Source organism: Dioscorea cayenensis, unplaced genomic scaffold, assembly GCF_009730915.1.
Source record: "Dioscorea cayenensis subsp. rotundata cultivar TDr96_F1 unplaced genomic scaffold, TDr96_F1_v2_PseudoChromosome.rev07_lg8_w22 25.fasta BLBR01002168.1, whole genome shotgun sequence".
Lineage (NCBI taxonomy): Eukaryota > Viridiplantae > Streptophyta > Magnoliopsida > Dioscoreales > Dioscoreaceae > Dioscorea > Dioscorea cayenensis.
Genome location: NW_024088559.1, coordinates 4,325 through 116,795, shown reverse-complemented (window position 1 = coordinate 116,795; position 112,471 = coordinate 4,325). Strand labels below are relative to the sequence as shown.

General features: G+C 34.3%; 16 protein-coding genes, 1 long non-coding RNA gene and 6 other non-coding genes across 35 annotated transcripts in view; 14 read left to right on the top strand and 9 right to left on the bottom strand.

The window, feature by feature from the left end:
• Positions 1-4,682: 4,682 nt before the first annotated feature.
• LOC120257526 lies at positions 4,683-5,422 on the bottom strand. The gene is made up of 3 exons (XR_005535707.1): positions 5,088-5,422; positions 4,850-4,938; positions 4,683-4,771 (listed from the first exon to the last, which is right to left on the bottom strand). It is a non-coding gene; the product is annotated as an uncharacterized LOC120257526 (long non-coding RNA).
• A 3,312-nt stretch (positions 5,423-8,734) lies between these two features.
• Positions 8,735-17,392, top strand: LOC120257510 (protein PLASTID TRANSCRIPTIONALLY ACTIVE 10). 3 transcript variants are annotated; one of them, XM_039264966.1, is made up of 12 exons: positions 8,735-9,503; positions 10,117-10,176; positions 10,270-10,294; positions 10,457-10,535; positions 11,018-11,099; positions 11,528-11,601; positions 11,937-12,003; positions 13,504-13,596; positions 13,787-13,957; positions 14,053-14,103; positions 15,156-15,307; positions 16,566-17,392. In XM_039264966.1, the coding sequence occupies exons 1-12, from the start codon at positions 8,766-8,768 to the stop codon at positions 17,005-17,007; spliced, it is 2,034 nt and encodes a 677-aa protein (XP_039120900.1). In that variant the 5' UTR covers positions 8,735-8,765; the 3' UTR covers positions 17,008-17,392. The 3 variants fall into 3 exon arrangements, with proteins under 3 accessions (XP_039120900.1, XP_039120899.1, XP_039120902.1); XM_039264965.1 differs by having other exon boundaries at positions 10,270-10,299; positions 10,462-10,535; XM_039264968.1 differs by lacking the exon at positions 16,566-17,392 and having other exon boundaries at positions 10,270-10,299; positions 10,462-10,535; positions 15,151-15,291.
• A 2,640-nt stretch (positions 17,393-20,032) lies between these two features.
• LOC120257500 lies at positions 20,033-22,027 on the bottom strand. The gene has a single exon (XM_039264953.1). It carries the CDS (start codon positions 21,495-21,497, stop codon positions 20,475-20,477), a length of 1,023 nt encoding a protein of 340 aa, XP_039120887.1. The 5' UTR covers positions 21,498-22,027; the 3' UTR covers positions 20,033-20,474.
• Positions 22,028-22,383: 356 nt separating this feature from the next.
• Positions 22,384-26,207, bottom strand: LOC120257501 (protein Iojap-related, mitochondrial). 3 transcript variants are annotated; one of them, XM_039264954.1, is made up of 5 exons: positions 25,872-26,207; positions 24,416-24,503; positions 24,087-24,184; positions 22,813-22,865; positions 22,384-22,612 (listed from the first exon to the last, which is right to left on the bottom strand). In XM_039264954.1, the coding sequence occupies exons 1-5, from the start codon at positions 26,151-26,153 to the stop codon at positions 22,540-22,542; spliced, it is 594 nt and encodes a 197-aa protein (XP_039120888.1). In that variant the 5' UTR covers positions 26,154-26,207; the 3' UTR covers positions 22,384-22,539. The 3 variants fall into 3 exon arrangements, with proteins under 3 accessions (XP_039120888.1, XP_039120889.1, XP_039120890.1); XM_039264955.1 differs by lacking the exon at positions 22,813-22,865; XM_039264956.1 differs by lacking the exon at positions 22,384-22,612 and having other exon boundaries at positions 22,841-22,960.
• A 1,786-nt stretch (positions 26,208-27,993) lies between these two features.
• Positions 27,994-33,425, top strand: LOC120257502 (uncharacterized membrane protein YuiD-like). Its single transcript, XM_039264957.1, has 5 exons — positions 27,994-28,318; positions 29,941-30,097; positions 31,376-31,426; positions 32,029-32,121; positions 32,913-33,425. Exons 1-5 carry the CDS (start codon positions 28,182-28,184, stop codon positions 32,985-32,987), a joined length of 513 nt encoding a protein of 170 aa, XP_039120891.1. The 5' UTR covers positions 27,994-28,181; the 3' UTR covers positions 32,988-33,425.
• A 448-nt stretch (positions 33,426-33,873) lies between these two features.
• Positions 33,874-39,342, bottom strand: LOC120257522 (2,4-dichlorophenol 6-monooxygenase). Of its 3 annotated transcripts, XM_039264985.1 has the most exons (11): positions 39,076-39,342; positions 37,953-38,034; positions 37,189-37,324; positions 36,626-37,119; positions 36,490-36,537; positions 36,167-36,341; positions 35,942-36,054; positions 35,754-35,850; positions 35,436-35,655; positions 34,904-35,069; positions 33,874-34,616 (listed from the first exon to the last, which is right to left on the bottom strand). In XM_039264985.1, exons 1-11 carry the CDS (start codon positions 39,297-39,299, stop codon positions 34,215-34,217), a joined length of 2,157 nt encoding a protein of 718 aa, XP_039120919.1. In that variant the 5' UTR covers positions 39,300-39,342; the 3' UTR covers positions 33,874-34,214. The 3 variants fall into 3 exon arrangements, with proteins under 3 accessions (XP_039120919.1, XP_039120920.1, XP_039120921.1); XM_039264986.1 differs by lacking the exon at positions 39,076-39,342 and having other exon boundaries at positions 37,189-37,313; XM_039264987.1 differs by lacking the exons at positions 37,953-38,034; positions 39,076-39,342 and adding an exon at positions 37,678-37,912 and having other exon boundaries at positions 37,189-37,313.
• Positions 39,343-40,276: 934 nt separating this feature from the next.
• LOC120257528 (nucleotide pyrophosphatase/phosphodiesterase-like) lies at positions 40,277-44,786 on the bottom strand. The gene is made up of 12 exons (XM_039264993.1): positions 44,558-44,786; positions 43,721-43,812; positions 43,572-43,644; positions 43,371-43,493; positions 43,171-43,263; positions 42,680-42,809; positions 42,235-42,316; positions 42,027-42,159; positions 41,610-41,815; positions 41,360-41,485; positions 40,942-41,251; positions 40,277-40,803 (listed from the first exon to the last, which is right to left on the bottom strand). The coding sequence occupies exons 1-12, from the start codon at positions 44,735-44,737 to the stop codon at positions 40,498-40,500; spliced, it is 1,854 nt and encodes a 617-aa protein (XP_039120927.1). The 5' UTR covers positions 44,738-44,786; the 3' UTR covers positions 40,277-40,497.
• A 6,785-nt stretch (positions 44,787-51,571) lies between these two features.
• LOC120257517 (SNF1-related protein kinase regulatory subunit gamma-1) lies at positions 51,572-54,911 on the top strand. The gene is made up of 6 exons (XM_039264979.1): positions 51,572-51,999; positions 52,565-52,737; positions 52,822-53,034; positions 53,143-53,418; positions 54,061-54,224; positions 54,441-54,911. Exons 1-6 carry the CDS (start codon positions 51,834-51,836, stop codon positions 54,736-54,738), a joined length of 1,290 nt encoding a protein of 429 aa, XP_039120913.1. The 5' UTR covers positions 51,572-51,833; the 3' UTR covers positions 54,739-54,911.
• Positions 54,912-55,616: 705 nt separating this feature from the next.
• LOC120257527 (endoplasmic reticulum oxidoreductin-1-like) lies at positions 55,617-61,701 on the top strand. 2 transcript variants are annotated; one of them, XM_039264991.1, is made up of 10 exons: positions 55,617-56,068; positions 56,199-56,330; positions 58,137-58,392; positions 58,503-58,613; positions 59,167-59,285; positions 59,403-59,507; positions 60,048-60,250; positions 60,339-60,462; positions 61,140-61,329; positions 61,423-61,701. In XM_039264991.1, exons 1-9 carry the CDS (start codon positions 55,901-55,903, stop codon positions 61,287-61,289), a joined length of 1,368 nt encoding a protein of 455 aa, XP_039120925.1. In that variant the 5' UTR covers positions 55,617-55,900; the 3' UTR covers positions 61,290-61,329; positions 61,423-61,701. The 2 variants fall into 2 exon arrangements, with proteins under 2 accessions (XP_039120925.1, XP_039120926.1); XM_039264992.1 differs by having other exon boundaries at positions 61,406-61,701.
• A 273-nt stretch (positions 61,702-61,974) lies between these two features.
• Positions 61,975-66,098, bottom strand: LOC120257509 (pentatricopeptide repeat-containing protein At1g79540). Its single transcript, XM_039264964.1, has 3 exons — positions 63,603-66,098; positions 62,477-62,609; positions 61,975-62,348 (listed from the first exon to the last, which is right to left on the bottom strand). The coding sequence occupies exon 1, from the start codon at positions 65,984-65,986 to the stop codon at positions 63,701-63,703; it is 2,286 nt and encodes a 761-aa protein (XP_039120898.1). The 5' UTR covers positions 65,987-66,098; the 3' UTR covers positions 61,975-62,348; positions 62,477-62,609; positions 63,603-63,700.
• A 1,055-nt stretch (positions 66,099-67,153) lies between these two features.
• On the top strand, positions 67,154-71,148 carry LOC120257503 (SWI/SNF complex component SNF12 homolog). The gene is made up of 3 exons (XM_039264958.1): positions 67,154-69,057; positions 69,141-69,249; positions 70,658-71,148. The coding sequence occupies exons 1-2, from the start codon at positions 67,616-67,618 to the stop codon at positions 69,211-69,213; spliced, it is 1,515 nt and encodes a 504-aa protein (XP_039120892.1). The 5' UTR covers positions 67,154-67,615; the 3' UTR covers positions 69,214-69,249; positions 70,658-71,148.
• A 585-nt stretch (positions 71,149-71,733) lies between these two features.
• LOC120257524 (60S ribosomal protein L17-like) lies at positions 71,734-74,888 on the top strand. Of its 3 annotated transcripts, none has more exons than XR_005535705.1 (6): positions 71,734-71,835; positions 71,923-71,959; positions 72,139-72,179; positions 74,176-74,259; positions 74,367-74,477; positions 74,559-74,888. XR_005535705.1 is itself a non-coding variant. In XM_039264989.1 (6 exons), the coding sequence occupies exons 1-5, from the start codon at positions 71,833-71,835 to the stop codon at positions 74,368-74,370; spliced, it is 273 nt and encodes a 90-aa protein (XP_039120923.1). In that variant the 5' UTR covers positions 71,734-71,832; the 3' UTR covers positions 74,371-74,477; positions 74,559-74,888. The 3 variants fall into 3 exon arrangements, 1 of the variants encoding a protein (XP_039120923.1); XR_005535706.1 differs by having other exon boundaries at positions 74,163-74,259; XM_039264989.1 differs by having other exon boundaries at positions 74,072-74,259.
• On the top strand, positions 72,590-72,719 carry LOC120257530. The gene has a single exon (XR_005535709.1). It is a non-coding gene; the product is annotated as a small nucleolar RNA snoR74 (small nucleolar RNA).
• On the top strand, positions 73,065-73,195 carry LOC120257533. The gene has a single exon (XR_005535712.1). It is a non-coding gene; the product is annotated as a small nucleolar RNA snoR74 (small nucleolar RNA).
• LOC120257532 lies at positions 73,233-73,363 on the top strand. Its single transcript, XR_005535711.1, has one exon. It is a non-coding gene; the product is annotated as a small nucleolar RNA snoR74 (small nucleolar RNA).
• Positions 73,406-73,530, top strand: LOC120257531. The gene has a single exon (XR_005535710.1). It is a non-coding gene; the product is annotated as a small nucleolar RNA snoR74 (small nucleolar RNA).
• Positions 73,575-73,702, top strand: LOC120257529. Its single transcript, XR_005535708.1, has one exon. It is a non-coding gene; the product is annotated as a small nucleolar RNA snoR74 (small nucleolar RNA).
• Positions 74,889-75,539: 651 nt separating the features above from the next.
• On the top strand, positions 75,540-86,239 carry LOC120257505 (uncharacterized RNA methyltransferase pc1998). 3 transcript variants are annotated; one of them, XR_005535702.1, is made up of 16 exons: positions 75,540-75,750; positions 75,830-76,056; positions 76,530-76,574; positions 76,656-76,723; positions 79,107-79,161; positions 79,283-79,362; positions 79,466-79,549; positions 81,221-81,334; positions 81,895-82,013; positions 82,111-82,228; positions 82,341-82,474; positions 82,663-82,816; positions 83,325-83,404; positions 83,983-84,129; positions 84,322-84,403; positions 85,744-86,239. XR_005535702.1 is itself a non-coding variant. In XM_039264961.1 (14 exons), the coding sequence occupies exons 1-14, from the start codon at positions 75,590-75,592 to the stop codon at positions 84,059-84,061; spliced, it is 1,518 nt and encodes a 505-aa protein (XP_039120895.1). In that variant the 5' UTR covers positions 75,540-75,589; the 3' UTR covers positions 84,062-84,250. The 3 variants fall into 3 exon arrangements, 1 of the variants encoding a protein (XP_039120895.1); XR_005535701.1 differs by having other exon boundaries at positions 83,983-84,183; XM_039264961.1 differs by lacking the exons at positions 84,322-84,403; positions 85,744-86,239 and having other exon boundaries at positions 83,983-84,250.
• Positions 86,240-86,323: 84 nt separating this feature from the next.
• Positions 86,324-98,982, bottom strand: LOC120257504 (dynamin-related protein 3A-like). 2 transcript variants are annotated; one of them, XM_039264959.1, is made up of 20 exons: positions 98,475-98,982; positions 97,614-97,896; positions 97,443-97,471; positions 96,961-97,062; positions 95,968-96,036; positions 95,821-95,880; positions 95,491-95,604; positions 94,948-94,996; positions 94,050-94,159; positions 92,682-92,774; positions 92,478-92,570; positions 92,225-92,362; positions 91,189-91,302; positions 88,826-88,924; positions 88,678-88,720; positions 88,248-88,396; positions 88,002-88,148; positions 87,235-87,287; positions 87,026-87,125; positions 86,324-86,936 (listed from the first exon to the last, which is right to left on the bottom strand). In XM_039264959.1, the coding sequence occupies exons 1-20, from the start codon at positions 98,847-98,849 to the stop codon at positions 86,664-86,666; spliced, it is 2,493 nt and encodes an 830-aa protein (XP_039120893.1). In that variant the 5' UTR covers positions 98,850-98,982; the 3' UTR covers positions 86,324-86,663. The 2 variants fall into 2 exon arrangements, with proteins under 2 accessions (XP_039120893.1, XP_039120894.1); XM_039264960.1 differs by having other exon boundaries at positions 94,050-94,141.
• Positions 98,983-100,366: 1,384 nt separating this feature from the next.
• Positions 100,367-102,012, bottom strand: LOC120257518 (basic blue protein). The gene is made up of 2 exons (XM_039264980.1): positions 101,750-102,012; positions 100,367-100,779 (listed from the first exon to the last, which is right to left on the bottom strand). Exons 1-2 carry the CDS (start codon positions 101,931-101,933, stop codon positions 100,442-100,444), a joined length of 522 nt encoding a protein of 173 aa, XP_039120914.1. The 5' UTR covers positions 101,934-102,012; the 3' UTR covers positions 100,367-100,441.
• Positions 102,013-102,666: 654 nt separating this feature from the next.
• Positions 102,667-106,095, bottom strand: LOC120257498 (triacylglycerol lipase 2-like). Its single transcript, XM_039264951.1, has 9 exons — positions 105,870-106,095; positions 105,695-105,808; positions 104,847-104,987; positions 103,908-104,018; positions 103,673-103,816; positions 103,521-103,561; positions 103,363-103,442; positions 103,136-103,231; positions 102,667-103,028 (listed from the first exon to the last, which is right to left on the bottom strand). Exons 1-9 carry the CDS (start codon positions 106,047-106,049, stop codon positions 102,709-102,711), a joined length of 1,227 nt encoding a protein of 408 aa, XP_039120885.1. The 5' UTR covers positions 106,050-106,095; the 3' UTR covers positions 102,667-102,708.
• A 2,010-nt stretch (positions 106,096-108,105) lies between these two features.
• Positions 108,106-108,178, top strand: TRNAR-ACG. The gene has a single exon. It is a non-coding gene; the product is annotated as a tRNA-Arg (tRNA).
• Positions 108,179-108,491: 313 nt separating this feature from the next.
• LOC120257516 (glucose-6-phosphate isomerase, cytosolic) overlaps positions 108,492-112,471 on the top strand; it is a 6,857-nt gene continuing 2,877 nt past the window's right edge. The window contains exons 1-12 of the mRNA XM_039264978.1: positions 108,492-108,652; positions 108,750-108,826; positions 108,886-108,967; positions 109,037-109,084; positions 109,612-109,767; positions 109,843-109,939; positions 110,074-110,116; positions 110,295-110,362; positions 110,466-110,550; positions 110,982-111,030; positions 111,908-111,980; positions 112,070-112,130. Coding sequence (XP_039120912.1) covers positions 108,602-108,652; positions 108,750-108,826; positions 108,886-108,967; positions 109,037-109,084; positions 109,612-109,767; positions 109,843-109,939; positions 110,074-110,116; positions 110,295-110,362; positions 110,466-110,550; positions 110,982-111,030; positions 111,908-111,980; positions 112,070-112,130 — 890 coding nt within the window. The 5' untranslated portion in view covers positions 108,492-108,601. The remainder of the gene's footprint in view (positions 108,653-108,749; positions 108,827-108,885; positions 108,968-109,036; positions 109,085-109,611; positions 109,768-109,842; positions 109,940-110,073; positions 110,117-110,294; positions 110,363-110,465; positions 110,551-110,981; positions 111,031-111,907; positions 111,981-112,069; positions 112,131-112,471) is intronic.

Sequence of the window (112,471 nt, the reverse complement as noted above, 5' to 3'; positions counted from 1 at the left end):
TTTTATTTATCAATTATTATTATCTTTTTTATTTCAAAATTATTATATGAAAATCATTTTAATTTTAAATATTTAAAAATAAATACTATAAAAAGAAATGGGATTTTCAGTTGAGTGCTGTTAGCATATAATTCGTGTGCAACCTAACTACCTACACTACTCATCAAGATGCTGTTAGCATATAATTCGTGTGCAACCTAAACGAGTTGTGTGTTGTTAGCATATAATTCGTGTGCAACATAACTACCTACACTACTCATCATTTATTTTATGATGTTATAATTTTATCTTTTTATTTATCTATTATTATTATTATTATTATTATTATTATTATGCTTACAGTTTGTAATATTGTTTCTATATATACCATTCACAGATCTGGTGAAACATTGATTTTATCCCTTCAAAGTTGAAAGACATGAATATTTTTCTATAAGGTTTATAAGTCACCATAACTTATGCACTTTCATATTTGTCAGTCTGTCCCTCTGTCTCTGTCTGTCCCTATGATAATTCTTTTAAAAAAAATAATATGATATATAAACGAGACATGGAGGATAACCTTTCTTTTCTAATATTATTTTCAAACTCCAAAAATTCATGCAAAATTTGTGCAAATTTCATGCAAATTTTGCACTAAAACTATTAACAAGTTGTCCATGCATGGGGTATTCTCTTAATAGAAGTAATAAACTCTAAATTGTCATAGAAATCTTGTGTTTTAATGACCTATTCGTATGACGTATTAATTATTCTATACTCAATTACGAATTAACTATTCTATACTCCATTAATTCCTTCATATATTTCTTTCATATTTAACTTTTTGCCTAAACTTTTCTATATATACACTCTTAAAATTTAAAAAGATTTATAATCTTATTTCCAAATTATTTTATATGTAAAAAAAAAAGTAATTTCTCACCGCGACAATATCTGAATAATAAGACACTAAGAGCAATTTGGTATGTGAGAAATTAACAACTTTGTAGGGAAAATAAAACTTATGAAAGACTTTCACACGTTTTAATTCTAATATGAACTCTGCAAAGTAACCGTTTTCATGCAATTACTTTTTTTTTTACCATGAAAGCTGATTTATAGGGGGAGGGTGTGAAAAGAATTACATAGTGGTTGTGAAAATGTGAAACAAGTGAAGTTCCAATACTAACGATCTCTTGTTAAAATAATTTTTTTCTTTATCTTTTCTTGCTTTTGAAAATCTTAGAGTAAACTCCTCCCATTTTTTTTTTCTTTTTCAATACCCTAAGGCAAAAGGGATCACTTCTTGGATGTTTTCTGATATTTTTCTTACCTTTTTAATATTTTTTTTACATGTTTTTCATTAAACTTTTGTCTTTTTGGAATTGGATTTTTGGTTTTATATATAGTTTTAATAAGTTTATTTAATGTTACAGGGGTTGGGTGGTAGGATTTTGACTTTTAATATTGTTTTTTATTTTATTTTAATTTTATTAGCTAGATTAATTAAGAATAAAATTGAGAATTCATATAATTTTACATAGAAATCTATTCATATATACCAAATGAAATAATTAACTTTACATGCATTTTAATTACAATTTTCATTATATATACCAAACATTGTTATTTTGCAAGAAAAGTAATTACAGGAAAAAACTTTACAGTAAAAGATTTTGCAGGGAAAGTCTTTCAATACAAAAGCACCAAAAGACAATAATGTAAGGCAGATGTTAGATTCTCTCTTAATATATGGTTGAGATCTAATAATAACAAATGGTGTGTGGCCTAACTTGTTCAAAAAAAAAAAATTCAAATGCCACAAATTCATTTAGGTAGCATTTGGTTAGATGCAGTTGAAAATGCAGTGAATTTCTAATTATAATATTTGCAAATTCTTGTATTTGAAAATACATGAGAGTCAAATACAGTATTTAGTTAAATATATTTGATGTGGTAGATTATAAAATTGTTTTTGGTTTAAGGAATTTGTAAATCTGAATTACATATTGTGAGATCACATCACTACGATGACTATTAAGTTTTGTTTAATATAAAATACCCAATTAGAGTTTGTTAATTATAATAAAAATAATCATATATATATATAATTAACTTAATATATGATTATGTTTTATGTTTCATTTCTTTGTCTACTATTTATATTTAATTTTTGCGTGATATGTAACGTTATTTTTGAAAGAATTTTATTTTCTTGTTTAAATAAAACTTAGATAAATAAAATTCATGGTTAATTAAAAGAATAATTTCTATTAATTTTGTTGAAATTCTAAATCCTTGAGTTTGTAACTATGTAATTATATCTAATTTGTGCGTAGTTCCAAATCCACCCAAATATAATGAAAGGATATTTTTAAATCCAGTTACTTTTTCAAATTCACCTAACCAAACAATTTATTTAAAAAATTTTGTAATTCTAACTACAATGAGTTTTAAATCCTACCAAACAAACACTACTTAAGATTTGTCAATACATAAATTCTTATTGTATATATCATTTTTAGCAGTATGCATTAACCATGTATAGCAAGTAAATTCCTTTGCTCCGCATGACATAAAATAAAAACTCTAACACTCTGATTAAATAACTTTTTACAATGGAAGCATATCTTGATTTTAAAAATTCTCATGAATATTTATTACATAAATTAATAAATAAATATAATTTAAAAATTAAAATTATTTATATTATATTTAATATAAACAAAAACTTAAATATAATAAAAAATATACTGAAGTAAATTAAACAAGGAAACTTCAGATAAGAACTCATCAACACAGAAAATGATCACAGAACCTAATAATTAATATACAGCATACCAAGATGTAAATGGGTTTTTTTTTTATCATTTCATATATAGTTTTGGACATGCAAGACACACAACTGCTTGGTTGTCCTTCTTAATTCTCATGCTTACAAACTGTTTTAGTTACACCATCCCAAAAAGAAGATCAGACAACACAAATACAAATTAATACGCATATGAGCTTCAAATTTCAGTTCCTGCATGATCTGTCATTACTAAAAATTCCACATGCTTTCATGACTATCTATATAGAATATATAATATTATAATATATATATATATATATCAAGCATTAATGTCAATCTGAGGCAACGAAGCAGTAGATTCAGCATCTTCAGCAGCAGCAGAAGCAGCTTGTTGAGCTTCACAGCAAAGAGAGCACAATTGGATTTAGACTCAATTCTTAATTTCTCCCTGAACTCTTGTTCAGTAAATGAGTGATCCCCATTCCGTGGGAATCACTCCTTCTGGGGCCCTTTAAAACCCGAACAGGGAAATTAAAGCATAGTTATCAGACTTAACCTGGTCATTAACCCGGACGGGGCTCTGGGTCTCGGGTCAATTGGTTCAACTGTCGGGTCATTCGAGTCAATACTGGGTTAATAAAAATATACTAAAATATTATTTTTAAAATTATAAATTATTTTAATTATATAATGATATATAATAATAATATTCATGAATTATTAATTATCAAATAAATAATTTGATGGAAAAAATAAAAAAAATAATTATTCATCTCTTATTTGGAAGTAGTAGAAAAGGGACAAAAAAAAAAATACATACTTTACAAAATTACATATATACCCTTCAATTTATTAGAAAAATCAAAAACTTCAAAGTATGACAAGGTCATTTAAAAAAAAATTATTGACCCGCCCGGGTTATAGAAACCCGGTCACCGGGTTTGACCGGGTCGAAACGGGTCAAAACGGGTTGATTGCATAACCGGTCTAATTAGAGAACCGGACCGGTTTAAGCACCGGGTCACCGGGTTAACCGGTCCAACCGCCGGGCCACTCGATCGAGCTCCGTACGTGGATCCACTCCGCCACCTCTCCAATCCTCGAAGCTGAGAGAAGCTCCCATCCAAGCTCCATAATCTAGGCTCTTTCTCAGACCTCGCCGGAAAGCCTTTGTCTCCGCTTTTGTTCGAGCTGGAGGAGCTGGCGGAGACGGTAGCCTCTTCAATAGCTCTGGTTCCTCCATCGATATTCTTCTCTTGATTCTTCTTCTGAGTTTGCTTCCAAGGACCCTTCAACACTTTCTCTCTGAGAGAAGGCTGAACAATTTAGTATTTTGCCTTGAAATGAGCTTCATAACACCAAATATAACATGATTAGAAATGAACACTATCTTTATCAAAACATATTAAATATGGTTAATTTTTATCTTTTTCTAAAAAAGCATTTTGACCAGCTCACTTAACATAATCTTACAATTGAAGCAAAATTGATAAACATGCAAAAATAAATATAAAAAACAAATTAATATAACATCTAAAGCAAGAGTGATTACATACAAGATTCATCCAAACTCATCATTAATAGCGTTAGTCTCAACTCTCAACATGCGCACATATTTCCAATATTAAGATAATTTACATTATATATACGTATATAGCAAAACTATTTTTATTTTTTAATTAAAATATAGCAAAACTAGGGTACTACAATTAAATAAAAATATAAAATTTAGCACTTGGATCCATATAAGAAGTCTGCAATACTTAAATTGACGCCCAACTTCATTGCTAAGCCCATAAGTCCCAGGCCGTTCCGTGCGCAAGAATTGGTGTTATGAGCAGCATTTAGTTGAACATACAGTATTAGCTATAGCAAATTTTAGCAATAAATTGTAGCATGCCTGAATATCTCTGGCGAGATGTTTAAACCATAGAGTTCAGCTGCTAATGAACTTGCAACAGCACCAGCATCTTCAAGCTTGTTATCAGCAATAAACTGCATTATAGGATACATATATTGATTTAGTGTTGGGTGCGCATGCAGATGCAATGGAATGTAACACCTGAATCTTACCTTCGCAGCCCCAACTGCATCATCCACATTTTTTCTAATTAACAACTCCTAATTAACTTTGCTAGGGTATGCTCACATTGAGTGAAAACCTGAAGTTAAGATTCAGTTAGCACATTTGCACATTACCACATTAAAACAGTGATACTATCAAATCAAACACCAACAGATTATCAATAAAATTAAAAAGAAAATACAAAATGAAATAAAATAAAAAAGATTAGAGCTGTATGAACAGTACGATAAGGGGCTCAAATGCCTCCATTTTCCATAATCATAGCTCATGAGGAAGTGTTGAAGGGTCCTTGGAAGCAAACTCAGAAGAAGAATCAAGAAAAGAACGATTCAGATCGTTGGAGGAACCAGTGCTATTGAGGAGGTTATCATCTCTGCCAGCTCCTCCGGCTCGAACGAAAGCGGAGACAAGAGCTTTCCGGCGAGGTCTGAGAAAGAGACTAGATGGAGCTTGGATGGAGCTTCTCTCAGCTTCGTGGGTTGAAGAAGGGGTGGAGTGGATTCACGGAGCTCGAGTGGCCGCCATTGCCATCGCCGTTGTGTGAACCACCTTGTGCATGCCTTTGTTCAACCTTGTGCATGCCTTTGTTTGGGCATGTATTAAATGTCATGAGATAGGTGGGTGTGTGTGTGTGTGTGGGAGAACAAGGGTGTGTATCAACTGTCATGAGATAGGTGTGGGAGAACAAGGGTGTGTGTCAACTGTCATGAGATAAGTGTGGGTGTGGGGAACAAGGGCATGTATCTCTGTATAGTGTCATCAGAAAGGGGTGTGTTGTTTAATTTGGGCTATATTGTGTGAGAACATTTTTACTACTAATTATTTAATATTTTATTTAAAATTTAATTTAACTTAAAATAATTAATATAATTTAATAAAACTATTTATTAAATATATAAATATTTAATAATTTTTTTAAAATTTAATTTAAATAAAAAATTTCTTTTTTTTTTTGACAAAATTATAAATTATTATAACTAGAATAATATTATTTTGAAATAAAAACTATAATCACTGCATTACATGAAAGAACATATATAAAAAAAATTATATATATATATCTAGGGGATCAATAACCCCGATACCGGAGTTACAAGGGTAACCCCAAAATCCCATTTAACCCCATACCAGAGTTACTGTCAATCTAAATTTTTTTAGTGATGGTAGATTAACTTTGCAACGTTGAAAAAGTCACCCTAACATCTCACTCTCCTATGTGGCTAAAGCTTATTGGTTGATAGTGCTCTGAAAAAATAGAAATAAAAAAATAGAGAAAAAAAAAACATATGGATGAAGAAATATACATGACTTTACTCTTCTTGTTTCAATAAATTTGTGGTTTATTTATTTTATTTTTTTAAAAAAATTATGCATGATTAAAGGAAGAATAATTTTTGCAGTTATATTCACATGCAGTAAATCTTATATGACATGCGCATGTATCTCTGGTGGACCCTGTTCCATATGTATGCATATGCCATGTTCATTTTTTTCATACAATCATGCATGTTTTGTTCAAATACTTTTTTTTTTCCCTCTGAATTCGTTGGTATTCTTTCCTTTTCTTCATGCGTCTCTTGTTGAGATGTTTATCACGTCTTCACCAGATGATCTATGGTTCATTTGTCCACTAAGTATTAATCAGAACCTTTCTCTTTCTCTCTCTCTTTTATTTAAACCCTTCATGACATGAGTTCTTTGTAAAACGAAGTTAATTGGTTAGAGACCTAGAATGAACAGACTTAACCCAAGCTTCTACTCATTCTAAATCCAATCACGCTTTTCTTGAAGTTTAAATGCAATGCAATTATCTCTTTGCAACAGTAAGTAAAATGTTTTATTCCCTATTACCCTACTCGACTGACCACCTTTGTTTTTTTTTTCTCTTTCTACCCCTTATCATGCATTTAGAATATACTCTCTCCGTTCTTTTTTATCTGTCGTAAATAACCGAATCTCACATACTAAGAAAGTTGGTTATTTCACATAATTTAATAAAAAATTAGTTATTTTTCCAAAATTACTCCTAATTTATATCTTCACATTTTTTTATCATATTAAATTTCAAGAAGAAAATTGAATATAGTGTTAGGGTAACTTTGGAAAAAAAACAAATAAATAATTTTTAATGTTAAAAAATGACAGATAAAAAGAAACATGAGTTTATGACAGATAAAAAGGAACAGAAGAAGTATACCACAAGTTCTTTGACCTTATATTCACAAAGTTTTTATCTACAACATAGAATCAAAAAGCTTGCGAGCAACATTCTTTTATACACACATGAACATCAAACGTGAATTAAGTTTTGCACCTGCTAATGAATGGCCAATAACATGGATGAGATGATTTGATAAGTCTTGCTGGATAGTGCTTGGGTGCAATTGCATAGCTTGAAACCTCATGGTAGATCTCAAAATTACTCATATATGTACAACAACTGAGGACTATGACCATAATACTAGGCAAGCAAATACTACAATTAATGTGCATTCCAAATCAATGTATTAGCGGATAAAAATAGGTTTGAACACAAATCAAAAGCATTCATGCGTGACCCTGCCGTTGTGCTTTAAGGCTTTAAATTATTTGAGTTATATCATATTGTCATGTCATATATATTTATCATTCTATAATAAATAATTATTATAAAGATAGCTGAGAAAAGAAATCCAAGTTTCCGGTGAGAGCTTTTATCTTATGTTCCATGTCTATCTTTTATTCAATAAAGTTATGGTTTATCCACATTTATTCCAAAATAATTAAATAAATAAATAAATAAATAAATCTAAGTTGAATATTTATTCAGGGTTGGCCGGGTGCATGTTCTAATACTTGTATGACTTTCTAGACTAGTTAAAGATGTCATATATATATATATCATACATTAACAAATCATACTCATAAGAATATCTCTATACTTAGTGATCAGTCATTTTCTGTCCTCATTTACAACACATCAACATCATGCCAACTTAGTTCCCTTAATTATATTTGATTATATTAACTGGGCTTAGTTTAGTGTTAGATGTTGAATCAACAATTCGAAAAGGGGAGTTTAAGGGTTTAATTGCAAGATTTGAAATTTTTAAAAAAATAATAGTAGAAAAAATGGGTTCATTTGCAATAATTCATAGAAAAAGTTCAAAAATAAGAAGCTCGGTGTTATTTGAAAAAAAATTCATAAAAATGTAAAAATATGAAAAAAAAATCCAGTGGTTTATATGCGAAATTAATAAAATAATGTTAAAAGTGAAAAATTGGGTGTTTTATTGCAAAATACAAAGTTAGAGGGTCTAGTTGCAAAAAAAAATGAAATTTGTGAAAATAAATAAAAATTTAAGGTTTAATGTGTAAAAATTGTCATGAGAATGGTTAAAAATGCAAAAAGGAAATAGGGATTTTTTTGTAAAATTTTCAGGAACTGTCTCCTAATGCTCACAATGAGTTCTTTGAAGGCTCTATTCCCTGCCTTTTTCTTAGCACACTGATTTAGAATTTAAGCATTTTGGTTATTTTCATCTTTAATCACAATAAAAATTATATATATTTTTTATTTGAATAAATAAGGACAAATTATGAATTTTTCCTGATATTAACAAAAAAACATATATAACAAAATATTATATATCATATATATATTATTATTATTATTTTTTCTTTATTTGTGTTAGAAAATATAAAAAAATAATTAAAGATGAATCTATATCTTTATAAAGTTTATATATTAATTTTTAACTATTGAAATATATAAACAAATAAAAATATTTTATTGGGTATGTAAATACAATTATTTGGCTTTGCAGGGGTATATTTGCAAAAAAAAAAAAAACAACCCCTTATCTTCTCCATTCCTTAAACCCCTGAGAAAACCCAAGAGAGAACTCAATGCAGTGAAAAACCATGCACTGCTTCCAGCTCCATCACCACCATTGCCTCCTTCCTCGCTTCCTCTCTCCTCCCTTCCGAGCTTCCAAACCCTCGGTTGAATGGAGATCCCTTCGCCTCCTCCCCAGGTCCTCCTCCACTTCCTCTGCATACGCTCCTGATGAGGACCCCGTCGACGAGGATTTCCTCAAGGACTTCAAACCCCGTGAGAAGGAAACGGAGGACGAGGCCCGCCGCCGGAACTGGATCGAGCGTGGCTGGGCTCCATGGGAGGAGATCCTCACGCCGGAGGCTGATTTCGCTCGCAAAGCCCTCAATGAGGGCGAAGAAGTCCCTCTTCAATCCCCTGAAGCCATCGAGGCTCACAAGATGCTCACTCCGTCGTACCGCCGCAAGAAGATGGAGGAGAGCGGGCTCTCCGAGGAGGAATACCAGGCGAAGCAGTTTGAGATTAAGGGAGAGATACCGGAGCCACTGGAGACTTCTTGGGATGGGCCTTTGGTGACCCGGCTTGTGCCGCCGAGGGACTGGCCTCCCAGAGGATGGGAGGTGGATAAGAAGGAGCTGGAGTTTATTAGGGAGGCGCATAAGATGCTCGCTGAGAGGGTTGATGTTGAGAAGATGGAGGGAGTGAGGGTGGATAAGGATACGGATGTGGGAATTATGTGTTTGGATAGGTACAAGGTTTTCTTGAAGCAGTACAATGAGTGGGTTGCAGCGAATAAAGATCGGTTGGAGGAGGAGTCATACAAGGTAAAGATCCTTTTTTTTTTTTGTTCTTGTTTGGTTTGTTGATGTTGCAATGATCTCTGTTGGCTTAGCTTGAAATCTGAAAAGAAAAGTTAGAAATATACCCTTACATATCTATGAGAAAGAGAAGTCTTGAAGATCTTAATCGCTTTATAGGAGTGCGGCCATGGTGATTTAATCCAAAACAATTTTTGGAATTGAACCCATATGTGAGCATGATTACAGGGCATTGTTGATATCAAAGATACTTGTGATTTAATGAAAATGGCATGATTCCTTCCATGTCTAATTATATTTGGAATTTTCTTTGATCAACATTGTATAGAAATAGTTCACAATCATTATCCATCAAGTTGTGTCAATTTTCATATAAGAAGTGTATTAAATGAAAAATTCAGCCACTTATGGGTTCAATGCCAAAACTTGTTTTGGATTAAATCACCATGGCCGCATTCCTCTTATAGTCTAATGTCAATGCATATGAATGGCTACATTGTGTTATTGTTTGAATATCAATAAGGCGATTAGGAGTTCTTTCTCTCATATAGATATCTAAGAGTATATCTCTAACTTTTCTTTGGGGCTGATGATTAAATTTGGTTTGTTTTTGGTTTAGTTTGATCAAGATTATTATCCTGGTAGGAGAAAACGAGGCAAGGACTACAAAGACGGCATGGTATATTTGTGGCTATCTTCTTTCTCTTCATTTATGTTGTTGACTTATCTATTTGTGAATTCTTTTTTCTAAGAATGATGGTCTTTCTTGCAGCTTGAGCTTCCCTTTTTTTACCCTGGGCAGGTAAGCTTCTCATCTATTCCGGAATTGTCATCAACTTCTATTAAATTCCTTATAATTATAAGCTTTTCACCTTCAAATGCCTCGAGAATTTCTGTTGTAACATATTTTTACAATTAAACTGCATAATCTTAGCAAGATTAATATGATAATGGATTATGGCAGGTCTGCATGGGAAAGGTGGTAACTCTGCACCTTCACCAAGGAGCCTTTGTTGACATTGGAGGTGTCTATGATGGGTGAATCTCCTTTTTCTTTGTAGATCTATTGAGCTATGCAGCTTTTCCTTCTGCGATCATTTTATAAATTTATTACTGATGCAATTTGAACCTTATTGGTGGAAGTGGAAAACTAAACTAAAGCTAATGCATTTTCACATCTAGACAAGAATGAATAAAGAGTGGATTTTTTTTCCTGTGTGTGTGTGAGCGTGTGCACACTTTTGAAAAGCAACAACTGTAGAGAAAGATGTTGTACACAGAGAAAATTAAAAATTCTTCCATGACAATTTCGGCATTCAACGTTAGTGACTTTTCTGCTCTCTACCCCTACCCAATGCCAAAAAATCTTTAATTTCTGCACAACTAATTCAGTTTGACAAAAAGTACCATTTGGCAAGTTGTGCAAACATTGCCATCAAACCTGGTAACTCACTGGGAATATCTCATATTGTTTGACTTTCCTGATTCTGGTATACTAATTCATCTGTTCTTATCTATAGATGGGTTCCCATAAAAGGAAATGATTGGTACTGGATTCGCCATCATGTAAAGGTTGGCATGCGTGTAATTGTTGAAATTCTGGTAAGGGACAGCTTTTAGTGCTTATGAATATTTCTCTATGTATATTAATTATATGATATAATACTTTCATATAAATATCTATTCACATATAATCACTTGTCAATTTCTTCTTATATCCCAACATATTGTTTTATTCCTTTATTCATGCCTTTTAGTTGTTTGTACCTGTGCATGTTCTCAGATGTACTCATGCTACTTATCGATAAGACATATGATACTATGCTAGCTTTTTATTTATTTGTCTATTGTGTGTGTGTGCGCACGCGCACATGCATGTCTGTGTCTGTGTGACAAAGATCACATAGTTCATTTGATGCTGCAAATATGTACTGGTGCCACTTACAGTAGTTTTATCTGATATGTCTAAACATATTTTACATACTCCTTGCCAAATGAAGGTTAATTCATTTATACTTGATCTTTTACAGGCCAAGCGAGATCCATATCGCTTTCGATTTCCCCTTGAAATGCGCCTGGTTGATCCAAACATAGACCATCTTTTGTATGTTTTTTCTTCCAGAATACCATCTCTATTTTTTATTAAAATTTTCTTTGTTATACTGGTCAGTTTTACATCATTAATCGGATGAATGGTCTTCATAATCCTAATATGCTTGTGACAATCACTATCTTTGATTTATAGTGGAAAACTTATCAGTTCCCACATTGTGAATTAACAGAACTTTGTGCATGTTACTACACCTTATGGCTCATGCTTCAAAATATTGATAGATTTTAATTTTCAGAAATTTGTTGATCCTCTTTTTGTTCATAGTGAAGCTAACTATTTATATAGTCATTGGTTTGAAATTTATGTGTTTGTCAATGTTCATGCAGATTTAATAGATTTGACTATCCACCAATATTTCATCGCAAAGAGGATACAAATCCAGAAGAATTATGGGTGACTTTCTTTTCTTTCAGTTGCATGCTTCAGATTAAGTTCGTGGATAGTGGCTAAAGTTTGATGCTCATAGTTTATGATCCTTTCAAGAGTGGTCTGTTGGCTTATTATTTAATTTGTATGATGTTATGGTCACGCGGGAAATGCCTAGGTGTCTATTGGTTCATTACCTTCAGACTGAATTTGAGACTGATGCAAGTAAGGGAAGTCTGGTTGATTTTTTTCTTTTTTAAATATCTTAATGGAAATAGTTCTGAGCAGTATGAGATAAGTGGTTAATTCAGACATTAATATCTGACATGTTAGTCTACATGACTTGGAATTGGTAAACACTCGTAGAATTAGATCAGTTCCTTTGTTACGGGAGGAACAGTAAAAGGAATAGAGGAGTAAAAAGTAATGAGCAAGTGGAAATGACAAATCTGCTGTCACTTGAATCAAGCAATAGTTTCTTAGGCTTTAGACGTCCATCACAGTTCTTAAGATAGTGAAGAAATAACTTCATATGAGTGCATACTAATTTGTTCAGAAGTAAACACTATCACCCTTAGTGCACAAAACAATAAAATAAAAATAAAAATAAAATCAACAGTTAAAAATCAGCACTAAAGCAGTTATGTGGGCAATTTATGTAAAACAATGCAGTGGAGCAGTTAAAAGAGTCTGCCAAAGGTTTTTGTATTACTTAAAGACTTAAACATTTGGATTCACAAGGGTTTTGGGTTGGGAATAGATCAATATGGGTTGTGTTCCAAATGCCAGAGTCTCTATCAACAAGACCTGTGTTTATTTTCTTTTATCTAATTTTTTTGCTTGAACTGTTCAATTTTTTTCTTTATTTTCTTGAATGTCATATTTCTTCTTATCATTGCTGTATCTTCTTAGTTTGGTCATGTTTTGGCTAAAATACTGAAATCTTGGAAAGGAACCGCCAAGGCTGAAATTGAAGGATAGAGTCATTCCAAGAATATTGTGGGCCGTACATATGATGTTTTGATTTCTCTTTGCCCCTTATTTTGATTTCATTTTATTAGACAAGAATCATTTATCTTTGGTTGCTGCAAAAGCCGCTGAATATGGGCGGCATGAACTGCAACAATGTTTATCCTGTTATGCTACAGATGCAGATGTAACTAGCACTGCATACAGACTCATGATGAAAATTGAAACAGAGTGGCTTTTATATTTGATCACCTCTACTTCTTTCATTGGTTGTCTTAACTTTTGTTTCAAATGCATTGTATTAAAAATGTTCTGGTCAAGATTTTGCCTTTGCTTATAAGCCGTTAATTTTGTTTGATGAGTGTTATATCTGCATCTTGAATATTAAATTGGTTCAGTGCAATGCCACCTATCATCAAATACACTCCTTTTATTTATTTATTTATTTATAATAATTATTATTTTTTTAATTCACAGATCTTTTAGTCTGGTTATTGTTAAAGGGTATGGTTTTTATTAAGTTACCTGAGTTTAACAGAGATTTTGTTCCTTATTCAGCGGGATTGTGGAAGGGCACCCATTCCTAGAAGAAAGCCAAAATTCAAAATAGAAGAACAATCCTTGTTATCAAATCATCCTTATGTAGATAAGGTATTTTTCCCATGCAATGTCTAAAACATAATTCTGATGTTCAGTTTTTTAAACACACAAAATAATGGTTCTACCCTCATAACATCCTTTTCCAAGGGGAAAATTTTCATTTATATTCTCCTATCCTGTTAAGTCGTTTTCTAACTGGGTCAAAGGTATAATTAGAGTTATTGCGTGTTTTACTGTGCAGCTATGGCACTTACATAATGCAGAACAACTGATTCTGGATGATGAGGATGCAAACCCTGATAAATATAAGGATAAGAAACCTTTGAAGAATTTGGAGCCTTTTGATGAAGAAAACAGTGTTGAATATACCAAAGCATACTTCAAGAAAGCTTTAATTCCAAAGGTGATTCTGGTAAGTATAGCAGTCAGTATTTCTTCATCCTGGAGTATCTTTTATTACTTGATTTTATCCATTTGAGCTTCCATGATTAATATTTATTTATTCAGAATACAAATGTGGAGGAACTTGAGTTGGATGCTGCTCGTGCTGAGCGTCAGGTAAGACAGTGCCACATAAATTTGATCATGATTTCCAATACTCCGTTGACTCCCTCAGTGATTCCAAAGAAAAAAAAAATTCATGAAATTGCTCCAGTTAGAAAAAGTCTTATATGATTGCAATATCAAATTAATTTTCTTAAGCGTTCTCCTCTCAAAAAAAAAATTTTAGGGCGAGGATGCAAGCACTAAGAATCAAATTATCTTGAGTTCCCACATCCCAACCTTCAAACTTAGAGACAACAATTCAATACCTTTCAGTTGTGTCCTCGCAAGGGTGCATGTGCGATGAGCGTGTCACCTATTGCATTGATGGGAGCTTATTGCATTTATTGTATAAAAGGTCAAGTTTTCACACATAGGTGATGTGTCATTCACGCATTGGCAATGAAGCTTTCTGCATGTTATGGGCCAAAGATCATGTTTAGGATCATCGATAAGGTTTTTCATTTGCAAGTTGGTGCCTAGGCTCAAGGTGAGAAGACTATCTCTTGACACATGTCGAACATGCTACGAGACCATCTTAGGCCTTGTGTTGATGGGAGCTTTTTGAATGGTTCTCTGTTTTTATTGGTGAAGTGAATATTTACAACTGCTACTTTTAATGAATAATGAGGAAAATTGTGGTAAATTGATTTGGTACATTGATGTCTTGGAGTGTCATTGAAGTGCATATATGTATGATGCATAAAAAGGAAAGGAAATTATTTGTAAGTTGTATGAGCAATATCAATAATAATATTTAAGCGTGATTGCATCTTAGTTTGATTTTGAATGAAAGCTCTATTTGCAAGGTAAAATTTGATTATATAACTGATGACCATTGCCAAGATAAAATATTGGTTAAAACATAGGACTAATGATTTTGGACACTAGCATCTGACATGTTGTATCATTGTCCAAGATTTAGATTGAGGCAATTTTGTCTTGGATATCTGTTTGTATAAGCGCTCATGAGGTTTTTGGTGTCTTTTTTTTTTTCCCCCATTTTGCACAATCATATAGATGTGATTCTGAGATTTCTTTAATTTTAAATGATTCTTTTAGTACAGATGCTTTACAAATTAAAGAAGGAAGCAAATGAAAGAGGAGAAGAATTTAAACTTCCAAAGTTGAGACGAATGATTGAAATGGATGAGTATGACCTGATGCATTGGCGACGTTCATTAGAAGAAAGAGAAGCTTTGATTAGAGATATTAGCAGGTAGATGTGTTTATTTTCATACTATCATTTTTTCTAAATATCATCACAATTTCATTTCTGATCAATCTCATATATTTGGTCTTCTTTTGTCACCATGGTTAAACTAATGCACATCTGTTTCTCTCTTTTAACGCAATTTTTTTTTAAAAATTCTATACCATAATCCCATGGAAATTCAAGTTTGCCTACTAAGCTCTTCATAGATATATGGATATATATTTATATATATATATATATCAATTTAGCACTTACCTTCTCAGAGAAAATTAAGATACCTGGTGACTGCAGATTGATGGTTGTTTTGGTCATGCATATATTTCCTTAGTTATTTTCTCACTAGTTATACAAACAGTTGAGCACTTCTTATGATGATCATGGAGAACAATTCAACAAAGGCGAAGATATTAGCTGTTTCTATGAATGGCAGTCATGTGTCTGAAATCATGGTTACCAAAAACTCCTATACATTGATTTGACTAATGATCAACTTGCATTTCTCTTTTTGAAGGAGGAATGCTTGTATATCTGTTTGAGTGAAATATACACCATTAATTTTGTTGTTTGAGACAGTACTGATTGTGAGAAAAACTATATAATTTACTAGTCAGGGTTTATGGAAACAATGCATGCTTGTTGTTGTTGTCATTAAGATGAAGGATTGCAACTTGTCGCTTCATTCAAACGCAAAGTTACTGGTTTTATGAGGCATGCGTAGCCCAACAGAATGGCCTGAACAATTTAAAAGAAACAAATGATTTAATATATATATATATATATATATAGTTGAGATTGAGTGGATGTCATGTGGATTTGAGCATATGCACATAACAGTGTAATTTGGTAAGCTTGGCATGTTGACGTTAGCATCATAATTCATAAGTTTGGAAGATGGTGGCATGAAAGATTTCCATAAACTTTTAAGAATATGACTAAGGTGAGTGGAAAGGTGAATGGAGAAGCTTGAGGATGGAGCAGTTTGAGAAATAGGCTGCTAATAGTGAGCAAAGAGTTTGGCATACTAGCAAGACTTTATTTCATCTGTAGAACAGTTAGAACTTTACTTCAACTCAGGTCAACAATTGAATTATCATGAATACCTACTTTGTTACAACCACTAAACACCTTTGTTTCTGTTTTTCCTTGACTAACTAACTATATTTTGTATCAAGAATTTTCTTTATGCAGTTTCTTTTTCTAGAAACCCTTGATACATTTGTCGAAATATTGAATTTTGGAAATCAATTCGCATGTTTGACAGCCGGAAAGCTCTAGGACTTCCACTAGATGAACCAGGAAGATACATAGATGAGAGGCTATTTATGAAAGACAAATATGATCCATCAAGCCCATTGTACCGTTATGACTACTGGGGTGAGCCGAAGAACTCAGAAAAGAGCAGGCAGCAGAGAGAGACTGAAAATCACAACAAGGCCATTGTTGGAAATCGTATTGTTTGGTATGAGATGTCATATGAAGAGGCAATGAAGCAAAAAATGCGTCGAGAAGCCCGGAAGAAAGCAATGCCAAAAGTCGAAGAAAAGGAAGTTTCTGATCAAGGTGACAAGGACGACGAGGACGAGGATGAGGATGAAATCATCTATAGTATACTAAGTGATGCCCTTTCGGACTCGGAGAACAAACCATTTGTTAATGGCACTGAATCTCCAAGGATGGCAGATGAGGGAATGTTTGAGAACTAGATATCATTTTATGCATCCTTTGATAGTTGTTCCACACAGTTAATTCATCACAATCTACCCAATGATCTGTTGTCAGAAGCATATATGTACCTTCCAGCAACAAAAGCAACAGATCATGGATTGATTTTGGAGAATTTCAAGCACAAACAAGCCTTTTGGTTCTCATGGTTGGATTAATTCTTTTGGATCAGCTATTTGTATTTATTTTAAAAATTCAATGATGAGGAGATGGTGGTTTGCTGAACAAACAAAACCCTAATCTGTTTTTATTGTGATGTTAATAGTTGTCAAACCTAGCTATAGAGTAACTTTGGCAAAGCAAAACTACTGATAAAAACTAAATCAGTGTGCTGTTGAAACACTGTGTATGTTTTTTTTTTCTAAAATTAAATTTTAAGCTTTTCTTGTATAAATTATCAGTGTGCTGTTGTTTTGTGACATTACTCTGTGCAGTCTGTGTGCTCTTCTGTCAAATCAAAAAGCATGAGAAAATATATATATATATATATATATATATAAAAGATGCAAATAGGCTCGTTCTTTTTATGTAGGATGTCATTCATCCATCTTTTCTGAAGTTAACATGTATTTCTAGAATTTCTACAGAAAGATTATTAATGAGCTGTCTGTCATTCATGCTTCTTTGGATAAAATCATTAGTTATTATTCCATTTATTTATAAAATAATCTAAGTATATATATAATTCTTGAGCCTAAATTAATTATTAATTATTAATTATTATTATTCATGTTAAATGATTAGAGAAATAAAGAGATAAAAAATTTCAGCAACAATACCTTAATAAAACATTTTATTTCTTAAGACTCAATAATATTAAAAAAGCTGTCTTCTAATTTTTTTAACATTTAAATAACATTAATTATACTAAACATCACACTCCTAAGATGCTTATCGTATACCAAACTTACACCAACATATATACTTAAATAATAAAATAAAAAAGTTATCATGTCCATAATATCTTATCTTCTTTCTCAGAACAGAAGAGGAATCTACAAACAACTAATTAAATAGTGGGTGAGTCACTCGCTATAATTCATGTATAGACTAGGCGTTGAAGCAATAAAGAATCTATTTTATCAATATAAATAATTTCAAGTACTTTAAATGCATTCATCCCACTCATTAACATACAAAATATTCATTGAAATGTCCAATGGTTCCCTTATTGTTACTATGATCTTAACCATATAAAAATAATTAACTAGTTCTAAAGCTATGATCTACTCTCAAAAAGGAAAGCTAACACCCAAACTTGAAAAAAATATATTTTACAAAAAGTAAGGTATAAAATTTTTTTTTTAAAAAAAAAGTGATATATTAATCTACTACAATATAATATGGATATGTATGATGCAAAATTAGATGTATGACAAAGAATGAAGAAAAATATTAGATTGGAAGTCCACACCAAACCAATTAATCAAAAATCAATCCTAAGTGACATTCACCAATAAAATCTACCAAGATTCTTCATCTAGACTCTAACAATAATCTCATTTCACTTGTATTCAAGATAAGACATTGATTAGATAAGAAATAATCATATTTGGTTGAAATTAAGTAATGATATATAGTCATTTACATATAATTCAATTTTTTTTTTATTAAAAAGAAAAGATTGGTTCATATATAACTTTTTAAAATACAAACATTTTATTTTATTTGGTGTAAGTTAATAGTTTCAAGATGTACCTACAATATATATTTGGTTCAATTGGTCATCAATGAATCCTTGACCTTATGTGTATGTATATATATATATCTCAAATTAACCTCTCTTCATTTAAGTCTGCATTGACATTAGATGACAGAGAAAGATACCAAATTAAAACCAGATCAAAAGTGCAACATTGCATCTTGATTTCTTTGCAATCAATGAACAAGAAAACCATTAATTTATCAAACATATTGAATTTAAAAACAATTTTTATTGGTAGATTTGTTAAGATATTTATTTATTTATTTTTAAAAAATATAGACAAACTACGGCACCCAATTTTTATTTAAAAATATAATGAGATACCGATTTTCATGGCTGTTGAGATATTTATCACTGACAAATAAAACCACTCATAAAATGATAAATGTCAACAACATTTATATTCAAAATTAATTATCATATTCAATACAAATATAAAGAAGCAGGAAAAACACATAAAAATGTGATCCATCAAATACCAATCAATTTACATCTTGATACACAACACATCAAAAGCATTAATATATCCAGTACAACTATTATTAGTAATAAAAATATTAAAACACATGTAACATATTTTGGGTGATCACCACAAGCTGAAAGTAAGGGATAAATCACGAATCATTTCTTTGATAAATAATATAAAATTAATTTTTAGAATTAAATAATCATATTAATATTTTTTTAAAATTTTTCTTGTTCAAACATGAATTAACAAGGGAAAGCTAAATAAATAATAATATTCATTAATTATCTGGCCTCTTGGATATGTTTGCTTAAGAACAAAACAAAATGATCGATTAAGACTATGCTCAATCAACTGGAAGATGTGCATTATCCACATAAGAGATCTTCTGTTTTGCTTAATTAAAAGAAAAAAAAATCACCAGCTTATCTCTTTATCCAATCCAATTAAATTAACCAAAAATATGTGATTTCTGAACCCATACTACAAACAATTCAAATAATCATACACTTCCAACTCTGATGGAATGTTGATTTCCACTAATGCAAGTATTCTAATAAAAAATAAATAAATTATATAAATTATATATATATAGACGGATAAAACTCCAACCCGTAATTAACGTGCTATCCAAAGAGCTAACTCTTCTCGAAATGACTCATTTCCACCTCAGATATTTTGTTTTATATATTTTTTTTAAAAATAATAATAATAGTATTAATATTATTAATATCAACACCATTAGCTTCACCAAATCTCATAAAGTCTCATGAAGGACGTTTTATCCTCTCCACAAAACATGCAACATTTGAAACAAACACAACACAACACAACATCCATCCACACACGTACTTTGAATACATGCAAAACTCTATCCAGAGCTTTCAAACATACAATAAACACAAGTGCGACACGTGTACTTGTGTGCCCATCCAAACCAATCACCTTACAATACAGTGCCGCACACATCACACCACCATGATCCATATTCCATACATACATTCATAAAATTAAAAATTAACAACAAAATATAAAAAAAGAAAAAAGAAAAAAAGCTTTTCCATGTTTTCCCGACAACAAACCACGTACTCATCCACGTGTACACACTTCCCTAATTGCAAACAAAAAGCTCAAACCATAACCCACCACGTGTCCCACCCCTCTCTCCCTTAATCCGCTGGTCAGCTTCGAACAGCAAACACCATCTTTTTCCTTACCCGAATTTACATAACTCCCCCTCCAAACACACATATTTACAATTCCAACCACCACCACCATCATCTCCCAAGGCTAAGACTGAGAGCCGCCTTAACATCAAGCCGCCAAGCCAGCACGCCATCACCGAGCCGCCAAACATCACACGGAGCCGCCAACGACCCCTTCCCTTTCCTGCACGCGTATCGCACGCGCACACGGCACGTGAAAGCCATGCTCTCCTGCGGTACCATTCCTCGCGTGACCAACGCCACCCTAACCTCCTCCTCCTCCTCCTCCTCCTCCTCCTCCCCATCATCTTCTCCAACCACCATCCTTCTATACGCCTCGTTGGTCCACGTCACCCGATCCAACGGACCAGATAAAAAAACCGGACACGTGTCCATAACCGCTCTTCTTCTAGCTTCTTCTTCGCACCCCCACCCAATGACCTCCCTCCACGTGTCCGTCACACACTCCACCGTCACCCACGACCCCGCCGGCCTCACCGGCCTCGGAACCACCACCTCCCCCGTCGTCCCCATCCCCACCCTCCACACCGCCGGCACATACGTCGTCACCATCTTCTTCTCTGTCGTCGTCGTCGTCGTAGTCTTCACCTCCTCCTTCCTCTCCGGCATCTCCGGCATCAAAGCCAACGTCTTCAGGTTAAAGTTAAGGTTCTCCACCTTCTTTAACACCTTCCTCCCTCTCCCACCACCATCCTTGGCAGTAACACCAGTGCTAGTACTAGTAGGGTTTCCTCGTCTCTTCCGGCCGGTTTTTGGCGGAGGTAAAGCGGGAGCAGCAGCGGCGACGGCACCGTCAACCGTGGGCTTTGGTGCGATAGGACGGAATCTTAACATTATTCTATCCATTTTCCAAGCTACATCAGGCTCAGCGCCATACCTGACTATGCAGCAACCTCCTCTTCGCTCCATGAGAGTTAATGAAATGAGAAAGCAGTGATGATGGTGATGGTGGTGGTGGTGGTGGTGAGGAACGAGGAAGATAAGGGAGAGAAGGAGGAGGGGGTGATATAATAATGGGGAGAGAGAGGAATGGGTTGACACGTGGAAGAAGGGAACAGGTGTCGAGAAGGGCATCTAGGACAGTGATGGAACGTGAAAAAGGACACGTGGAAGGAGAGGAGAGAAGAGAGCACGTGATTGGTGCGTACGAGGGGTTGGGGTGTCGGGAAAGAGGAGAGATGTAACCAATGAGAGTTGGAGTTGTGTCCAGAAAGGGACGTGAGGGGTGAACACGTAGTAGAGAAGAGAGAAGAGAAGAGGGCGTTGGGAGATGGGCTTTTCTTTGAGTGCTTTTAAGAAGAAGAAGATGATGATGATGATGAAAGGAGAGAGAGAGAGAGAGAGAGAGAGAAGAGAAGAGAACCGGGCTTTTTTTAGGAAATAAAAGGGTGGTTCCAGAATTTGGACACGTGGAATAGATGGATTGGGAGAAGGGTAACATGGCTCTGTTGGGTGGCTATTATTAGCAAGGTTGGGCTAGGACACGTGGAAGATCTGAAGGCGACGTGGATCTTGGGGGAGATTTGTGACGTCACTCTTCCTAACCTAGATTGATGTTTTTAGTCTACCACTTTCTTTCTTTATTTTTTTTTTTTCTATATACTTATTCATTTTATTCAGGGGAGAGAGAAAATCTTATTAGTGGATCTATTCTTGCCTACCATCCTGTACGGGTACAACCGGACAATTGTGTTTTAATAAAATTTTAATTGGGGTTGGATGCCACTGGGTTGATTAGGTTGGTTGTGACCATTCCTGTGGGGCTTGTGAAGTCACTCCCTGACAGCCTCTGGCTTTTCAGAAGATGATCAGTGTATTTATTTATATTATTAATTAATTAATAAGCTTATTTTCAAATGCTATCTTCTCTATACCTACCGTGAATAAAATGAATATATATAATAATAATAATAATAATAAACTAGAATTTTCTAGAGTGGCATCTTCTTGGAGGAACAAAGAAAAAAATCAAAGGTTTGAGAGAACCATGACATTGCTACTTGGCAGCAGTACAAGAAGAGATTTTAACAAGTGAAAGCTACATTGACACATGATTACAAAACACTGAATGCGAAATCTGCTTCATGAGGACCAGCAATAATTAATCAAATGATGATTAATTATTAAGAAGCGACACGTTTTTTCGAGTTGTTTTTCCGACGATGCTTGACAATGGCTTCCTCCAAATCCTGCAATAAAAATTAAAAAGAGAAAGAAAATATGTGTGTCACATTGTTACGAGTCTATGTCAACAGGACAAACCAAAATGAACAAATATTTGTAATTCAAATGCGAAAATAAGTAATGTTTTCTATTTGATGGTCAAAACAAACATTGCTCTCTAATAAATTGCTTCCTTTGTGGAGTTGCACTTTGCCTTTTTACATACTCAATATTGCCTCCTTTGTAGGGTTGCACTTTGCCTTTTACATACTCAAGAATCTACACATATTTAAACTGAGTGAATCCAATCACATTCCAAGACTGGATGCTCAAGCATAAGTATCAATCCTTTACAGCATGTAAATCTTACTTTCCTGGGAAAAAAAAAAGTAGGTAAGAAAATAACTGTTAAGTGTATGATGATATACTCTAGCTCCAAAATTCACCCTAGAAGAATCGAGACAATATCCACTTTCAAGCTATGGATGGGACACACAATCAGAACAGACCAGACAACATGAAAAAGAAGTGGATAAAAATCCCAGAGCATATTGAAAAGTTAGCCTTAATTGCTAAGACACCCCACTCCCAAAAGGAGAGGTGCTGCCTTGTGTCCCAACATACTCAGTTAAAAGCTAATGTCTCATATTTATAAAGGTTGCTTCCATGTGCCCTTCTAAATTTTTTTTTTTCTGGTACAGCAAGTATCCAGTTTGATTATCGTCATTCCTTTTGTTTATTTCGGATATAAGATTTAGATAAATGAACAGATACGGATCATTTGTTAATACAGGCTGCTGGTAGTTACTGATCATTTATATGCTAATTTTTATGAATATTGACAATAGCCTTGTGATCTAGCATCTGCTTGGTACCCTATCTAAAAGGTCAAATTCACAAGCATATTGCATCTCTTTTTTGAAACTTTCGGCATGAAGCTCACTTTCATAGCAAAACTACTTTGACCAATTGAATTTCCACTCTGACAAAATGAACGAAATGAGACTAGATAACACCCTTTTGTTGAAAGATTTTAATTACATAAGTCAAAAGTCATTAAAGTTTTGACTTATGTAATGGAGAAAAATACGATACATTGAAGAAAAAAAGGGAGATGATTAAAGAAAAAGAACCTAGTCTCACCAGATCAATGGTTGCTCAGTTACTTTACATGAAAGTGTGAAACTCAATATAAAAGATTTTTATCGTCTGATTAATGAAAGCACAAATCGTCAAGGAAAATCACATCATCTTAGATAAGGTACTGGAAAATAGTGTTTCTGAATACTATTGTACATGATTTGTACATGTTATGGGCATGTGTAGGTAAGATCACCAAATTCATGTTTCCTGAAGACTTAATGCATGCATGCATGCATGACCGGGTTCCCTCACAAACAGTTTTAACAAGTTTTGAAAAAGAAATGTAAGATGAAATGAGGCATGCAACAAAATAAGACGTACAATAGAAAGAAAAGAAAAACATGAGTTCACATTCACCTGATTTGGTACTCTGGTAGAAGCTTCACTTGTCCAGAGACTTTCTAGATTGTAGTAAGATCTTGCCTTCTCCTCCAAAGCGTGAACAATCACCCGGCCTACAATAGAGAGTCATGGAAATTAGAGGAGCACAAGAAAACATAGTTTAACACCAACCCGGTGGTGTTTGTATTGAGATTTGCTGAAAGTTCAAGTAGGCAACTAACTCTGCCCACAAAGAAACAAAATAAATTCAGATACACAGTCAAATTATTTAAAGAGTAACAATGCAAGAAGACAATTATGAAATCAGAGGAAGCCACGCTACGTAACTGTGACTAGAAACCCACCAGAATCAATAACAATCCAATTTCCTCCTTGATGGCCTTCAATGCTCGGAAGCAGCATACGCTCCTGCCCCTTCTGCTTTTGTTTCACCTGTTCAACTTTAGATATCAATTCATCTTTCCCATGCCAAGCTGCATCCACTCTTTCACTATAAATATTTATCAAAGACATGTTAAACCAGGAACTTCTATCCAATCTCATTGTGAGGTGATTCAGGATTGTATTTCTAGCAATTGTTCGATTTGCCTCTTCATTTCCTTAATGGGAACAGTAATCCCATTTGAAACTTTGATTTTCTTAATAACAAAAAAATTGATAAATATCCTGTTAAAATAAAAAATAATGAATTTTTGTCTGTCTTGAGCTGATCTCTTTCATTGAATGAAGGTTATGCCTGATTGATCTCTTTTGGCTGAATATATCCTCAGTTTAAGTATGTGATTGGCATAGGATACTCTTCTGGTGCAACAACATATGATTAAAAGTTATGTATGCCATTTTCTGAATTCCCGCTTCTATCCTTGTTTACAAAGCACCTTTCTTCCATGTCAATCATCATGAATGGGTCAAGTTATAAAGTTGCAATTAAAATGAGAATTATAAGTCAATCATTGGCTCTGACCAAGATCATTGAGCCTTTATTAGAGGGTTTAAATTTCTCTTATAAAAAGCCAAAAACCTTTATATGTTAATCAATGCCTCTTAGCCTTGGATCCTAAACAACAGAAAATACAGACTAGGTACTTTGAAAAGAAAACCAGAGTTGTGAAACCTGATATACACCATTTCATACGCCTAAGAAGTAAATATGAGTTTTTTAGACGTTCCGCAACCATATTTTGGATAACGAAAAATAAATGATCTGTAAATAACAATAATAAAAGACAACTACAATAGAGTATATAAGCCACTTGAATTCCATATACCTTACATATTTTTGCACATAAAAATCATGAAGAACAAGCTGATTAAATTAAAAAAGAAAAAATCAGGCATGCAATTGCAATATGATAGGATGAAACAGTATACACATAAAGTGTGGTGACTGTGCTCAATCCAGCACAATATTAGCCTTTGAATAGTTTCTTAGCATGACCAAAGTTCAGTAGAATGTGATGAACTTTTTCCTAGAGGAAATTAATTCAACTATTGTTGAATCAATATGCATGTATGTGTGTATACTTATATACTAAAAACCATTTGTGAACACGCATGACACCAAGTACTGAAAAGCAAAAAATTTGCTTAGAAAAAAGCACAAACACTCAAAAATGTTATGATCCTAGTTCTAAAAAAGAACTTCAACATTTGATAGCAATTGAGAAATCCATGGCCTTACATTAGGACAAAAGCATAATGTTTTCACTGAAAAATTAGCTAAAACAAGCGAAAAGAACTCCAAAATATAACAGAAACAAATGAAAAGGAGAAGAACAAAGGAGGAAAGAGGGACTTTGCCTTGTAGATGAGAGCCTGAGCGATGTTCCGGACATGCCAAGCCGAACGGCCGGTGGCGACAACCATGTAGTCCGTCCATTCGCACTGGTCGCCGACAGGGATAACCCTAACATCATCGGCCTTGACGTCGCTCAGGATCTTCTCCACCTCCTCGAGATCGAGAAACCCTTTCTGGCCAAAAGACGAAGAGGATGAAGAGCAGAATGCGGAGCGAAGAAGCCCTAGATGCGTCCATGGCTGCATCCGGATCGAAGAGAACGAAGACCTCAGCGCCGCCATCATCGGAGCTCGCCGTCGTCGTCGTCGAGGGTTTTGGCTGATAGAGCTCCCGGGAAGCAGTGGCCTCTCAGAAGAAACATCCCTTATTATTATATTTAAATAATAATAATAATTTTTTTTAAAAAAAAATTCCATAAAAACTTTTTTTAATGTATATATATATATATATATATATAACAGGTAATTTAAAACCATGTTTTTATTTTTATCAATTTAAATTGTAAGACTAATGATGTTGAATTGGAGCTTAGCTTTGAAGAATGAAAATCATTGTTGGCATGACAAAATTAAGCATCTTAATGTCAAGATAATAATTTTTAATTAAATAAAAAAAACGTTTTTTTTATTACATTCTTTTAAATTATCTCAAAAAGAATTGGATTTTATATATTGGACATATAATTTAACATATATATTAAACAGTTCTATTGTAGTCATATAATTTTTTTTAAAAACTAAAATACCACTAAATTAATTAATATGATGTCGAGAGCTCAATTTCCTCCCGACGTATAGTTAAGAGTATATTAAAAAAATTACATATTTTATAAAATAAGTGTATTTCAAAAATAATTCTTTTAATATTTACCAAGTCAAAAATAATAAAATATTTTTTTTTCTAATGGATCAAATAGATTTTTTACGAGTTAGAGACTTGTAGCCAAATTTTTTTTAATATAAATATAAACAAATCATGGAATTAAACAATCAACTTTTAGTTTTTCATAAATTTAGCCAAATTCTCAAACAAATTTTTTTTTTCTGTTAATTTTTGTGTGTGTTTAACTAACTCATGTAATTACATAGACTGGTATATCACATTTTCTTTCAATAATTAACTTATTCAAAACTGAACAAAGGAATTATCTTTAAAGAAAATGATTTATTTAACAATAGTTTTACTGCAAATTTGTAATTGCACAAGGGTAAATATGAAAATATGCCAAATATAATTAATATATTTCACAAGGTATAATTTATAATTTTCTTTGAAGAGTCGTTGACGGGCGGCAAATGACTCCAAAATCAAGCAAATACCCAAACATATGCAGTGAAACATATTTTGCATTTATAAAATTGATACTCTCTTCAACATTATTCCAAAAAAACCCATTATGAGAGAGTTTGAGCTTATAGTTGAGAGGTTAAATTAAAAAAAAAATCATTTTATGGCTTTATAAAAATTTTATTTAAAACTGAAATTATATTAATATATATATTGATAAAAGTTACAAATATCGTTAAAAAATAATCATGTATGAAGGTACATCAATTACATTGACTTAACGATCTCCTAATAATTCACTATATGAAATGGACTAACACTATAACACACAACACACATTGTAATGAAGCTTTAACACGTACATCTAAGATAATATATTATGAATCATAACTCATAATGTGATAAATCCTCCGATAAAGAACCAAAGCATAGCCTAGTGGTTTCCTACCTTGTTTGTGTTTGGGAGGTCTCGAGTTCGAAACCTCTCAAGCACAATGCAAAAAAAATAATAAAAAGGTGCTTGTTGCCAATTTGTCAAAAAAAAAAAAAAAATCCTCCGATAAAATAAAGAAATGTGATCCTAGCAAATCTTAGTAAATAATATATGAATAATATTGCCATACATTAGGTACAGGGTTTCAAACCTATGTTCCGTGTTGGTCTAGAAAATATATATATATATATGGACATTGTTAATATTCCCCTAATATATTTGTGTGTGTATATATATATATATATGTAAATTTGCGTCTTTTTAGGGGTATATCTGTAATTTTTTCGAGCGTATAAGCATAAATTTGCATTTTCTCAGGGGGATGTCTGCAATTGCAATTGTTTTTTAGTATGAAAGAAAAGGAGGGCGAGAGAGAGAGAGAGAGCTTCCCTCGACGCACGCGAAAGAGACGGGCTTCTTCGTAGGTCGCCCCCAAATTCCGGTTCTCGCATTGCCTCTCTTCTCCATCGCCTTCGCCCGAGCTCGCAGAACTAGGGCAAGAGAAGGGATCTGGAGGATCGGAACAGGGGGAATGGACGATGCTGCGGCTTTAACGAGGCCTTCTCCCTCGCTTCCGGCGAGCTATTCTTCCATTTTCCAGAACTATCCTCTCATCTCGGCTTTCCTCGCCTTCGCCATCGCTCAGTCCACCAAGTGCCTCACCACCTGGTATACTAGCACTTTCTCTCTCTGTGGATCTCTTTTCTTTGGATGGATTCATACATTTATGTTGTTTTAGCTGATGTTTTTGATGTCTGCGTGTTTGTGTTTCTTAGAGATCTGAGATGTTGTTCCGTTAGTTTGATCTTTGTTTTTGTTGTTTTCGTGGATTCATTAGAGAGTTTGGAGATTAGAGCAAGAAGGACCTATATAATATATTTCGTCGCATTAATTCTCTCTTAAGATAGAATTTAGTTTCTGATAAATTATGATTACTAATTTACTCACTCTAGTTTTTCAAGAATGACTTAAGGAACATTTGGATGATCAGGTCTCTTTTTCTTGTGATTTACTCTTCAAAGAGTGAAGTGATATGCAAATTGTATATATTTAAAAAAAAAATTATTGTTTCCTTGATCCTGGAAAGTAGGATGAAGAAGGGAAATGTAAATTAAAAATATCCCAACATAAATACATAACCTACTTTTCAAGGAAAGAGATGGCAAGTTGTAATAATTAATGTCAAAGTTGGTTCTGCATTATTGTTATCATTAATTAATTAATTTTTTTTTCAAAAGAACTTAAAGCAACTTAATCAACCAGATGCTGGTCAACAGACATGCTGGTGTAAGCATCCTTTTTTATTTATATGGTTAATAAAAATAGAAGTATGGGATTAGTTTATGGAGGTATTTTGTTTTCAGTTGTTATAATATCTAGCAGTCTTAACTAAAATTTGTAAGGGCTCAAGTCATGTGAGTGGGGACTTGACCGCCATCACTCGAAATCATTGAGATGGATGGATTTGTTCCTAATAACAAGAAAATATTACATGTATGGAGAACTTAATTGTAAATCTATAACAATTAGTTGTTCTGCACATAGAAGTATTTTAAGTTCCAAATGACATACTCAGGTTATATATTCCACTAGCTTAATAATGTGGTTATATGGGGTGATTTGCTCTTTTTTTGACAGAACATTTAATTTATTTGTGACAGAACATCTTTTCTTATGGAGCAAGTGTATATATATGAGAATGGTTTGTGTTTTCTATGTGAAATATGATTGCTAAGTTAAGCTAGTTTGAATATCATTGTCTTATTCGTATGTAACTTCTACATATTTAATCATCGGAGGAGTACATTGTAATATCTATGGAATAATAAGGGGATTGTATCTAATAAAAGACTAACATTCGTTTCGATTCATAAACCCCAATATTAAGCTAAAATGTGAACCTAATGAATCCATTCGCTTTGGCCTCTGCACATTAATATTAAGTCTCAAGATCCTTGGTAAGGCTTTCCTGATCTGCAACATGTCTGGTTGTTGATTTTTATTTTTTTTAAGAGTATATAGAGTGCCACGAGCCCACACCTATAACCATAAGGATAATGATGGAATTGTGAAAATAAGCAAACCCTGATAGAAGTTTTTGTTTCATTTAACTCATCATATTGAATTGATGAAAGGTTCACTATTAGAAAAACATGATGGCGTTTTGAGTTATGTGGTTGTATCTATTTGTATTTTTAGCCGTCTCTTCTTGGAGTAAGTCCACTGAAGTGCACTATAGCACTAGCACTAGCACTATCTCCTATGGTATTTAATTTTTATTACTTATTCAGGTATAAGGAAAGACGTTGGGATGCCAAGGAACTTATTGGATCTGGTGGGATGCCATCATCCCATTCTGCAACAGTTACTGCACTTGCGATTGCTGTTGGGTTCAAAGATGGCTTTGGCAGTTCGTCGTTTGCTATTGCAATGATATTGGCCTCTGTTGTGAGTTATTTATCTTTTCATACATCATTGGGTTCCACCAAATTTATCAATTAACAACTTAAACATTTTCTTTCTTGTCATCTAACCGATGCCTTTGATGAGCTTAACTACGCAAACTGGATGATAAAAGCCATGAACCTTCCAATTATCTCTGGTTTGAATTGCAATGTAGGGGTGGTAAAGGGGTGGGTGGGGGTGGGGAGGCCCTTCCCCTTCCCCGTCCCCGCCAATGACGGGGACGGGGATTCCCCATCCCCGATTCCCCGACAGGGGGAAATTGCTTCCCCATCCCCATCCCCACGGGGATCCCCTCCCCACGGGGATTCTATATTTGTAAACATATTGTTATATTTTTGAACATGAAAACTACTCTACATAGATATATACATAAAAATATGATACCATCAAAACTACTCAACATAGAGCTCAACAAACCTGTCAAACCAACATATAAAAACTTTAAAAAAAAAAAAAATTCTCCAAATGGTTATCAATATAAAGCAAAACATAAAATTTGGAATTCATACAAGTAGTATGCCATTACAATCAAATACAATGACTTAACAAATGTACTTAGATTTTAGAATTTCAAATGTACTCAATAAACCTACACACACACACATATATATATATTTAATTGGGTCAGGGATCCCACGGGGCGGGGAAGGCATTCCCCACCCCCGTCCCCGTCCCCGTTTCCGTTTAGGAAACGGGGATGAATTGGCCCCCGTCCCTGCCTTCACGGGGATTGGGGATTTCCCGCCCATGACCACCCGTAAATGTAAGGTAGCATAGAACTTACATTACACGGCACAAACTCAGAACTTGCGCTTGAACCAAAGAAGTAGTAAAAGAAACCTTGATTCCTGACAACTCAGGGAGTTGATTGACTTTGTAAGGGTATCAACTTGTCCACTAACAAAGGAAAAATAAGAGAAACTTTCTAACAAATTTTGTTAAAATAGTCTTGATCAGCTTGATGTCTGAGTAGAAGAAAAGGCAAAAGCAAGAATGGATATCATACTTATGTTATTTGTCCATGACTATTTCTTGCTTAGCTGATCTAAATGGTAATAGTATGGAGCTCTGTGCGAGTTTGGAGGTGAATATATTTTCTACACATATTGCCCTTTCATTCTAAAATTTAGATCATAATTTTGATGCTAGAACTAGAAAAGAAAAATGTAATCTCCTTGCGGTTATGGCCTTTTGGGTTGTTTCTGTGCTTAGTACTGAACCTTTCCTTGTTAAAATTCTAATGCATTGCTCCAATTTCAGGTGATGTATGATGCTTCTGGAGTTAGATTGCATGCTGGGAGGCAGGCGGAGGTACTATTTTCAGCTTTCGCATTTATTATTCCCATTCTCTTGTTTGAAAAATATTGTTTGTTTCACACTATAAATGCTTATATTTGAGTAACTTCTTTGACTTGCATATGAATCTGACTTGTTTTATATGCACCTGTAATTTGCACATGAAGTTGTATATAATATTTTTCTGTTTGTATATCTGTTATGAATATGTGGATTCTGTGCATTTAAGCATTTAATACTTGCAAAAACTAAACTTGTGTAGCATTTGCACATAGTAGAGCTAGCTTGTTGAAGCCTGAGAATATGCTAACCCTAGATTCATCAAGTCTGCTTAGCTGTTTTGTGCTCTCTTACTTAATAAGAGTACCATACATCTTCTTATGGTGCTGGCTGGTCACCATTGAGTTTTTAAATTTGTAAAGTGGTATTCCTCTACTTTGAATCTGCATGTTCTCTGGCAAAATACACCTCTTTTCACTGTGAGCCTCTCAATACTTTCTCTTTAGTCCTTGTGTGCGAGTCTCTCCATATTCTTATTTAGCAATGCCTTTTGATTTTGTTCTATAATTTAAACAGTCAAAGCTTGTATGTTCTTCAACTATTTTGGTGTTATGTAGGTGTTGAACCAAATTGTCTTTGAGCTCCCAGAAGAGCATCCTCTTGCTGACACAAGACCTCTGCGTGAACTTCTAGGCCACACCCCTCCACAGGTTTGATATAGCCCTTTGATTTTTCATTCAATTTATGAAATTTTTCATCATATCAGCATTTTATTTTTGTTTGTCTTCCATCTGTATTTGTAAAAAATCATTGCATTGTGGTTATTGTTGAAGCCTACATTCCGTGTTTGTAAATGTTGGCTAATCTGGTTCCATTTTGTGACGTATCATGTTTCTTTTTTTAAATTTTTTTTAATGAAGGTTTGTTTTCTCCATTTTTTAATATTCTGTAGTATACATGGCCTAGATTGGTGCCTTTGCTTAGAGCAATCAAAACATCTTATTTACAAGTTGATAGACGTTTTATGGTGCCCCTGTTTAGGCATATTGTGTGGTATTTATACTACACAAGTTGCCCTTAACATATGTACTGCATATTCAAGATTGAAAGTTTTGGCCACAGGTTTTCATGTTTTACATTAGTCAGATTATTCTATTGCTTTACTGTGGTTGTCTCCATAACTTATCTATATCTTTGATTAATCTTTAATTCAGCCATAGTTCCCTAAACCTCTTTCAGTTGGAGGGTTACTCAATTTTATTAGTAAACCACTGCGTCTTTTCAGGAGTTTTGGATATAAAATAGCTAAAACTTTTTGGAGGATTCTTAACAGTAGAGCCCTAAAAATGCCTTGTTAGTGACCCAAATTTGTCATAACATTTGAAGCTTCTATAACCCAGAACTTAATGTGATGGTCTTTACTAAATATGCATGATATATAAATGCTATATTTTTCCTCTGAGAGCTAAATTGAGTATCCACATGATTCGAAACTCCTCAGGTGGTTGCTGGTGCAGTTCTGGGATTCATCATAGCATCAATTGGGTGTCTGATCGACAAGGCTGTAAATGTGTGAGCTAATGATTGATGAGTACACTTAATTCACCAAATGAGAATTACTGGCCTTCAGACTCCACTCCAAATCGATTCATTTAACACCAATTCGGAAGTTGTGAATTGCTTCATGTGCATATTATTCATCTCTTAGTTTCCACTGATTGTGTATGTGTTCGCAATTCCAAGTGATTCATTGTTGTGAAGGTTGTATCAATAGAGTGATTCTATTTACAAGATACTGCCCTTGAAAGGAGGGTGGAATTGGGAAGATATTTATAGAAAACGGTCCATACACACCCATTCTGATTTGGGCTTCAACGTCTCTACTGTAATGTGCAAAGTTTACAGTAGTGTTTCCTTTGACTTGTGTTATCATTATTGTCAGGTGTGGTATTTTATATCCATACTGCTGCAAAAACCTGAAATTACACATGTCTTGGTGAAGTTTCTACTTTCATACACATAATATACCATTGAAAATTTAAACTCTTTTGTGTGTGTTTGCATGTGCATACACAAACATTTAACTACCAATTATCATTCATTCATAGATGAAAAAATAGTGGTGAGCTCTACTGTCTTTTTATTTCTTTACATAGTTCTTTTCATGTTTTGAAGTATAACTATTTATACAAAAAAAAAAATTATTTATGATATTATACATCCAATAAATATGTAAGAATGAATCTAAATAATATATGAAAGAAATTTTATAAGAAAATATTAGTAATGTTATGTTTCCCCTAGAGTGTATATATATATATATCATGTACTATCATCTATAGCACTAATTCTTATAAATGAATATGCATATTAAATCCCCACTGACTTTCCTACACAAAATGAAGAATTTAGTGGCAAGCAAAAACTAGGTATCCCAAAAATTCCATAAACAAAAGTTTTGATAATCTGAACATCATTCATCTAAAACGTTGTCAGAGCATATCACGATTTTAGCAATGCTTTTAACACAATCTAAAATACAGAAGATCTCTTGAGAATAAATAGAGATATTATTGGGATACAATTGGTGAAACAATGGCAAGAAATAAACACAGAAAAAAACCTGTAGTTGTTGAAGCCTCTCTTCCGAGAGCACATGTACAATAAAAACCGGTGATGTTCCGACATTATACCGGCAACCAACCATATTTTCCAAGGTGGTTCTGATCAGATGTTTATGTAGACCTTCCAATGACAAGGCAAAGAGCCAAGTATATATAAACCGATGATTTACATGCAAGTTCTACTCCCTCTTCAATATTATAGTAAATACTCTTTCCATTTCCAGTAAAGGGTCCTTAACAGCATCTGATTCGGCAGTCCATGCAACGTGATCATCCGGTCGCACCAAGATGACCCCTTTGCTTGTCATCTGACACATATCCCACCATGACACTGAAGGTGATCTGCGAACTTCTTCAACATCTATATAATTACTCCACGGCTCCAACTCCTTGTCGCTGCCATTTGCCTTCTCAGAAGCAGAACCTTGTGGCCAGATCACACAAACCTTGAGGGGTACTTTGAATTCTGATGCCACCTTTAAAGCAATCCGTGCAAGGTCATATGACTGTTTTATTGGCGCTATAACAAGAACAAATTCGAATTTATCTCCAGAGATTAGGTCCAATGTAGAAAAGCAATCCTGCAGCAAGGAGGAGGATACTGGACTATGTTAATGGAAAAGGTATTTATTCATAATCACTAGTGTTTTGTATTTTTTATTTAGAGAGTACTTGCTCGATGTTAAAAATGTAAGGTATAGCACATTTTGATAGAAACCATAAAATAAAGAATATCATAATCTAATGGGAACAAATTCAACTAAATCTCAGCATACGAGACAGAATTTATATAATGATTAGATCATTTATGAAGAAAAAATATTTGTTATCAAATATAAGCAATCTAAACAAATGGAATTGGACAAACCTCATTTGAAGATTTCAACGCATGCAGTTGCATATGTGGCAAGCGTGAACCTGTTTTTGCAGAGGGGACATATTTCCTCAACTGTCTGTTAGAATTACCATCAGATTCTACGGTACCTTGAGGTGGGACATGCCCCGCATTAGCCACAAGAGCTCCTTCATAGTATCTGAAACAAGGAGCACCCAGCTTAAATAAGGCACGCACTAAAACAAAAGCCTAGACTTAAACAACTGTTTGAAGTGAAAAACATATATATGACTATCTATTATCTAACAAGCAGCTGCTTCCAGAGTCACCCAAAAATCATGTGCCAAGATAGTGAAGAAATGTAAAAATGCATTTATGTATCAAACCGAGCTCACTAACTAAACAGTCCATACATGAAGAAAGGCAACTTCATTTTGCTATTATAGACCATGACGATGACCAAATGTTGAAAAAACATTGTAATGCCTGAGAACAGAATCAGTTTGATCGATCATCCAAAGAACATGCGACAATCAGTTAGGCTGAAATACAATGTCATGCTGACCTGAAACCAAGATCCTCAGCAGGAAATTGAAGCTGGAGGCTCTTTCCTTCCTGGAATATTCTCCTCAGTTTTGCTAGTCTAAAAGATCCAAGGGGATTTTTTTCATTCAGCAAGAATTCAGAGAGTTGGGCACGACCAATTGAAAAAATGCCCTCCAAAGCAACCTTCTGCAATTTGGAAGGTAGAACGGAACCGATGCTGCTATTCATTACTTGATGCACTGAAAAGATACATTGACAATAACATGACAATTAGCCGATGAAGTAGCTGCTAAGAGTATAAATTTTAAAAGTTTCAAGTTTCAGAAAAGTCTTTTACCTGAGTTTGCAATAGTTGGATCAAGGCCAAGTGCAGCCGGGACTGCCATAGCTGCTTTAAAGTTCTGAACACTCAATTCTGTGTTAAAAATGGCTATCTGCAAATATTTAAGAATACAGGTTTAGTATTCATCATCATGAAAGGAAATCAAAAATATGTGATCCAAAAGATCAGATGAGAAGTTATACAGGCCTACGCTCCGTTTCGTAAGTCTGAAGAATTGACCATGGAGCAATACCATTTAATAGAGAGCTTATTTTCCATGCTAGATTATGGGCATCCTGAATGCCGGTATTCATTCCTGCATTATGAACCCACAAAGAGCATAGTAGTAACAGGAAAAAAAGTTGACCTTCACATGAAACAAAATTAGTTAAGCTAAAAAAGAAAGCACAAGTTAGTGGGTCATTTACCAAAACCACCAGCAGGAGGGAACCGATGAGCAGCATCACCAACTAGTATAACTCGGTTGTCAAATGAAACAAAATTTTCAGCAACTTCCGCATGCATTGCCCATGGTTTTGCATCTAGAATTTGAACATCTGCTAGATTCCATCCAACCAAATTAGAAATTATTTGCTCACATACCTGCAATATACCAGATATGAGAAATTGCCTGAATCCCTAAATTAAGTAACTTGGCATGTTGTAACAACAAAGAACAGGAAATTTCCCCATCCATCTCAATAAGGTTGATGTCATTGAAGGAGATAACTTTTGATCCACTAGGAATTACCTTGAAATCAAAATCCTCAAACATCTGCTGAGGAGGATAGTATGGTATCTAAAGGAAGAGATAGATATGTCAATTGCATATCTTCATCAACAAAAGGATTAAATCAAAGAGCTTCAATTAACATCCCCAAACTTACCTGTAGCACAAATTCCCCTTCATAGAGATCATGAGCAACAAGAACACCAATGGCCTTCGGATTAAATATGAAAAACAACATTCCAGGCCGTTCATGAAGAAGGTACTGTCCAAGATCTCTGCTCAAGAAATGGACGCTAACAAGCTTTTGCAAATCTCTTTCACCTTTCATATCTATGCCCACTAGGTTCCTCACAGTGCTTCTGGCACCATCTGAACCCACAAGGATGTCACAGTGGATATCTCTATCTACAATTTTCCCTCCCTCAAGAAAAGAAACTCCCACAGTGACACCCTTGTCTGTAAAATTGACTGAATGACATTCATGGCCCATCAAAATCTTCCTTTCGCATATTATTTTGTGATTTAAACTTTCAAAATCATTTGGGGCACAAATATAAAATCCAAGAGTTTCTAGCTTCTTAAGGAGCAATCTAACCAGCTTGTACTGAGAGAAGTGTGCAACAGAAGTAGGGCTGATAATCTTTTCAAAGTCTGTGAACAAGAATTCAGTGTGTCAAAATACTTTTCCTTGCATTGTGTATAGGTAGAAAAAGATGGTACCTTGAGGCTGCATGTGATCCACTGAACCAAGAATGGAACCAGAAAGAGAAGTGCAATATATGAACTTCCTCCATAAATCAACAGGTGGTTGCAACCTTTCTATTTCCTCTGCTAGACCATCCATTCTGTAGAAAAGCTGAAATAGTCTTTAATTAAGCAACAAAGTAATGCCAAATATGTAAGAACCTTAATCTCAAGGGGCATTCGGTTCATGGGTTGCAAGATGCCTTTACACGACTAGCTTGTTTGGAATTTAATTCTAAGGAATTTGATTCCTACAAATGTTAAAACACCATGTTTGATTTGTGAATAATTCAGTCTAATGATTGACAGATATTTTACTTTGATATATTTGGTACAATTTTGGATGAGAATATAATTATATTACAAAACTAAATTCCAAACCACAAATCAGTAGATAGTTCAAAAAGATATTTTTGGAATGAAAACATATTTTAACTTTCAAACAAGATAGGAATGTGGCGTTACCCAAATATTAGGTGGGCATCACTTGACAGTGATTTGTGCGAAAGTTAAAATCCTAGAACTGTTATATTGTTGGGAATATTGCTAATAGTGTGCACCAAGCATAAGCATGCTACATTCCTTTACAAGATGCCTGGGAGTTTGGCAAGATTCCTACAACCAAACACCAGCCTCAGAGCATTGGAATTTGATGAGGAACACATCGCCCAATTTTTCTTTTAATAAACTAAACTGATAGTTTGAAAATATTTTGAGGTTCATGAAGATAACCAAAAACCCTCCATAGTTCGGTTGTTAATGAAGTGTGCTTGTGGATGCTGAGAGAAAACCATATTCTTTTCTATCACCCCACATTTGACCCCTACAAAGAAATAATAATAAATAAATAAATAACACATAAAATAGTTCTACATTAAATGTTGGTAAAATAAGCAAATAGATAAATGCTCTATCTGAACAAAATGACTAAAAGGTCAGGGAGACAAAACATAAAGTGACCTAAAGGTTGAGAGTGTAACACAGACAGTCATTATTGGCCATTATGTTTGCCACAAGCTCTATACAACTACATAACATGTGTATTATACATATGAAATCGAATAGACTGAAGATGCAGTGTTATAGATAATTGCTTCAATCATTACACCGAAAATAGTGTCCCCAGGGTTGTAAGTTATCATTGGAAGTACATGACATCCGTATTTTGGCATTGCATATCTACATGATATATCTGTAGGATTATGGAAGTATAAAATGTGGAATTATATTCAATAAGTTTGAAATACAATATATAATTAAAGTCATACAATTGATGAAGAAAATATATCGACCTAGCTTCCTCCATGCACAGCGACATCCAATAGACATCCTTCTCTTTGTATTTTAAGATCTTTATGACAACCACAACTCAAAAACTGTGAAATAAGCGTAAAGTGATGTTTTTGATGATATAACTTATTCTCAAACCTATCAAGTGACGACCAAAACAGGATGAGAAAAAAGTTACAACTAGGCACTTCAGAGGTTTGAACTCAAGGTAGTAACTTTTCACCATTTTTTTTTCCTTCATGCGTGAAGAAGTTCCAGGAGGAAATCCAAGCGAGGTCATCTACGGGCCTATAATTAGTACATTTCCTCAATATATATATATATATATATACACACACGATATGTAATTCATATCACATAAGATAAAATAGGAACCAAACATTTAAAGTTTAAAACCCTAAACCCAAAAATCCTAGGATCCTTGAAAGAGAACACAGGATAAATCACAATGCAGCAGGAGACTACTATCAAGAGCCAGCCATTAATTCAGACCACATGAATCTCAAATAGGTAATCAAAAGCATGAAAAGCCAATCAAAAAGAGAATGAAAAACAAAATGATTCAAAAAGGACCCTAATTTGGTGAGAAGAATGGAGAGAACGAGGCCAACAGGTCCAGCCCCAACGATCAAGACCGGTACATAGGGCTCCTCCCGTCGGTTCCCACCATTGCTTTGAAGGTCAATGGATGAAGCTGATGATGAGCAATGGCGAAGGGTTCCCCTTCTCATAGGATAAGCGAATCGAAGGCTTGGGCATCTCCTCCACAGAGATTTCACGGCAACGTCCCTGGCCATTTGGACTTCCTCGCGGATGAACAAATCAAAGAGCTTGAAATAAAATCTAATAAATTGATGTTAATTGTTTATATTTTTACTAGAATAAAATAACTCCCGCATCGATTCCCGTGACCTACTTGAGACTTGAGTAGTAAAAAATAGTAAATAATAATTTATTTATTTTTATAAAATTTGTTTAATCGCTTTTGGTGGGAAAGTATATAAGCAAATATTTTTTTTTATTTTTTTTATTAGAGCATGGACTATATATATATTTTTTTTTTAACAACCACTATTTAACATTTATTTAATTGACAGGTGAAATTAAAGACCCGAGTCAACACTTTCCAGGTGATTTCATTAAAAAAAAAACTAAAACACTCTACTAACTTCTTAAGCATATGTCCAGACGATCAAGCCACAACCCCTTCTACTACTAAGGAGTGATTGATTCTGTTTTTCAGCTTGAGGAGGCGTCACATTCCAAAAAGTGGACTTTGCTTCTACAATTGTTTAATTTCTTCTGTCTTTTTGGTTTTTTTTTTTTGTCTTTTTTTGTTTTTTCGGTCTTTTTTGATTCACCCCCGGTGATTTTTTCTCGCTTTATTATTTTCTTGTCCTTCTTATTTTGCTTGTACTTGTTTTCTCATTTAATAAATCAATGATTTATTATTTTTTTTAAAAAAAAATTGGTGAATAGATAGATATAAAATCAAATCCTCAATGAATGGACAAACCTAGTATCAAATTTTTTAGGTGAGTAGTATTGTGCCCTCCCCCATCGATTTGGTCCCTTGTAAAGCGGTGGTTGTCATCTTCATAAAAAAAAATCTTATTTTTGCAGGACTATGCAAGGAAAACAAACTTTTATCTTTCTATTTAGTAATTTTTACGTTAGATAAAATTATAATTACCAGTATTGGCATGCAATATATCTTTGATTTACAGGTAAATCCATATAAGATAAATCATGCACTACAAGCACTGCCTTGAACTTATTCAAATTAAAATTTAATTTATGAATATCATGTAATATGTTTGTATGCATACATACACACATATATAAATCTTTTAACAAAACATTGTCTTCTTTTATCATGCTAACACCTTATTTGAGAGAGAACTTTAAACACCAAATTTTAAGTCAAAAAAGTGGGATAACCATATCCATTCTAAAGCCTCATCTTCAAACCAAATCCCTCCAACCAAACATACTTCAACTGGCTAATGTTGTGGGAGAACAACTATCATGAACACATGCCAATACATCCCTGTAATCTCTGGAGATGGTGAAAGAATCATAAACTTTGCCGTCACTGCTCTTCTTGTACTCAAAAAGAAGTGATGAATGGTTGAAAGCAGTTAGTTTAACAAAACCGTAATCAAAGTCCTGGAAAATACTCCAATATGTTTTCAAATCAGTGAAAGGAGACAAATGACTGCCTCCACCACCAACAACAACATGGATTGTTCCGTTCATGGTTCCTGAGTAGTGAGATTTTTCGCTGTTTACACACTGATTCTGCAATGAAATGTTTCAGATTATGTTATGCAAATTGCATCTCAAACAATTTAATGATCTGCATAATCTGATTGCTTGATGATGAAGGTAAAAAATGGATATTCTATCTAAAAGAAATTCAAGGAGTCGAATAAATACCTGATAGATGGGACAAGACCTCTCATAGTTATGAACATGGCCGTAGAAAGCGAGATCCACTCGATATTTTTGCCAAAGCTTCTGGAGGCTCTCCCTCCCCATGGGCTCTGCAAATGATCCTTCTAACGCATAATTAAAACCAGAAGAGTAACCGAGAACACGATGAGCAGCAAATATCAACCATGGTTGTTTTTGTCTATCAACTGTTGCGAGACAATGCTCGATGAATTTATACTGCTCTGTGCCTTCCCTCCAGTCATGTTCTGTATCTGCAATGCAGAACCTGAACATTCCAAAATCTGTTGAGTACCTGTGGTGACAAATGAATTAGTTTCAGAAAAGATTAACAAAAAAAACCCTGAAAACTGAATTTGACACGCTTGCTATATAAGAGTGGAGATGGATGACTTTTACTTACCAAAATTTGGCCCTGTTTTCTGCAGGTACATAGAACATCGTTTCAGCTAGAACACCACATTCCCCGCCTGAGTCGTCAGTATCATAGAAGGATCCTGTGCCATGCCAGTCACGTTCATGATTACCGCTGTAACAAAACAGTGAAGAAGTTACCATGGATATTATTAGTAGACCATGCACCTTAACAATATAAACAACCTTCAGAGGTATTAGGACTTTGAAGATCATGAAAAAAAAGGGAATTAATCAACCTTGCGATCATATATGGAACAGCTGATGCAATTGGCTCTATTTGAGATGTAAACTGATCCCACTGAGAAATATAACCATTCGCATACGTTATGTCCCCAATGTGGAAAACTATATCAATGTTGTTCAAATCTTTAATAAGCTGGTCTGTGGTATTTAATGATCCCGGTTGGTAATTGCTATACTCATTGCTACCGTCTCTTTCCGCCTGAAAATTTGAAAGAGGTTCTCTAGTTTCATAAATTATCGCAAGAATAGAGATTTGAAACACTCTAAAGCAAAAGAAGAGAGAGGCAAAAAAACATGAAAGAAAGAAACTTATCAATGACTGAATTTATTCAGAATCTCAGATTAAACTGTGCAAATTTCCTATATATCAAGGCTCATGATTCATAGAAATATAAGATAATAAACCGCACCTTTCCCATATCACCAAAAATGATAACTCTCTGTAATGAGTCTTGTCCAGGATATGGTGATGCCTTAAAAGAGTACTTCTTGCTCCAAACATAAGTTCCATCCAATAATTGATGCCCAAGTTTGTAAGTGTAACTGTAATATCATCAAGTCTTAAGACAAAAACTATACTTCAAATAAGAAAGGAAAGTTCATCAAGAACTTTTATACATTGCATTTGGCCACAAATCTTTTAAGAAGCTTGTGTGAATGTATCCAGGATGCCTCCATCCAAATGTACGTGCTGGTGCGCCTATCAAAAACAAAAAAAATTGGATAATGAACAAGTCATATAACCAGACGAACTTATAATGAACTTTACATAATAATCAGAAATTATAAAGCAGTTGAAGCATGTAAAATAATCATGGGAAAATGGGAATAATCCAGTCAGAACTTTTGTTCCTGCGACATGCAGAAGTAAATGCTCGTTATCATGAATGCATGAACAAGTGGTATCAGATTCCAGATATCCATTTCTGAAGCCTTTATTTGTACAACTTTAAAGGGCGGACTTATCTACACTGCACATGCTAGCTAGTAATGCAGTGACTTCCAGATATCTAAATTCTGAAACTTTTGTATGCACAACTTTACAGTGAAGGGTTTTCCATACCGCACATGCTATTACGACTGAAAGTTAGTGTCCCAGCTGAAGAGCGTGTTTGTGGACCTCCCTCGGGACCCCATTCAACAAAAGGAAAAGCCTCATTATCGTTATATCCACTAGTCCACGTTATAGTCATCTGAAAGCCAAAAACAATGAAATCAAACAGGTCTTGTGAGCTAAAAAATGAAATCTTGGAGGTGAATTTAAATTGAGCAAATTTCTTTTGGATGATATGACAATATAAAGGTTCTCTTCAAAACTTAAGATCTGAAAATCACTGAGCGGACTGATAAGAAAATTATAAACAGTATCAAATTAAAGAGCTGCCTCCATCATGAGGTCATGATGCATGGATTTCCAACCTAGTTCTTTCCTAAAGGAACAATAATGAAAATACCATGGACAGCTATACCCATTACTGTATCTCAAGGCAAAAATAAGGAACGCAGTAAATTATGCAGAGAACTTTGATAAATAGTGAAAACAAAAAAACTTACTTCATCCCAAGATTTACCCTGTGCTAGCCTTGGATAAACAGGGGCCTTCGGATTTGAAAATGAGACCGCATTCGAAACTGCAACAAGTTTGGGCTGTCATACAAGATCAAAAGATAGGCAGAATTAGTCTTGAAATCACACGGGACCTAAACAATTATTATTTCAAGATCATTGTAGAAAAGCGCACTAAATATTCTTACATTTTGAAATCCACCTGAGAACAATGCAAAGGAGAAGTCTGCTCTCTGATTGATCAATTGAAGCATCAAAGATGCATTGCCTGTTTTTGCATAATCCGCATTCGAATAATTCGCAAACTGATACTGAAACCACATATGGCCTTACAAAAGTTAACAAACATGTTACCTATACAAGTACATTTATCTTAATTTCAGCCATACCTTTATTGGAGCAGTGCATATTAATGGAAGCTGATCTTTGATATCACCAACAACCTCAGGGCATGTAGAAGAACTGGATATTAATAGAAAAATTTGAACCTTAGTCTAAATTCTGAACCTATTCAAATCTAAAAATGATGTCCTATTACTTGAACTTTGATGGAGAGAATACTCCAATCCAATCATCCGTAGTTGGATTGGCATTCTGTAAGTCTACTTTGACCCATTCAATATCCTCCCCCTGTTATCCAAAAAAATAATTAATCAATTTTTACTATTCAAAACATTATAATAATCCTGATAGTCAAAGTTCCATGTGAAATGATAATTCAATTGAATATATTCTTGTACACATCTCTTCTGAGTTAACTAAGAATTCATACTGTCTTGTAATCTAAAAGCAAGCATCAAGTCAACCAAAAATAAAAAATAAAAAATTCAAACAAGAAGCTTAAACAATAATTTCATGGTTAAAGTTCCAAATTTATTCTCCAGCTATATTTAAATATTCGTTTTAGTAGCACTTTGAGATTCACAAAGCAAAGTCGTCTGTGTTGTTTAATGCCAAATGTGAAAACGTCATATACTTCAAAGACTAAAGAACAATAACATCTGACCCAGAATTTCGCATAATTCCAAAGAAACAAGAACTCATATATAAACACCAAATTTTTTTTTTTATACACAGGACGTGGTCCTCCCACTGGGTAAGTCAAGGACATGCGCCAAAGTATCGCTCTACAACACTCTCACCCAAACAAAAAACATCGCAATGGAGTAAGGCTCAAACACGTGACCTCCATAAAACTCTTGGGGATCGGTACCACCAAATTTCAAAAGGAGTGTTTCACAAAAATCCAAAAGCAAGAATAAAACCAAAAACAAAAAAACAAGTAAAAACCAATGACGAACGCTAAACGACACATGCAAAGGGAGCCATTCCGTTTCGCTGCGCCGGCCAGAGATCTATAGTTTCAGAGCCATACCTTCAAGCCGAGGAGTTCCGGCGTGGCTCGCACTTGCGCCTTGCCGTCGATGGCGATGGAGGCCTTGTGCATCGATAGCTTCGCCAGTGGCTGCGCTCCATAGTACTCAGAATCGCCGGCGACGGCGACCGCGCCGATGATCATCGCCAGCAAGGCCTCTCGAATGCGCGAGAACCCCATCCCTCTCGCTCTCGCGCTCTCTCTCTCTCTCTCTCACTCTTTTCTCGTATTTACAGCCTTTGCACCTTTTTCTCTTATTTATAGAGATCTGATTTTATTCCTTTTTTAATATTTTAATTAATTAAGTAATTAATTAAAGGTTTTGGGGAGACTTGGGCCCTTTTGGAACGGAGATAAATAAAAATAATAATAATTAATTTAAAAAGGAAAGTTGAGAGAGAAAAAGAGCATGAATATTTTGAGTTGTGAGGTAAATGGCGAAAACTACGGGGAAGGTGGCTTGTCGGTTGAATGAATTGTTGAGTAATAAATAAAAAATAATAAATAAAGTCAAAGTCAATTATTTTATTTTATTTTATTATTTTATTAAAATGAGATTAAAATTATTTTTAATCTATTTATTATCACCCATGTTCTGACCTATTATTATTATTATTTTCATAAAATATTTATTTTAAAAATGATCCGAAATCAAAGTCAAAACTTAGGTAACGAGTGTTTGATACAAAAAAAAATGACTAGTAAAAATAGGAAGAAATTTTAAAAACATTTTGTCATGTTAATTTTTTTCTAAAATAACAAAATATTATACAGAGGGTGTTATAATAGTTTTACATTTTTTTTTAATACAGTATTGAATCAAATAGAAAATAATACACAATTTTTTGTGATGTCCACTAATATCAAACGTAGAACAATACAAGCATTTATATAATAATTAAATATTTGAACTATGATGTACTCCTTGTGTTGTACTTATGCGTAAATCAAACAGATCCTATATATGTTTATTGAGTTTTTTCATATTTATGCACGTTGTGACATATATTTATTGTATTTTATAAAAAAATTACTTAATAATTTTACCACCAAATTTATTTGCGCATTTTAAAAATAAAATATCCCGCTGCGGTTTACAAGTAGGATGGTATACCGAATTTGAATTTATATATATATATATATATATTAAAAAACGTGTTAATTTGAAATTTGTGGTATTAGAAATTTAGAAGGCCATGGAAAAATAATAATTTTTGTGTTTTTCTATGTGATGACATGACATCATATTTCACCATGAGATCTTGTTACAGTGTTATTTTTTTATAAAATATATATATATATATATATATTTCAAGATTATGGAATTATAAACACATTGTTTTGAGATATCCAATTTTAAAAATTTCATTTCAGTGCTCTGGCGGTACAAAAGTGGTCATGTCTTGATTAATGAATCATTAATTGTGAAATGAAGTGTGGTGGACCTGAATAGGTTCTGGTTTGAAACCCGCGGTTCCCGTTTTATAAATTATAGAATTTGAGCCGAAACGCTGTTTTAAAATATCAATTTTAGGTTCAATTTCAATACAGTTCAATTCTGTTTTAAATAATTTGGATCTAATTAATTAAAATATATAAAAAATTATATTATATATTTTTTATTTAAAAAATAAAAATATAACCAAAACCGGAGGTTTAATTCTTGTTCGGTTCAAGTTATAGTTTTTAACTCATAAGAATCTTAATCATTAAGGTTCTAGTTCAAAGTTTCGGTTTGGAACTGAAATCATTTTTACAGTTCCGGTTTGATTCCAATAGTATCATTTTCAGTTTGGTTCCAATAGTATCATATTTACTGGATTTAAATAGATGCATCATGCATTGTATCTAGTCTAGCTGGAGAAATTTCTCATGAGTATCACCCTGAATAGCGAAAGAACAGGAGCCAATGTTGGTTATATCATTGACTTTCAAGTCAATTTATTAAAATAAAATAAATCAATAAAATGATATTTTTCTCCAAAAAAATAAGCCAAAAAATTAGCTAGATCAAAAGAATAAAGGAGACTAGCTATAGTCAATTTATATCAGTATTCATGATATGAAACATTCCAACAAACAAACGGATAATATTTGTATATACATTTTTTTTTTTACTTGGAAAAAAACTACAGAGTAGCTAATTATTAAAACCGTATAAATAAAATAACAAATATAAGAGAACAAAGGTAACAAGCTGAGAAGCTAAAGGAAAAAAAAAAAGAAGCTAAAAACAACAAATCTAGAAATTAAAACCAATATCTTTAATGGATGTCATCAACCATTTAAGAAGATCAAGGCCCTGATAATAAAGAGAAAGACAATTATGGGAATTCCTTCCTAATAACCAAGCAATTGGCCAATCTATTCTAAGCCAGAGGGGTTATGATAAAGGCTAGGTAGTCAGAACCGGACCGGACCTTCGAACCGGAGGAAGCCAAGGTTCAAGGGTCAAGAAGTTCAACCGGGGTCAAACCGGATTTAATAAATAATAATATAAAATAAAATACATTAAATATTATATTAATTTTTAAATCAAATACACATCCTATATTAATTTTCAAATCAAATACACAACCTATGAAACAAACATGTATTGATTCTATATTCAAAACACAACATTTAACAACATTTAATTAAACTAAATTGATATGAAACACTAAATAATATTAATCTCATCAAGTTATTCAAAATTTCAAACATTGAAATCAAATCCATAAAATTAAATCCATATGAAATTCCAAATAAAATGAGCTCATAATTCTCAACAAAAATACATTTAGACAATACTATGCAATAAACATGATAAGAATCAAAATGCATAGTTTCATACACAAAAAGTGGTTCACATTGAAGTAAAATACTAAAATCCACACAATATATTAAATAAGAAATTTTCACTAGAAAGCTCCTTCTTAAGCAAAATCCACAAATCATGGTTGATGTTGTGGCCAACTCTCATTGTCATCTCTTTGCCCCAAGTATTCTTGTTGATCAAATGCATCATCATAGCTTGCATGATCAAATAATTCAAAATCCACTTCTTCTTCATTCATATCTACATCATCTAGTGGCAAAAAAACAATACAAAAATATAGAAGGTTAATAATGTTAAAAAATTGCATCATGTTAAAAACTTAAAACAAAATTTTATATAGTTATAAACTAACTTAAAATCTTACCTTAGCTCCATAGTTAAACACCTTTTGACAACTAATTAAACTCACAACTTTTTAATTCCCTCCAAGAACTATTAACATTAATATATATAGTTTGCAAAGTTAGGTCATGCTCATGATATCTAACAGTAATAATATTCATCCCAAGTTCATCAACGCAACCATGTACATCTGCCAACCATTTAAGACTTGCAACATACTAGATTATATTAGAAATGAAATGTTTATGAACAAGGATAAATTAATATTTAGCAATGCAAATTCCTCATTTCAGAATCATATTTGGAGTTGCATGAACACTAAATCAAAGCAATTAAACAGGCCTCATCCACTGGAATCACATTTATAATTAATTAAACCTGCTCTGATTTATAGCACAATCACAGAATTATCAATTGCACAAGCAGTAGATAATTAAGAAACATAAGAAAGAGCACACGCAACACAAAAATCATAGGCAAACTACCTATAAAATTTTTTAAGTCAATAAAACTGAAAAGACGAATCTCAAGAACTATAAAATTTTTTAAAAATATTAATAAAAAGAAAAACGATGGGTGGTGCCGGTGCTTGACGGAAGAGATGATGGGTTGTCGATGCTTGACGAGAGGAAGATCCGGGCGGTGTCGCTGCTTGACGGGCGAGGAAGAATCGGGAGATCAGGCGATGATGTTTTTGGGTGAAGAGGTCATTTGTTGGAGATGGAGACCTAGTCGCTCGACTGCTCATGGAGTCACGGGTGGAGGTCTTTGAAAGCTTGATTAGCTGGTTTATTAAGTTTTTTTTATTTTTTTTTAATTAAGTTTTAAAACCGGGAGAACCGGCCCGGTTCATAGCCGGGTTTTTCTTTACCCGGTTTTTTGAGCTGAACCGGACCGGCTTAGTGCCCGGGTCCGGTCCAACCCGGTTGAACCGGCCGGTCCGGTCCGGTTCTGACTACCTAGAATCATAAAGGTTGAATTGCCTACGTTATAATAAATTCCTATTAATAGAGAAGCAAAAGAGAAAGTTAGTTGGCTATCATGTCATAAAGGCCATTGTGGAAGGTTTGGAATATATTGCTAATACCAAATATATACATAATATAAGAATATCTCTATGAAAAGCCATTAGTTGTAGGAAAACTTTATATATGGAAATAAATGGTTCATGAGATTAATTTTATAAATTTTATACTAAACATAAGAATAGCACACTCTATTTTTTGTATTATTTGGAAATCTTAAATTAATTTTGGTACCATACACGTTTTTAATTGTTGGATATGGGCCAACTCAAGTCTATCTCATGCATCCAAACCTAGTCATAGTTGACTCTATAGAATCTCTTTTATCCCACATACGACAATGAGAAAAATCTATATAACCTTAAATACATTCTATATGTCTTTTACTTTGTATAAAGTATTTTGAAGAAGATTATGCTTAACTAGTTACCATTTGTTTTAATTGTGTCTTTTAAGGCTCCGTAAATCATATGATTTCATGTCTTAAGTAACTGATATCCCTAATTTATTTCTTTGCCTTTAATATCCAAATGTATTTTTTCTTGAATTGTTGATCTTCTTTAACTGCTCTTTTTCAAGTGTTGGATGGTCTCCCGAGAAACTTTAATTCTAGACATTGTGACTTTTTGTTTTTGAGATCCTCTTTTGTCTGAATAACCAGAACTTGGTGCCAACACTTAAACATTGTTTTCCTCACTGAACGTTGTAAGCAACGAGTGGATCTATCGATTAAATTAGCATATCCTAGCATTGGAGTTAGACCACTCTACTTTGTAACCAGTGTCTTTGTACAACTAATCCTATGCCTAATGAGTCTAACTCACTTTGTTGTTTTAATTAGATTTTATGTTGGTTAATTGCATGTTAATTGCTATTGTTTTTCTAACATAAATTTCTCTCAAAGGACTCAAGTCAACCAACCGTCCCTTTGATCGGGCCGCTCACGACACAGCGTGACATGGGCCTCTTCAGGCCCAGTTATAGTACTGTGGGCATGGCACTGGCCCTCCTTGGGCGGTGCTGATTCAGGCCCGCACATAACGCAACATCATGGCCCGCTTAATTTTTTTTTATTTTTTTGTTTTATTTAAAAAAAAAAAGAGTAATTCCATGTTTACACGAGTCATGGGCCGCTTAATATAGTTTCCCTCTAAACTACTAAATTTATTAATAATCATATATTTCATAATTATCAAGGTATAAAATTATACATTAATCATTGTTGTATGTTTTTATCATGTGTATAACAATGAGTTTATATAATTTTATGTTTACACGAATCACCCCTTCCATTCTTACATATATCCTCATTGCCATTTTTATTTTTTATCACTCTAACTAATTCCTAAATGATAAAAAATGTTAAGGCTTGTAAAATAAAAAAATTAAAAAAAAAACTAATATAGTCACTATTTGGTAATAGAATACAACAAAATGATGAATCATATCAACAACCAGCACAAATAATTTTATTAAAATAATAATTGCTAAAATGACAATTAAAAAAAAATAGAAAGTTTGCATTCAATAATTGAGGGGCAGGTGTCATGGTAGGATTAGTTTGGATAGAGTTGTGATAATAATGTTTTTGAATGAAACTATTATAAAGGTTTAATGTATTGAACAACCATACTAATGATGTGACACATTAAAAAATATCTTGGATGAGATATAAATGAGTTTAGATAAGGACTTCCACGTTGGCCTGTGTTTTGGGGCAAGTGAATGGGATTCACTATTGACTTGAAATTTGACAATTATATATATATATATATATTTTTTTTAGTTTATCTATATTTCATAAAACATTAAACAAATTGTTCAAAAATAAGACTCAACATTTTATTATATATATATATATATATACATATATTGATGAAATGGGACAAGATGATATACATTGAGGGGTATAAGTACATTAAAAAAGATGTATACTTACCTGATTGAAAAAAAAATTGGATTATAAACCCATATCCATAACTAGAGACCTTAAGCACTGTTACACTCAGTGTATTTTTAATATGAGTAATGAGCATACAAACAAAAATTTTAACAACAGGTTTAGTGTCATTGAACTAATAATCTTTTAATTATATATAAATACAATACTTCACATGTTAAGTTGTTAACATTAGAAACTATTCCCGTGTAAACACAAAAAATATAAATGAAAAAACTAAAATTAGAATTTAGAGAAGAAAAAAAAAACCCGAGTGAGATTGAGCTGACGGTTGAATGTTAATCCAAAAGCCCGGAGATATCTATAGATTTTGAATTAATGGAAGTTATCGGAAGAGTAGGCTAATATATACATATACTGATATACACACACATATACCGGTCTTGCTAATTTATTTTAGATTTAATTACTATACAGGTCATTATAATTATGTACTTTCTGTATTTATAATCATTACAATATTTTTAGATATAATTAAGTTATTATATTTAGTCGAATTAAATCATTTTAGTCCGCTGTGCAGATAAACAAGTGTAAATTGGAAGAACTTAATTGTACCTAAAAATATTGCTATGAACTCAAACAAACCAATTTGACTAAATACGAATACTTAATTGTATTTGAAAATATTAGAAGGACTAAAAGAGTAGAAAGTACACAATTATAAGGACATGTACCATAATTAAACATTTATTTTACATTAATAAATTATTTATTTTTGTAAAATAGGTATTTATTTATTTAATTTTTTTATTAAAAATCCATACTTTGGGTTTGGGGGTGTGTGTGTGTGTAGTAGCAACAAATTCGGATGGGTCCCAAATCAAATGTACTACTAAAACATGGCCCTGCGGAACCCACGGGAGAGGCCAGGCCCCCTCCCTCCCTCTTCCCATCTCTTCACTTTTGGCATCATCTCTCTTTCTCTTTCTCTTTCTCTTTCTCTATACCAGGTCCAGCGCACCACCAGATAAGGACGACGACGCATTTCCTTTGGATCCCCTCCTATCTATCACTTTCCCTTCTTTTTCCAACTCTCTCTCTCTCTGTCAAAACGAAGCCAAAAAGCACAAGAAGATCCGCTGTTGCTTGCTTGTGATCTGACTGAAGAAAGTGGTCGCAAGAAGAAGGATGGAGGAGAGTCCCAGATGTTCCAGCCCGGAGGCTGAAGTGGGGATGCGAGTGGAGGACCTTTGGGATAGCATCCAAGAGCCCCAACTCAGTCCCTCTGAGAAGCTTAACTCTTGCTTTGACTCTATCCCTGTCTCCTCCTTTCCCCCTGCTCCTTCCTCCCAAGGTTTACTTCTTTTCTTTTCTTTCTTTCTTTTAATCTTGTACAATTTGTCCAAGATTCTCGTTTTCTTCCGATTGGTACAACCAGGCTTGTCATTTTATTGTTTGCTGGATTATATTCTATTTGATCAGAAGATTGATGCAATAAATTTCTTATCTTGATATATATATATATATATATATATATATCTTTTTCTTTTTTTAGATGCAAGCTTGTAATTTGGTTATGTTTGTTGCTTCTCTACAAGAGTAGAGTAAATTTTATGAGAAGATACAAATGATCTGACTTATACTTCCATCTTCCTTCCCTTTGATGTATCTGAGTTTGTGCAAATTGTGCACTTGTTTGTTTGATTGGTAGAGCCAGAGCCAGAGCCAAAGCTCGGCCTTTTCTTGTTTTTCTGTTGCTGTGATTTAAGGCTAGATTAAATTTGGTCAAAAGGTCAACCCTTTTTGAGTTTGTACAACTCATGCTCTTGTTGTTTTAAGGGTAGATATATCAAATTTGATCAGAAGATGGATTTGGATTGACATGTATGTTTTCTTGGTTTCTTTGATCGTGTATGCAGTAATTGATATTCCATCAGATTCTAGTCTTGCTGCTGCTGTTGATACTTTGTCCAAGAGTAAAATCATTAGCGCACCTGTGAGGGATGTGGACGCGGCAGAAGATGCAAGCTGGATTGACAAATATATTGGCATCGTTGAGTTTGCTGGAATTGCTGTATGGCTTTTGCATCAGGTTTGCTAGACTTGGAAAACTTGTTTCCAAATTATATATTGAAACTGTATGGCCATTGATAAGTTATTAGCTTTGCTATTGCAGTCTGATGCTGCAGCTCAGAAGAGTGTAAGTGGTTCGGCAGATGGATTAGCCAAGAAGGTGGCCAATGTGACTCTGGAGGCGTCTGGACAAGGAAGCAATGGTGTTAGCAGTGATGATGTTGCCTCTGAGACAACTGACTCTGAAGCAGCAGCCTCGATGGGTGGGAGTTTTTTGGAAACTCTCACTTCTTCTGACTTTTATAAGAAAACTAAGGTTGCATATGATGAGAAGAGTGATCAATATTTGTTTAATTTGATTATGTGGGACTTATACATCTTTGAAAGAATTATTTTGTGCTTAAATTTGTGTGTTTTGATTCAGGTTCGTGACATCTTGGGATCATTCCGGTGGGCGCCGTTTCTTGCCTTGCAGAAATCTGATTCATTTCTGACCATGCTGTTGCTACTATCAAAATATAGAATGAAGAGTCTTCCTGTGGTTGATCTTGGTGATGGGAAAATCGACAACATCATCACACAGTCTGCTGTGGTTCACATGTTGGCGGAATGTGTTGGGCTTCACTGGTTTGAAGACTGGGGCACTAAGAAACTTTTTGAACTTGGCCTTCCTATAATGAAACCCAGCAGACTTGTTAAGGTGATCTTTTTGCTTCAACTTTCATTTCACATTTTATATTTTAAGTTTTTGCATCCGTTACCACTTGATTATCCTTCTTCAATTTGTCAGATTGATTTCGTCAATGAAGTTTGCTGTTGACTGCTATTCTAGCCATTGAATTGGAACTAGATTTCTCTGAGACATTAAAATAATTTGCTATAGCATGATCTTAAGTGTGGCTACTTAACAAACAACCGGCTTAAATAATTTTTAGGAATAAAACACTATGTAATTTCACCTCATAATTGAAAATTTGAGTGGCTTTTATGATCATCTTCACATTATCATACTTATTTTAGAAAAATTAACCTGAAGTTCAATTCCATCTTATTGCAGTTGATAAACATTGTCTTGCCCATTATCTTCAGCATGAAATAGTTCTTTTCAAGCACTTAGAATAGCTTAATAGTTGCTGACTGTTTCTGAGATTATATTTTCTAACTTGATTTGAGATTTCTCCCATAATTGATCTTTATTTCCATAGGTAGTTCTGTGTTTGGCTCTGTCAGTTGAATGGCTGAACTACCTGAAAACTGATGGAGATATTTTATTCTGTATAATGATTTGTCTCCTCTATTCAATAGATGTTCATGACATTCTTTACATAAATAAAATTTGTAGGTGAGTGAGGACGAGCCAGTTCTAAAGGCCTTCCAATTGATGAGAAGGAAAGGAATTGGTGGGCTTCCGGTAGTTGAAGCAAACGGGAAGAAGGCAATAGGAAATATAAGCATTAGAGATGTTCAATATCTTTTAACAGCCCCAGAAATATACAAAGACTACAGGTTCGTACTTACGCCCTTTTAGTTAATAATTATTTCCTTCTTTACTCTAGTACCTGATAATGTGAACTATATATTATCAATGTCATATCACTATACTTTTGAAGAAATGTGTATAAATTTTTTCACGATAATGTTAGGTTTGCCCTTAGTTTTCAATTGTCAGAGTATGGTAAATTTTGCTTGAGAACATGATAATACACAGAATCACATTTACAGGTCTATCAGAGCTAAGGATTTTGTCTCACTGGTAAGGAGTTATCTGAAAGAACACGAAGGAACTTCACCCCGGTTGCTTGGAGTGATTACCTGCAAGAGAATTGACACAATCAAAGACATCATTTTGAAACTAGACTCTTACAAAATACAGCGCATATACGTTGTAGATGACGAGGATAATTTAGAGGGAGTGATCACACTAAGAGATATAATCTCCAAGCTCGTCCATGAACCGCGGGGCTACTTTGGAGATTTCTTTGATGGTGTAGTTCCATTGCCTCAGAACAGCAGAGTCTAATTACTACCTTAGACTGAATTTTCGAACTTGAGCCAGTGATGTAAAATGATGCTTCCTAATGTAAAATCCCGGGTTTCAGTTTTCCTTGCGTGTGTTCGACATTTTTGTGAATTTTCGCAGTATGCATTAATAAACTTTTGAAAGTGTGACTGATCCAATGTTGGATGTGTTAATCTTAATTGGCATTAATGGGTAAATTAAGTTCCTTAGAATTATGTATGTGTGATGTATATTGCATTGAAATTTTGTATAGATATAAGATCTTTTTAACTACTGAAAGATAAAGTGAAATATTTACTATTAAAAAACCATAACAACAAAGGCCTGTAGCCCTGAGGTCCTGTGATAGAAAGCTTTTTATAAATTTTTAGTCCAAATGGAAAGGGATAGGTTCCACCATTTTTGGAAGGGTAAGAGTAGCATCAAGGTTATACCTTCAACTCTTGAAAATTTCTTGCTGAATTCAAGAGATATATCAATCAGAAAACATCATAATAAAAAAAGATTTAAAAAAAATATAAAAAAAAAAATTGAAAGGAACTTATTGGGAAAAGTTAACAGTATCCTGAACTGCAAGGACCACTAGTAATTAATTTTTTAAATTTTTTTACTACATTAAAAAAAGAAACTTCCTCCTACTTTCTCTGTTGAGCAACTTCACCCAAACTTTTTGAAATATTAATATGAAAAATTGAGTCAACATGCAATAAACATATGCTCAAAAATATCAAGAATCTTCAAAAAGAAAAAAAGAAAAAAAAAGAAAATACACGTCGCTCATCCAATCAGAAAAATAAAAAATAAAAAAATTCATTTTTTCTAATTTATTAATTGTTATTAAATGGACCGTGACTTCCAAATTCAACCCACAATTTCAACCCTTTTGACCATTCTCTCCCATTGTTTCCTTGTCTCCAATCCATACCAGGTTCTCTTCTTCCAATCCACGGCGACCTCCCTTTCCCGCCATTTGTTTCTCTGTTTCTCTCTTCTTCTTCTTGTGATCCTCTTCTTCTTCTTCTTCTTCTTCTTCTTCTTCTCCTTGTGATTGTCTTCTTGTTCTATAAAGAGTTTGAATTGGGGGTGATTAGGAGGAGGTTTAATCGAGAAAGGAGTTACCTGGAATCTTGATTTTGAAATTTAGGGTTTTGATTTGGTTGTGATGGGCGATGTGGAGGTCAAGGGACGAAATGGGGGTGGAGGTGGGGGTCGAAGGTGGGTTTGGGCTGTGGGGGCGCTGATTGCGGTGCTTCTGGCCACGGCGGTGACTTCTAGGACATCACCCAAGATCCCGCTTTTTGGGTTTAATGGAAAGCCCTGCGATTGCTCGGTAGCTTTTCTTTTGATTTATTGCGTTTTTCTTTCTTTTTTTCTTTTTTCTTTTTTTGTTTGGTTGGGATGTGGGAATTTTGGTTGTTTTGTTTTGTTTTTTTGGTGATCTGATGTGGAGAAATGTTTAGGGTTCGAGTAAGTACACGGGGATCGTGGAGGATTGTTGTTGTGATTATGAGACTGTTGATTCTATCAATGAGGAAGTGTTGCACCCCATACTACAAGAGCTTGTGACGACACCATTCTTTCGGTATTTCAAGGTGATCATCTTATGGTTGTCTCTTTTATTATTGTACTTGAGCAATGCTTATACATGTTGAATTTTTTTTCCCTTTTTTGTTTTTTGGGGTTCATGCTCTCCAGGGCTGTTTTGTTCTTGATTGGTTGATTCGGTTGATGATTTGATTTTGAGATTGGATGACTGATAAAGATCATTATTTTCTAGAGTTGGTATTTTTTCTGTGTTTGATTTGTTTACTGAATTACTGGTTTCAAATATGCTGCTAAAATGTAAGTTTTTTGTTTGTTTATGTAAGTTGGAAATCGAGTACAAAATTGGCTAAATCTTAGTGGTTTTCATTTCGTGTTGCATGGCTATATGACCTTATCTTCCACTTCAATTCTATACAAATTTCTGCTCTTTCTAACTTCAACTTTCCCTCTTTATACAAGCTGCGTTGATTGCTTATTTATTTTATTTTCATTTGTTGAAGAGATCAAATGACTATTTCAAGGCATGCCAACTAACATATGCTTATCATCTTCTGTTTAGTGTATAAACTTGTGTTGTCCTGTTTGGGGGTTTAATTCTGTATTTTTCTGAAGACAGATACCTGCACAATTTGAGTGTACCAAAATTTATGTTTAACTTGGGCTCGAAACCATAGCTTTCCCTTGTTGCATTGATGGATTCTGGGTATTTGGCTTTGCTTCAGTAGGCATGTTTCTACTGATATAATGAAATATAGTTGGTGATCATTGGAAAACTGTTTGACGGAACAAGTTTGATGTCTTGAAGAAGTTTTTGATTTTGCTGCACATTTATGCTATCTCATTTTTAATTTTAGACTTGATAACAAAATAATGGTCTAACTGTCCTAGTAACATTGTTCATTGTTTTTCGCTCTTGTTCATTTCCTTTTTAACAACATACTTTTTGGAATCACTTAAATCATTTTGACCTGGTGTGGTGGTTTTAGTTCTTCACATACATTTGGAATTTCAAAATTTGTTGAGTGCGTGCTAGCTTTTTAACATTAGAGATAATTTAGTGGATATGACTGTTTTAATTGCTCTATTCACATCATGTGTTATCTTTCTTGGTTTAGGAGTTTCTGTTCTCCTTGTAAGAACACCATCTTGGACAATCAAATGCTTTCTTACCCTCCATTCTATTCCATGGCTAATGGTAGTGGGCAACTTTTTTTTTTTTTTAAATATGTTGGTTAATATTTTCATCAGAATCGCCAAAGTTTCTTTCTTTTACAACTTGCATGACCACCAAAATGAGGCTAAACTGGATTTGGACTCACACTGTCGATAGCTACTATTTCTACTTTTGAAAATAATGTTTCTAGTAATATACAGTTGCCATATTTCAATTGTTCATTTGGCTTTTTCTAGTCTATAATATGTTCATACAGTTTGAGATCCCTAACTTGATTCCCTGAGTGATTCTCTTAGTTCCTTATCTGCCTCCCCCCAAAACATATTGGAATTTTTCTGCATCTGTATCATATCTAATTTGCTTAATTCTCAATTTTGTGATCATTACATGCAAACTGATTATAATTCCTACATAGGCACTATACTTGAATGAGTGCCTGTTTTGCTTGAATTTAATTTTCATCATTTTCTAGTTTGGAAGCATTTGTCTCAATGTGCAACATGAGATGACAAAATGGATATGTGAATTATCCATTACGTGATGTTCTTTTGTGCTTTGGTGCAGTTTGCTGCCTTGATCATCTGTCTCATGTGTGCATCAACACATTGTTTGAAATTTAAGGCTATCCTATAATACTGAAATTTTTATTTATTATTACTGATAGCTACCTTTTTCATAGGTTAAATTGTGGTGTGACTGCCCATTCTGGCCTGATGATGGGATGTGTCGTCTTCGAGATTGTAGTGTTTGTGAGTGCCCAGAGAATGAGTTTCCTGAGCCATTTAAGAAGCCTTTTCATGGGCTTCCAAGTGATGATCTGATTTGCCAGGAGGGAAAACCACAGGCTGCTGTAGACAGGACATTAGATAGCAAAGCTTTTCGGGGGTGGGTTGAGATTGACAATCCTTGGACTTATGATGATGAAACTGATAATGGTATGCATTATGGAGATTATGGTGTTCATTTTATTTTTTATTTTGATGAGTTACTCCTTTTGCAATTTTTTGAAGTAGAATGTTAATAAATGGCCTCTTTTTTCTTACAGCCGAGATGACATATGTAAACCTCCAGCTAAACCCTGAACGTTACACTGGCTATGTCGGTCCATCAGCTAGGCGAATATGGGATGCTATTTACACGGAAAATTGCCCGAAATGTGAGTTCAGATACAAACTTTGGTCATGATACTTTTTGTAGCTCAAATTGTTTGTTGTGATTCATCGAATTTAAACTTTCCAAAAAATGCATGTAAGGGCTAGCTTATACAATAATTCTACACTATCTTTCTAAAATCCCTTGGAGAAAGAACACATGTTAAATAAGAGGCAAGCAATTTAGTAAGTAATTTTTCTTCCTGCTTATGATGTCAGCTATATGCTTTTATGCCTTTTATCTCCATGTGTGCGGTGTGTGTTGTGCTCATCTTTATGCCTAGGGGTAGTGTTATGTGCGTTAGTTCCATTAACCTATCTCAAAACTATCTCTACTTCTATCATCATGCTGTTGTTATGCTTTACTAGATTGATATGAGATACACTTTCTTCAGTTAAATGCCATCTTACTCTAACAAGTAAATGTTCAAATTGTTTTTGATATTTAAATTCTCAACATGGCACATATGTCGGCCTACTATTTAACTGATCCATTTCATGCATGCTGGTCTTGAATCTTGAATTATTTATTTATTTATTATTATTTTTTTACATCAGATCCAACAGGAGATTTTTGCCCAGAGAAAAGAGTGCTATACAAGTTGATTTCAGGGTTGCATTCCTCAATTTCAGTGCACATAGCTTCTGATTACCTTCTTGATGAGGCTACCAACTTGGTTATATTCTAACTTCCCTCATCATCAGTTTATTTATTATTTTTTGTTCAGCTAGAAATTTTGAAATTTTTGTCATACAAAGTATTTCTTTAACTTTTTTTGTTTTTGTGATTTCAGTGGGGGCAAAATCTTGAGTTATTGTATGAACGCGTGTTAAGACACCCTGATCATGTGAAAAATCTATACTTCACTTTTCTCTTTGTTCTTCGAGCAGTGACGAAGGTAGTTTGTTTTGTTATATATTTACAGTTCTTACGAGTGTTTTTACTTTTATAACAATTATTTAGCTATATCCTTCTTGATTCAAAGCTTGATTTGGTGTTTAGAGCTATAAAGTTTAAATTTGGAAATGATTAATAAGAAAGAACTCTTCACAGTGAAATAGACCCCTATTTTAATCAAAAAAATTTGCGACATGGGAAAGAGAAAGTAGAAGGAGATATTAAGGGCGCATTTTGACAATGATATTTTATTTGATTTAGTGGTTAATTTTGTTGCTGAACCCAGGAGGAATGGATAACTAAAATTTCTTCATTGAGTAGTGCCTACAAATCTATTGTATTTAAATATTGGTCATACACAAAAATCACTAGAATAAGTTGTGATTTTTAGTATTAGAATTTGAAGTTTATTATCAGTAGGTTTAGAAATTTCAGGTATGCAGGTTGAAAGCATTGTGTGTGCCCGTGCATATGAAATAATTTCTTAACTCAATTTCTCTCTATTCAATTTACTCCATCCATGCTTCCTTATTTGTTTCAGGCTGCAGATTATCTAGAACAAGCTGAATATGACACTGGCAATTCAGAAGAAGACCTTAAAACACATTCATTGGTGAGGCAGCTACTCTACAACCCCAAGTTACGAGCTGCATGCCCACTGCCATTTGATGAAGCAAAGCTTTGGCAAGGCGAAAGTGGCCCTGAACTGAAGCAGGAAATTCAGAAGCAATTCAGAAACATAAGGTTGTATCTAGCTTAAGAACTTTTGTCTGGTAACTATTCCAAGGCATTGATCAGTTAATTTGACCTATTCCTTTGGATCATATTGCAGCGCATTGATGGATTGTGTTGGATGTGAAAAATGCCGTCTTTGGGGGAAACTACAAGTTCTGGGTCTTGGCACTGCATTGAAGATTCTTTTCTCTGTTGATGGCCAAAATCAATTGAATCAACCTGTAAGTCACTCTTTCTTGTAATATGAGAGTTCATTATATTAGCATCGATTCAGCTTTTTTACTCGTGAATTAATCAGAATTTAAATGCCTGGAAAACTCCTTGTCTTTGCATCCTCCTTTAGAGCATCTGTCAACGGATTAACAGAATTACACCAACTAGACCAATAAGTATTTGTACATTATTATGAGAGGCAACAGGTAATTAGCTAATCCTGGGCAACACCTTATTTGGAGATGGTAGAGGAATGTTTTGACATTCTAATTAGGTTGCATCTCCAGTGGTTCGATACCTTGATCTCTACATTCATTGTTTCTGTTGCCATACATGAAATTGTGCTTGGCCAAGGGACCAATTATCAAGACAACTGATGCAGAGCAGCAATGCATGACATTGTGATGATAGAGGAATGTTTAGGCCTCCTTGAGTTCACATCATCAACAATTTAATTTTTAGATATTTCAATTCTAATATTTACTATTTATTGCCCTAATGTCATCTTTCGATGCATTTTAAAACTGATTCTTTTAACTTTTCCTGCTGTTTTACCTTGTTTTCAGCTCATAATGTTTGTCTGTTGATGTTGATTCATTTGCTTATTTATAGAGCCTTATTCTCAACTGGAACTTTTATTATTGTCATGCTTTAACTGATACAAGTTTCTTCCCTAACATCACAGTTGCAGCTGCAGCGAAATGAAGTGATTGCGCTAGGAAACCTTTTAAATAGACTGTCCGAATCCATTCAATTTGTCAGAGAAACAGGTCCAGCTGCTGAAAAAATAATGGAACGACAGGTTTCTTCACCATCAAGCAGAAGTATTTTGTAGCAAAGGGATATATATATAACTGTCTTTTTTTTTTTTTAAGGTAAGACCTCAACCAACAATAACATGCATGTTCTGCTATCATTTCAAATTAGTCTATGCTCTCTAACATTATTCAGTTTGTTTGAATTACCAGTTTTTGATACCATAGAAAGAAAGCATTGATATGGAAAAGGCAACTGCAAGGAGAAGAATGTAAACCAGGAAAGAATGGAGTAGGGTTTTGAGGTTTTCCAGTTCCCCATCAATGGAGGCATATGAGATTAATTACCATTCAGGCCAATTAATGTTTCTAAATCTCTAATGGTGTTCCCATCCTCTATTTCTTTTCCATTTTGTAGACTGGACTGGTTCCTTGACCTAGTGAATTGCTATAGTCTGTTGCTGATAAATAATATACCAGCTTTATTTACAATCTTCCTTAACTAATTTTAATGGCGGTGATATGCATGATGAAGGGGCACCTGCAACTGGAATGGTATAAGAATTGGAATTCACAAAAGTGCCTTGCATCAGCATGTGTGAATTTTGGTTGGAAGAAAAAAGAAAGGCACTTCACTATTTAGCATAATTTGTTAAAAAAAATTAATGTCCAAATTCAACCTGGTTCATTTATTACACACATTAACTTGACTTGGACCATTTAATTTGATTAAACTGAACATGTATGAAAATATATAACAGAAAATATCAAGACTCTATCTACAAAGAATCAATTAACATTACGGTGTTGCCACATTAGCAACAAGTTTCAAGGAAGAATTAATTAACATACACAGTGTAATAAAAAGCAAAAAATAAAAAGCATCTATAAATACAATTCCATCTTCTTCACTCTCCACTAGATTTCTATGGTGGAGCTTGCCAGCTTGGTGATTAACTTAACCTCATTTTCAAATACAGTAGCACTTCCTAACAAGAGAAACAACAAATCATACATGAGAATATAAACACACACACACACCTTCAAAGATTTTTTTCAACAGCTTTTGCTCTCAGAATGTGAGCTTTCTCTTCCAAGCACAGAAGAAAAGAGAGCCTTTCCTCGAAAGCTTGTCCAGCCTAAAAATTAGGATGGTATTTTGAATATCACTGATAAAAATCTGAAAACAAACTAATTAAGGACAAAGAAAAGTAATAAATTAAAGGGCTAACGTTTAAGATTCAATATCAGGTTGTGGACATTAAACCTGATGATCTTGTTCATGAGGATCCATTGGATGATCTTTAACTAGTTTAAATTCAACAGATATCTCAATTCCATGAATAACACAAGCAGCAAGAGATCCTTTAACCTTTGTGTTCTGCAGTAATGGTGACATCCTGAGCCATTAAACTTTAGTCAAGAAACAAATCAATACATTGTTGAGAAGTAAAAAGAAAATAAAAAACATTTAATCAATAATACCAAGGAGACAGCTTGATCATAGCATTGATCTCACCTTCTAGAAATTTATTCCCCTTTTTACTTTTTTTTCTGCAGATACTTATACTTCATGATGAATTGACTGCATCCTTGTTATATGTTGAAAGAAAAAAAAAAGCTAAAAAGACAAAATAAAACATTGGCCAATATATCTTAAGTTTAAACTGTCTAGCATTATGAGAATAGTTAATTCATGATGAACTAGGTCATTGTTAAATCTTGAAAAAGAAAAACAGAAAAGAACCAAAAGAACATCAAAGATAACAATTGATGAACTAAATCAACGAAGAGCATGATCAAGAATTACAATGGCAGTCTGAGCTCTAATGCGGTGTCTTCCACTCCCCCAACTAGGAGAAAATTCCCACCATCTCCAACCAAACATTCACACATGACCATCAACAATCACTAATCATATGCTAACTCCACGAAGCAACCAAAATGAGTAATGCATGATAGACACACCATTTTTGTGCCTCTTCCTCCACCACAGATATAAGATAAAAAAAGATGCCACAAAGGCAGAAGTACTAACACATTATAAATTCTTCTTGCTTGCTGCTTATGTAAACAAACTCATTGTTGTTTTGTGAGTTTGATTCTTCTCATACTATAAGTTAACTATAATATGCAACATAGAATAGATAGTTAGAACAAAACTACATACGAACTCTAATCAATTCAATTAAATCAAAACACACCATTTAATTTATTGACAATGCCCTAAAACTCCTACCAAAAAACTTATAATCCAGTGTGTCTGAGTGAATCCAAATTTGGACCATTTTTTTTTTTGTTCATTATTGTTACAAAACTAGGATGCAGGTTTATGGAAACAAAACAAAGCATCCAATGAAACCGATACACTACAAGGGGGAAAAAAGACAAACCTAATCATGGCAAACCTTTTGCGTATCCTACCTTAGAGTCTCGCTTGCTCACCCATTTCATGTTGGTGCAAGAGCCAAATAGAATTTGTACCAGTGTGTTAATTATACAGCAGAGCTTTGGTAGTGTCTCGAAGATACAGATCCATGTCATATCCTGTAAGATGCATTCTCTTTGCAAGCTCACATGCAGCTCTCTTCTTATTATAAATGCAGAGTCTCTTAAGAAGCCGGTTCCCAACAGGCTGCATGAATAAGTAACCTTTACCCAATGAATAAAGCATGACATTTAAAGCTGACCCCAGTTTCCCCTTCCGACAAAGGCCATTGATAAGGAGTACACAACTAGGGGGAGTAACATCAATTTTATACTCAACAAGAAGGGAGAAGATTTTGAGAGCTTTATCAATAGCTTGAGCTTGACAGTATCCAATGAGCCAAATTGTGTATGGAAATGAATTGACAGCGTTCCGCCTTTGATCCATCTCAATTAGGGTTCTAATCGCTTCTTCTAGATATTCCTGCTCGAATTGTTTTTGCACAAGTTTAATGGTTTCCTTTTCATCAGAAAGGGCACTATCTTGCAAGAGGTGGTCCAGCCAGAAGTTCACAGCTTGTGAAACTCTCTTCTCCCGACACATAGTTCTCATATGGGTAGCGCATATTGACAAACTAGTGGCATATCCGTTCCTCAACATATGCTGATAAATCAATGAGGAATCCTCTTTCCGACGAACTTTTAGTAGCCCATCAATAAGTGTGCTGTATGTAACATCATCAGGCATGTGCCCCTCAAGCTGAAGCCGCTTGAAGAGATTCAGAGCTCCATTGAGGTCCCCTTCTTTACAAAAGCCATTAATCAGTATGTTGTATGTGACAACATCAGGTACAACTCCACTATCTATGATATCACGGAGAAGCTTATATGCCTTTAGTACAAGACCAGACTCGCACAAATCTTCAACCAATTTCCGGAGACTATGACTGTCATGGACACGATTTGTACCTTGAGATAGCCGAAGAAACAGGGAAGGATTTCTCCCCATCTCCATCTTATGAAACAGATAGTTAGCTTTTTTGAGCTGGCCAGCTTTGCAAAGCCCATTGATGAGCGCATTGAAAGTCATGACTGTTGGGGCACACCCATGCTTCCCCATCTCATCAAAAATCTCTTGAGCCTCATGAATCATCCCTTCCTTGCACAATCCACAAATCATAATGGTGTAAGTGGCTGAGTCAGGAAAGCAATTATGTTTTGAAATCTCCAACCTCAGAGAACGAGCTCTATTCAAATGGCCAGAATCACAAAGACCTTTGATCAAAGTATTATAACAAAAGGTATCTGGAACTACACCCTTGTCAGTCATCTCACCGAGAAAACTGAAAGCTTCATCAACCCTCCCAGCCTCCAAGTACCCTCTTATCATGATTGTATACAACACACAATCCGGCACCAAACTTTTCGTCAACATCTCCTTGTAGTAACTGCATGCGTCCTCAAACCTCTCAGCCCGGAACAAGCCATCGATCAAACAACTATATCCACTCAATCCAAGAACAAAACCATCCCCCTGAAAAGCCTTCAAATTCTCAAACGCCTCATCAATCCTACCCGCCTTACAGAACCCACTCAACATCGCATTGTACACTGCATCATCCGGTGGGCAATTCTTCTCCTTCATGGTCCCAAGCAGCCGCATTGCATCCTCAATCTTGCCAGCACCACACAAGGAAGTCAAAAACACAGTATAAATAACCGCATTGGGTGGCACACATCGCTGAAGCATTTCATCAAACAACTTCAACGCATCCTCATTCTTCCCAGCCTTACAAAGACCATCAATCAAAATCCCATAAGAAGCACTATTCGGGCGGCAATCAGACTTGAGCATGAGATTATAAACAGCCATGGCGAGCAAGATGACATCTTTCTCAATCAAAACCCTCAACAAAGTATTGTAAGTGAAGGTGTTGGGGCGGGAGCCAAAATCCTGCATCCTAGAGAAGGTCTCCACAGCCTTCTCCGGAAGGCCAGCAGCAGAGTAGGCGGAGATGAGGACGGTAAAGGCGGCAGGGTGGACGGGATTTCCGGAGGAGTGGAAGTCGGATAGAACTTGCCAAGCGGAGGGGAAGGAGTCGTCAGGTGAAGAAACGAGAGTGGAAATGATGATGTTGTGGGAGTCGAAGGAGCGGAGATGGCGATGGAAGGAGGTCCAGAGGAAGAGGCGGAAGGCGGAGGGGAAGGGGAGGAGGTTGAGGGCGGAGGAGATGGAGGAGGGGGAGAGGTGAGGGGAGAGAGAGGAGAGGTAGGGGTCGGAGAGAGGGATGGATCGGAGGAGTGAGGGGGGTTTGGGGAGGAACAAGGGTATCAATCCTGGCCATCTCATGCGGATGTGCTCATCGGCCGATGGTGATGGTGATGGTGCCGGGAGAGAGCAGTGGCATACGCTCTCTTGTTTGCCCTGCCGACTGCCGAGAACTAGAGAAAACAATTTTTGTTTTAACTTTATAACACACACACACACACACACACACAAAAAAGAAGATAATTTAAATACGTCCTTATATTACTTTTCTAAAGAAAAGAGACATTTAATTATATTTATTAGATCATCATTTTATTTAATAATACTGTATATTTATTTTTATAAATATTATGCATAAATTATGTTTTGATATTGTTTATAACGACCATAGTCATCAAATTATCATCTTATGCATATATATATATATTTATCCAATTATTTAACTTTAATATTTATTTTGTACTAATTATTTATAAAACATTCAATACAATACTTAATATTATTATTATTATTATTATTATTATTTTGGTCAACATTTGCTTGAGATAATAGTAGAGCATTTGGCAATGGATCAATATATTTGAAACCCTATGCATATGGCATTATACTATACACAGTTTATGTATTATTTATTATATCGTTTTAACCGCACTTATCATCTATTATTAAATAAATAAATATGTTATTATTATTATTATTATTATTATAAAAATTTGACATCATATGTCCTATCACTTGCTATATGAAGTTTTAATAGGAAAAAATGTTGAAGTTGTAATAATTTTTTGCTACCTCATCCACAATGCGGCAGTAAACTTATAAAAGTGATTGGCCGATTGCTAGATTTAACAAAATTGTATGACGTAAATCCACTAAAGATAGAGATAGCATATTAATAAAAATAAATAAGTTAATAAATAATTCATGCATAAAGATGAATATTAGATTACTGTCAATAAATTTTTTTATTAAATATAGGCATAAATGTAATGATCAAAATGAGTATCTTTTTGTTTTTTAAAAACTGAAATAAATATAGTAGTTATGTGAATTAATTATTAAAAATTAAGTATATTTAATTGTTTTAAGGATTAAAATTAACATTATCATATGCTTTAGGGAGTAAAATGTCATTTTTCCTGGATTTAAGGATTAAAAATTTAAAATAAAAGTTTGGATATGATTTAAAAATTCTAGGACCAATTGAGTATTTTAACCTTCTGGTTCCTCAAAATTAGCGCTGCCTCGTGATCGACACTCAGAGCTTCAACAGATCTAAATGAACATCCCAACCCGATAAAGCGGATCACCTGCTTCGATCGAAGCCAGGGTTTTCTAGGGTTTTGATCAGAACTCCGACTTCCCGTCGACGACCTCGTTTCTTGAAGCTTTCTTTCTTTTGGGTCCTCGAATCGCTGGTTTCTTTGATGCTTGAGCAGCAGGAATTTCATCCTCCCTTCGGATCTCGCCTCATCTTCTCCGAAGGTCAGTGTTTATCTGAATTTCTGGGATGAACATAGGGTTTGACGCAGAAATTTTGGGTTGAAAAGGCTTTGATTCGTTTGGGAAGCTGGAAACAAACAATCCAGGAGTTTTTTTCTTGAAATGTTTGATTTGAAAATCAAGGAAGTAGGGCTTCCTCTGTTTTTATAAAATTAACGTTTTTTAGGGTTCTTTTGATCGTCCTTCTCTGGTTGGATTTTGCTTTTCATGGCGTCCAACAACACCAATCAACCCCGTCCGATGGGCGGTGGCATGATGCCGGGCCCTGTCAACCCTCAAACCCAGTCCCCGATGGCATCTTCCTCTCCATTCCAAGCTCTATTTCAAACCCCACCCCCAATGCACCCCCAGTCGCAGCATCACTCCCCGTTCCAGCTCCACATCCCCTCTCAATCCCCAAATCCTTCTCTTTCCGCCCCTGGCATGTCTGGCATTCCTAAACGCCCCCCTCAGAAGCCCCCTGCACGCCCCCCTGCTCCTGCCGCACTCCCTATCAACATGCAAGCCTTCAAGACCGGGGAGCTCACTCCTGCTGCACGGCGCAAGAAGCGCAAGCTCCCAGAGAAACAGCTACCCGATCGGGTGGCAGCTCTTCTCCCTGAGTCTGCACTGTATACGCAGTTGCTTGAGTTTGAGGCTCGTGTAGATGCGGCTCTTACCCGCAAGAAGGTTGACATCCAGGAATCCCTCAAAAGTCCTCCGACTCTGCAGAGAACCCTCCGGATTTATGTTTTCAATACATTTGCTAACCAGACACCAAGAACACCGGAGAATAAGAATACTGAACCCCCAACTTGGTCACTGAAAATTGTGGGAAGGATATTGGAGGATGGAGTTGATCCTGATCCTGTGAGTGGGCTACCGAAACCGAACCCAATGTATCCCAAGTTCTCGTCTTTCTTCAAAAGAATCACCATTGCGTTGGACCCAACACTGTATCCAGATAACCCAACAATTATTTGGGAACATGCTAGATCTCCTGCATCTCATGAAGGATTTGAGGTTAAAAGAAAGGGGGATAAAGAGTTCACTGTCAGTATTCGGTTAGACATGAATTATAATCCTGAGAAGTTTAGGCTTTCACCACCTTTGATGGAAGTTCTTGGTATTGAAGTTGACACCCGTGCCAGGATTATAGCTGGGATATGGCAGTATGTGAAAGCGAGGAAGTTGCAGAATCCAAGTGACCCATCTTTCTTTATATGTGATCCCCCACTGAAGAAGGTTTTTGGAGAGGATAAATTGAAGTTCTCTTTAGTGTCACAGAAAATTTCCCAACATTTGTTTCCGCCACAACCAATACAGTTTGATCATAAAATCAGACTTTCAGGAAATGGTCCTGTGGGCAATGCATGCTATGATGTCTTGGTGGATGTGCCTTTTCCATTGCAGAAGGAGATGTCAGCATTTCTTACAAACTCTGAGAAGCATAAAGAGATTGAGGCATGCGATGAAGTTATTTGTGCATCAATTAAGAAAATTCACGAGCATCGTAGGAGAAGAGCATTCTTCCTTGGGTTCAGCCAGTCTCCGGTTGAGTTTATAAATGCTTTGATTGCTTCACAAAGTCGGGACTTAAAACTTGTAGCTGGGGATGCAGGTCGTAATGCAGAAAAGGAACGCCGTTCAGACTTCTACAACCAACCATGGTATAAGTTTATTCCTTGTTATACGAATTTATCACTTTATAAACATTGGAATGGTAAGCATTATCATCTTCTGTATATTCCAGGGTGGAAGATGCTGTTATCCGGTATTTAAATCGTAAACCAGCCGGTGGAAATGATGCTCCTGGTAGCACATGAACTCGATGCTTCTCTGTTACTTTGTAAGACAACCAGGTACTGTTAGAGTCTTAAATTGGTAGGACTAATGTTTTGATATTTCTAATTTCTTTGATTCATAGCTTAAAGTTTATGGTTTTCCTAGATTGACTTCATCACAAAGATTTGATGGTTCACAAGGAAACTATTTGATGTGGTTTATGTAAATATTTATTTATTTATTTTTTCTACCTTTGCCCCTACTTTGATATCTCTAACTAACTAATTCAAATAATTAAGAAGTAATTTTAAGGGGCATTTACTTTTCCTTGGAGTTCTAGGGAAAGTATATCCTATAATTTATTTGCTAGACACATTCTTATAAGTGACATAGCTGTTCACAATTTTACTAAGTGTTTCAAAATTCAAGCATCCTGTTTGATGATGTACATGGGACATTGCGACTTGTTTGGAAAGAGAAGGTTTCTTCTAGAGTACGTATATTCACATTTTACCATTTTCATTCTGAGTGTACTTTTGTAATTTTTTTTTTTTTCAATTTCAAACTATTTTGTATATTATCACAAGTATTAGAACCATTTGTCTTTCATGACCATATGATAAGAAATAATTCATAATGCTAACTTATGAGTTGAAGCTTCATTTGTTTTGGCTCTTAAAAGAATCCTGCATTTCATGATTCTGACTTCGGGCCTTTTTTATTTAAAAAAAAAAATTAGGGTATGATGTGATAACTAAATTATTTCTGCCTATTGTAAGGTCATTTGTTAACCCTTTTATTTGTCATGCCATTTCAGTTTAATATTCTCTTGGTAGCTGGTCAATAAAGCTATTGTATTGAATCAACACATTCTTAATCCCATCATTACATTCCTATTAGCAAACCTTTGTAAACTATATGACCTGACGACCTTAATGAATGGAGGTTAATTTTTCTCTTTTTTCTCAATTATTAAAGCTGTGTGTTTTTGTTGTCCATGTACTGCCTGTGTGGATTCACTTCATGTCTCTCTCGACTCTTGCTAGTCTTGCTTCTTGATAAGGGTGTAAAACTGTCTCTTTTCCAAAAGTCTTAGTGTGTAACTGGTGATGTCAGCATCTGGATTGATTTTCTTCCCTTTTTTTTTATCTACTATGATACAAATCCTTTTAAATGGTGTTAGCCATAGGATTTCTGAGGATCAGATATCAAATTTAAACTGGAAGACTGACTGTTTGAAAGGTAGGACCTTGAATCCTATTTTATGGAAGTATTTGAACCAAGAAAAATGAAAGTTTCCATAATTGAGGATCAACTCTTCTCTCCATGGCTGTGAGCACATTCCAGAGGACCAGTTTTTTCACTATGATAAATTTCAATGTCTGCACTATTCACTATAATTATTGTTGTTACTAGTTGTTTTGCTATGAACAATTTATTGAGTATTGCTAAACTTAAATTCTGCTTTCATGATGTCTTTTGCAGGCGAGGAGATCTTAAGGTGATGTTGGCTAGGTTATCTCTAACTTTGTTGCTGGGCACTCAAGTTCAGAATACTACTTTGGGAAATGGTCTAAATCCTGCATGAAATCAGTGGCAATAAGCTTATGGGTCTACATCTTTGGACTATGTATCCTGTATCTGATATTTCCTTGGCCATTATTTGGAGTGATCAGTAACTATACTGTAGGCCAACCACACTTTTCATGGGGAAGGATACCAAATTTAGGGCTACCATCATTTTATGTGAATCTTGGAGCAAGTAGTTAAGAAACTATACTTACTGTGTTTCCTGTCTTAAGAATGAGCTAAATCTCGCACCATTTGCTTAGGTTCTATGTTGAGACTTAACTTACCAAGTTTGCTCTTGACTTAGAATCCTAAATCACATGAATGTATTTATGTGATATATTTGAATTAGTTTTTCATTTTCATGCTATCTGCTGGGAAATGAAGAAGGCTCATTTGGATGATTGTACATTCTATATAATGTTATATAATGACCATGTGCGCAGGTACTGTTTGATGCATAAAAGATGATAAATTGATGCTAAGATCGTGAGGCTTATAAAAATCAAAACATGAAGTTTAAAAAAAAAAAAAATTAGGACTTGTGAGGTTTTACTGCACACATGAGCTATTATTATTATGCTGCTCAAGTTGTAAATTTTCACCTTTGCTTTTGGTCAAGCTATTTTACTATAAATGTTGATTGCTATAAATCAACAATCAACATTTATTAAAAAAGAAATATTTTAATTGATATAATGAAATCAAATTTTGATCAATGTCAGATAAAAGTTTTCTCCAAAAAAAAAATTCAAACACATTCCAAAATATTAAGCAAGTTTTAAATTAATTGAGATAAATGACGAGGAAAACACGTTCCAAATAGATTTTATTCTATTAAATATATTTATTTAAACAATTTAAATTTTGTGAAAATAAAAGTACTGGTAATTTGGTGTTGAGTTAAAAAAAAACGTGGCTAAAGTTTGAAAAATTATTATATTATTATTCTGGTTTTTTAAATTAGAGCGCTATTCAACAATGAGCTAGGGTTTCTCTGGGTCTTCCTTTCTATATAAACCTCTGCGTATTCCCTTTTCGCAAGCGGTGGAGCTCCAATCTGCGTCGCCGCAGTTCGCCTAGCAGCCGCCATGGTTCTCTCCTCCTCCTCCTTCTCCGTTTTTGTGCATCGTTTGTCCGATTTCCAGTGTTCGATGTCGTGAATTCCTCTACCTCTGCAGGTGAAGTGCTTGAGGGAATCCGAGAATCCCACCAACTGTAAGCTCTCCATTCTCTTCCTGCTTCTGCTTTCTAGATCTATGGGTTTTTATTGTCTTTGTTTTCGGATCGAAACCCCGCCATGTGGCCTCCGATGATGAAGCGTTTATGATTTCTTTTTCTTTTTCTTTTTTTTTTGTGGTTTTGATGATTCTGAGTTTTGGTTCACGAATTTGCAGCCTCGAAAGCCATGGGCCGTGGTCTCAGGGCTCACTTCAAGGTATGTTCTTGTTTTGCTTTTTTTTTCTCATTCAGATGTTATTGTACTAGCCTTTGTAAAACTAGATTTGTTAGTTTAGGTTTCAGCCAGACAGAAGATTGAAATAGTATGATTTTGTTCTCGCTCTTCATGCTTTACGTGTCATTAATTATCAATGAAAATTAAATCAGCCCATTTTGGCATGGGTGGAACTGAATGTTAATATATATGGATTTTTTAACCTAAATATATATATAAAAAAATTATTGGTCTGTTGTTTCCATCAATGGTTGTCTGATGATTCAGGGAGATTGATGTCATTATGATTTGGTGAACCTTTCAAGACTTTGGTGATGATAAGAGGTTCGGTAACAGTGGTGCAATGATGCATATGGATAAAATGAGTTTATAATATTTTTTTCATTTACCTGGAAAAAGCAGGGTTCAATTGTGTTTGTCAATTGGTCTCTCATAAACTCCAGGAAAATCATGTGCATTGTTATTGGGTGAACCTATGTCGATTTCACAATGATAAAAGGTTCAGTAAATGATGAAACATAAAAGTAAAATTTGGATTTTCTAGTATTTTGTTTACGTGCATTGTCCAGTGCATTTTTCCTGCAGCATGGTACAACACTGTCTGGCATTCTTTTCTCTGTTAGAGCAGTAGAGCTCTATTGTAGATCACAGGGACTCTTTTTCCAATTTTTACAGGGTATAGGTATCCATGATTTTTTGTTAGCACCCTAACAAGGGAAAGATATGTGAATAATTTTGCAATTTTCATTTAATGAAGCATTGACTGCCTAAGGGAACCAGATATATTTTTTCCTCTGCTCTTAGTTGCACTACCATTCTGTGTCAGATAGGGCATGATGCTTGAGAACACACTTTGCTTTACCCTGGAAAAAAGCAGGGTTCTATTGCATTTTCCAGTAGCTCTCTCCGAATCTCTGGGGAAATTATGTGCATTGTTAGTGGGTGAACCACTATTGATTATCTCAACGGTAAACAGCTTGGTAAATGATGATAGATAAATATAATTTTTGGTTTGAGAAATGTTTTTTTAACCTGGAAAAAGCAGTGGCCTGTTGTATTTATCGATTGGCCTCTCGTAAGGTCCAGGAATATCAGGTTCATTGTTATTGGGTGAACCTCTTTCGATTATCTCAATGGTAAAAGGTTCAGTAAATGATGATACAATAAGACAATCTCAGTTTGAGGATTTTTTTTTTTATAATATCTGGAAAAAAGCAGTGGCCTGTTGTATTTATCGATAGGCCTCTCGTAAGCTCCAGGAATATCAGGTTCATTGTTATTGGGTGAACCTCTTTCGATTATGGTAAAAGGTTCAGTAAATGATGATACAATAAAACAATCTCAGTTTGAGTGATTTTTTTTTTTTTTTAAACCTGGAAAAAAGCAGTGGCCTGTTGTATTTATCGATAGGCCTCTCGTAAGCTTCAGGAAAATCATGTACATTGTTATTGGGTGAACCTTTGTTCTTTTCAATGATTGAAGGTTCAGTAAATGATGGTACATTTTTATAATAAGGTTTTGATGTGTCCCTACTAATATACTCTCCAAGGTATTTATTTGAATAAAACCTCCTCCAAATGCTTGTGCCCTACACATAAGAGTGGTGACAGATTTTGATTTTGTGTTCATTTAATAAATCATATCCTCTTTATTGTACAAAATATTGACATGTTTTTGTGGCCTTGTGGAAATAAGCCATTCGAGCATAATACTGTGGGTACTAATTTGACTAGCCACAATTAGTAAACTTCATTTACATTATGAATGAGTTTAGGTTTTGTATGGGTCTGTATTTGTTCTTTTATTTTATCAAAATATGATATTGTCTTACCATGTCTATCCCATGTTGCCTGTATGCTGCTTCTCTTCAATAGAACACCCGGGGTAGAGCTGTTGTAATAGGGAAGCTGCCTCTTTTGAAAGCTAAAAGGTATTTTGATGATGTGATAGCTTACGAACAAGCAGTTTCCTCCACTAGGTATTGCAGAGGCGTGGGTTGTACTGCTCTGGCTAAAAATCATCATCCAAATGGACTGCGGTGCTGGCCTGTAAAATCTACCAGGTTCATCTTATATTTACTCAAAAATGCTGAAAGTAACCAGATGTAGAAAGTCCTGTCTTTATCTCTTTCTGCATTATATAATCATTTTGCATTATGTTAAATGGCAGGTGACAGGTTTGGATGTGGACACCCTATACATATGTAACATATCCCACATCCACGTGAATCAGCCCAGAAGCAGAGGGGCCGAACATGTAGGGCTCATGGCAGAATTAATTGTAAGTTTGGCATTGATGCATGATTTTTTGCTTCGCTGATGCATTTATAGGATATATAATGACTGAACTTTGTTATGACAGCTTATATGTCATCCCCCTGCCATATTGAATTACCCTTGTCTGAGAAGGAAGAGCCTGTCAAGAAAGATGTGACTTTTGACTCATTTGCGATTGCTTGCGAATTTGTTGGAACTTTAGTACCATCCTTTGGTGGGCTCAATTGCCAGTTTTGTTGTATCATGCATCTCAAATGTAGTACATATCACTTGCTTCCTAAACAATAAATCTGTAATGAATTGATTGTTCTGTTGTGTCTAAACCAATGCAAAATGCTGTAGCATATTTGTGTAACATTGTTCGGTGAGTATTCAGGCTCATAGTTTTCATTCATAAAGTCTAAAGTTTAATCAAGTATTACTAAGAAATCATGTTTGTACTGGAGATCTTAGTCTGGCGATGTGCTTAAGGCTAAGTGTCTCTCATCTTTTTGCAGCCTGATACTCAGCTTGCGCCCTGGAAAGACGAAGAAATCAACTCAGGCTTTTCACAGTGGTACATCATCATGAGTGGCTAGGAAGCTTTCAAGATGATCTTCGCTCTTTTAATTTCTTTTTTTTTTTAGTTTATTTTATTATAAATACCGAAAGAGTTTTGATCTTACCTCTTTACACACCTGAGCTGGATGGTGCTTAAACGCAGCATATTACAAATGAACACTGGATTCTGTGTCCAGTTTCCATGACACCGTTATAATTAGGACTTCCTTGTAACAATCATTTTGTACCTAGATATGAGGTCATTTGATAATCAACTGATATAATTTTTTAATGTCATGGTTCACTCAAGTAAAGCATGTCGCGACAACTTGTGGTGTTGCCACAAAATACCAAGAATAAAAAAAAATATTGGGTATAGTGGTTGAGTTAAAAGACACTTGTATCTCCTATACAGTGTACACTACTCATTCCCCACACCGTTGTATGTAGGGAACTATCGGATCTAAAAAAAGATCCGACCCGATAACAACCCAATCTTATTCTTTGCCACATTGGAAAAATTATCTTCATAATTCTGGCATCTCTCGCTCGATCGCGCGCGCGCGGTGTACCCGAATGGCACTCTCTCTCCGTCTCCCTTCACTGATCACGGCCGGCGTCGCATCCCGCCGTCGTCCACCGCCTCCGCTCTCACGTACCAACCCTAACCAAAAATCCCTCCTTCAAGGAACTTCCTCCTCTGGCAACGCCGCGCTTCAGTGCGAGCATTTCCAATCGTATGGGAATTGCTGAATCCTTTTTATTTTTATTTTTTGCTAAAAATTTGTCTTGCTTTTTCATGGCGAACTTTTCTAGGTGCTCGGGTTGCTCGCATGAATTTGCTCTGGATCGGCCTTCGGTACTGCAAGAAGTGAACAGTTTCTTCGAGGAGCACGGTGTGCAGGATTTCAGCTTCGAGAACGGTCGTCTGTGGGGATGGCGATGCCGTGCTAAGCTCGCCGTCCGAGGCTCGCCGGATAGTCCGCTCATTGGGCTCTATCAAGAGGGCTCTCATAATGTGGTAGATATTCCCCTCTGCAAAGGTCAGCAAGATAATGCCTTTTTTTAATGGTTGATTGGCAAATAAATATGCAAGTGCTTGTTTGAAACAAAATATGCCCTAGAGTTGGAATCATTTTTATGGGTGGTTTTCTATGATAAAGCAAAATGGTTTAATCTTTCAAGCATGGCAACTGAAAATCTAATGATGAGCATTGTCCTCTGGCTTTCTTGTTAAATATGGCACTTTTGGACATAAATGGTTAACATTATCGGGATTAATGAAATTGCCCAAGATCATGTCAAGACTATCTACTTGTATCTGTCTGTGGTTGAAGTTCACAGGAAAGTCATGTTGTTAACATTATCTTTTATTCAGTAAATCAGTTTGTCTGAGTACTTGTTTCCATCTTTAGTGTTAAGGGTTGTTTTGTTGAAGGGCATCAAAATTTATGAAAAATAGCTGATCTTATAAATTTTCTTTTTATGGCATAAGTTATTCGGGTTTTCTTTGCAGCCCATCATCCAAATATCAATGCAGCAGTTAATCTCTTAAAACAAGGCAAGTTCTAAACCCCTTTTTTAGTTATTCTGTGTGACAAGTTTCTTCTTTGAAACTCACATATTCTCTTTATTTAGTTAGGTATTACGACTTTGAATATTCAGCCATATGATGAAGATTCAGGATTTGGTGAACTGCGATATGCGCAGGTTAGTGCCTTCTTCGGGTGTAAAACTTCTTAGCTTCGTTAGTCTAAGATCAATGGTAATCAGGCATTGCCCAAATCATTGAGTTTTGTTACCATTGTCAAGAACTGACATCATATTTTTCTATGATAGACACACACACACACACACACACACACACACACATCATGGTATTAACACTTTTATATTGTTCTAATGATGTGGTAACATCGAAATTTCCTCTTTTACTTGAACAAATTGAACCAACCATTTAGACAAACTCTAAGTGAAGCATGTTAAACATTTGTTGATCATGATTTGATTTTCATGCCAACTCTTTGTACTCTATGAAGCTTGTCACAACTCAAATATTTTGGCACAAAAAATTATTTGGTTACAATGCGCTTTTCCTTATTAGTTTGATTTGGTTGTTTGAAGCCTATGAAGAACAATCTGTGTTCTAGCTATGCTTTGCAGTGTTTCCCTTGTTCATTTGAATATGGAGTGAAAGGAAGGATTACAAGTATAAAAATGAAAGGCCAAAGATCTGCATTTTATATTATTAAAAATGGTATTGGGAGAAATGCATATGTGCTTTGCTTCCCCTTTGATGCTTCATATATTCAGATTTTAAACCTTGTTTCTTGAAGGAAATGTTTAATGGGGGAAATAAAAATGTAGCTTATGTGAATTTTCTTGGATTTTAAAGAGTCTTATAAGGGAAATGCATTGTAACTACTCTCACATAATTAATGGTACAAGGTGTGGAGGATGTAAAAAGATTCTAAAATGTGTCTGTATTCACTGCACACTTCCTTAATAGCACTTCAAACAGATAATGAAATATAGCAACCACTGACCATCTAACTTAGTTGTCAAATTGAAAACCACCTATACATACAATAAAAGAATGGGAGGGTATATATTGTACTGCCTTGTAGTGAAATTTGGTTTATTTCTTTAGGGCTGGTTTTTTAAATTGCAAAACGGGTCCCCTATATAGAGTACTGGGAACATAGAATTTTTGCAATTCCCTTTCGCTTTGTCATTCCTTATTTTGTTTTATGAGAACAAATATGTGATGGGTACCTAAAATTGATCATGCTTGATTTGGATCAAGACCATCTCAAACCCCAAGTCAATTATGCATGCAAAATACAACTGCCTCAAGGGTGAAAAATTGTGCCATAAAGATTACTTAAACTATTTTAAATTCTTATTGTCTGTTGATTTATGTTGTCCCACCTTTCCTTGGTCATTAGCTAAATGAACTTCTTCCAAACTTCAACTCTTGTAAGCATATGCAATGCTTTACTATGACCTTTGAGTTCATTCTGCTGTGCAACTAAAATTTATTCTTGACCCAAGCTTTTGTTTCAATTTCATCTTAATTAATTGGAGAGTTACTTTTACATGCAGAAAACATAATTACAAATATTGGGAAAAGATCTATTCTTAAACACTTAACCATAAATTCTTCATCATTTTTTGTACCCTAATGCTATGGCTATTGGCACATGATCCTTGACTATTGGATTTAGATGAACTGTCCTTTTTAATTTGGTTGCAATAGCAAGATACTAGGCTTTTGTTCTATGATCATAACTATGTGATGCACACCAAATTGTTCTTGATCTGAATCCATTTTATTTCCACTAATTTAAGGTTAGTTTGCACGAAGAATTCATGATCAGAACCACAGGAAAAATTTCATCTGAAAATACTGTAAATATTTGGTATTTTGTTTGTGCAATTTTTTGTCTCTCTAACCTCACATGCTTTCCAGCTTCATCCATGAACCTCTGATGGCTGTATTCTTAGTTCTTATCATTTTGGTTCAGGTTTACAAGGTGTAATTCTGATACCCACTATATATAGTAATAGTGGCTAATACAGCTGATATTTTGCATCAGTTAACATGATAAAGTTGGCTTGTAAGACTTCATTTGTCAGTTATGTTTGGTTAGTTCAATGCATCTAGAACGCATAGGACCCTTCTATATGTGAACCATATATTTGGTTAAGTTCTTATTACAAGAATAAGGGTGAGTTGAAGATAGATTTGCCTCGGTGAGTTATCTCTAGTCAGCTGGCTCAATATCTTTCAGCAGGATTAAACTTAACTCCTCTTTTTATTTGTGTGTGTGTGTGTGTGATGTTGAGTATAGGAATGTTGTTCTGTTCAGGGGAACCTCTTCCAAAATCGCAGGTCTAAGATGTATATTGTCATAGTGACAAATTTACCTTTTTAAAGCTTGGAAAGTGGATTTCAATGTAAAGAGCATACATCAATGCTTTATGTTTGTATTGGTATCAATAATTTATGGTGTAGTTGATAGCTTCATATCCAAGTTAATAGCTAGAATGTTGTTTGTCTCATTGTCTTTTCGTTATGTGGTGTTTGCAGATGGCTGTTACCACACGTAACACATCTCTCCCTTTAGCAGAACGGTATCTAAAAGGTTAAGAAATGCCAGTATGGTGGTGTTGTTGTTGCTCTCACCCCTTCTCCATATGATACTGGTTGATATGAATGCTAGTAATTTCTTAGCTGCTAGAAAAATTCATACTCTTCTTTTACAGGGAAAGTGCAAGTTTCATTGGTTTGGAATTCTAGAAATGAACAATCACAGAATGCTGAGAAGTTGAATTCCTTGATGGAAGTAAGTTATGACCAAACTTAGTTGGGCAGACGTCATTTTGCACAAAATGGTAGTTGCGTAAATTTAAAAGATCCCTTTGATATGTGGCCTTTCTGCTTTGCAGTTCTTGTGGAAAAATGGTGGACCAAACAGCAACGCTCATTTAATCCATTCCATATGGGTTAACTTTCAGACCTCAAGCACTAATGTAAGATTAATGTACAAGTTTTATTTTAATTCCTGCAATGTTTCTTTTTGGATGTGCTACTTTGGTAGGTAGCAACTTTTTTATTTGTTAAGGCTTTCTGCTGAATTTATGCTCTATTTGTCTAACTGAATTAGCTTGATCATGAAATTTTCTTTTATGTACAATGCTGACTTATCATGTTTTTACAGTATATATTAAGCCCTTTTCCACATCATCTAATTTGTTTATGGAGAATTTTGCTTTAATCAGTTCTAGGGTAAATTAGGAAGAGTCTGCCTATTAGAACACTTTAGTCCCTGAAAAATCTACAATTTAGTCCTCTAGAAAATTTTCATTTAACGGGCCCGTTATTGCATTTGTTAACATCCTCCTAAAAGTTCCAAATTTGCCTGTATAGCAGATAAAGGCTTCCGCATGAGGCTTTATTAGCGTAATAAATTGAAAAGTGAGCAAATTCCAAAAATACCAGACTATACCCCTAAAAGAACCTTTTCAGTAATGAAGATATTGCTAAATCTTATTTGGAGCAATATGATTATCTTAAATTCAAAAAGGTTACTTGCAGAGAAAGAGGCCTAAATAGGAAATGGGATCTTCCTCACCAATCAGGGAGATTGCTTATGAGGTTAGTGTTAAATATGTTGGAGATCATGATTTTAGGTTAGTTTTTATTTACATTAAGACATGATGTCTTACTACAATTATGGTGTTCTATGTTAGGAGTTATGCTTTGTATTTATCTTAGGTTTATAAACAGATGAATTACTGTTGTAAGAAGGAAGTTTAGATTTGATGATTAATGAATGAAGTAGTTGTTTGGTTTCTATTATTTCTATGATTTTTTTTGTACTATATTTTCCACATTTTTTTCTTTTGTTATTTTGGTGTTGCTCTTTAAACTATTTAGAGAAGATTGCGCCTCTTCGTTGATTCTTATCTTTGATATTGGGTTTTATTTAGATAGTTTGTCTTTTAAATCCTATAGACAGGTCTTTCAGAGATTAAAGCTTGTTTTGCCCACTCCACATTTCATCAAGAGATCCTTTATAAGCATAAATGAGGTTTGGTTATGAATAGTAGATGGGAAAAAAATGGGCTGTAACATCAATTGTATTAGAAAAATTCAAATTTCATATACACATTATTATTTCTTGGGATCATATGTGAAAATCCCGTGAAGTGTAATGTTGTAGTAGTTATGGAAGTCTTAAATAATTTGAATAGGATTTTCAGTTTTCTGATATGAAGACAGTTAAAAGATAATCCCAACAGCAAGTATTTGTCCAAAATAAAGTTGGTTTACAAAATAAAGAGGAAAGCAAATCTTCTTTTTTTTTTGTTGTTGTGAATTTGAACTATTTAACTGTAAGCAATGCTCTCATACAGTCATACCTGAAAGAGTGGTTATGATGAAATTGCAATATGGAGTTACTTGCCAGTTAATAAAAACAACTGTGGAATTTGCCTGGTACTTGTGCTTGTCATAGCATAACCTTCTTTTCAAATGGTGATCATCTATTATGAGTAATCCAATTAAAGGATTTGTACTGTACCTTTTTCATGCTATTGATTTTTCAGAGAAATTTTCTTTTCATGAAAGAGACTGATGTATATGTTGGTCCATTGCAATTAATTTTTGTGCATCATCTAAAAGATCCTGCCTGCAAGCAGATAATTTTTGGAAATAGGTGGAGACATTTTTTGGGGGAAAGGGATTTCTGGGAACATGTTGGTGGGGTTGATATCTCCTTGGACCCATCAAGTTTTGGTCAGGCAAATACACAGGTAACAGTGATTTTCAGTTGCTTATCTATTGTCAGGATAATGATGAATGGAGAAGGTAACAGGGAAACACATTTATACTTTGATATACACATTTAAGCATCAAGCCATGCATGAGTGTCAGATACTAACCTGTTCTAGCCTATCTTCTACTTATCCATCATGTGACGAAAGAACTCTTGGTATACTACTTCACTGTCAGTCCATTTATACTGTGAAATTATATTCTTCAGATCTTCTATGTGTGGTCTATATTTGGTGACTATACCAGCGTACCCCTATATAAACATTATGATTTAAGCAATGTAACCTGTCAAAGTGTAATTACAGCCTTGGTGAATAGTCAGTTACTGCATTACTCTTATTAAATACTTTTTGCAATTGCAAGCATCACTAGTTATAATTGAACACAACTTTGTTGAAGTTTCAATCATCAATCTGGAGTTCTAGATTAGCGCAACAAAGATAGTGCACAACTAGCTCCATTCTGCCATGTGGTTCAATAAATTTCGTTGCCTGAATATGACTCCATTGCCTCGTTGAATTTATGATGTCAATTGCAGGCTTTTGATTCCTTACTGAGAAAATTGCAAAAGTATGTTCCCTATGGGTCATCTGTTACTGATTTATATGCTGGGGCTGGTATTATTGGATTATCTATAGCTTCAATAAGGAAATGCAGGCAAGTGCTAAGGATTTTCTTGTCATATAACCATTTTGTATCTGAAAGGTATTGTGCCAATAAACATTAGTGTATAGCTCTGATTTCTCTCTTGCAGGTCAGTCAAATGTGTTGAGATCAATAAAGAATCTAAACAATCTTTTGAGAAGTCATTGAGCCGTTTACTGAAGAGTGTGGATGGTAGCATCAGTTGGCATAACACAGATGCATCAATTGTATGAACTCAATTCTCAAGTTTTTTGGAAAACTCTCATTGTGGGTAGGGTATAGCTTTTCCACAAAATGGTGAACCATTAAAATGTTTTTAAATGTTCATTATCATCACAGGAACCCCTTCATTGGCTGGAGGGATCAGATGTTGTTGTTGTTGATCCTCCGAGAAAAGGTTTGGACCCCTCTCTTGTTGCTGCATTAAAGGCTGCCGCATGTTTCAGTGGGAAAACTTCTAAGTCAGCTCAAAGGTAAAGGCCTCTGGTTTGTTTCTCATTATTTTTAAAAATGATCATCGTCCACTATTTTCGAAAAATTGCCTTTGTATGAAGGTTTTAGACACGGTTGTTAGTTTGATCCCCCTGCATCTGATGTTATTTTCTGCTTTGGATTGACTTCTGAATGAATTTGTATTACTTGGGTCTTTGCTTTGAACCAGTTCTGTTCTGAAGGTGAAAGAAGAAAAGAGGCCATGGATTTTAAGAGCAAGGAAAGCTGCAGTTCAAATGGACAGCAAAACAGCCTGTGATAGAAGTGAAACATGGCCTCAAACACTTATCTATATAAGCTGTGGATGGGAAAGCTTCAAAGAGGTAAAAGTTTCATGTATTCTTAATAACATGTTATAGATATCATAATATATATGTTGTTTTCTGGAAAATATTTGTCTGATCAGAAAATTCTCGGATGCCACTTCACCTCTTGCTAGACTTGTGATTATTTCAAAGCCTCATTTGATTGGGTAATAACTTGGCATAACCTGGGTTATCCTAGGTTAATTGTTTTTGCGAAATTTAATTAATGAAATCATTAATTATTATTAAAAATTAATAGTTATTAGTTAGAATTAGCCACTAAACAGAATAATTCAACTTGGATGTAAACATATTTGTTCAAATTAGCAGTAATCAGTCAAAACTCATAATGACTTGGATTAACTTGAAGTCATGGTTTTTAAATAAGTACAAAAGCAAATTTCAATATCTTTATGCCAACTTATTTGCTCATTTTTATTTCAATTTTTCCGTAGTAATATTTTAGATCAATTTATGTTTTTCATTTTTTTTTCATTAATCTCTAACAAGAGTGAGCGTTTAACAGGACTGCAAATCTTTGTTGGCTGATAAGTCTTGGCATTTAGAGAAAGCCCATGCTTTCAATTTTTTCCCGGGCACAGACAGGTAAATTTTTCTAATTGGCTGACATGCTTTTCAAATTTGTTTACAGATAAAAGGCAAGTAGTCTTCAACTTCCCATTCAGATGGTCTTGCATATGATGAACATTTCTAGGCTTTCCTGCATCACTGCATGAACCTTTGTAAATAAGTCACCCAAGTGTTTCACTGAAGAGAAAAACTTGCTTTTGACTAAAACATCAACTGATCAACTGTGAAAATAGGCATGCCTCTGAATTGCCTGACTAACTTCAAGTTATCTGTGCTACATAAATTCAAATGATTTTATATTGAACCATGTGTGTGAATTTTTTTTATCCATTGAGTGTACTTTTTTGCATCTTATTTAGCTATGGCATCCTTTCAGTAGTATTTATATTCAGTTGGCTGTTCTGAGAACAGGGAGCTAAGAGAACACAATTTCAATTGGATTGTTTCCTTAGATCTGAAGTTTGTATTATTTTCTATGAAATTAGGAGTCTTGCAATAAGTCCACTCGACTTGATGTTCTAGCATATTATGCAGCATTAAACAAAGAATATAATGCCTTGCTGAAAATTTAATTTGATGAAACATGTTTGCAGCATTGAAGTTCTAGCTGTGTTTAAGTGCGGTCCCCGAGTAGCTCAGAAGAAGAAAAAAGGGAAAAAGAAGACTTCATAGGTCAAGGCAACTCAGGGAATTCAGTTGTGTTTGAAAAGAAATTCTCATGCTGACTTGATGATGGCAAGGTAGTTCGCTTTCTCTTGATTTGAAGGAATGTAGAGTTAAACTGTAATGGACAGGTATATGCTGGACAATGACGCTGTTAATCATCTACATCATAAATTAATTTGAGAGCAAGTTTTTTCAGTAAGAAACTCTGCTACTTAAGGTATTCATCATGTTAATTCTAAATTATGATGTGGTTTTGGGTTTTACAGTGTTCAATCTGATGTGTATCAAAATTCAAGATGTTAACAAGACAAGAATGGTCCATCACCATGTCCCAGTACGATGTAAAATGTGAGAGCTGCTATATGTTAAGCTTCATTTATTGTTTTCATTTTGATTATTTATTTATTTATTTTCTAACAATATATATGAATGTTGCACAACCGCAAGCGCACGGTTTTTGCCAAGTAGTAAATAAGTATCGATCCCACGAGGACCAAGTGTAATTACCAACCTATTGCAACAAGAGGTTATCTAGACAATTAAAAAGATAGGATTTAGGAATAACAAGAAGCAGGGAATGAAACACAATCAGGGCTGAAGGGACACAGGGCTGCGGATCGTACTTCAGGCTAATATAAACTTAGGTTTGGGAACTCACCACAAGGTATAATATGAACGATGTGTTGGATCTAGGTTATAATTGGGTAGATCTCTTGAAGGGCATTAATCCTAAACTACTTGTCACTCTCTTTCAAGAGATAACAAGTTAGATCTTGATTAGGCTACCTCCTACTTTCGTGGTAGATAAACCTCTTCAAAACCTGATTAAGTACAGTGATTAAGGCAAAGACCCTCAAGAATTACCTTTCGGTATATTCAGGGTGATTAAAGAGGTTCCAAGACCCAAGTTAACTTCTCAGCCAACCTAGATCTCTAAGATAGCAAGCAATGCTTTCACAATCACAAGCTGTGTACTCAAATCAGAAATCAGCTCAAGAAATCTACCATTAAGCATAAAAGATCCATACAAAAGTGTCAACACATCATACACAAAACACCTTGGGTTAATCCCAAACCTAAGAAAAGTTCTACTCACACACCATCTTAGTTACAAAGAAAAAGATAGAAAGAGAAGAAAGTCTGCAGAAAGCAACACAACAAGCTGAGAGAACTCCCTATGATGTCTACAAGGTTTGATCTTCAATTTCCAGCTCTCCTTCCTTCTTCAACCCTCTCCAGGTCTTCAGATCTTCCTTCTTCCCTTTCCAGCCGCCAGCCCCTTTTCCTGATCTTTTCCCCTCTACTTAGAGCCCCTTTATGGTCCTTTTTATAGCCAAAAGGTAAAAGCTGGGCCCCAGTCACTTTATGGACCACAGGTACTCGCAGACCACAGATAGGCTGTGTTTCTTCCCAGTCTCCAGGTTTCTCAGCCAATTCCAGCTTCCTACAATGAAAACAACTAGAAAAAGTAGATTGTACAAGGAGAAAGGGATATGACCATAAAAACTAGGAAAAATGCATGAATACTAGCTAAATGCATGATGTTTATAATGCAATTTATATGTGCAACAATGAACATGCTTGAAACATGTGAGAGAACATCAACGGCAAACACTTTTGACCAGTCTCTTGTTTGTGTGTGTGTGTAATCTATTAATCCGTTGCTTCTATTATTATTGTTTTTGTAGGGTACAGATTGAAGCAAAAAAAGTCTTAATCTTGGAGGCACGTCTCTGGCATGAGATGGTTTAGAGTTTTGAGTGGTAGAATTGAAGGGCTGGCATAAAAACTTTGAGCACTGTGATCTTATTAAGTAATTGTATGATTGATGCTTGCCTCTTGTAAAATCAAGGTGAATAGTTTCTGTTTTAGGTTGAACTGAGCCCACCAAGTGTTTGGTTCCCATTTAAAAATGATATCAGTGAGTTTGTTTTTAGTCATTTCAACTTATAAAATATTCCAAATTTGATGAATTTGCACCAGTAACCTTGCATTTCCACAGGAAATTCTTACCTTAAGTTCGGGGTAAAAGAACCGACATTTGGGAAACCCCTGTAAAAACGCCAATGCTAATGTCTGTGAACTCATCCTTGGTTTCTATACAAACCGAGTCTTTGACATTATAGTGAAGTGGATTTTGAAGTCATTAACATATCATGTGACATCAAGATGTTGATGCAAGTAGCAGCCTCTACCATCATGATTCAAGGGCCCTACATGGCTTCAAGAATAAATTGCGAAAAGGTTACCATCATACACATAGAAACATGGAAAAACATTACTCTTTATATCAACCAAAGAGCCTGTTATCACGTAACTGAGCTTCTCTCACTAACCCCCAAGTAGGCAAATGTAAAGCTCACATTATTTTTGCCAGGAGAGCCCCAGCACGTCCAAAAAAGAAAGAAAAAAAACAAAATCCTACAGAAGGTAATGTTTCAACTATACATTGTAAAAATCTCGGATGCCATGCCTGTAGGCATGGACCAGGTAGCTGGCAAAGAATCAATATCAAGACAATAATAGCAATACCCGGAAGCAGACGCCATTGTGGTTATGCCATATTTCCATCACAGAAATAGGTCTCCAAAACAGTCTTCCTCGTAGTTCAGCTTTCAACAGTGGGATAGAGACCCGGACCCAGATGATGCCCACCTCCATTGGTATCGGAGTTTGGATAGAACATTGGTGTTTGCTCTCCAGAATGAGCAGGCCTCCTTGATTTTGGATGATTAGGTGATGAATTGTATGAAGCACTGAATTCAGTGCTGGCATAGAATGAGGATGGAAGTCCATGGACTTTGGGTAGACCGGTTGGATCATTCTCCAGACTGTAGCCTTTCTCTACACTTTCAGCTTCAAGAGGCAACTCCTCCAGAGTCTGGTAGTAACATTAGATGATAGTAAAATGACCAGGAAAGGAGATTACTTGAGAGTGTGTTTTTAATACTCATAGCAAAATTCACATACCCTGTTGGCCTGTTGCAGAATTCGTAGTGTATCTCTGATACGTTTCCTTCTTGCAGCAACATCATCTGGTTCTCTCAGCATATCTTCAAATAAGTTTTCCCTGTTTGCACACAAACATGGCATGAATTTTCTTCTTAATTTATAAATTAAATTGACAAGGTCAAACAAAAGAAATATGTATATATATTGTAACATCAAATGTCTGATACCTGTAAAGTTTCCTAATGAAAACATTATGCAACTCTCGCTTGGTATGATTAACCTGGACAGGAGCGAAGGCATCAGATTTATTGCATACACAACCTAAAGACTGGATGCATTTGCACTGCCCCATCATGGCCAACAAAATACAGAACTCAAGATGGTCTACTAACATCAAATGGCAGAAAATAGCTTCTATATGGAACAAATATTAAAGCTCCTCAATATCTGCAAATGGACAGAGTTGATGAAATTTCTGTGGTCACAGCACAATTATGTCATAGTGCTCTTAGAGTAAAAATTTTAGAAAGTCACCCTACTATGACCATTTTTCACTTTGCTCAATGAATTTCAATTTGTTTCTTTTTAGTCATTTTACACTGATTTTCTTTCACCGGGAGGTCACCCATAAGAATTTGGTCAAAAAAGCTGAGCTAGCCATCGGAATTGGCTGAGTTGGCATGGACACGTCACCAAGCCAACTCAGCCAATTCTGGTGACCAGCTCAGATTTTTTGACCGGATTCTTATGGGTGACCTCCGGTGAAAGAAAATTAGTGTAGAGTGACTAAAAAGAAACAAATTGAAATTCAGTGGTCAAAGTGGAAAATGGTTATAGTACAGTGACCTCCTAAAATTTTTACCCGTGCTCTTACTGCTATTAGTCTATATATGGGAAAATATTGGACTTGATTAACTTTAATATCCAGTAATGGGCCAGAAATAATAATCATGAACATCCGATGTTTCCTTTCCAATAGAATGAAAGCATTTACCAGGAAGTGCATAATCGCCTTAGGCACAGAGTCCTCTATATTTTTTCTGACAATATCATAATATGACTTCAACAACAACTTTGTGATAGCTACCTCCACTGCCTCTTGTTCTGTCTGATTTTCTGACATTTTCAAGACAACAGGTGGCTGAAACATAGAATATAAGTTAACAGCATGCAAAAAACATATTGAATGGGTAGCATAGGAGTAAAAAAGCAAATAAAGTTTCAAGCTGCTCAAGTTTACCTCTTTTAATTGAATTGCTGAGAATGAATGTTCCACGGTATGCACAGTATTGTTATAAGCCTTGTTACCAGAGCTTTCTCTCGGAGGTGCTCGACTCTCAGTTGAACCAAATAATGAAGAAATGCCCCAACTTGAACCTGTGACACTACCTGATTTACCAAAATGTTAGCTGGTACACAAAGGATTTCACCATTTTGCATGCATAAACAGAGGTCAAAATGTTGGAACTACGAAAATTTCAATGTAACTGCTACTCATGCATGTAATAGACAACTGAATAATATAAAAAAGGACTCTTTATATGTTAACTATTTAAATTCCAATCACAGCATTATCTGATATGTCAGCCAGAAATGCCAGATAAATAGGATATAGATGAACGGAACAGCAAAATCACCAATTTGTATAACTTAATTTATAATTCACTTGCCTGTTGCACCAGATTTCTCAGAGTCTGCAGCAGGCCGAACTCCCTGGACAGCATCCAGCAGCAAACATAACAACTCAGGTTTTATCATAACCAGCCAATTAACATTAAAGCACATGAAAAACAAAGTTAAAATTAAAATCGTATGAACCTGATCAGAAACAATTCCATTAGCAGCAGATCTACCAAGAATCGCACGAGATTTTTGACTTTTTTCGGATGCTTGAAGCTTGTCAGAGTCCACTATGTCCTACATGCATAACATACATTATCAATCTCAAATAACTAGAAAACAAAACTCCTAAGCAAAACATGGTAAAGGATTTTTTTTTTTTTTAAAATCTACCTTGCCAACACTACCATATCTAAAACTAATGGCAGTGTAATCTTGAAAGAAAAAAAAAACTCATCCAATATGCAGAGTCCAATTATTTATCTGCCAGATATCGTAAGGCAAAGACATACTCATGTATGAGCTTAATCCATCTTAGAAATTGGTATAACATTCGCAACCGTCGCAACTTCACATATAAAATTGAGAAGTTGTCTTGGATTATCATTTACCAATTAAGCTTCTGTAATTAGAAAGTACCTCTAAGACTACTCCGCGCATCAAAAAAGATTTAGATCAGGAAAGATAGAAGATTTGTTCTAAAGAAATGAAGCTATGTTAAGTGCCTTAAAAAAAAGGTTAAACAGATAATTGGAGCATAAAAAGAATATAAAGGATGTTATTAATTGACTCTAGGATGAAAGACAAACAGAATTAATTTTCAGAAAAGTAGGTATAATGCCAAGAAAATTTGACATGGTAATCAATGAAAGAAATTTAAAAGCTTCCAACATCTAGACATATATACAAAAAACAGCGTGTTGTAATGAAGATGCAAAAGTTCTTGTCCGAAAAAAAGAATCAGTATGGCTTGTGCATGATTTGACAATATGATATCCAATGGAAGGATACCTTCCCAAAATTATACTTTATTTTTTTGTATTATATCACACATTCCTATGGAGAATAACAAGAAAATGTTATCAATATTGACCGCCTAAAGCATATTTGCCAAAGAAAACTTTTTTTCTTCTATAATTGGATTTGAAACCTGTTTTTTCACTCAATTTTCTTTCTAATGTTATCTGCACCCAGCAATAGACTAAATGCTACTCATCCTATAATATTTCTCACTTCCCTTTTTCTTTATTCTGTTGGTTTTTGAAAATTTGTGCGTTCAGAAAAACCTAGAGTAGGAAACTCTACACCAGAAGATTGTCAAAAAGCAATAAGAAATGATATCAAGGGACTTGCTCTCAGATATTGCATCATATGAAAATAAAAAGTGGATTCTTCAGATGACAAGGTCATCAAGTTGAATAATCCATGATTGTCATCCAATGAGATCTGTAGAACCATCACGGTCTTTATGGCTGAAACCATTCCAATGGAAACAGTTTTCATAGTGATTGATATTGTTGCAAAAGGATGCACAAATATTTGTTAACCCAGGATGAAGACAAGAAAGATCAAAGAGCCATAACCAAAACAATTATACAAGGAGATACAAACAATAATGTCAAACAAGAATTGGAAGAGAACAGGCATAAAGGGACCATAATTAAAAATAGTCACTTAGATTTTGGTACGAAAACTAGATGTAAGCCACTTACTTTTTAAACATGTTCAAATGTTAAAGTTTGATGGAGGTTATACTGTCATACAAGTTGGAACATTGATGCCTTGATTTATTTGTATTAGAACTAACTTCAGTTTCCAGGCTACAATATAAATTTTGGACTTGTGATCAAGCTGGACCACTGACTACCAATACCTGTATCAAAATAAAAGGCTGATTTTAGAACTACTTAGGATTAGTTTTGGAAAACCTATAAGTGTTTTTTTATAAATTAAGCACTTCTGAGTTCAAAAAAAGTTATTTATATTGGCTTTTCTGCAAAAGCAAAAGCCGTAAAAAAAATTAAAAAACTGAAAAACAGCTTTTTTTTCATAAACGGGTCATGACCAGCTTCTGAAAAAAAAACTGTTTTCTAGCTTATTTTTACCATTTCTGCTTCTATAGAAAAGCTAATCCAAACACAAAATACAAAAAAAATGCTTAACTTATTCTGGAAAAGCACTTTTTTCCATAAGCACTTCTACTAAACTGGAAAAAAAAAAATTTGATAAGCCAATCCAAACAAAGCCTTAGCCTTTTAAGTAAAGGCAGCGTTGGCTATTTGATTTGAATATTAAGAATTCTTTTGATTATCTTATAGTGAAAGAACTAGTTAGGTTAGGACTTAGGAGCGGATGTCAAATTTTGCATGCTAAATCGCCAACAGGTTATTTACTGCTGAGATTAAATTCACAATAATTATCAACAGAAAAGTTCCAAAGATGAGAAAAGAAACATCATCCAAGCACAAGCTTTTTATATTAACAGGAATCTCAAACAAGAACTATGACATGATATCAAACAAAATTTATATACCTGACAACTCAAATATAAACAATTATACCTTCGGTCTAGGCAGTGAAGCTGATACCCTTGATAATTTAACTTGCTGCTGTGCAATCTCTACAGCTTTGCTGCCACCGATGAACTTTGGATGAGAAGTGTTTATATAATCCATCTGCAGACCCAAGTTATTAGATCAGTGTAAGTAACACGAAATACTGATGTATCTAAGACTCTAAGTAATGTGCCTCATTAACTTGCTTAGTATTTGGAACATGAGAATGAACAGAAAGAAAAAGATGACTTCTCTTTAATCTTTTGAAAAGCAAAGCACAACATGATAAATTGTCATCCAGAGTCAAGGACTCAGTAACATTTTCCTCAGTATCCATGATTAGGTCTTGTCAACAGAATTAACACTTCCATAAATACATGTATGAGCATTACATTCCAAATGCCTATGAACAAAGGATTTAATATTTGAAGATATTAAGAATATCTACAACCAGGCTTATCTAAGACCACATCCATTTTGAAAAAGCCTAAGCTAACAGATGGTCAGGACATAAAGGAAAATGACAATTAATTATAAGGAACATTGTTCACCAACTGCTTACACCTGCAATAATGACTAATAACAATAATCACTATTTATTTTGAGCAAGGTACGCAACTGATGCCTTCGGGCCTATCGCTGGTTGGCATACTACTGGAGAAAGTTGGAACCTAATATGACAGCTTTGTACCTAATATAGTAGTTTTGTACATAAAAGATTATGTACATCTCTACTAATAATACTAGGCACATTTCCACCCAGCATGATACAACTTTAAATTCCCAGGTACCCTTGAAAATTTGAAAAGAACAATGAGCAAGCAAGTTTGCACATCACCCATCATAACACTCTAATAATAATAAAAGTTCCTACCTCTCAAAATTAAACCAATGAAAGGCAGTACTATAAAACATGTCAAACATGAAACCAGCAAACAACCCTAAAACACAACCATAATATCAAGCTGCCACAAACTCATTTGGACACTTCCGATGTAGCAGCTCAGAAGCAGAAGCAATTGCAAGCAGAAACTAAGCGTACCTCCATTTCAATGATATGAGTTATCATTGTCTCTGCTGGTTGAAGCCCCTCTCGTAAGAAGTTCCAAATTACCTCATCCATTTTCTTTCTAAGAAAAGGATATCGCTGCAGCTCACTAGCTAAGCAGCAGTGGCTCATCTGTTATAATGAAAGGAAACCATTTGAATACAGGAAGAAAAAGAAAAAAAAACTGCAAGTTACTTGGCCTTCAAAATGTGAACATTCAATCAAGAGAGTGGTCAAGAGTTTTTACCTTGATTAATTCATCATATATAAATTTCGCACATTGAAGGCTTGGATCAAGCAAACGACCAATCTGCCTTCGCACAAGAAATTCAAATGGCACCTAGATGATGTTTCAAGAGATAAACCACCTATTAAAGTTAAACATATGAACGCAAAATATGATAGAAAACTTGGTTTTAATCTAGTTAAGACTCCATACAGAAATATCTACCTCTGGGACAAATAAGGAACTTCTAGGACCAGTGGCATTTTGGATGGCCATTCGAATGTCTTCATCAGTTACATCACTGCATGGATCAACTTCCTACAAGAACATAATCTTAGATCTATTTACCTAGACAAAAGAAAATTCTAAGAGATAAACATAGAAGAAGATATGCAATACAATATCGGTGCACAATCAAGCACAAGTATAAATACAAGACAAATATGAAAGGATAAACGATGGGGAATGGAGAAGTCAAAATATGTTTCTCATTAACCCTGCATGTACACAGAATGTTTGTCTTCAATTTGTTGCACCTAAGCTACCAGCAAAGCAACTTGCTAGTGCATCAAGGCAGACGCTCTTCAAATTTGGGACAATATGGATACAAGAATGAAAAGAGCACAAAAAAGTTTATTTGAGCATCGGTTAAGCAGATAATGATACAAATTATGTTACAAGATAAAAATAGGAAGATGCATGCTGGTGAAAAGTGAATAGGAAGTGAGAGGGCGCAATTTTATGCAACAAGTTACAAAGAGTTATTAGTAGCTGTAAGAACGGATTCTGCTGGTTCCCATGTTTGTTCCATCATAACTAAAAATCCTACAACTGAAGACTAGACACCTTTGGTTTTGGGGATTACATGCTCAGCAAAGGCCGTTAAAGGTTCAGCCTAATTAACCTGGGCGTACATCTTTTTCACTTAAAACATTTAAATTTTATGTTGCACTCATGCTATGTGGGTACTCAATTACATAATGAAACAGCTTTTTCCATTGAGACCTGGCCCTGAACCATCAATTCTAACTAATTCATACTCAAGCTTAGGCCCAAAGCTTATTTAGATAATAATTAGTTTATATAAGATGGGAAATTGCAGACCCACCCATTAATAGCCTTATATATTTTAGAGAGAAATTTCTTGATAAGAGGGAACAATGTTCCAAGAAACTAGGTAAAGTTGGCCCTCTTTCACTGCACTTTCCCTTCGACCTTCAATAAAAAAAGCAGACCCTGCCAGAAAATAATTATAAATAATTAGCATTGCGAACTGGCAAATCTTAGTGCAGCCACAGAGGGAACCCACTGGATGCAGGCCCAAGACCAAACCAAGTCTGAATCCATTTCCTATGTCTTGTTAAAAGAATTATTTTCAACTTAGAAAGACCTCAGCAGTCAGCAATAAAAACTATTAATTAAATATAAGATTATCAACTAATATGAAACCGATTTATTTCAGATTGAATATATTAAGATCAAGTCTAGCCCTGGTGCCTAAAAATCCACACCATCAAGTTGAGCAATTCAGACTGGAATTTTAGAGCTGAATAAGCTATAACGGAAAGTAGCAAATGAAGAAATGATGATAACCTCTAAACTCTTCACAAAGATTGACTGGAAGATGTAGTGAATTCGTGCCCCACCAGAAAGCTCAGCTGTTGATAATTCTTCATTTTTTCCTTCTACCATCGAAGAAAAAGCTGCAAGAAACAAAATAATTACCAAGTACTTAAGTAAGCATTATTCCATTTCATAACTAATAATATCACCTTCAATAGAGGAAATTTTGGTCTCACAAAGTGGCCTAATTCTACAGTATTAGTTGCCTCTTGAGCTAAACAAAATAATAAATCCATCTGATATTAGAACTAGTCATAATGGATTAACTACCATCAGCAAAAGAACTAAAGAAAAGGCTTCTTTCTAATAACCATAGCATTTATTTCAGCAAGCCAACCCTTGCAAAACTTTAAATTTTACGCTTATTTAGAGTGGCAAGCTTCTTGGATGGGGTAAACTGGCAAAATAACTAGGTTTACGGACTTGAATATTTCCAAGACAATTAGATCTCAGAGAGAATTTTGTGATTAACCTCAAAGTGTAACACTTGCATTCAACTCGTATGAATTATTTTGACTGAGGCTCCTCTAGGTATCAAAAATTGACTTTCACAAAGGATTATGGATAAAGTATGTTGTTTTCTTCACATCATGCAACAGCAGTAGCTAAATTCATGCTCATTACATTGAAGCACAACTTGTACGTGAACACAATTGCATTTTACTCCTTTTAAATTATCTGCTTAGCATGAAAAAAAGCCTAATTTGTAGAGTAACAAGATTGTAAGGAAAGTAATGCCTTGAAGGAAATTAGCAAGATCCTATTGAACAATTAAAGATACTCCACAACAAAAGAAAGAATTCAGAGCAATTCATTGACCGCCCAGAGTCCGGACTTTCAACAAAGTAGGAAAAGAAAATATCACGACCTTCACAATATTTTGTAAGCATGTTCAAGAGTCTGACTCCCTGGCCAGCCTGTAATTAGAAAAAATATGTATAAGAATTCTGATTAAAATTAAAAAAAAAAAAATACAATCTTGTGTGTGTGTGTGTGTGTGTATACATATAATCAAACTTTCCAAGTTGTTTATTACTGAAAAATTGATAAATCTATCAAGCAAAATGTCTTCTTATGGATAACAAAGCATAAATATCATTCAAATATGGAAATATAAAATTTGTTTGAAGTTAATTATGACAGAATTAGATTGAAGGAAAGGTTAAGGAGGAATCAGGCAGTTAGCGCCATCCCAATTAGCTAATTTCAAAATTAACAAGAAGGAATACCAATGTGCTTGTATGGAAAATCAACAATAAGAATTTTGCAAAGCGATCACCGGTATTCACCATGCCTTGAGGAAGATGAACAACAGTACAGATTTCTCACAAGTAATAACATATTATACAAAGAATGAAGTAAAAGAAACCAGGACACCAAAGCAGGTATTACCCCAAGAAATACTCGATACCTTAGATTCTGCAACATCGCCATAGGTTGCGTGTTCTTTTGCAACAGCTACTAACTGAGAATTTATACGAGACTTGAGAGATGGTAGAACTGCTCTGATATGTTGCACCAATATCTGCACATGATACACAAGTTTAGCAGTATATCCATCATTAAACTACCGATAGAAGAATGGAAATTGTTCTGAACTTAGATATAAACACACAAGTCAGCCAACAAGACATTGGATCAAATGGTAAATATTGCTTGTTGGTTGATGGAAGTTCCAAAAACTTCAAGAATTCTCAAGTGCAGGTTACAGTGTTGCAAAATAAAGTTCAGCTTTGTTTACCTGATTTAATTTCTTTGCCAATTGAGGAATTCCACAACAATGAGAGAGACCATGATATACCTGTAATTCAATACACAAAAGTCAATGAATTCATAAAAACAGATTTGCTATTGAAAATATGCAAACTTGTAATTTGAGAAGAAATACAGGATGAGTGTGGAAGAAGCTTTCTTCATTGGCTAATGCTTCTTTGATACTTCGGTTCTGGTTAATGTCCTGATCAATTGAAAACCAAAAATGAATATGATGTTTAACAGACAGGACAAATAAGATGACCAGTTTCCTATGTCCAAAGATAGATCAGTCAAACTTCAAATACCAATCAGCTCTCCATTTTATGGCAATAGATTTAGAATAAAATCTCATAGAAGAGTAGCCAATGGTGAAGTCCTGCCAAAATAATTCGAGAGTGCTTGCCTCAAAATCAAGATGATGCTAGACCAAAGTGCATGAAATCCTCAGAACAAAAGGACAGTTCTCAAGTAAGGTTTAAACTCGTATAAATGAATGCACAAACACAACTCTTAACTTCTTGGTCAAATCAAACATCCAAAGAAGGTCAGTCACAATCATATTTGTTGTATGATGTGTTTCGGATGTCCCCTTGTTATGAATTTCACCAAAAGAAGGTTTTCATGCAGGTCAGTCACAATCATATTTGTTGTATGATGTGTTTCGGATGTCCCCTTGTTATGAATTTCCCCCAAAAGGTTTTCATGCAGTGAAAACACTCAAGTAGCATAGTTATCCAGGCAATAGAATATCAATGTTCTTAGTCAAGAAAACTAGAATGCTAAAAACAAAAGATAAAACCATTTATCTGTTCATCCTATATTCAGTAAGTCATCCACCATTCACCCAGAAAGGATTTAAATTGCCAATTGATAAGATGATACGTCATAAGCCCGTGCAATAAAGGTCTCATCACACACTACAGCATATGTACACCTATACTATTAAGCTTCATGTATCCTATCCTTAGAATGGAGTTTCACTCCAAAATCCTCTTCATATATAACTTATTCTTTTTTCATGCCAGTTTACCAATCACATCTCAGTCTAGTCAAATCAGAGAAAGTAGCACATACTCACCAATTCATGCGCTTATAATAAACTCAAGATGATTAACAAAGGTCATACCTGTTGACTACGATTCACTACACCCACATAACCAAGTCTTAGAGGGATCACCTTTCCCATTAAGAAATTGCGAGCATCAGTACCTCTATCCATTATATCCAACTGAACCAAGAAATAAATTGATGGTCATGTTCAACAGCAAATAGAAAATACTACTCCCTCCATTCCTTTTTATCTGTCACAAATCCATGTACTTTTTTATCTGTCATTTTCTAACATCAAAAAGCATTTATTATTTTTTTTCCAAAATTACCCTTAACACTTTATTTAACTCTCTTGTTGAAATTAAATATGAGAGAAATTTGAAGATATAAATTAGGGGTAATTTTGGAAAGATAACTAATTTTTTATAAAACTTTGTGAAATAACTAAGTTTCTTGGTATGTGAGATTTTATTAACCACGACAAATAAAAAGGAATGGAGGGAGTAACAAATACCCATATAACACAAATATATTAAGTAAAAGCTCATAAAAGGAGACCTTTGTGATGACACCAATAGTCCGGGAACCTGTTAGAAAAGAGAGTCATGTCAAATCCAATGCTCAATGGACACTTAACATTTTGCATCATATGCATTGCCTTTCCCTAAAAAATGTCCATTTTACAAAATTGATGCACAAATGAAAAGATCAATGGTCTAAATAAATTACCATCTGGATCAACTGTCCTTGCCATTTGAAGTGCATCAGAATTTGATAAATCTGCATTTGCTGGTGAAACTGCTAAGATTATGCAAGTCTCATGTTTGATGTAGGATGCAATCATGGTTCGTATTCTTGACTCGATATCACTTGGTTGGTCACCAACAGGCACTTTGGTTATTCCAGGCAGATCGACCAAAGCAATATTTAAAACATTGGGTGAGAATATCTTCAAACGAATCTGCTTGTCTGAAACTCCCTTATTTCCTCCTGCTTCTCTATCTGTTTCAGCCTGCAATATTGAACAGCAAGTTCGTTTAACTCAAAGCAAAGCGATAAGAAGTAGCAGCTGTTCATATGGAAAAGTAGAGATGCATTTAACTAAAAGACAGGGAAGAAATAAAATTTCTTGTCAGGAGACCAAATAAAAAGGTGGTTGGATTTTGATATCAAGAAAAAACAAAAGTTTGAGAACTTTTGATATCCAACAGTCTTGTTTAAAGAACTCAGTGTGGAGAAGAGAAGCCTTAATTCTTGAAATAAAATGTAACCACAGGTAGTTTCACATTTCTCTGTGCTCATTGTTTATCTTTTGGCAAAAAAAAAACTATCTGCACTATTCTATCACTAAAACATAAGAAAAACACACAAGCTAAAGATGACTCTTTCTCCTGATAACATAAAATTATCCTTGGATGCTCAGGAAATTAAACACTATACTACTTGGAAACAAGAACAGTGTGTCCAATTGTATACTTAAGCATACAGTTACAACTACGAACAACTACAGATTTGAAGTTTTCAAAGGTAGAACTCGAATGACCAAGGTTTTTCAATACAAATGAAAAGGGAAATAAGAGAACACAATACCTGTATCTCCCTCCGGATATCCGAGAAATCATAGAACCTCTTCCCAGGCAAGTGAAGAAACTCCCCCCACTCGTCGCCCTCAGCCGCATCTGCCCGACGAGGCCAGTGCACGAGCTGCAGAACCAGCGGCCTCCGCGTGCAAATGTCCGTCCCGCGAGGCAAGAAATCACGGCCAACGAGTGCCTCAAGTACGCTTGATTTCCCACTGCTCTGGCTGCCCACAACCGCCACCTGAGGAAGATCAATCGTGGAAGAACTTCCGAGCTGAGAGAAGATATCCTGGAGCTTATTTACGATCGGGATCACTGAGCTTCCGATCGGCCCAGCAGGCGGGAACTGCGCAGGTGATGCGACGGCGGGCTGCTCCTCCGCCATCCCTACCAAATCTCCGGAGCGATCTAGGCAAGGAGAGCCGGCGAAAACCCTAGAAAATCAAAAGGGATTTCAGAAAGCCCAAGAAGATGCGAGCTTGAGCGCGGAGGCGGAGAAGGTGAAAACTCGTGATGGGTTTTTGAGATGAATGTAAAATGACAGAAATACACTCATTTCATTTATATAGACCTTTACTGTTCCATTGGGGGTAAAACGGGAAACAAAAAAAAAGATGTGGCTTGCTCCCCAATCCGTGGGAACAACGGGCCTCTGGTGGTCGGCGATGGCGAGTGTGAGCGATCTCAACCGTTCAAATGCCTCAAGATCTGACCTTTTCTTGTGCATTTGAATGAACTAGCAAGGCTTCAACGATAGGCCGACAGCCGCTAGATCAGAGCCGTACATTGATGATTGATTTATTTTTAATAAAGTCGATCGGACGGTCAAGAAGATGTAGGTATGGTGTATACGCACTCATGGTTCTTTTCATTACGTGGGGCCCAAGACTTTGGTACCTGGAAAAATATTGACCACATGATTGTTGGATTGTGTTGTGCCCTTTTGCAATTGAATAGAAATATAGGTTTAATAATCATTTGGGTCTCTCAAAAAAAAAAAAATTTAATCATTTGGGAGTTGGGTTTGATGTTAATTGAGTAGTGAAAGTTGTAAAATTGATTGACTAAATGATTTGTGGTAATTAAATTAAATTTAAAACAATGTGGTTAACTATGATTAGTGTTTAATACTCACTCACAAGTTAAAAGCACGAATATATGGATATGTTAAATATCTAATTTTTTTTGTAAATTAATGGAAATGATTATAATTTTTTATATAAATCAAAATCACTGGGAACCTCTTCATTTCTTGCCACATGATCTTATGCATAGAATATTCATATTTTTATGAAGAAATGAATTCATATCTCATCTCAAGTGAAATGATAATATAAACGTGTGCTGAGATATTAATTTCATATTTATATACATTTTGTTGGAGTTTATCCATTTTTATTATAAATAAATAAATAAAATAAATAAAAAAAATTTGGTTGATAATACAACTAAAACATCAAAATTGGATATATATATATATATATATATATATATATAAGGATTGTCTTATAGTGATTATTATAAATAATAATAATTGGGTATATATGATACTATATTTCATCTCAAACAAATCATTGTGAAGACCTCATCAAAATACATAAGCATATATATATATATATATATATATATATATATATATATATATATATATAGTAGTGAAACCAATGAATAGACCTTCTTCTTGGGACATTAATTAATACAGAATTGACAATTATGTCCATGTCATAATTCATGTGGAAATCCTCCCATGCCAATCATGGGAGGGCAGGGCTATATATATCAAAATTATACCGACAATAAAACAAAATTAAAGAATTTCAGAAAATAACTCAATTAATGATTATTAGTCTTTTATTAATTTCAGAAATAAACCCTAGGAGAAAACAAGACATGCCCAAATGATTTACAGTCATACAAATTCCATATATATATATATAGTTCCTGATTTTCAACAACAAAATATCATGAATGAATGAATTAAAGCACAAGAAGAACAACAAATATCATGAAGAAAATAACATAAGAAATAAAATGAGGTGGGTGGTTGAAGGTAACAGCAGTGGAGGACGGAGAAGATGATGAAGTATTAGAATCACTAACTTCATTGGCTGCCAAAGTCTTAATCTTGAGTTTCATTCCTTCTTGGCAATGACCCATGGTTCCACAAGCAAAATATCTATAGCCTGCTTTGCTTAGTTTCACTGTGCTCTTGCCATCACTCATGGATTTTAGAGCACCACTTAAGTCACACTTGTTATACTCTTTCTCTCCGGCGAGCTCCACCACCGTATGTAAACCAGGAGTGTAGGTAAACACTGATTATAAAAAAAATATATATGTATTATTAAACACATTATCATGGTTTTTGTTATAAAAAATATATATATAAATGTTTGTTTTATTCGAAATGTTTTTAAAATTATTTTACAGTGAAAGTTTATTTTTATTTTTTGGAAGATGAATGATCTTTTAAATGCGGTTCAGCTTAATAAGCATATGATTGGATGTTCGATTTAATGATTCTATAGTAATTTTAAAATTTTCAGAAAGAATTCATAAAAAATATCAAACATTTCGAGTTTTTTTTTGTTATTTTTCCCTACAAAAATTTATATTAGATTTATACCACAGAAAGTTTGTATTCATGTCATGCCATGGTGAATTATAGATACCAAAAAATAATAATAATAATAATAATAATAATAATTAATACCTTGTCTATTCTAATTTATTGGTTTGGTTAAAAGATTTTAATAATATTTTCTTAAATATCCACAACCATGAAGTGACTCATGCTGAAATTATATAAATTTTGACTTGTATGAAATCATAAAGAGAAAAAAAAATATATTGTCAAATTTATAAAAATAAAATTTGTATCTCAATCCAGCATTTTCAATCAAAATCAAACTAATTCAAAAGAAAAAAAAAATCATTTTATAGTGTTGGGTGATTCAACAACAATTGAGACAAGAGTAGTTAATTTTTTTTTTTTTAATTCACCACTTTAAAAGAAAACAAACATCCAGTAATATTGATATTTAAGAGTGAATTTAAATTAAGAAAAAGTTTTTTATTGAACTAATTAAAGTGAGAGTAATCTACATCAATATCCCTATGTGTAAAATGAGGTGCTAGTGTTGCAATTGTTTGCCACTTATTCTTGAGCTAAGAACGTTAATTCTCTATTCAATTTCAATATTCTAAGCACTAATCATTTTACAACATAGATTTAAATTATTCAAAAACAGGAAAAAACAAAAAAATAAAAAAACAAAAACTCACCAAGTTGGTCTCCAACCCTGAAGGTTGTGGAGGAAGCCCATGAACCAAAATCAGTAGAAACATCCCAGCCTTGGTCTCCTCCAACATCATGGTTCTTTGCCAGTGCTCCAGCTCCATTGTTCAACATTAATGCCAACAACAAAACTAGTGCAAGAAACATTACACTCTTCTTCAACACTTCCATTTTCCTAGATCTACTTTAATTAATTAATCAATTGATATATGTCCCCTCTTTCTCTCTCTCTTTTATATGTTTAATTTGTTGGGCAGCTCTTGTTCATTGCCTTGAACTATCAGCAAAGCTGTGTTAATTAATGATTGGCAATGGTTAATTATGGTAGGTAGCCATCTATTTAGCTTGCCTTATAATCCAAGTTACATTATTGCTTTTGAAACTTTTTTTACATAGGATTGAAATAAAGTTAATTAGTATTTTAATATATTGACATGCTTTATATTTTATATGATTTGTATATTTAATATGTTTGTATGAGAGTTAATACTCGGTATTGTTATTAATTATATATTAGTTGGATATGATCTCTATCTCTGGCTTTATGTTTATGCTATATAAACATCATTTCAATAATATATTGAGTATTAATTTGAGCTTGATAAAGAATTGTAATAATTATATCAGTTTTTTTTTCTCCCTTCTTTGTATTGCCTCCTTCATTTGTAGCTTCCTTATTTGTTATGTCATGATTTTTTTTTTCCCTCATTTATATTTTTCTCATATTGATCACTAACTCAAATATATGTATCATGAGTTGTTAAAGCTCTATATATCACGTTGCAATACCAGTGTATGCTATGAATATATATATATATATGTATCTTTTAATTAGTAAAAATAAAGAAACACTTCATTTTGATCGATGTATTTTGTTTATTATTATTATTTTTTAAATATCATATTGTCCAAAGAAAGTACAATTTATTAAACAGTATATATATGTTTATTGTCGATCGAAAAAACTGATTACTGCATTATAGACCATCTCTTTCGCATCGACTCCCATCACAAAATCAGCATGTGCAAAATCCTCAACATAATGAACAACTAACTTGTCACCATTGTGAAACTTAAGATCATCAAGTAAAAGCTGAACATCTTTAACATCAGACAATGAGTCTTTTCCTCCATAACTTAAAAAGAGTGAAAGATTATCCGGTATATTTGATATATTGTACACCGGAGGTTTAGCCTGTCCATAGTGTTCCAAATTAACAACTGTATTCTCATAATTGAACTTTGTCAACACACCATCCCTGAAAGCTATTTTTTTTAAAAAAAAACACACAAGTATTATCTTAATTAGATTAAATCAACTCAGAGGTTGAAGTTAATACAATGAGAGAATAAGTTACTTATTATAAACTTACTTTGTGCCAAATGTACCATTGTCTTTGTAGAAGTTGATTGTGGTTCATACTTGAGGAAGAGCTCAACAGTGGATCCATTGAGGCAACAATTATGTCCTGAGTTGTATATATATATGTATAGCACATGACACATGTACGTATTCATATATAAAAATTATTAATTTTGAATGGGATCGACGTATAATTTTTTGGAGAATTATATATATAGATATATATATATATATTACCTGTGAAAGATGTCATGAGATCATAGCAATCAACTCCAGGATTATGGCAAAGAGCGTTTAAAAACTTTGTCACCGCAACTCTAATCAAACAAATATCAAATAAGTTTAGTCCTACATGACTTGGAAATTTTTTTTATATAATTTTAGAGAATTCTTACCCTTTAGGATTGAACTCTGCCATCCCAAGCCAACTGGTTATCTGTATTTAAGACAAGAAAGCATTATATAGATAGATACATTAATTAAAACAATATGAATTTACATCATCTTGAGGTTTTGAGTTTAAAAAAAAAAATTAAAATTAAATTACTTCTCCGACAAAAGCTCTGGCAGCAAGAATTCCAATTGGAGTGGTCATGTGAGTTAAGTAAGCTACTGGGCATAATAGTGCCGCTGATTTTAGTTTGTCCACTAATTTCCATTCAGAGAAAGATGCAAGAGCTATCAGAGTTCCCTGAATGAATTCAAAGATAAAAAAAATTATTTATGGTAATTGAATTATTCTTCTTGTATTTCTCTTTAAAATACAAAGATTTAATCATTACCAGAGAATGACCAACATAGTCCAGCTTTTGGCCAGTGTGACTGAACACAAAGTCAAAGGTAGCAGGGAGGTCATACATAACCAATTCATCCCAGGACCAATTCCAATATGCCTGTTCCCAATAAAGGAAGAAGAATTGAAGGAGAAGAAGTGTGTGTGTGAGAGAGAGAGAATTTATTGGAAGAATAATAATTTTAAAAGAATAATATATATAAAAAAACTTTGTATAAATTAAGAGAGAATGATAATTATTGATAATCTGATTTTATTTTAATATAGGAAATAAAGGCATTTTTATTCAATATTCATTCCATACATATATTTTCAAAAATGTTTAATGAGGTTTTTGCACTTGTTTTCCATTTTCATCCTAAATGGTGCTTTACTGTCTTTTGCCATGTATTTGAAACAAATGCTTATTTTATTCGCTTTTCAAATAAAAAAAACAATATATAGTTGTAATATTCACAACAACTCATCAGAAGCCAATATAGCAAAATCCTATCAGTATAATAAAATTACTATTTTTCTCTGTCTTGACTTTTATGTCAATAGGAGAAAATAGGTAAAAATAAGTTTCTTGCCTAATCATGTCAAGCAAACTCTCTTTTTGAAATGATGAATAAAAAAAAACTAAATTCATGACTCATATTAAATATTTTTAAAAATATAAAAGCATCACTGAGTCAAGGCACCTGAACCAAAAATAATTTTATTCGTTTGAGATATTTATTCAAAAGAAGAAGAAAAAATGGTGTATATATGCCTTCCTTCTGACATAGACCATAATTTTTCATATTATTAATAATACTGAAGAAGTGGTGATTAAATGAATATAGAGAAGAATTAAGTTCATATTATGAATATATATATATATATATATATATACAGTGAAAACAAATAATTAAGAGAAAAAAAAAAAACAAATTAATCAACCAACCCGGGATGAAGGGTCTAGAGTGACATGCTGGCGACTCCACTTAGTTCCTCTAGTGTTAGCAATCCACACATCAAACCCTCTATCTGCTAACACAAATGCAAGGGACTCCTCAGGTGAGTTTAATAGCCATGTCATTCCATCCTGCATGTCAAAATTAATTAATCACCGCCGCCATATATCCATTAATTAATATTATCACAAATATATTTATAACTTAATTAATGACATATATCTACGAATATATTCGACCGGTTGATGTTTAATTATACCCTCAATATATATATATATATATATATATATATATATATCATTGCAAATTAACGCACATGGTATTAGTATTACCATTTATGCTTATAATATGCTTATATATATCATGTATCTGTTAATAATCTGATATATTCTTTCATTAATTAGTGTGTGAACACAACTAGATCACATAAAAATCACAACCTTAAACAAATAGTAAAAAATCATCTTTTTTGGAACTTGAACCTCACTCAATTCATTGGATTTTTTCTGCAAAGTTGATAAGATGAGATCACCATGCATGCATATGCATGCTTAGAAATTAGAATCTCTCTTTAATTTCCCACACACAAAAGCTTACACATTAATAAGGCTTAATTTGAAAAGGTATACATACGCGTTATACTTTATAAACAGACAGAAAAAAGCCTCACGTTCAAGCACAAATTAATCTCTGATGCATTGGCATGCATGCATGCATGTGCATGTGCATGTGCTACCCCATTTATATATTATATTATATTCTATTCTTCGATTTGTTAATCTAAAATGAATAATTTTTTATAGTGTAAAATTATAAAAATACATATATATATATATACCATGAGAATTCCATGTTGTAAGAGCACAGGTTGGCGATTGGCTCCACCATCTCCTGCAACTCGACCCTCCGGTATCCTTTGCATGCTCAGAATGTATCCGTCCTCTGTTTTCACCTATATACAAATTAAACTATTAATTATAATTAATTTAAATTTAAATAAACTGATCTATCACCTCAAACTCTTGACACTTATAACCGTGAGGAGTGACCATTGATGAGCATATGCCATCAGTGTCAGGGGATGTGATCAAGCTGCAGGACTCATCAGTGAGTGAACGAGATGAAGAGATATGTGGCCGGAGAAGAGGACTGAAGAAGAAGAGGATGAAGAGGAAGTACTGCAATGGTGTCATGACTTAATTAATTAAGGACAGGCCATGCATCAATGAAGTGAGATGATGGGGTGGAGTAAGTGGGAACTGATCTTTGGTATTTATTAAGGGAATTAATATATGTGAATTCAGTGTGAACACACTAGCTCTTTGATAGGAGTATATGTTTTCTTTGGCCTTTTCCTTTTTCCTTTTCCCTTTTCCCTTTTCCCTTACCCTTTTTGGGTTGGTTTTGTAGTGGATTCCTATACGCGAGATAATAGTCATAATTATGGGTGGGGTCATAAAGCATCTTAAAGTGAGGGCCCTGCCCTGTCTGTCCCATGCTTCGGACTTGGTGCACTGACGCGTTTCTTTGTTGCTTCTTCTCCTTTAGTTTTTCTACTTATAATTAATTTGTTTTCTTCTAGTTAATTAGTGTGTGTGTGTGTGTGTGAAATGGGTTTTAGGAATTCTTCTATGAGAGGTTTGTGTTTCCATGAAATATATAAAATGGTTTTAATTTGTTGAGGTACTTCTATTTTTTATTGAATTGAATGTATTATACTGAAATTATCAAATATTCATCACATGTAAAATTAATAAATATATAGAAACTTATAAATCCGAATCGGATGGATCTGACACTATTATATGTATATAATCTCATTAGTGTTGTATATATATATAATACATACAAGATTTTTTTTTTAAATATATATATATTCTGTAGACAAATAGATCCGACTTATGTATTGCATGATAATGTTTTGTACTAAGAAGGGATTGGTTCTAAAACTCAGAAAGGGACCAAGTTCTGAAGCTCAAACTAATGGTACTCATATGATTATGCAGTCATCAACGTACTGTGATCATATATAACTTGTGGGATGAGAATTTTATATACTTGATTAAGAGCACACACACACACGTGTGTATATATATATATATATATATATATATAAAGAAGTTTAGCGCCATTCAAATAATTAAAGGATCTTGCTAAAGAAGAAAAAGAGGACATAATTTAGTTTGTATATATAGGAAGTAATCCCTCTGCATATATAAGAAGTAGGTAATCTTTTGCTAATTACTGAGTAATCCCTCTGCAATCTGCATATATACTAATTACTCTAAGAAATCATTTCTATAATGCCATGTCAAAATGCTGAGATCACTAAATGAAATTATTATTAATATGCACGTACCAAAGTTCCCACTATAAAAGAATAATATCACCCACATAAAAATCAATAAAATTATTATAATCAGAATGTGAAATACAAAGACATCAATAGGAGAATGCTAAAAAATATCACACACAAAAGAAAAAGTAGTAAATTTATGATACCAATTCACTCATCATGATGCCTCCATAACTCTACAGCAAGGACTTGGGAATTAAGCTGCCAATGATATATAATCTATATATGCACATATATAATAAATGAGAGGAATTAATGAAATCTAGTGTTAATGCATGTATATCTGCATGCACGAAATAATTTGCCTTCTATTTTTTTCTTTATTTATTTTTAAAAAAGGTTCTATTTTTATATTTTTAAATGTTTAATACAATTGATAGACAATTAAAGCATATCATATTTTTTAAAATTCCTCTAATTGACGTAAAATTTGGAGTGATTTGGATTGAAATGTAACTTACCAAATTGATATGCATGCTTTTATCATGCTAGCTAGCATCTCATATACTAGATTTCAATTAAACAAGAAAAAAAAAAGAGATCAACCAAAAAATATATATATATAAAAATTTAATTATATTTTTTGGGCTAAAAATTTTATCTCAACATTCATTTTGGGTGAAATATTTTTAAAATAAATAAATTGAACTTTGTGTTTTGCCTTTTTTCTGTTCATTTCAATCTTTATAGTTTCAAAATACATATGTCTATATTGTTCATCATAGGGCATGCAATAATCTGTTTTGGATAAGGGAATAAGGGATGGGGACTGTATGGTATTGGTGCCTATATTAATTATATGTCGGCTCATCAGATTACTCATTAATTATCAATTCAAGTGGATCAAGTTATTAATAAAATTATAATATGTATTCTATATAATTTAAACAAATGACTCCGTGGCCCAATGGATAAGGCGCTGGTCTACGGAACCAGAGATTCTGGGTTCGATCCCCAGCGGAGTCGCTCAAATTTTTCTACATTTTCTTCGATTTATTTTCCACTTATTTCCTACAAGCCTACACCATTTAAAATTTTAAAAGAATAAAATATATTAATAGAAAAAAAAAACCACTTATTTTCCACTCTATAAATTCCAATTCTCAACAATGATCCAGAAGCTTTCCCGAAGGCGGTCTTCCCAAAAAAAAAAACCAGCGAGCGCGCGGGAATATTCGGTAGTTTACAGCACCCCCAGTTTTTTAACGATACGGTTGCTTTCTGACTCAACGACTTCCACGTGTTCGGTCACGATCTTCCCGTGCCCTGATCTCTAGAACCAAATAAAGCCAAATACCAGCACCGTCATCACGATCTCGAATCCTTCTCTCCATCTCCTTCCTTCTTCCCACAATTGATCGGCAAGGGCAAACCCTAGCTAGAATCATCATGGCCTCGTCCACGCTAATCTGCGACACGCCGCAGTGGAAGGACCTCAAGGTATCTATCGTTTTCTTATTGATTTCTTCCTGAAATCAATGTTGTGTTCTTTGTTTTTCCCCCCTCAATTCTTTGCTGTTTGTTGTTGGTCGTGCAGGCTCATGTTGAGGATATCAAGAAGACGCACCTTCGCGATCTCATGAGCGACTCCGATCGCTGCAAGTCCTTTATCACGTAAGCCATTCTTCGGTCTTTTTTTGGGTGTTTTATTTGCTGATGGTATTGGATTTCAGTGAGTTTGATGGGATCATATTGGATTATTCTCGGCAACGAGTGATTCCGCCCACTTTGGACAAGCTTTTCCAGCTCGCTGAGGTAAAAGATTGTTTTTTTTTTTCCCAAGGCTTATTGCTCTGGTTGTGTGTTGACATTCTTTTGATGCAGGCTGCTCGTCTCAAGGAAAAGATTGACAGTATGTACAATGGAGAGAAGGTATGTTGCATGTTACAGTCGGTGTTTGTTCAGCGTTGTGATCTGTTGTTCTTCTTCTTCTTTTGCGCTGCACTGGAATCACTGGATACTTTTGCTTTTAATTTGTGAATTTGTTGTTTAAGTGGAGGTGACTGCTTTTGCTATGCAGATTATATTGGTTTATGTTCTTTTGAAAGTATGGTAGCATATGTTCTTTCGTGTTGGATGGAAATTCTAGTTAGTGGATCATGGCAAAAATCATAACTTCAATCCAATGACATTCTCCGAGAAAAGTTTCTCTTGTCTTTGCGTTGCTTTTATGGGAATTTGAGTCTATTGTTTGTTTACCATTTTGGAACCTCTGAGACTCTCATGTTTGAATGAAACTGACTTAGATTCTATTAGAGAGTACTTCTTTAGTATTGCACTTAGTAACCCTGTTTTTACTTGATTTTATTTAATTTTATTTAAGAATATGCTGTTTTGTTTTGGATGGGAATTGTCTTTGCTGGGGGCATTTAATTGTTGTAATGCTGAACATGAGTCAGATAAACAGCACAGAGAATAGGTCTGTGTTGCATGTTGCTCTTCGAGCTGCAAGAGATAAGGTCATCCAAAGTGATGGAAAGAATGTGGTACCTGATGTTTGGCATGTCCTAGACCAAATCAAAGAGTTCTCAGAGAGAATTCGAAGTGGTTCTTGGGTAAGAAATGGACATAAATTACTTTTTCTCTGTCTATTGTGTTGAAACATTAATGCTTAGTGGTAACTTTTGCAGGTTGGAGCAACAGGGAAGGCATTGAAAGATGTTGTTGCAGTGGGCATTGGGGGAAGTTTTTTAGGACCATTGTTCGTGCATACTGCCCTTCAAACTGGTAGGTCCATTATTGCACTAGGTCCTGTCCATTACCTACTCTGCAGTGTTCCCTAAACTAAATTTACATTACTTTGGTTTGTTTGGAAGTGACATGTTTCCATGCTTTATGTTTTTTAACTTGAACATTTTCAGATCCTGAGGCAGCAGAATGTGCTAAAGGGCGTCAATTGCGATTGTAAGTGTGTGTCTTTGTAATTTTAAAATCTTTCCTTATTTATAAATATACTAAATAGCATTTTATGCTTGTGAATACCTGAAACTTTCCTTTTCATGTAGATTATAACTAAGATTTAATTATCTTTATTTAGTTGTTTTACATTGTGTAATCTATAATAAACACTTTTCTTCTTCAGCCTTGCAAATGTTGATCCAATTGATGTTGCTCGAAGCATTGCTGGATTGAATCCTGAAACCACCCTAGGTGGAATGAAATTTAAATTCCAGTTCGTCATTTTTAAATTCTTGTCTCAATTTAATCCTGTTATGACCTGTGTTGTTCTTTTCTCTTTCTGTCATCTGTGCAGTTGTGGTTGTTTCAAAGACCTTTACGACTGCTGAAACTATGCTGAATGCAAGAACGCTCAGAGAGTGGATTTCAGGTGCTCTTGGGTACGAGTGTCTTCACTACATTGTTATGTGTCTGTATTATTTGTATTGAGGCTAATGCAATCATACAAATTTAGGTATTATGTGCAGGCTGGAATATTTTTGGTTTCTGATTCTCAATGCCTAATGAACATATTTTTGTCACCATTTATTTTCTATGACTACCTTATAATTCCATATTTTACCATTTGTCCCTTTCAACCTTTTTGTCATGATCATCTAGCATTACAAGGACATCACTCAATTGGAAGCGTAATCAATTGTCTTCCCGTCATGGTTTAATTTTAACTATGGTTTGCAGCAATTTTTTCTTCTTTCTTTTCGATACATAAGAGAAGATGATACTACACATTGTTTGCAGTCAAATTCTGGTTACACTACTGTATGATAATAGTTTTGTTTGCATCATATTTCCTTGGTTGTTTTCATTTCAGGCACCAGGCTGTTGCAAAGCATATGGTAGCTGTCAGTACAAATCTTACGGTATTTCTATATTTCAACCGCTGCTTCCTATATTGATGTTATGCACTAGTGGCTTCTGGTTGATGCATATCCACACATGACTACGCTTGAGCACCATTTCATTATTTTTTAAAAAAAATTGTTTGTGTTTGAGAATAATTTTATAATAATGATAATAATAATATTCTTGTGTTCTTTTTTCTCCACTAAAGTCGAACACTTTTTTGTTTGTATTCATTTTGTATGTTATACATGTTTCATGGATTTTATTCACTATTTGCTGTTTGTTGATGCATATGCGCATGTTTTAACTGTTAAGGTATGGGCACTATTCCTTTTTTTTTTTATTGTTTGGAATACAATTTTGAAATCATCAAATTTAGGATTTGTTGTTCAGATGAAAATGTAATGTTTTTATTTTTATATTCATTTGTAACTTATGCAATTTTCATTGATTTTAGTGGCAGCTGGATGTAATTCATGTCATTGAAATTATAAGAGATTTTTATAAGTTAATTGAGTTTGTACTCTGAGCTATATTATGCTCTTGTAATGATTACACTCAATTAACTTTTCATGCTTTTTTGATCTAAGGCTTGTGAAATATCCTGTTGAATTGATGTCCATTTCCAATACAGTGGTAGTTGTGGGTTCTAGCATAGTTTGGTTTATTGTAAAGTATCCTGTTTCTAGTTATCTGATGGAACCTAGAGTTTGGAATTTCCAGTTTTTATGCTTAGTGATGATGAATATAATTAGTGATTCTCATATTTCATCATGTTACATTATGGTTATTTTTATAATTATTTTTGAGAAAACATAACTCATTGCGGAAATCCTATAATTCATCATCTTTTATCATAGATCAAATATCAAGTTGGCCTTGTCATCTATGCAGCTTGTAGAGAAATTTGGTATTGACCCTGCTAATGCTTTTGCATTCTGGGACTGGGTAGGAGGCCGTTATAGTGGTGAATATACTCATTCCCTATCTCCTTCTCATTCTTTTAAATTTTGGAACAACTTAGTGGCACTAATAGTGCTGAATATCTTCTTGCAGTTTGCAGTGCTGTTGGTGTGTTACCTTTGTCTCTCCAATATGGTTTTCCAATTGTTCAGAAGTATGATTCCATTGTTTAATTAACTTTTTTCATTAGTAATTCAAATCTGGGAAATATATTAATGTTATTATTTGTAGTTTTTGCAAGTGGACATAGTTTTACCATCAATACTAAGTTGCTAACTAGAGTTTACAGATGAGAATAAAAGTGATTGGACGTTTGATCTATCAGATAAAGTAATAGGTTCAATATTAGTGAATTGTACACTTCCTCGAGGTTGGTAATATGCTTGTACCTCCAGAAACATACTGACCAAGAATGGAGTTCTATTATGATTTTGGCAAGGCACTGAATGTGGAATGGAGTTTTAATGCTTTATAGAGTTTTGTCTTTTGCATAGC

Coding starts and splice junctions, on each gene's coding strand:
- LOC120257528 (XM_039264993.1), bottom strand. CDS start 44,737: ATGGGGTTCTCGCGCATTCGAGAGGCCTTGCTGGCGATGATCATCGGC. Junction 43,264..43,370: donor TCTCAGGTGGATTTCAAAAT/GTAAGAATATTT, acceptor CTTGTATGACAG/CCCAAACTTGTTGCAGTTTC. Junction 41,486..41,609: donor GTTCCATATATGATCGCAAG/GTTGATTAATTC, acceptor GTTTTGTTACAG/CGGTAATCATGAACGTGACT.
- LOC120257503 (XM_039264958.1), top strand. CDS start 67,616: ATGGCGTCCAACAACACCAATCAACCCCGTCCGATGGGCGGTGGCATG. Junction 69,058..69,140: donor GACTTCTACAACCAACCATG/GTATAAGTTTAT, acceptor TGTATATTCCAG/GGTGGAAGATGCTGTTATCC.
- LOC120257505 (XM_039264961.1), top strand. CDS start 75,590: ATGGCACTCTCTCTCCGTCTCCCTTCACTGATCACGGCCGGCGTCGCA. Junction 75,751..75,829: donor CAGTGCGAGCATTTCCAATC/GTATGGGAATTG, acceptor GAACTTTTCTAG/GTGCTCGGGTTGCTCGCATG. Junction 76,575..76,655: donor AGTTAATCTCTTAAAACAAG/GCAAGTTCTAAA, acceptor TTATTTAGTTAG/GTATTACGACTTTGAATATT.
- LOC120257502 (XM_039264957.1), top strand. CDS start 28,182: ATGGACGATGCTGCGGCTTTAACGAGGCCTTCTCCCTCGCTTCCGGCG. Junction 28,319..29,940: donor ACCAAGTGCCTCACCACCTG/GTATACTAGCAC, acceptor TTACTTATTCAG/GTATAAGGAAAGACGTTGGG. Junction 30,098..31,375: donor CAATGATATTGGCCTCTGTT/GTGAGTTATTTA, acceptor CTCCAATTTCAG/GTGATGTATGATGCTTCTGG.
- LOC120257517 (XM_039264979.1), top strand. CDS start 51,834: ATGGAGGAGAGTCCCAGATGTTCCAGCCCGGAGGCTGAAGTGGGGATG. Junction 53,035..53,142: donor ACTTTTATAAGAAAACTAAG/GTTGCATATGAT, acceptor GTTTTGATTCAG/GTTCGTGACATCTTGGGATC. Junction 53,419..54,060: donor AACCCAGCAGACTTGTTAAG/GTGATCTTTTTG, acceptor TAAAATTTGTAG/GTGAGTGAGGACGAGCCAGT.
- LOC120257501 (XM_039264954.1), bottom strand. CDS start 26,153: ATGATGGCGGCGCTGAGGTCTTCGTTCTCTTCGATCCGGATGCAGCCA. Junction 24,185..24,415: donor TTGGATTGTTATTGATTCTG/GTGGGTTTCTAG, acceptor TCTCTATTGTAG/GCCGGGTGATTGTTCACGCT. Junction 22,866..24,086: donor CTACCAGAGTACCAAATCAG/GTGAATGTGAAC, acceptor AAATATGTGTAG/ATTCTTGAGTATGTAAAAGG.
- LOC120257500 (XM_039264953.1), bottom strand. CDS start 21,497: ATGCCCTTCTCGACACCTGTTCCCTTCTTCCACGTGTCAACCCATTCC.
- LOC120257518 (XM_039264980.1), bottom strand. CDS start 101,933: ATGGAAGTGTTGAAGAAGAGTGTAATGTTTCTTGCACTAGTTTTGTTG. Junction 100,780..101,749: donor CAGGGTTGGAGACCAACTTG/GTGAGTTTTTGT, acceptor TTTTATAATCAG/TGTTTACCTACACTCCTGGT.
- LOC120257510 (XM_039264966.1), top strand. CDS start 8,766: ATGCACTGCTTCCAGCTCCATCACCACCATTGCCTCCTTCCTCGCTTC. Junction 13,597..13,786: donor ATCATCCTTATGTAGATAAG/GTATTTTTCCCA, acceptor TTTACTGTGCAG/CTATGGCACTTACATAATGC. Junction 13,958..14,052: donor TAATTCCAAAGGTGATTCTG/GTAAGTATAGCA, acceptor TTATTTATTCAG/AATACAAATGTGGAGGAACT.
- LOC120257509 (XM_039264964.1), bottom strand. CDS start 65,986: ATGAGATGGCCAGGATTGATACCCTTGTTCCTCCCCAAACCCCCCTCA.
- LOC120257498 (XM_039264951.1), bottom strand. CDS start 106,049: ATGACACCATTGCAGTACTTCCTCTTCATCCTCTTCTTCTTCAGTCCT. Junction 105,809..105,869: donor ATAAGTGTCAAGAGTTTGAG/GTGATAGATCAG, acceptor ATTTGTATATAG/GTGAAAACAGAGGACGGATA. Junction 104,988..105,694: donor TACAACATGGAATTCTCATG/GTATATATATAT, acceptor TTTGACATGCAG/GATGGAATGACATGGCTATT.
- LOC120257524 (XM_039264989.1), top strand. Junction 71,960..72,138: donor ATCCGAGAATCCCACCAACT/GTAAGCTCTCCA, acceptor ACGAATTTGCAG/CCTCGAAAGCCATGGGCCGT. Junction 72,180..74,071: donor GTCTCAGGGCTCACTTCAAG/GTATGTTCTTGT, acceptor TCTCTTCAATAG/AACACCCGGGGTAGAGCTGT.
- LOC120257522 (XM_039264985.1), bottom strand. CDS start 39,299: ATGGCCAGGGACGTTGCCGTGAAATCTCTGTGGAGGAGATGCCCAAGC. Junction 38,035..39,075: donor ATTCTTCTCACCAAATTAGG/GTCCTTTTTGAA, acceptor TTTCTTTGTAGG/GGTCAAATGTGGGGTGATAG. Junction 34,617..34,903: donor CGTTGAAATCTTCAAATGAG/GTTTGTCCAATT, acceptor TCCTTGCTGCAG/GATTGCTTTTCTACATTGGA.
- LOC120257527 (XM_039264991.1), top strand. CDS start 55,901: ATGGGCGATGTGGAGGTCAAGGGACGAAATGGGGGTGGAGGTGGGGGT. Junction 56,331..58,136: donor CATTCTTTCGGTATTTCAAG/GTGATCATCTTA, acceptor CCTTTTTCATAG/GTTAAATTGTGGTGTGACTG. Junction 58,614..59,166: donor CACGGAAAATTGCCCGAAAT/GTGAGTTCAGAT, acceptor TTTTTACATCAG/ATCCAACAGGAGATTTTTGC.
- LOC120257504 (XM_039264959.1), bottom strand. CDS start 98,849: ATGGCGGAGGAGCAGCCCGCCGTCGCATCACCTGCGCAGTTCCCGCCT. Junction 94,160..94,947: donor GCTTACAAAATATTGTGAAG/GTCGTGATATTT, acceptor TGTTTCTTGCAG/CTTTTTCTTCGATGGTAGAA. Junction 87,288..88,001: donor AGGCGATTATGCACTTCCTG/GTAAATGCTTTC, acceptor GCTCCTGTCCAG/GTTAATCATACCAAGCGAGA.